The sequence below is a fragment of the Zea mays genome, chromosome 8 (genome assembly GCF_902167145.1).
Source record: "Zea mays cultivar B73 chromosome 8, Zm-B73-REFERENCE-NAM-5.0, whole genome shotgun sequence".
Taxonomy (NCBI): domain Eukaryota; kingdom Viridiplantae; phylum Streptophyta; class Magnoliopsida; order Poales; family Poaceae; genus Zea; species Zea mays.
The window spans coordinates 181,839,630-181,983,188 of record NC_050103.1 but is presented as its reverse complement, the minus strand read 5'-3'; the positions used below and the strand labels follow the sequence as shown (position 1 = coordinate 181,983,188).

General features: G+C 48.4%; 5 protein-coding genes, 1 non-coding gene and 1 pseudogene across 11 annotated transcripts; 5 read left to right on the top strand and 2 right to left on the bottom strand.

Annotated features, from left to right (window-relative positions):
- The first annotated feature begins 1,716 nt into the window (after positions 1-1,716).
- On the top strand, positions 1,717-2,249 carry LOC118473191 (uncharacterized; annotated as a pseudogene).
- Positions 2,250-2,346: 97 nt separating this feature from the next.
- LOC109941975 (RING-H2 finger protein ATL67) lies at positions 2,347-4,940 on the bottom strand. The gene is made up of 2 exons (XM_020543274.2): positions 4,049-4,940; positions 2,347-3,020 (listed from the first exon to the last, which is right to left on the bottom strand). Exons 1-2 carry the CDS (start codon positions 4,627-4,629, stop codon positions 2,984-2,986), a joined length of 618 nt encoding a protein of 205 aa, XP_020398863.1. The 5' UTR covers positions 4,630-4,940; the 3' UTR covers positions 2,347-2,983.
- Positions 4,941-62,393: 57,453 nt separating this feature from the next.
- On the top strand, positions 62,394-100,019 carry LOC100191576 (Seed maturation protein). Of its 6 annotated transcripts, none has more exons than XM_020541845.3 (6): positions 62,394-62,767; positions 63,178-63,358; positions 63,487-63,628; positions 63,726-63,795; positions 63,879-64,054; positions 99,182-100,019. In XM_020541845.3, the coding sequence occupies exons 1-5, from the start codon at positions 62,563-62,565 to the stop codon at positions 64,040-64,042; spliced, it is 762 nt and encodes a 253-aa protein (XP_020397434.1). In that variant the 5' UTR covers positions 62,394-62,562; the 3' UTR covers positions 64,043-64,054; positions 99,182-100,019. The 6 variants fall into 6 exon arrangements, 5 of the variants coding, with proteins under 5 accessions (XP_020397434.1, XP_020397435.1, XP_008654247.1 ...); XM_020541846.3 differs by having other exon boundaries at positions 99,102-100,019; XM_008656025.4 differs by lacking the exon at positions 99,182-100,019 and adding an exon at positions 88,559-88,969.
- On the top strand, positions 64,426-64,568 carry LOC111590058 (small nucleolar RNA snoR145). Its single transcript, XR_004852348.1, has one exon. It is a non-coding gene; the product is annotated as a small nucleolar RNA snoR145 (small nucleolar RNA).
- On the top strand, positions 85,461-85,847 carry LOC111589946 (protein NUCLEAR FUSION DEFECTIVE 6, mitochondrial). Its single transcript, XM_023300861.1, has 2 exons — positions 85,461-85,633; positions 85,716-85,847. The coding sequence occupies exons 1-2, from the start codon at positions 85,476-85,478 to the stop codon at positions 85,837-85,839; spliced, it is 282 nt and encodes a 93-aa protein (XP_023156629.1). The 5' UTR covers positions 85,461-85,475; the 3' UTR covers positions 85,840-85,847.
- Positions 100,020-101,955: 1,936 nt separating the features above from the next.
- Positions 101,956-106,856, top strand: LOC103636668 (proline-rich receptor-like protein kinase PERK9). The gene is made up of 8 exons (XM_008659022.4): positions 101,956-103,610; positions 103,695-104,102; positions 104,222-104,305; positions 104,388-104,458; positions 104,562-104,638; positions 104,751-104,898; positions 106,206-106,367; positions 106,467-106,856. The coding sequence occupies exons 1-8, from the start codon at positions 102,740-102,742 to the stop codon at positions 106,650-106,652; spliced, it is 2,007 nt and encodes a 668-aa protein (XP_008657244.1). The 5' UTR covers positions 101,956-102,739; the 3' UTR covers positions 106,653-106,856.
- Positions 106,857-123,807: 16,951 nt separating this feature from the next.
- Positions 123,808-124,774, bottom strand: LOC542411 (Profilin homolog 3). The gene is made up of 3 exons (NM_001111982.2): positions 124,555-124,774; positions 124,326-124,463; positions 123,808-124,171 (listed from the first exon to the last, which is right to left on the bottom strand). The coding sequence occupies exons 1-3, from the start codon at positions 124,675-124,677 to the stop codon at positions 124,037-124,039; spliced, it is 396 nt and encodes a 131-aa protein (NP_001105452.1). The 5' UTR covers positions 124,678-124,774; the 3' UTR covers positions 123,808-124,036.
- Positions 124,775-143,559: the final 18,785 nt, after the last annotated feature.

Here is a 143,559-nt window from a genome sequence, read left to right as displayed (position 1 = left end):
TCCCTCCCATTTCTCTCTTTTTCTCCTTTTGGTGACATCTTGTTGGGTTTCAACTCTAGCCTACCCTAACTTGCTTGGGACTAAAAGGTTATTTTAATGTTGATGATGTTATTTAGAAAGTTGTTCAGAGGATTATGTAAGGAAAATGTACCCCAACTCATTTGATCATGTGATTTTGGTGTTTCATGATCAACACAATGAGTGAACTAAGGTTTTTGCAAGTGTTTGTGTTTTATAGTTCATAATATATGAAGTGGATTGGACTGAGGCTCTGAGGATGCAACACCTCAAAATAAGACCTAAAAGGCTCATAGAAGACATATAAATACTCTGCACAAGTCTAAGCCACAAGAACAAAACAACCCAAGAAGAGAAGATAGAAGAATCAAGAAAAGGGTTGTCAGCTGGCAATCGGACCGGTCCAGTGGTGCATCGAACCGAGTGCGTAGAGAGCTCTACAAACGGCTCTCGGACAGCTGGCTATCCGGACCGATCCGGTGGTGCACCAGACCGAGGTCCAATGGCTAGTAGCCAATGACTATCTGACGTGGCGCCACCAAAATGTGCAGGTGGCAAACCGGACTGTTACTGTACCAGCAGAGAATCTATTATATGGCAACGACAAGCTGACATGAAGGGGCCGGATAGGCAGTCCACTACACCGCAGACAAAAAGTTGTTATGTCTCCTCCAACGACTAGTTTTGGATGGGGTCTATAAATACCCCCTAGCCGGCATTTGAAGATGTGGGAGCCCAAACAACATAACAACACATATGTGATACACATCTCCAAGACTTCAAACATCCAAGTGCTTAATAGAACCACTTGGTGATTAGCTTGGTGCTTTGTGAAGTGCTTAGGTTAGTTAGACCGTTTATGCGCGGTTATTCCTAATTAGTGTAATCGGTTTAGAAAAACCCATAAACCCCCTCGTCTCTTGTGTGAACTGTTGTAATATTATACCGAGTGGGTGAGACGTCATGCGAGACCATACCAACCGTGTTTGTGGTTTTGTCGTCACTGTGTACCAGAGGAAACGAGGCCCATAATGTTTTGGTCATAAGCTCGATAGTGAAGACGACGGGGAGCGTCCGAGAGGAGGCCGGAAGCGGAGCGCCACATGCGCGTGGAGAAGGCACGCAACTCTTTATGGAGTTACTCAACCGGATGCTTGGCCCTCGTGTGGGCTTCTCTTTGTGTAGGGGCACCAACGAGAATTAGTCAGGACCTTTGACAGTTCTGGAATCCTCAAAAAAATACCAGCGCGTCCACGAGAGTTTGCAATCTCTACCTTTGCTCTTTAGCACTAGTGCGACAATGCACACAAGTGCTAAAGTGATGAAGGAGAGACTTTAGGTTCAAGTTCCTGGTTCTCAAGTTACCAATCATCTTAAGATATGGAGAATCCTCTGGTCAAACATGCGCAATTATAAGAAGATTAGCTCAGCCCATTTTGATGAGCAAACTAAAACAATATTACTTGATGAGAAGAACTACTTGGAACGAGTGTAGGTGTGTATGCATGTTGTTCCTATTCTGAATTTGCTCGAGGTAGCAACAAACTTGTTAATGACCTAATTTGATAGCTTACCTATGTGAGATGCAACATATCCATGTTTTTGTATGCGTTGCTTAATTTGAATCTATACATTATTTTAGAAAAAAAAACATCTGAAACAAAAAAATTCAACAAGCCACTTGAGAACTATCATTACATGGTTGTCATATTTAGGCATCAACAAGCAATTGAACTGTTCGCAAAATGCACCAGTGACCCCCTAGGTTTCGACACATCTAAAAGTGTCGATACATATGGTGTGGGTTATTCTGGAGACTTGGCTGATCATGAGAGTAACAATGCAAGCCCAACTCATGATAGTGGATAATCATTGAACCGAAGTAGTCTAGTTCGAGATGGTGGAGACTCATCTACTTGAAGTGGTGCAAGAAGGAAGAGAGGGCACACGATGTTGGAAGATGAGGATACATTGATATGCGCTATCACTGAAGCTTTTAAGACTCTTTCAGATGCAATCAATCAGTCAGCAGTACAGCCACATCCGGTTGTCCCACCCAATCTATGGAATGTGATGAAACAAATTATTGTATTTGAAAGAGAACATATAGCACACTACTATGGCTACTTATGTGAGAATCTAGCCCTCGCTTATGCCTTCTTAGAGATGGGACTAGATGATTAAATGGTATGGGTCTAAGTACATCAAGACTCATCTTTCTGATTGATGCATCAAAAGGCAGATTAGCCTAAAACTTATATCTGAAACTTCTCATTTTATTTCTATGATGGATGGAGTCTCTTAAACTTCTCTTTGAACATTGATATGTATGCCAGATAACTTCTCACTTTTATTTGTATGCTTGATAATGTTGGATACACTCCCTAACCAAACACGCTGAAAGTGGATGACTCAGACCTACGATCTCCTAGACTGAAGTTCAACCATTATGAGATTCTACTCTAATAGTGGATGATTCAGAAGCGAATGTATTTGTGCTGTTTGGACTGATAGTTGTAGCACAAAAAACTAGTGGAATATCCCTTTCAAAAGAAACTGGGACCATCCAAAATCCAAATATGTTCCGTATCATACAGCCATGACACTGTACAGCGGCCGCACTAGAAAAGTGCTCTTGAGAGTGTCCATGTCCATGTCCATGTCCATGTGCGGTTGGCAGTGGAGTGCCGACCTGCTCTGACTGTACCTGATGGATGAAGACGCGTATTCCGGACGTAGCGAGCGCAAGGGGATGCAGTACACCGTACGCATGTACGCTCAGTGCCCTACATCCTCATACTGCTCGCCATTTCTCCAGCGTGATAAATGACCGCATCTTCTTCTACTCCATCGTCCACTCCTTGGCTGTTTCCTTGGACTTGGGCAGGTGAGAATGATGGAAAAAGTAAACCAAACGCCAAGAACCATTTAACAACAAACCCACGAGAGAAGCAAGCTAACCACATCAGGTCAGGTGGTTCTGTGCAAGGCGACCAGAAAAGCTGAATTCAGAAGAAATCCAGCTTTTAGCTGCCAAGTTTCCAATAAAATCTTTACTTATTATACTTTTACAACACAAGCTGGAACAACAGCGAAAGCAACATTCTGGCATAGGAGAAACACATGGCATGATCCTTTTCGAAAATCCTCAGAAGAAGGTTGTATATGCCCTCAAACCGTACCGCTATGTATTGACTAGGCAACAGATGTACAATATGCGACAGGGAAGGAATGCGTACAAAAAGAGATCGTTTTCTGACATTACTGCATGCGAACAAAAAACAAACGCAATTCTAGTAAAAAATCAAACGTCTACCACATAGCGACTTTTGTATCATATATGATAATGTGTTCGAAGCAACATGATAGCAGGCTGGATCAGGATTTTCGTCAGTGCATGAACCCACGAATTTTATTAGCATAGCATGAACATATATACAGATTGATGTTTGATGATGATATTTATTCAGAGGCTCACAGAGTAACCGATCGAGTAATTTTAGGACAGACATGTTCACATGCCAACTTGGCAACGAAGATAGCAGACAAATCAACATTCGTTTAGCTCATGAGCATTGATGTTCCAGCTCACCAACCATCCGACCAGTGATCCGGAGCTACAAATCTCATGTGCCCAGTTTTTTTTTTCTGTGGCTTAATTAGCTTGCGCACAGTTTTATGGGATCAGGTGGGTTGGGATTAAAAAAAATACTACACGTCGCTCGTTGACACTGGGACACCAATTCTCTACAATCCATCTAGCCATAGTTTCAGTAGCAATGTACTCGTAGAGTGTAAATCACCAGGAGATACTCGGGCAATCTGTATTTACACTTATCCCTTGCTCCAACTTTTGCTTCTTCTACGTTACAAAATCACAAAAAACTAGTCGAGGTAGCTGTGATTTTCATCCAAACAATTTTTTTTGTAAAATATATCCTAAAAGCAACCCCACAGTCAACTACTCAAGCAACCCATCATAACTTCACATCCAAACAAATTTTTGTAAATATACCAGTATGTCCATCACCTGCGGCGCCTCCGGTCGGCGGCGTACTGCGAGAGCGGGACGAGCTCGGAAAGCGGCGTCGCGAGCGGCGTGGAGTTGGGCGTCGGGATGGGGGAGGACCTGCAGACGGGGCACGACGCGCTCCGCCGCAGCCAGGCGTCGAGGCACGCGACGTGGAAGCCGTGCCTGCACTCGGGCATCACGCGCAGCGTCTCGCCGTCCCTGTACTCGCTGAGGCAGATGGAGCACATGGCGTCGGCGTCGGTGGCCCCGCTGGAGGAGAAAGGGACCTTGGGGTAGGACGCGATGGCGGCGGCATCGAGCCCGACGGGTGAGCAGGCCGCGACGGCGGCGGAGGAGTAAGCGGCGTCGGCGTCGGGGGACTCGGACCCTTCCGCGACGAAGAGCACGCGCGGGACGGTGATGGAGAGGTGGCCGGAGCTGGAGGCCGTGGTGGCTGCTTCTCCGGCCCAGTAGTCCCCGCCGCGGCCGAAGCAGAAGTAGAAAGCCAGCAGGAGGGAGGCGAGCAGGACGAGGAAGCCGAGCGCGATGGCGATGGAGTAACCGAGGCCGAGGCTGGAGAGCGAGGAGAGGAAGGACATCGCGGTGGCGAGTCCCTAGTGGCGAGGGAGCGGCGGAATGGCATTGGCGGACCGCCGCGCACGCACGGTCGGTGGTGGTGGATGCCGATGCCCTGGATCACTGGGTGGAAGTTGGAATCGAGGCCGCGTGGGGGTGGGGGTGGGGGAGTAAATGTTGGAGGTGGCGTGGTGAACCGGTGATATTTGCCTTGTCGCGGGGTTCAGAATTCAGATCTGGCGGGGTGGGTGCGCGGCTCGAGCGGCTGCATTTATTGCATTTAATGGCGGGGACGTGAATTGCTCTCTCTGTTCGTGCTCGCGCTGCTGGAGAATAGATGGGGAAGGAGAACGGCGGAGTGGTAGCAGTGTGGGCTGTTCCCAAAAACACTGTAGAAATACAGTTTGGACTAGAATTCTAGACCCTAAAATACATGTTCAGATCTTCAAACTTGGAACAAACTACCTCATAGGTCCAAACGGATCTAGACTGCTGACTTGGCACCAACGGTGCTGAGGCTGTCCGCACTCATATAACTCTAAATTTCTACTTTAAAAGAAATATTTTGTTCTTGTCAGCAAAATTCTTTACTCTATATCACAATCATCCGCAGTCATATTTACTCCATATCTCAACCCTACACAACTACCTATTATTTTACCATTTTTTATTGTACCGGTGATGGCAGTCCTCCAGGGCACTTGTTCGGGCTGCCAGCGTGGAGGAAAGAGAGAGGATAGAGCACGACGCCATATTTGGAGTTCGAGGCCTCCTCGGAATAGTTGCAGTTCGCGGTAGAGTGTGCCGCTGCAGCAAAACTTGGACTCTACCCAGGCGCAGTTCCGGGTAGAGTCCCTCACTGCGGACAGCCTGAATCAATTCCTAAAGTTCGCAGAGCATGTCACCAAAGGTCCTAAACTTATAAAATACATATATCCATGTGCATGGAGTAGGCACACACACGTCACATATTCAGGATCCCTATTTCTCTTCATTTTAATGTATATTCTTATATGATTTCTATAACTATTCTCTTGCTAGTTTCACATTCATATTTAAATATAGAATATGTATGTCTTTAAACTTATAGCGTTGTTTTATCCTGATCGATAAACTCACAAAGTACACAACTAGATCCATAAACTTATGAAGTTGTATCGTCTTGATCCCTAAACTCTCAACATGCACATTCTGGTCTCTATACTTTAATTGTTGGTGTCATCACATGTCTAAATAATTTAGACCTTTGATAACACCAAAAAAAGTTTAGAGATTTAGATGACACAACCATACAAATATAAAAGACCAAAATATGCATGTTGAAAGTTTAGAGAGATAATACAATTTTACAAGTTTAGAGACATGTATGTACATTTTGAGAGTTTAGGAATCAGTATGATACAATGTTACAGTTTTAAAGACCGACAATGTAATTTACTCTTAAATATATAGTAGATACTTGATATTATTCGTATATGTAGATAACAAGGTACGTATAAAATCATTTAAAATTTATATATATGACTAATTAGTAATATAAATAATATCAACTTTAATATAACAAAAATATATCTTATTTAAACTATTTAAATCTCATCTATGTGATTAACATTTTTATATACAAAGTTATCTTTAATATGGCTAACAAAATATTAATTTTATGTACTTTGATTATTCATATGTTAGTGATTTTTTTATAAATTTTAAAATAATGTTTGATAAATAGTATTTATAATTTTATCAAATTTTATTATATTTAGTATTTGAGATGTTTATATATATATATATATATATATATATATATATATATATATATATATATATATATATATATATATATATATATATATATATATAGGGAAGAGGTAATGGAAGCCCTGGGCTTCCCCTACTAATGGAAGCCCCAGCCAGGACGCGGTCAACCCAGCACCCGCACAGCCATGCAGTTAACAGCCAAGAATCCAGGACGATAAGCGCGTAAGGCAATATACGAATGCATATATATATGGATAAAGATGCGTAAACCATGCATAAAGGAATCTTTTGACGCCCGAATCACGTGGAATGAATATGACACTGTGGACAGCGTTTACGACTGCATAATGACATGTACTTGACAACATAAATCATGCAGTATGTGGTTCTGGTTCTGGCTCGGGCGGAGTCCAGCGTAAACCGTGAGCTAAAACAGCGTAAATGAGTTCGAAATTTAGCGTAAATCCTATTTCTGTTTTGTAACGGCAAACGGGGCCTAAAATTACGGCGTGAAAATCGCGTGCAACCGATCGTGCGCGGGTCCTTGCTCGGGCCGATTCCAGCGTAAAACGTGAGCTAAAATAGCGTAAATGAGTACAAAATTTAGCATAAATCCTATATATGTTTTGTAACAGCAAATGGAGCCTAAAATTACGGCGTGAAAATCGCGTGCAGCCGATCGTGCGCGGGTTCTGGCTCGGGCGGATTCCAGCGTAAAACGTGAGCTAAAACAGCGTAAATTAATATGAAATTTAGCGTAAATCATTTATCTGTTTCGTAACAACAAATAGGTCCCGAGATTACGGCACGAAAATTATGTGCGACCGATCGTGCGCGGGTTCTGGCTCGAATGGATTTTAGCGTAAACGTGAACAGAAACATTGTAAATTAGTACGAATGTTAGCGTAAATCATATATCTGTTTCGTAATGGCGAATGGAGCCGAAATTTACGGCGTGAAAATCGCGCGTCACCGGTCGTATGCGGGTTCTGGCTCGAACGGATTTATACGTAAAACGTGAACCAAAACTACGTAAATGAGTACGAATTTTAGCGTAAATCATTAATTTGTTTCATAATAACGAATATAGACCGAATATCTCTCTCTGCGCACGAGGTTGTCATAAAATGCATCAATAAATATCGTAAAATGGTGTAAAATACAACAAGAAGTGATCTGAGGTAATTGTAGCGTAAAATGCAAGCTAACCATCTGCGAGAGAACTGTTTTAGATTTTACAATAAGATATAAGAGATAATTATTCCTGTACTCAACTATGATAATGTCGTGTTTACATTTTAGTCGTTGGTACATACACGCAAAACTATGTTCCACCATAACACCATTGTTAGTAAAAAAAGTGAGTTCAAAAGGCTCTTCCAGCCTTCCTAATGTGGAGAAAACCATCGAGGTCCATATCTGCAAACGTAACATGAACTGTTAATATGACTTTTCTTGTTAATATGATCATCTTTTCTAGCTTGTTATGACTAACATAACCTACAGTCTAAACTGAATGCACACTTGAGTTAGAAGATCAGATTACCAAAAGAAAAATCTCTTGAGTTAGAAGATCAGATTATGACGAAAAGGTGCAAAAATACACACCCTGCTACACTAAAACTCGGCTCTCTTTTCAACTGAATCCTTAATCTGAAGCCATGCTACACTGAATCCCCTGCTTACCTAAGTTCACTTCAGTTCCAGACTATGCAAACAAAACAGATGCCTATGGCTATAAGCCCCTCTCCATCCAATTACTTGAAGAACGGTTTCATTTTAATGCAATATTGAGTTATAGAAATCAATGAAGGCCCTCTCAAATTCTAACATCTGAATAAAAAATAGTCAGGCTTACATTGCCTTACACACAAAGCGTCGAACACGATGCCTAGAACACAAAATCAGGAATGGTTAGTTGTTCACGTGGTGCATATCTGAATATCTGCATAAGTCTGTTGAAATATACACCTTTCTTCCAGACCAAATCCAAACAAAAACAGAAATTTAAATAAAAAATAGCTCAAAGAATATTTTTGATTTAGCTGCAATGTGAGTACCTCCCCGTGAACAAAAATCTGCATCGCCATGACAATTATTCTCAATCCTATTGTCAGGTGGAGTATGTATATAGTCTGTAAAGGTTTGTGTTTTCAAGAAACTATATATTCCAAAATGAAAACTAGAATCAGGTAATGAGGTCACATAAGATACCCACATGAAGATTTTTTATGCTTCCGACCTAGTTTCTGTTGTAATTGTTTCATGAATCCTAAACAAGACTGCTTGTAAATTAAAATAAAAGGACCAATTCAAATCAACATAAAAGCATGAAAAGGAATAACATAAACAATGTAGAATTAGTAGTCTCCGCTGCATATATTGGACAATAATTTGAACATTGTAATAAAAAAACCATTATAATTATAAGTGAAAGAATACAGTAAAATGTCTCCGCTGTCTGTATCATACAGAAAATGAATGAAATGAATAAAAGAAGTGGTGAGACAAATGGGTAACACATACTACTAGTTTTCAAAGTCTAAAAAAAACAAAGCATATATTGTACTCAATCCATATAAACGCACCTTGTATTATATTCATAAAAAATAATGATAACCATTGGTAGTGCGTGAAAAAACAAAAAAGTTATGCATATATTATCATAAAATGCATATATAATAGTAAAGGAATGTACTTCACTATGCATTACTATTTTTAAAAAAACATACTTGTGTTGCATCTGCTATATGCAAAATCGGTGCATAAAAGAATAGAAGCTGCGTGATGATTTGACAAAAAGATGCCGCAAAAATTGAATAAAACTGTGATTATACACATAAGCGATGGTGACAACCCTAGTCATAAAGACTGACTAATTTGTTATAAAATTATGCTTTGATTTTTTTTTATCATCGGTGCTCAAAAATAGCCTCAAAATCATGCTTCCTGTGCATCTAAAGCTGAGTTCACCTGTTACGATATAAAAAGAATGAAATCAATCTATATTATGATATATGCTACTATACCAAACAAATAAGATAATTAAAGATAAATTATTAACTGGATTCAAATATGTTTGATTGCATAAAAATGACAACAAAATATCATAGATACTATGACTATATACATAAAATATGCTGACAACCCGTATCATAAAGACTGAGCATTTTAACTATAAATTTGTGATCCGATGCATATAACTTTTATCTTGATGACCGTAAATATATCAACATTTGTAAAATTGCGTACATTCATGTTACAGTTATTAAAGATATTGTAATCAAAATACTAGAAATTAAATAGTATCCCCCTCGATGACAGGTTGCTGGAGGGATGAGACAAAACAAAGGTTCCGAATTGGATTGTGAAGTGCATAAAGAGTACCTCTTGCCTGTCAGAGAATACGTGGAGGTCATGCCCTTCCCCTGCAGCACGTTGACGTGGTTAATCACATCTACAACGGTAACATTATTAAGACAGAGTGCATCATCACCCACCGCTCAACCCACACCTTGAAGCGGCTGAGGCCTGGTGGTGGTTCTGGCTCTTGCCCGGCGGATCGGCCGGTGCGGTCGGGGCTGGTCCCGGTGTCGTGCCGCTATGCCAGCCTCCCTCCGTCCTAGGTGAGGCTGTTGCCCAGATACACGGTGAAGGAGAGGTTGATGGCGACGCACGGGACGGCGACACTGCGAGGAAGATGAGGATGGGAGATGAAGAAATGGCGGCGGTTATATGCATCGCTAGAGCAGTGAAAATGTTAGGGTACAAAACGTGTGGAACTTTGGTTCGGCCTAAATTAATGGGCTTTTAAATGGGCCATCTTATAAAAGTTCATATGGTTTAATTGAAAAAGATTTAGATGGTATGGCTAAACCAGAGGCACCAATCGACCAGGGCTTCCTCTAAATATTGAGAGCCCAGGGCTCTTAATACTATAACTATATATATATATATATATATATTTGTTTTGATATGCTTTAAACTACGTATATTGATGTCCATTTTATAAGTTAGGAACCTAGATGCTAATTTACCATTGGGCTGGCATTGCTGGTGACAGATCTAGTTCGCCCCTTTGAACTTACGGTGTACCATGTGCCATGTTTAAAAATATAAATGTGTATTTAAAGAGTTTGAGGATTTAGGTGACATCCTTTACTAAGGTTAGCGACGTGCGATAAATTTTACACAAAAATGAGGGGGTGCCAGGATCGGAAAGGACTTTGGTGAAACTCACTTGGCGCAAAACTGTTAATTTAAAGTATAATACATTGTTTAATTGTCAACGAGTGTAACCCTTCTCCTAGATAGATATTTAACTTAACAGACTCTACAAAAAACTTGTATATCAAACAATAGTAGTCTTAAGATTGTTTAGTATGTTGCCTAGAAATTTAGGTATTATTAGTTTTTTTGAGTTAACACATAAATATCTAATCTCTTCTATTAAAACATGACTCCTTTTCAGCGCACGCCCGCGCTTCGCGCTAGCGAGCGCACTTCCACCGCGTGACGCGCGGAGCCCTCCACAGCTGCACAGACACACACACAGCTAGGCTTGCCTGCACTTTCCGTTTGGCCCCACGATGCAGCGAGAACGCCACCGTCATCGCCGAGGACAACATCGCACGGCTCGACAGTAACCGGCATGGTCTTGAGCAGTGACCGTCCTCGCGAGGACAGTGTCGCATGGTTCGATAGTGCTCGGCATGGTCATAATTTTTGGTCTGCGAGAAAGCCAATCGCCTGGGCTATTATCTATCCACCGCACGACCTCCTCTCACACCGCTCGACTTTTTCTTCCAGCCCTCGCCATCCGTCCTCCTCTGCACCTGTACACTCACCTCAAAACCCCCTAGCGCCGTGCTAAAACCCTAGCCCTCGAATCCCCCCTTGCCCGCGCAGAGTAGACGAGCTCGAGCCCGTTCCCATCGATCATCGCATCCTCAGGGTCCGCCGCTAACCTCTGGGTACTGCTTGGCCTAAGCATCGCGGGCGTCTTCCTGGTGGCGCGGCGATTGATGCGGCACCATGCGCGCCCTGAGCACGGCACTTCCATCGCCCGCCTGGAGCTCCTCCCGCCGCCCCAGCCTCCGTCGTCGCAACGAGGCCAGGCCAGGTGAGGTGGCGCATGCCATTGCCATGTTCCCCAGATCTTGTTCCACAACGTCGAGGAGAAGCTCTGCTCACTGCTCGCTTTCTTCCAGGTACACCAAGCTCTCGCCTTCTTCAGGCACCGCGCCAAGGCGTCAAGCGCCACCCAGTCTCCCTCCCATCGGTCGTCGCCGCCTCATGCTGTTCGCGGTCGTGCTCGCTGCCCACAGCACGGAGGCATCGATCCAACCGGGAGTCCTTCACGGTGGACAAAGCCTTCCTCCTCTCCGGCAATGAGGGCATCGTCGCTGACGTGAGCGTGTGGCAGAGCGTGCTGCCCCCATCCTTCTTCATCTTCACCATGTGAGGAACTCTCTCGACCCCCTTCCCCCACCCTCCTTGTCTTCGGAGTTTGGATGGCTGGAGAACACGGTGTTTGGTCATGGCTTCTAGAAGGTGGTGTTTTGCATTTAAAAAGGGAAAAAATTGGAGCATAATCCAAAGCTTTGCTTACAGATGGGGAAGACGTGATGATAGAGGTAGGAGTAGGTCAGCAGTAGGATGGAGTGGCCAGGACAGCACTTACATTTCACGCAAGCCACATTAATCAACTATGCTTTCCCACAATTCTGTTCAACAGAAGCCACATTATGCACAGGTAGGATAATCAACTGACATGTGCTTAGGCTGCAGACCTTCAATATTGTAATTTCTCTGCTTTAAGCTATCTATATCTTTACTATCATAGCTTGCACATTGAACCGTATCATCATTTTTGTTTATATCATCGATATTAGACCACTGTGATTATCACATAGTTTCAATATAAATCAGCCAAAATGTCTTTGGTCCAGAAACAAAAGGATAAAAACGTTTATTTTCCCATCTCCCTTCTGAATATTAATTTTGTACAACCATAAATATGATAGAAGTCCAGCAAGGGAATCAATGCTAGGAACTTGCCATATTACAGATTGGCATGGGTGTTTTGCTGAACTGCTAATCTTGCCAAAATTTTCCAAAAATTATAGTATTACAAATCCCTGCACTAATAGTTCAGTTCATGGCTGTAACAACAAACTCAGGTTTATTTATATATGCTCCTTATCCCTTTAGTTCGTCTACAAAGTATTTTTTGGCATTGGGTTCGCCTAGGAATTTAGAATTTGAGTTAGATAATTTATTTATATATAAGAAACTTAGAAAGAGACACTTGTCGTTATGCATTGAGTCATTCATTTGTTCGTTTGTCCACATTTGTTTTGAATTTCTAAAAATATAGTCAAAATATTTAGCCATTCTTTGTCGAAGCAAGGAACAAAATGTGTTGTAGTTTGGTTGGTCTCTCTATCTCTCTCTCCTTGCATGAGTGCATAGGAGAAAATCAGGCTGCATTTTCACCAACTGGATCCCGGCCTTCATCAATTGCATTGCATCCATGTCTACATCGGTAGATTCTATTCTACCTAACGGTACCCCTTGTCATACACCACAAAGCACCAAAACCTTCGGCAAGGATAAGGTAACTCATGCTTTTGTACCAGCATCGGATTCTCTATTGTCACCAACTTAGGCCACCTTACAGACTATATACCCTTCCATGTAGCGTGCGAGATCGCCGACGACACCATCATCAACGCCACTCCAAGCTAGTTGTTTTTCTGTCTGTATAAAGAAGACACAAATCAAGTAAACACACAATTTTAAAAATGACTCTTTCAACTTGTAAAAACTCACAGGAAATACTATATCTTGGAAACATACATGTAGCTTGCAATCAGACACCTATCAGCAACAAAGCTCTTCAACATGCTACTTTTATAGTGCGTTTTTGTACTCACATTCCTTTATTTCTTGTTTGCAACCTCCACAAATCTAGAGTCTGAACACACGATGGATGATGTGCTTAAACTGGATGAACAGTTCGCTTAGCTTTTTGTGGATTGAAGTGGACTTGCGGTTGGGGTTTGTTGAAGTCTATGTACATAACTATGTGGATTGCATCGGCCAAGCTATGTTTACCAGTACCATGTATATACCTCCCGCTATGGTGTGTCCCTACGTGTGGCACGTAACTTAGACTTGGATCATGTCACCTTATTTTGGATCAGCTTCCTGCTGTGATGGGTCTGATCGTTATAATGTGTTGCACCTCTGTGTATGGTAACTTGCTAAAACAGAGAACAACTGTAACTTTAATGTAAATTATTACATGCCTCTCTATGTGCCTGGTCTGATCGTTGCTTTGTTGTTCTGTCTCTCTAGCATGCTAAATAGTTTATCAAATCTTTAGCACTTCTGTTTTTCCCCTTTGTAGATAGGGAGCACTTATGTTGTTGCTTGCACCGTCTGAATATTGTCACATGTGCGTTGCTCTTAATAAATCTTTGAATTTTAGGTGTGTACTTTGTTTATGTTATTTGCTTTTCTCTTCTAAGGGTTGTTGTCATGTTTACTAACAAAAAGGTAACATTGTTATGGCAGTGAGTTACTGAGAAGTGAGAAGTAGTAGAGTTACCCCTCTATAGCCTTGGGGCATGAATATCTGCATGATAAAAGGTAAATCAAATGTTAAGTGTCATCCCATTCCTGCTTCTCCTTATCCTTTTACTCGGTGTTTGACATTCTTCTTGACTTGTCCTGGTTATAATGATATCTAAAGATTTGTTGCTACCATTCTTCAATCATGTATTGTTATCTTTTGAAAAAGAAAGGACATGTCATTGTTTTTGTAAAGCTACAAAAGTGCTCTTTTCCAGGTTGAGAGACCATGCCTTCAAGTCCTTCAAGCGACAGTAGAAAATTATGTTTAGTAGCACAAGGAGCACTTGTGTAGCTGAAAGGATTTTCCATCAATAGAGCTTGAAGTCGTTCTGACTATATGTAATTATAGTTAAAACATTTTATCACACAACTAGATGCACTATAGGTTATAACTGCTTGGCTCTCAGGAATTGAGGTGGCTGAACTCCTTTGTACAAACATTATCTTAATGTGAAGGAGAGAAAAATTGAGGTAAGTGTTTTTCGATATAAACTCACACGTGATTTTGCAACGTCTGATATACATTTGCATGGTAGAGCGCCCGATAGGGCACCTTTTTTCTAGTAAATTATAAAAACCCATATTAAATAAATCATCGAGAGCACCCAGGGACTAGGGGCATTCGCGGTACAGGTGCCCGAGGCACCGAGGCTTGGGGCACTATGGTATAGGGATGGCAATGGTGACTTTTCCGTTGGATTTTAGCCTTCTGTCTTTATCCTCATGGCAAAAAAAAGTTTTCCATGGGATCCCCACGAATATTTGCGAAGAACATTTTTTTTCTCTATCCTTATTCTCCGTGGGGATAAATCTCCATCAGAGGTCTCCATCCCCGCTTAAATTATAATTAGAGTTTCCCATGGGATCCCCACGAATGTTTGGACAGTCGAAGCGTATGAGAAGCTAGACAATTATAGAGTTTGTACGTACAAGAGTTTTAGATCGTAACTCCAGGAGTTACACGTTCGATTATAAAAAAGTTTTATATCTTCTTATCTCCCATGTCTACTTAGATCCTCCGCCTTCTGATCTTTATTGTTGCTTTTGGTTTTAGAGTAAGAATCTTTATGCGACTGTTTATAGGTTCTGGAAGAGCGAGTCTCTGAAATGACTACTATGATCTAAGGGCATGTACAATGCTTAGACACCAAAACGGTTCTCCAAGTATAATAGACAACTAAGAGACTCTTTCATACAATGGAGTGTCTATAAATGCAGTCTGTTAATAAATGCATATGTAGAGTAGACTTAAAAACACTCTTGATCAAATGTGCACACACATTTTGTATCCATATATATATACATATATATATATTCTTTCAAAAACATAAAACTTACAATAAATATATCATAAAGAAACTAATTTTTCAACTAATGTTGTTCAGCTAGAAATTGATGACCATATTGCTGCCATATATGTTCGACTAAATCATTCTTGAGCTCAATATGCTTTGAGATATCCCGTATTTCGCTATTCCTTCGAAGTACATCCGCAAAGCATGGATTAGCCAGTGTGCTCACTTCGGGGGGTAGGGCGATGGAAGCTCCAGGATTTGTGTTCAAATCGATCGGGGTTTGAACCTCTTCTTTTTCATCTTCAACTATCATGTTGTGCAAGATAATGCATGCTTGCATTATGTTCACCACGTTCCTTCTTTTCCACAATTTTGCTGGACGACGAATGATATTAAACCGAGATTGTATCACGCCAAAGGAGCACTCCACAACCTTTCTTTCACTTTCTTGACGTTTTGCAAAACACTTGTCTTTATCATTTAGAGGACTTGGTATAGATTTCACAATCGTAGCCCAGTCTGGATATATTCCGTCGCCAAGATAGTATCATGTATTGTACCGCTTTCCATTTACAACATATTGGACTCGAGGAGCTTCACCTCTCAATTTTTGGATGAACAAAGGTGATTTGTTTAAGACATTGATATCATTGTTAGACCCTGCAGTTCCAAAAAAAGCATGCCATATCCTAAGATCTTTCGATGCTACCGCCTCAAGGATCATGGTGGGCACACCTTTATCACCACGTGTGAATTGGCCTCTCCATGCTACCGGGCATTTCTCCCATTGCCAATGCATACAATCTATGCTTCCAAGCATACCCGGAAATCCACAAGATTCTCAGTATTCAAGAATTTTTTTGCACTTCTTCGGCTGTTGGAGGTCGTAAGTATTCTTCACCAAACATCTCAATAGCTCCTTTAGCTAATTTTCCTAGACACTCCAAAGTTGTGCTTGCTGCGATCTTCAAATTCTCATCAAGTTCGTCAGCCGGAGTACCATAAGCTAGCATGCGAATGGAAGCAGTACATTTCTGTAGAGGTGACAAGCCCTCCCTTCCAACACAGTCATGTGCAGGATTGAAATAAGATGACCATTCACCAAGTTTTTTAACGATTCGCAGAAATAGCCTTTGTTTCATCCGATACCTCCGGCGAAACATCTCAGGGGTGTAGATTGGAGACTCAGAAATAGCAATCATATAGATCGAGATGTGCTATTTCACGGGGTCTTGGAATGTACCGTCTACGGAAAAACCGACAACGCTTCGGCTTGGCTTGCAAATTGGCTAGGAAATTGTCACCGATGTGATCAATGTAGTCTTCCAGGAACTCATCTTCAGCTAGCATATCATCCAGAGTGTATATGTCGTCATCTTCGGCATGCATATCAATTGGCTGAATATCTTCTTCCTGATCTTCTTCGTGTTCCTGTAGTTGCGGTGACATTGGAATATCCATGTTTGTGTGATGGTGTCATGTGATTCATACAATTGTGTGACATGTGATGTTCCTCTAACAAAATGAGAATTCTGACCCATCATATAATTTATGAACCCATCAGAGCTGAAAATAATTCACAAAAAGGAAGATGTAAGCCTACATACTGCATTTGTATAATTAAAACAATCTATACAAACAATCTGCACTATCAAATAATTCTGTTGAACACCCAAGCACACAGCCATACGTACTGGACAATGTATACAAGCAAATTCCTGTTCAGAAAATGAATTTCATAGTGAATATGTTTTCAGAACAATGTATACAAGCAAATTTCTTTTCAGAAAATAAATTTTGGAACATGAACAATGCGTACTGCACAAGCTTATTAAATCCATACAAGCAACTCCATACTGAACAAGGTTACCAGCAGCATGACTTACCTATGAAGCAAATCCGAATAAGTTGAAGAAGGTCCTGATGCCATAGATGAAGCAGAGCTAGCAGATGAGAATGGGCCGAATGAGGGGCGACTGCCAGGGGAAGAGCCATGGATGCTGGCACCGAAGTGGAATCCAGGGCCACCGCAGGGGGAAGAGTTGTGGATGCCGGAACCCAACTGAAATCCAGGGCCGCTGCTCAGGGAAGAGTGGAATCCAGTACCGCTGCTCGGGGAAGAGTGGAATCCAACACTTGTTGGAGATCCGTCGATGCCGGCCGAATGGAGCCCGACGCCGCCGTTGGACGAGCCATGAACACCAGTAGGGGACGGGAACTAGGTCGCAGCGGTGTTGGAAGGTGCCACAAAGGGCCAGTGGCTAGAGGCCAAGCGCTGAGCAGCGGTAGAGGTCTGACGGCCGGTGGATCTCTGCATGGTTGCCGCCGGTTCAAAGAAGGTGCAGAGGTAAGATTTGGGAGAGAAAATAGAGGGAATCAGGAGAGGAAGTGATTTAGGACCTGAATTTCGCGCCAAAAATAAAAATTAGTGGCGCGGCCGCACGGGATCTGCAAGAGACGGCCGAAACTCGTACAGTCGGAAGAGGCGTCGTCGGTTCTTGCTAGGGACGGGAGCCAGAGACGTCTCCCCACCAAGCACCGGCTGCAGAGATTTTTTCAAAAAAAACCCTGGAGACGGGTGTGGAGACGCCTGATTAAATGGCGTTGCACACGCCCTAAGTGCTTATTTGCTTGAATGAGGGACTGACAACACGTTTTTGGAAAGTGTCAGTGACACCTCCTATTGAATCGACTGTGCACTGCTTCGATCGATCGACTTCCTCCTCTTCATGCATCAAATCATCACTGTTGCTACAGAACGTCTACATCAATTGACATAACAAACAATATCTATCACCGTGTACATCTCTTTTTTATTAGTATACTGGTCATGTGCACATATGTTGCCATGAGCAGAGGGAGCGCCGGAGCGGTGCCTAGGCTACAAAAATATTTTTTTATTTATTTCTAAATATTAAGATATATGTGGTTTGGTGGTTAGCCTCAAATTTTTGGAGCAGAGAGGTGTGGGTTCGAGCACTTGTCCTGCACTATTTTTTTGCTGGCTCTGGGCGTGGAGAGGGTAAAGTCGTGGTATCACCAGGTGCTCACATTATGTACTTAGGCCCTATTTGGCATAGCTCCTCCTTGTTGAAAAAGCAGCTTATCTGATAAGCTGGTAAAAATCAGCTTCTGCTTATTGGCTGTTTTTAGTTCATTTTGAGAAGCAACTGAACTGATAAGCTGCTGCAGAAGCTGTCTGTTTGGCAGAATATCTGCTTAAATTTGTGAAGAAGCTGAAAATAAGTTGTGCCAAACAGGGCAAATAGAATAGTATGGATTTTTGTCCACCATGGTGATGCACAAGTACACCTCCCTCTTGTCACTAATTGTTTAGTACTCCTCCGTTATAAAACATAGTTCTTTCTAGCTCTCTTTTTTCGTTCACATTCGAACGTATCAAACATACCCATAGTCTCTTCTATCATATATAAATGCACTAGATATTAAAGTAACAACTGGAATTTATTAAGCCGGTACAAGACATAAATTTTCTAAGTAATTTATATCCAACAGTGCCTTAAGTTAATGCTCTATTTTGAAATATATGCCTCAACTCATAAAAAACAGCTCCAACAGTGTCTTATTTTACAAAATATTATCGAAATATTATAAGACAAATTATGAAGTGGCGCAAATATATTATACCCTGGATTAGTGTCATATTCTTATTTTCTACATTATCCTCAACATGTTCTTTCATAACAATGTAATTTATTTTGTTGGTTACATGTCAAGTTTCCTGCAAGGATCCATAACAGGACAATATAATTAAATTATTTACCTTCTTCTATTGGATGTGTGAGAACAAGAGGAGGAGGATAACAAAAGGAATATATAGAAGAAGATAATTTACACCATGATTCCTTTTATGATTGTACGTAGGGCTGAAAAATAAGCTCGAGGCTCGTGAGCCGGCTCGAGCTCGAAACGGCTCGGAGCGGCCTGCGAGCCTCGAGCGAGCCGAGCCAAGCCAAGCCATCCTTTTAGGCTCGTTGCTGTAGTGAGCCGAACCGAGCCGTCTCGTTCCAGCTCGCGAGTTGTGCCAAATTACTTAATATGTAGAATAATTATAGATATTGGATAATTTTATAGATAGTCAATTTGTTTCTTAGGGTTTCATGATAGATATATAACAATTCATAATTTAGATTACTCATAATGATGAATAATATCTATATATTTCATATTTATATTTATATGCTAATGATTTACTATATAATGCAATTGGCTCACGAGTCGAGCCGAGCTAAGCCTGTCTCCCTAGCTCTTGAAATGGCCGAGCCGAGCTGAGCTCGACTCGGCTTGTTTTCAGTCCTAATTGTACGTCGTCTCTTTACAAGATTATCTTCGTGACATCCGACAAGTTGCACGAAGGTTGGTACAGGTTGGATGCGTTAAGTTAGAGCGCTCTAAATATGGAAGGACGTGAGGCTCTTGTTAGGGCTAGAAATGGATGTCTGGAAATCCGAATTATCAGTATTCGTATTCGCTAAAACTACTAATATGGTTATCCATATCCGAATTCGATTTCAATATGGATGTCAAATGGATGTATCCGAATTCGATTTATAGTACTTTTATCTATCTGATTCTATATTCGTATTCAAAAAAACCATGAAACATCTGATACTATCTGTATCCATGAAAAAATATGTTTCATGAAACCATTTAATACTTAACTTTATCACTAATTACTACTTACAAATGATTTTAAGCTTAATAATATATTAGAAAAATGATATATATTATTTAAAATATTAAAAAAAATATTTATATGATAAATAACTACATATATCAACCTTATATTTCTAGTGATATTCAATAATAAAATTCCATAGATTTCATGAACATTCAATTATAACTCTCCACTTTAGCTTAGAGAACACATCTCAACGAAGTTCCGTAAACATTCAACTATAACTCTCCACTTTACAATATACAGATAAATTTCTTCATGTTTTCATTTAAGTTTTGGTACACACATTTGATATCAATTTTAGTTTAGTTGTATTTGTAAAAATGTCACTTATTAAATATCAGGTGTTGTTGCTTACCTTTTGTTACATAATTCGATAGTTTAAAAATATTATTTATATAGTTTTGTTGACTTGGATATGGATGATCATGAGAAATCTATTTTAATTTAAGTTTGTTTTGACTATATATTGACTACCTATAAATTTGTACTTAAATAAAAATCCACATATACATATGTTAAATTTTAGGGTATGACGTTTGAGTTGAATTGAGTAAATATCCGAATAAGAATTTGGATTCGACTATCCATTTGTATTCGTATCCGAAGATATTCAAATTCGTATCGAATCCGGACTAAAATAATGGTAAATTGTGACATTCGAATTTGTATACGTGCGTATTCGATCTGATCTGTTTCCACCTTTAGCTCTCGTGGGTTAAAGGAGAGAGTCTCCATGTATATGTGTTGGTCACTTGTTCTCAAATGTTGTTAATCAAGAACAAGGCAACACGGTTGTTAAACAATAGGGATCTTCGTCATTCGAAGCATTATCTTCCAATGATCTTCAAACGAAGGTTATGAATGACATATCTTCACCATTAGCAAAATGAGAGTTCATATAGATAATATATATGTCATTCATCCATATATTTGTTTCATGATAAACATATGATCGTTAATAAAATTTATATGACATTGATACCTTCGGCTTGTTCGAAAGTGTTGATGCGAGAGCGATTACAATCCAGCGTGAACAGTCCGATGGTACTGTTCACCTATTTATAGGCATGGGACGCAACCCAGGTAAAGATACATCTATGACCTTAACATTTGTTCATAACTAGGGCTGGACGAAATGCTCGTGGCTCGCTGGCTCGCTCGTTTCATGGTCAGCTCGGCTCGGCTCGGATCGGCTCGTTTGAATTTTGTCACGAGCTGAGCTGACATCCTAGCTCGATTCGTTAACGAGCCAGCTCGGTTCGTTAACGAGCCAGCTCGCGAGCTAAACGAGCTACCATATTCTAGTAAAACGAAACTATATACATATCATTTACAGAATAATTGATGAACATGTTATATATATGTGAGGTGTCTATAGCCTATGAATTAAACTAATGATTAATGAACTATGTATATGTATTAATTTGGTTTATGCAAATATAATTATGGGTTAAACTGATGAACATGTATGTGAATTGTGAATTAATGAGTGATGAATTGTGCTAATTTGGTGTTATATTGATGTGATTAGTGAAACTATGAGTATAATTACTATTTTCTATTGTTAAATTAGTTTGAAATTAACTAAAAATAATTATTATGTACATTTTATTTTTTTTCTGCTCTGGCTCGCGAGCTAAACGAGCCAGCTCGAGCTCGTAAACGAGCCGAGCCGAGCTGACTCTGTGGCTCGTTAGCTTAACGAGCCGAGCCGAGCTAGCTCGTTAGCTTAACGAGCCAGCTCGAACTCGGACGAGCCGAGCCGAGCTGGCTCGTTATCCACCCCTATTCATAACTATAACATAAATTATTAGGAAATAGCTAGTCTTTTTCTATTTGGCTCAGCATCATGCTTGATCTTCGACACCACTTTAAGCCGAAGCTGTTACTCTTCGGCTATAGCTTCAGCGCTCATTGTTGTCATTTTCGGGCTATGTCTTCGTTTTAAAGACCTTCGGCGGAGGAGAAGATTCCCATGATGAATCTTTGTTTGTGACGAAGCTCCTGTAATAATCAACATTATGATATAAACAAATGGTTAGTCGTGTTTTTGAGGACATTTGGAAGAGGAAGGCCCCCAACACATGAGCACTATTCACCAATTATAGTAACCCTATTTATAGTAACATGACAATATACACTTTTGTGTGAAATTACATTAATATCCACAATCTTTATACATATGATCTACAAGGACAATTAGAGTTGTCATCGTCTTTTCCGCTACAAGACGTGTAGTATACGTCTTTCTTGTCCTCATTCGTTCTTTGTGTTTGGTTTGGCTTTTGGCTTTGGCTTTTGCCCTCTAAAAACCAAAAGTCAAACCAAAGGGTTGAATAAGGAAAACAGTTTTTTTTCTAAAAGTCGACTTTCTTGTAGTGCAAAACTGAAAGCACATCTGGACCTGCTTTTAGCAGCTTTTAGATGTAACTGTGAAAATATATATCGAAGAATTTTTAGCGGCTTTTAGTGGTTTCCACCAAATAATTTTTAGCTTTTTAGCAGTTCATAGCCCATAACAACTTTTTCACAACTCACAGTCCAGAACAGCTTTTTTTACAACCACATCTCAACCAAACAGACCCTTTATCCATGTCGAGGTGCTTCGTTCTGGTCTCGCATGGACGAAGCTGCTTCTTCTCCCTTTGTGTTGCCGTATTATCTAGACGGTCTTTACTTAGTTGTCCTAAAATAGACTTAGAAGCGGTCAGAAGCAACTAGGGTTGAATATCAAACCAGTTCGGTTCGGCACGTTAAGCTAACGAGCCACAGAGTCAGCTCGGCTCGTTTACAAACTCGAGCTGGCACATTTAGCTCACGAGCTAGAGCAGAAAAAATAATATATATATAATATTTAATTTCTAGTTAATTTTAAATAAATTTAATAATAGAAAATAATAATTGTATTTCACATATCACATCAATGTAACATCAAATTAACACAGCTCATCACTTATCAATCCACAATTCACACACATGTTCATCAGTTTAACCCACAGTTATATTCGCACAGACCAATTTAACACGTAGAAACATTTCATTAGTCATTAGTTTAACACATAGGCTATAGACACCACACATACATATAACATGTTCATCAATTGTTACGTAAATTACATATATATATATTGTTTTGTTTTGCTGAAATATGATAGCTCGTTTAGCTCGTGAGTTGGCTCATTAACAATCCGAGCTGGCCCGTTAACGAACCGAGAGCTAGGATGTCAGCTCAGCTCATTCAAACAATCCGATCCAAGTCGAGATGACCACGAACCGAATGAGCTGACGAGCCATGAACATTTCATTCAGCCCTAGAAGCAACAAAGTTTATGGGTTTGAAGATCTTCGGCAAAGCCTCGTCCCCAACTTATTTCATAAAATACATGATTTAAAGCTTAACCACTGGAGCTTAATTTATTTTTAGTGCCTTAAACACTTTAAATAAAGTAGCATTTTAATTTTTAGGGCACTATTTTGAAGAGATTTGTTGAAGACGCTAGGATATATCGCATGTGACTTACATATAAGGGAAAAGGAACATATCTGGTTGTGCAACCATTAGAGCAGGATATCGAGCCTTGGCTCGCTTGTTATGAACCAAGCTAGAGAATCAGCTCAGCTTGTCTCGTTAAGCTCTCGAGCCACAACAAAAAACTATATATAAATATATATCATACTCAAATGCTAGTTTATTTCAAACCGAATTTAACAAATTGTCATTGATGGTTCTGCTCAAGGATCGAATCAAGTCCAATTCACTAAATGCGGTTTAATAAATTTAGTATAGCTATGCAAGACATCAAGGAGGGATTTAGGGGCCATTTCATGTGTTGATATCACGCTACAACGACGTCCTCATCATCGTCCTCGTCAAAATCAGTTTCTCAACTGCCATCTTGAGAGCACCTAGAGGGGGGGTGAATAGGTGATCCTGTGAAACTTAAACTTATAGCCACAAAAACTTGTTAAGTGTTAGCACAATAATCGCCAAGTGGCTAGAAACGAGTCTCAGCAAAACACAATACCACAAGAGATCAAACACAGAGATGACACAATGGTTTATCCCGTGGTTCGGCCAAGACCAACGCTTGCCCACTCCACGTTGTGGCGTCCCAACGGACGAGGGTTGCAATCAACCCCTCTCAAGCGGTCCAAAGACCAACTTGAATACCACGGTGTTTTGCTTTGCCTTTCAATATCCCGTTTGCGAGGAATCTCCACAACTTGGAGCCTCTCGCCCTTACACTTAAGATTCACAAAGAAATACGGAGTAAGGGAGAAACTAGCAACGCACACAAGACTCAAAATCAGAGCAACAGCACGCACACAAGTCGCAACAAGAGCTCGCAACACAACTCAATGAGTCCACAACTCAACAAGAGCTCTAGATGCTATCACAATGAACCAAATGCGTGGAATCGATGTCTTGGTGCTTAGGAATGTTGTAGGAATGCTTGATGTACTCCTCCATGCGCCTAGGGGTCCCTTTTATAGCCCCTAAGGCAGCTAGGAGCCGTTGAGAGCAGTTCTGGAAGGCCGATCTTGCCTTCTGTCATCGTGCGCACCGGACAGTCCGGTGCACACCGGACACTGTCCGGTGCCCGATCTCCTTCCTAAAATGGCGCAGCCGACCGTTGCAGATCTGGGAGCCGCTGGCGCACCGGACATGTCCGGTGCACACCGGACAGTCCGGTGCCTCCTTCCGACCGTTGGCTCGGCCACGTGTCCCGCGCAGATCGCGCGGCCGACCGTTGGCCCGGCCGACCGTTGGCTCACCGGACAGTCCGGTGCACACCGGACAGTCCGGTGAATTTTAGCCGTACGCCGTCGGCAAATTCCCGAGAGCGGCCACTTCGCTCGAGGCAACCTGGCGCACCGGACACTGTCCGGTGCACCACCGGACAGTCCGGTGCCCCAGACCGAAACCGCCTCTTGGCTGTACACAGCCAACTCCCCTCTTTTCTTCTTCTTCCTGTTTCTGATACTTAGACAAGTATATTAGTACACAAAACCAATGTACTAAGGCTTAGAAACATACCTTTACTCTTGATTTTGCACTTTGTCCATCCATAAGCATGAATTCACATTTAAGCACTTGTGTTGGCACTCAATCACCAAAATACTTAGAAATGGCCCAAAGGCACATTTCCCTTTCAATCTCCCCCTTTTTGGTGATTTATGCCAACACAACATAAAGCAACTAGAACAAGTGCAATATCACTTCAAATAAAACTCAAATTTCTTTTGATTCAATTTTGGCATATATATGGATCATCCTTTGCCACCACTTGGTTTGTTTTTGCAAATCAAACTCAAATCTCTATCTCTAAGTCAAACACACATGTTGAAGCATAAAGAGAGTCATTTCAAAAGAGATTGATCAAAGATTTCAAAAACTCCCCCTATTTCCCATAATCAACACTTCTCCCCACAAGAGGCCAACTTTTGACAAAAGAGACAATGCAAGAGTTTTGTCAAACCAAAAACTCTATCCTACTATTTTCAAAGTTTCTCAATTGGTATCAGAGCCGTTCTCTTCAAGAAGGGACTAATCGCCCGAAGAGATGGATCCTAAGGGGAAGGGAATCGTGATCAACGACAAGGAGAAGGAGTCCTTCGTCAACGAGCCAAGGGATGACAAGTCCAATGACTCGGGCTCGGGCCACAGACGCAAAGATGGGAAGAAGAAGAAGACAAGACGCATTAAGGAGATCGTCTACTACGACAGCGATGAGTCTACTTCCTCCCAAAAGGACGACGACCACAACGAATACGAGAGAAAGAAACCGGTCAATTCGAACTTTTCTTTTGATTACTCTCGTATTCCCCAAAGTACTAATGCTCATTTATTATCTATTCCACTTGGTAAACCTCCTCATTTTGATGGAGAGGACTACGGATTTTGGAGTCACAAAATGCGTAGTCACTTGTTCTCTCTCCATCCTAGCATATGGGAGATTGTAGAAAATGGAATGCACTTTGATAGTACGGATAGTCCCATGTTTATTAATGAACAAATTCATAAAAATGCACAAGCTACTACTGTGTTGCTAGCCTCTTTGTGCAGGGACGAGTACCATAAGGTGAGCGGCTTGGACAATGCCAAGCAGATCTGGGACACCCTCAAGATCTCTCATGAGGGGAATGATGTCACCTTGCTCACCAAGATGGAGTTGGTGGAGGGCGAGCTTGGACGATTCGCAATGATAAGGGGCGAGGAGCCAACTCAAACATACAACCGGCTCAAGACTCTTATCAACAAAATAAGGAGCTACGGGAGCACGCGATGGACGGACCACGACGTCGTCCGCCTAATGCTAAGGTCATTTACCGTTCTTGATCCTCATTTGGTGAACAATATTCGTGAAAATCCTAGGTACACCAAGATGTCGCCCGAAGAAGTTCTAGGGAAGTTTGTAAGCGGGAGAATGATGATCAAGGAGGCGAGATACGTGGACGACGCGTTGAACGGTCCTACTCATGAGCCTCAACCCATCGCTCTCAAGGCAACGAGGAGTAAGGAGGCACTACCAAGAGTAGCATTTTAATTTTTAGGGCACTATTTTGAAGAGATTTGTTGAAGACGCTAGGATATATCGCATGTGACTTACATATAAGGGAAAAGGAACATATCTGGTTGTGCAACCATTAGAGCAGGATATCGAGCCTTGGCTCGCTTGTTATGAACCAAGCTAGAGAATCAGCTCAGCTTGTCTCGTTAAGCTCTCGAGCCACAACAAAAAACTATATATAAATATGTATCATACTCAAATGCTAGTTTATTTCAAACCGAATTTAACAAATTGTCATTGATGGTTCTGCTCAAGGATCGAATCAAGTCCAATTCACTAAATGCGGTTTAATAAATTTAGTATAGCTATGCAAGACATCAAGGAGGGATTTAGGGGCCATTTCATGTGTTGATATCACGCTACAACGACGTCCTCATCATCGTCCTCGTCAAAATCAGTTTCTCAACTGCCATCTCATGGCAGTGACCATTTGAAGCTTCTTCGTTAGCTTCAACACCATTGTCACCGACATGTTGGGACTTCACAACATGCACCAACACGTAAGGAATTATGCTGGTAGTGTCGTAGCTGCACTCATTTTTGTTGTAGCCACTAGAAAGCTTCCTAATCAGAAACATCATGTCATCAACCTTAAGGAGACTCATCTCATCTTCGTCGATCTTATATGGGTTTGTCGACACAATCACCACCGCATCCTGAAATGTGATAGGTCGTCTGAGCTCGCGAGCTTTAAAAATCGAGCTTGGATGATAGTTCAGCTCGTGAAAAAAACCAAACAAGCCAAGGGGACCGGCAAACCACGAGTATTTCATCCAACTTTAGCAACAATGCAACCATGACATAAATATGGAGGTATGAATTTTTTAAATGATATTTTTTAAAACAGCTCTTCTACCTGAGAGCACCTAGAGGGGGGTGCATAGATGATCCTGTAAAAACTTGAAACTTAATGCCACAAAACTTGATTAGGAGTTAGCACAATAAAGCCAAGTGGCTAGAGAGGAGTTCTTGCAAAACACAATAACCACAAGACGATCAACACAAATAGGCACAGTGGTTAATCCCATGGTTCGGCCAAGTCCAACACTTGCCTACTCCACGTTGTGGCGTCCCAATGGACAAGGGTTGCACTCAACCCCTCTCAAGCGGTCCAAAGACCCACTTGAATACCATGGTGTTTTGCTTTGTTTCACTATATCTCGTTTGCGAGGAATCTCCACAACTTGGAGCCTCTCGCCCTTACAATTTGATGTTCACAAAGAAGCACGAAAGTAACGATGGGATGACCAACGCACACAAGACACAAAATCAGAGCAAAAATACGCACACAAGTCACAACTTGAGCTCACAACACAACCCGAAGAGTTCTCTACTCAAATGGAGCTCTAGTTGCTATCACAAGGAATCAAATGCGCGGAATTGGAGCCTTGGTGCTTAGGAATGCTTAGAGAATGCTTGGTGTTCTCCTCCATGCGCCTAGGGGTCCCTTTTATAGCCCCAAGGCAGCTAGGAGCCGTTGAGAGCAATCCAGGAAGGCAATTCTTGCCTTCTGTCGACTGGCGCACCGGACAGTCTGGTGCACCACCGGACACTGTCCGGTGCGGATTTATTTTCTGTTTTGGCGCAGCCGACCGTTGGCGATTTGGAGCCGTTGGCGCACCGGACACTGTTCGGTGCACACCGGACAGTCCGGTGCCCCCTTCAGACCGTTGGGCCGGCCACGCATCACGCGCGGATTGCGCGGCCGACCGTTGGCTCGGCCGACCGTTGTCACACCCGGGTTTCGGGGCACCAAGACCCGGGCATGAACATAATCACCAGGTGTGCTGGGACCAAGTCTCACACATATGATGAATCATGGCACAGGATCGAATGTCACATCTTTACTATATAATAGGAGTTCTATACAAAATAAATAATTACATTATAAGGAGACAACGGTCCAGCAACCCAAAGTTGACTGGGAGACGACGACCTAGACCACTCACGAACTTGCCACGACATCCTCCATGCGCCTCATCCTGCGGTACCTATTCTTGACCTGTGAGGGTGTGAGACAGCAAGAGTGAGCTCACATACGTTCATCGCTCAACAAGTTGTGGGGAATAATGTGCATGAACTCGCCAAAGGTGGGAGCTCACGTGAAGTGTAAGGCTTACCAAAGAGAATGGTTAGAGCTGAGCATTGCTTTTAAAGTTGGTCAAAATTTTATTAGCAATTACTAAGTATAAGTAAATACCAACCCAATTAAATAGTAGAACAGAAGTAACAACATCACCTGCGATGCAATGCATATGACAAATTGAATTTAGTTCCATAAATTAATCATGTGAGGGTCCGAGCTGCTCATGACCGTGAGCACGGCTAGTATACCAGTTTTACACTCTGTAGAGGTTGCACATCTTTACCCACAAGTCATGTTACCCATCTGCCAAGGGATCGCGACTTCCAATACACCTCTACCGAGGAGGCGAGGCAGGGTAACACTACGAGGCCTTTACAAAGTTCCACTAGCTTCAGAAAACCCGCTACAGTTTATAGAAAGCTCCAATGCAGGGATCCCTCGCATGACCGCCATCGCAGCAAAATCATCCCAAGGACCTCCCTACACTGACCACTCCCCTACTGCCCTTGCCCCTTTCGGGTAAGGTAGTCTTCCACTAGCTTTCCTAATTAATCAGCCAAGGGCGTCCATAAACCCTTGTGGTAGCACTGTTTTCCCGGGTGGTCGCTCCATGTTCCAATTAACATAATTATCTTATCATGAACAATAATAATAAACAGATAATAAAAGTGTGATCATGAATAATGTATCTTCATACCCAAAACCACATAAAGCACTAGCAAGTACTACCCAAAAAGTTCAGTGGTAAACAAGGTATAAAGATAATCAAACTAGGGTAACCTATTAGGTCCCATCAAAATTAACCTATGTGGATCATTATGATTAATCAGAACATGGCTGGGTAAAAAGAAGTGATCAAGGGCACAACTTGCCTGGGACTTGAGATTCCAGGTACCAGGATGATCTTCAGGTAACATGTGTCCTCACTGCTAAACGTAGCAATACAGACAAACATGGTGCAGGCAAAATGAACATCACATCAAACATAAGAACAACTTGCGTAATAATGATCTATGCGTTGCTACGAGATCGTAGGAACAAGAACTACTAAATTCGGAGCTACGATTAAAGTTATGATTTTCCGAAGATCTACGTGGTTAAATATAGAATAGACTAAGTGCAACATTTTAACCTATATTACATGGCAAAACAAAGTTACCAGATGATAATACTTATTATTGTGGGACTAATGCAACTAGAATGGATCAAAACGGGGTTACGATTATTGGGTTATGAATTTCTGAGTTACTTAGCACCTAGAATAGATTAATTCAAATGAACAATTTTAATTCAAGTTTCATGGTTAAACAAAGGTACTAGGTGATAAACAATATTAATACAAAAGTATTGCAACTGGAATGGCTCAAGTTGGAGTTAAAATGAATTAAATATGAATTTCACAAGTTTCTAGAATCAATTTTGTATTAAAAATCACATTCTGTAACTAATTATCCATTTTCATTATTCTCTGGACCGAGCACTAATTACAGAGAACTCCGGGGGCAAATCCAGAATTTTTCCCCAGACTCAAATTCACCCCGCGCAGATGGCGGGTTGATTCACCTATTCTCCGGGGGTTCTTTTGCAAGAAACGCGGCTGAAAGGGTATCCGTTGATACGGACCGTTGGATCTTCATTAGGCGGCCCCGATTTAAAGTATCCGCGATTGACCCGAATCCCACAGATCCCAGATCGACGGCTGGGGATTCACGCAGCGTGATTCGCGACTGGCCCTAGGATTAAATCTCAACGGCCCACACCACAACACCCTACTAACCTAATCTCCTCCACTCAATCCAAATCGGACGGTGAGCGCGCCATCTTCCACCTCTTCACGCGCGCCAGCCACACTTTCTCTCTCATCTCTCACGCACAACCCGGTTCTCGATGTGTTCACGGTGGCCGCCAAGGAAGAGGAGCAGGGGCACCCGCTCCCCAGACGACGGCAATCCCACGCCATCGGTTGCTAAGCGAGTCAGAGAGAGTAGGTTCTTACTAAAATCGACTGCCAGCGTAGACAGTCAATGGAGAATGGCGGCGCAGGGGTAGTTCTTCAACATCAGCGAGAAATTGCCCAAGTATTGACGCCAGACTTCTTGAATTGATGGTCGCCGTGTCTTCCATGCGCTCTGGCGAGGCTACCCGGCCACAATTGAAGACCTGGCGCTGGCGTGGATGGGAAATCATCCCACGACGGCAGTCCCTTTTCTCTCCCCTCCGCCTACGGTTCAATTGGTGACTGGGTACTCGACGAGATGGGTAAGGGAGCTGGAGCGGCCTGGTTATATAGGAGCGGGGCGAGTCCGAGCTCAAGAATCACGAGGATCCGCAACAACTCCCGCCAGCGCAGGTCATGGAGCGGTAGCTGCGCGCGGAATCCGTTAGAGGATAGGGACGAATCTGACTCCTGGGTCCCACATGGCAGCGGTTCTGGTCTGGTGCCTAGACGCGGCTGGGACGCTGGTGACCGGGGCCCACCGGTCAGTTAAAAGGTGACGGCACCCTCGCGCGCGCGTCACGAGCTCTGTTCCTGCCAGTGGGTCCCACACTTCCAGTGTTACACGCGCAACATGGGCTGGCAGAGGGATGAGAGGGAGTGGGCCGGCCAAGGGAGAAAACGGCCCATGCACAGGTTTTATTTATCTTTTTCTTTTCCATTTTTCACTTTCTATTCACCTATTTTGTTTTCTGTTTTAAATTTTAAATTTGTGAATCTCCAAATTCAAATTTTCATTCAAGCATGATCATACAAAACAAAAAATTAGCATGAACTACATTTATATTTATTTATTTGTTGTTTAACTATTTTAATTCCCTTAATTGAGTGTGCACAAAGAAAAGGAAATAATACCCAAAACACTTTTATATAAATACATGTATTTATTTATTGTTATATTATTTTCCTTATCCTCTATTTATGGGAGCAATAAATGGTTTCATAAACACTTTCTACTTTATATTTTTATTTAGAATTGGAGGTCAAGTTTATGTTTTCCATAAAATACATCACCACAAATTCATCATTTAGAGATCAACCCTTTTCTCTATCAATTTATTAGTTACTTAACTAATTTAATATTATTGAATCTGAGGAGGGAGGATCCTAATAGATTAAAGGTCTTCAAAAAAAATTTCTCACCACACTATTATATTATATATATATATATTATCTCTCTCTATTTTATTATTTCATGATATATTATTTTTTTTCTACCAAATTTTGGGCTTTACAACCGTTGGCTCACCGGACAGTCCGGTGCACCACCGGACAGTCCGGTGATTTATAGCCGTACGCCGCCGACGAAACCTGAGAGCAGCCAGTTCGCCAGAGCGAGCCTGGCGCACCGGACCCTGTCCGGTGCACCACCGGACAGTCCGGTGCTCCCAGACTGAACTGTCTTTGGCTGAACAAAGCCATCTCTTTTCCAAATTGATTTCTCCTGTTTCCAGTACTTAGACACAATACATTAGTCCTTAAAACAAAGTACTAAGTCTTAGAAACATACCTTTATGTTGATTTTCACTTTGTTCATCATTTGGCATAGATTAACACATGACCACTTGTGTTGGCACTCAATCACCAAAATACTTAGAAATGGCCCAAGGGCACATTTTCCTTTTAATCTCCCCATTTTTGGTGATTTATGCCAACACAACAAAAGCAATACAAAGATGTGCAACATCAATGCAAATAAGAACACAGATTTGTTTTGAATCAAATTTGGCATATTTGGATCATTCTTTGCCATCATTTGGTTTTGTTTTTGCAAATCAACCTCAATTTCCTATCTCTAAGTCAAACACACTTGTTGAGACATAAAGATAGTTGTTCCAAGAGAAATTGATCAAAGATTTCAAAAACTCCCCCTTTTTCCCATAATCAACCATTCTCCCCACAGGAGGCCAACTTTTGACAAGAGAGACAATAAGAGAGTTTTGTCAAACCAAAAGCTCTATTCTACTATTTTCAAAATTCTCAAGTGGTAGCTGATCCATTTATGGCTTTGGCCTTAATTTCTCCCCCTTTGGCATCAAGCACCAAAACGAGATCATTTGTGGCCCTGGAACCCCATTGCCTCACCAAAATCTTCAATTAAGAGTAAAAAGGCAATAAGAGCATGGAGATGAACTTGGAATAAGTTACCCTCTCATCGGAGTGCAGTGGAAGTCTTTCATGGTCCAAGTCCACCTTTCCCTTTCAATCCACCTTTGAGACTAAATCAAGCAAGCTCAAACATATGGTTAGTCTCAAAGGGTCAAGTTGTAGCACATCTCCCCCTAAATATGTGTATCACTTACAAATGGACTTGTGAGGTCCGGGGAGTGCTTGTACAACTTGAGCACCATAAATAAACAACACTATGTATAGAAGGAACATGATCAAAGCATGAAACACATGTATGCTATAAATCAATCCAAGTTCCGCGAATCTAAGACATTTAGCTCACTACGCAGCTTGCAAAAGGTCTTCTCATCTAAAGGCTTGGTAAAGATATCGGCTAGCTAGTTCTCGGTGCTAACATAAAACACTTCGATATCTCCCTTTTGCTGGTGGTCTCTCAAAAAGTGATGCTGGATGTCTATGTGCTTTGTGCGGCTGTGTTCAACAGAATTATCCGCCATGCAGATAGAACTCTCATTATCACATAGGAGTGGGACTTTGCTCAGATTGTAGCCAAAGTCCCGGAGGGTTTGCCTCATCCAAAGTAGTTGCGCGCAACATTGTCCTGCGGCAACATACTCGGCCTCAGCGGTGGATAGGGCAACAGAAGTTTGTTTCTTAGAACTCCAGGACACCAGGGACCTTCCTAAGAATTGGCACGTCCCTGATGTACTCTTCCTATCAATCTTACATCCAACATAATCGGAGTCTAAATATCCAATCAAGTCAAAGGTAGACCCCTTTGGATACCAGATTCCGAAGCAAGGCGTAGCGACTAAATATCTAAGAATTTGCTTCATGACCACTAAGTGACACTCCCTTGGATCGGATTGAAATCTAACACACATGCATACACTAAGCATAATATCTGGTCTACTAGCACATAAATAAAGCAAGGAACCTATCATGGACCGGTATGCTTTTTGATCAACGGACTTACCTCCTTTGTTGAGGTCGACGTGTCCGTCAGTTCCCATTGGAGTATTTGCGGGCTTGGCATCCTTCATCCCAAACCGCTTGAGCAAGTCTTGCGTATACTTCGTTTGGGAGATGAAAGTGCCGTCCTTGAGTTGCTTCACTTGGAATCCAAGGAAGTAGTTCAGCTCGCCCATCATCGACATTTCGAACTTTTGAGTCATCACCCTGCTAAACTCTTCACAAGACTTTTGGTTAGTAGAACCAAATATTATGTCATCGACATAAATTTGGCACACAGATAAATCACCATCACATGTCTTAGTGAATAAAGTTGGATCGACTTTCCCAACCTTTAAAGCATTAGCAATTAAAAAGTCTCTAAGGCATTCATACCACGCTCTTGGGGCTTGCTTAAGTCCATAGAGCGCCTTAGAGAGCTTACACACATGGTCGGGGTACCGTTCATCCTCAAAGCCAGGGGGTTGCTCCACGTACACCTCCTCCTTGATTGGCTCGTTGAGGAAAGCTCTCTTCACATCCATTTGGAACAACCTGAAAGAATGGTGAGCGGCATAGGCTAACAATATGCGAATTGACTCTAGCCTAGCCACAGGAGCAAAAGTGTCCTCAAAGTCCAAACCTGCGACTTGGGCATAACCTTTTGCCATAAGTCGAGCCTTGTTCCTCGTCACCACCCCGTGCTCGTCCTGTTTATTGCGGAACACCCACTTGGTTCCCACAACATTTTGCTTGGGACGGGGCACCAGTGTCCAAACTTCATTACGCTTGAAGTTGTTGAGCTCTTCCTGCATGACCAACACCCAGTCCAGATCTAGCAAGGCCTCTTGTACCCTGAAAGGCTCAATAGAAGAGTCAAAAGAGTAATGCTCATAGAAATTAGCTAGTCTAGAGCGAGTAGTTACTCCCTTGCTGATGTCACCCAAAATCTGGTCGACGAGATGGTTCCTTTGAATCATCGCTCGAACTTGAGTTGGAGGGGCCTGTGGTGCTTCTTCCTCTTCAACTTGGACATCTTGTGCTCCCCCTTGATCACACGCCTCCTCTTGAGGTACCTGTTCATCATCTTGGGTTGGGGGGTGCACGGTCGCACGTCTCCAATCGCCATGGTACGAATCGCGTCCGTTGGAACATCTTCCTCATCTACATCATCAAGCTCAACTGCTCTCTTGGAGAACCATTAGTCTCATCAAATACAACGTCGCTAGAGACTTCAACCAAACTCGATGATTTGTTAAAGACTCTATACGCCTTTTGTTGGGGACTTGTTCTCAAATGCTATGCCTTGACAAAGGTTGTATTCCGAGAAATGTGATTGCAAATGTCAGAAAAAATGCGTGAACAGTAACGGAATACTGTTCACTATTTATAGGCACAGGACGCAGCCTGTGAGGAATTACAAGTATGCCCCTTATAAGAACTTACAACGTTGACTCAGACCTTTATGGACTAAAAGGTCATTCTATCTTTAAGTCGGTTTGTAATGCCGAAGCTCTGCGAAAAGGCACCTTCGGCTATCTTGTGCGAACAGCTTCATCCGAGGATCACTTCTTTCTATAAGACCTTCGGCGACGAAGCATAGACCCAACAGTAGCCCCTTTCGCGGTGCTAGATCGTTTTTCGTAACGAGCTTGATCCGTGAAAAAAGTTTCTTAAGCTTCAGAGCGCCGAAGGTCTCAAAAAACACCTTCCCTGAGCTCGTTGTCGAGAAACGATTGGATTTCCCTGCGCGCAGCGGCCCCACCTTGCAGAGTTACTGTTCGGTCACTGCGGTCCACCGTACAGCGAGTGCGAGCGGGTGTCCGCCTGGTGTAAAACTCCTGGCACTTCACCTTCTTACCTGCGGCACTATATAAACAGACGAGTAGGTGTGAAGTTACCACAGCATTTACTGCTATTTGCACTGTTTTGCTGCCAAAATTTTTAACCATCGCCGAAGCTTGTTTGTCAGATTTGAACGAAGCTCCATCTTGAAGCCTGCTTCGGAGAAAAAAGTATCAAAGTTTCACAAGTTCATAATTAAATGGCCAGAGTTCGCTCTACAGCTAGGGTTGAGCGTGAGGGGGACGAAACTGAAGCTTCGGAGACTGTGCCCATCTCCGAAGCGATGCAGCGCTCCGGACTGGTGACTGCGGAAGAAATGCCTGCTGCCGAAGCAAACCCGACAGCTGCCGAAGGAGAAGGGAACATTGAAGAAACCGACTCCGAAGATGACTACCGTATTGCCATGCCCAGCAAACCCAGCCACCTAGACTTCGGAAAATCGACTGTTTCAAAGGTTGATCTCGCCAAGATGGTGAAAGCAGGTTTTTTCAGTGAAGATCAGAAGAAGCTACTTCGCTTCGGGGGAGAAGAGACCACCCCGAAGCCAGAGAAGGACGAGGTTGTCATCTTCAAAAGCTTTTTAAAGGCTGGGCTAAGATTCCCTGTTCACGAGATTGTTGCGGAGATATTGAAGAGGTTTGGCATCTACCTTCACCAGTTAACTCCTAACGCTATCGTTAGGCTTAGCGTTTATATTTGGGCCCTCCGAAGCCAAGCAGTGGAGCCTTTTGCTGACAGTTTCTGTCGAGTTCATGAATTGCATTATCAAACAAAGGCCAGAAAAGATGGGCTTCATGAAAACTTCGGTTGCTACAATTTTGCCTACCGGAAAACCGCAAAGTTTCCTGTAATCAGCTACCGAAGCAAATGGCCGGCAGGCTGGAAATCAGAATGGTTCTATGTCAAGGTTGATGAGGACAAGGAGAAGCTTGTGCAAAGTCCACTCGAGCTAACTTTCGGAGAAACCCGACCCCACTGCAACATGACACCAGAGGGTCAAACTCAACGGGCAATGGATGAATTCAGAATCATTGCAGAGCATATTGGTACCAGGGATCTAGTTCAAGAATTCTTAGCATTCAAAGTCTTCCCTACTCTGAAAAAATGGGAAATGCCAAAGTTAAAGGGGGAGAAGAAGGAAGGGGATCTTGTCCGGCTTCCTTACCACTTCAAATTCAAGAAATATTTTAAGAAGCCCTGCCAAGAGTGGTTGGATACAGTTGAGGTGATGTGTAATGAAATTCTTGGAAATTATTCGAAAAAAGAAGATCAACTGATGACAGCAGCCTTCGGCACCCGTCCGAAGCGAAGGCTGAACCGAGTGCTTGATACACTGGGTTTCGAATATCCTGATTATGCGCAGCTGAACAAGGGTGCTGAGGGCCAGAGAAGAAAAAGAGCGGCCGAAGCTTTAAACAAGGATGAAGAACAACCACCAAAAAAGAAGAAAATTGTCAAGAGAAAAATATCAACTCCAAAGCGAAAACTATCCGAAGAAGAGGGGACCCCCACACCACCTTCTACTAGCGACGTGGAGGAAATTCTAAAGGTAATGACTGAACCCATGCCCATGAAGCTAAGTCCATTAGGGCCTCGACTGACGAAGCTTTTTCAAAAGGTGGCGGAGCCGGAAAAAACGAAGATAGCCAAAGCGAAAAGGCAAAGAATTATTGCCGTAACAGAAGTTATTGACAAGACGCCACCGAGGGCGTCAATTCAGAAAACACCAGCTGTTGAGGGCACAGAAAATGTCGAAGTCGCACCTTCGGAGGTCGCGGCTACCGAAGCCGCTACAGCCGAAGATGTAAACTTAGAATCTACTATTGAAGACATCAACAAAATTTTAACAGACATGGCTGCAGAAGAAGCTGCCACCACTGCTGAAGAAACCATGGCCACAGTGCCTGGGAAAGGGAAAGAAATAGCCGAAGACACTTCGGACGACGAAGCCTACTCATTTCAAAATTTAGTCGGGCAAAAACTGTCGAAGGCCGAAAAAGAAGAGCTTAAGGAATACGCCAAATCTTGCGGATACAAGCCAGGAGCTCTTCTATTTGGAGGCATTGATGATGAAAAACTGGGCTGCATCCGGGACTCAGCTGGGGCTAAGGTCATCGGTACTCTATCAAAGAGTATCGGTTTTCCGAAACTAGAGACAGACATCAGCCACTACCGACGACAACATATCGTCGGCAGCTTATTTTATTCAAATTTCAAGGTAAACATCCTTCTCTCTAACTTCTATTGTTTTTTAATAATGGCAATATTCTTTAACGAAGGTTGTTTATTTGCAGAGCATGCTTCTAAGCAAAGCTTTGAGGATGCAGCAAGATCTAGAAGATAAGAAGCACGAAGCTATAATTGAAAATTTAGAGAGCAAGATAAAAGAACAATCAGCTATTATTGAAAAGAAAGACTTCGAACTTCAATCAACCGAAGGCTTGCTGGCAGAGACTGAAGCTAAAATATCAGAATTGAATTCGAAGCTTGTCGGTCAATCAAAACAGTTTGAACAAGAAAAGCTAGAGCTTAATTCTAAACTTGAAGCCGAAGTCCAAGCCAACTCAAATTTGAAGAAATCATTAACAAGCCTTCAGGATAAATGTTTGAATTTTAGCAACAATTGTATCCAACAACTAAAGAAGATCTTTTACTCAGTTGGAGCCAGCAGCGGGAAATTTACCCCTTCGGATGAAGATTTACCAAAAGCCTTCGATCATATCGAAGCTGAAATTGAAGAACTTGACGAAGTTATAGCTGGGCACGGTGACTTCTGTGCCTGGGTAGCTTCTCGGGGTACTGCTGCAGCATTCCTGAAGGCTGGCTGCGAGCATGGAAAGATTGTCAACAGGCCCAACTTCACCCTGTCTCCATCAATCCTGGACGACATACCTGACCTCGCCCGAAGTATCTCAAATAGATTTATAAAAATGATATGGACAAAAGGCGGGCGGGAGAAGGCTGGAGACGAAGCTCGAAGTCATCTTGAACCAGTAAGAAATCCTACTTTGTACTTACCTTCTCCTTCATACTTGATTTTTACTCTGGATACCTGGATTCATGTAGGATGACGAAGCTGAAGGTGATTAAAGAATATGCCGCCGAAGCGGAAGCCTGAAGAAGATTAGTAGTAGTAGGCTAGAAAATACTAAGGAAAATTTGTAACAACTTGTTGTAAATACAATTAAACCGTTCTCAAGGAACTTTGTTCATACCTTGTAATATATCCTTACCCTTTTATTAAGACGCTTTGATGTGGACGAAATCAATATTTTGAGCCGAAGGCGAAAAAAACACCTTCCCTTCTTTTCGTACACAACGAAGCATTAAAGACTGCTTCTTCTTTCTGCGGAAGCTTTGCTTTTTTGTACACTCCAAAACATAAAAGAATACTTCTCCTTTTTGCCGAAGCAACCACTTAGTAACACAGATCCCATGAATGAATGCTTATGAATGCAAATGCTATGATGTAATGAGTTGTGCGAATGAATGTCCAAAACATATAACCGAAGCCACACTCAACCATTATTTCCTTGGAATCAACCACACATCAGCTCTGCATTCCCTTAGGAACGACTTTGGAGCTTCCTCGTCTTTTACTTAGACGGTATAAACTCTGCATTCCCTTAGGAACGTCTTTGGAGTTTCTTCGCCTTTTACTTAGGCGGTATAAGCTCTGCATTCCCTTAGGAACGTCTTTGGAGCTTCTTCGTCTTTTACTTAGACGGTACCAGCGTTGACTTTTCGCTGAGAGCTCTGCATCCCCTTAGGGACGTCTTTGGAGCTTCTTCTCTTTTTTCTTTTTCAGTTTCTGCACTCGATGGTGCGTTCTCAGCTGTTACATTTACATTTTTTGGGGGATTTTGCTCTTATAAGACTAAAAAAGGAAATTACACATGATGGCCCCATTAAAAACCTTTCTCCCCCTTCGGAAAGGAAAAGGGTGCCATGAAAAAGAAAAGAAAAAACATAAAAAATTACATCATGTTATACATAGTATCGCCGAAGCTCATCCGCATTCCAAGACCTTGGAATTTCGTTGCCATCCATGTCCTTCAATCTGTACGATCCAGGCCTTGACGAAGATACTACTAAGAATGGTCCTTCCCATTTCAACTGTAGCTTACCCACTGTATCTGGGTTAGCCACTCTCCGAAGCACCAAGTGTCCCGGCTCAATATTTTTTAGCCGGACTTTTCTATCTCGCCATTTAACTGTTTCAGCCTGATATTTATTGATATTCTCCACGGCCTGAAGCCTGATCCCTTCTAAAGCATCCTTTTCCACAAGGCAAGCATCTTCGGGACCTGATTCTGCCGAAGCTACTACTCTTATTGATCCAGCTTTGGCTTCTTCCGGGGTTATTGCTTCGTCACCGAATAATAATTTGAATGGGGTAAAGCCTGTAGACCTTGATGTTGTTGTATTGTGGCTCCACACCACTTTGATTAACTGATCTGGCCACTTTCCCCTGGGTTGATTGAAGATTAACTTCATTATTCCTGTCATTATAATGCCGTTGGCCCTTTCAACGAGCCCATTTGACTCCGGATGCCTGACTGATGCAAAATGGATCTTCGTTCCAATTTGATCACAGAAATTTCTGAAAGCTTCGGAGTCAAACTGCGTTCCATTATCTACAGTGATTGCCTTCGGTACCCCGAAGCGACAGACAATATTCTGCCAGAAAAACTTTTGGACAGTGGCCGAAGTTATTGTGGCCAATGGCTTCGCCTCAATCCACTTGGAAAAATACTCCACAGCCACTATAACATATTTTAGATTCCCTTGAGCCGGTGGTAATGGACCCAACAAGTCAAGGCCCCACCTTTGCAATGGCCAGATGGGTTGTATCAGCTGTGTCAAAGACGAAGGTTGTTTTTGATCTCTTGCACATTTCTGACAACCTTCGCACTTTTGCACTAACTCCACCGCATCCGAAGTTGCCTTCGGCCAATAAAACCCTTGGCGGAAGACTTTCCCAAGTAACGGCCTAGATCCAATGTGGGATCCACACAGGCCTGCATGTATTTCTTTCATCAACTCTATACCTTCGGCTCTAGATAGACACTTGAGGAGCGGAGCGCAAACTCCATGCTTGTATAACTCCCCTTCTATCATGATATACGGACGAGCTCTTGCCTCTATCCTTTTATTATAAGCTTCGTCATCTGATAAGAGGTTACCCTGAAGGTAAGAGATGATGTCAGTTCTCCAATCTTCGCTGTAGACAGGAGATATGTTGAGGACCGCTCTTTCGAGGAGCTCCACTGAAGGTGCCTTTATTGTTTCGAAGAATACATCCGAAGGTAACGGCAGCCCCTGTGCTGCAGACTTGGCTAGCAAATCAGCATGCTCATTTTGTCCTCGAGGGATATTCTTGACAGAGAATCCTTCGAAGGAGGCTTCGATCCTTCGGACCATGTCTAGATATTTTTCAAGCTTCGGATCTTTAGCCTTGCAACTTTTGTCAACATGACCCGAAACCACCTGGGAATCAGTTTTAAGAATTGCCCTTCTGATTCCCATTGCCTTTAATTTCCGAAGGCCCAGAAGCAGGGCTTCGTACTCAGCAATATTGTTCGTGCAGCTGAAATCAAGTCTTGCTGCATAACAAGTTTTGACCTTGGATGGTGAAACCAACACAGCAGCTGCACCTGCTCCGAAGATTCCCCAAGAGCCATCACAAAACACTGTCCACACTTCGGCATCTTTATTTGCTTCTTCATCCTGAGCCCCTGGCGTCCAGTCGGCAATGAAATCTGCCAATGCTTGAGACTGGATCGAAGATCTATGCACATAATCAATGTAAAATTCGTTGAGCTCTGCAGCCCATTTCCCAATCCGTCCAGTAGCTTCTCTATTTCTCATTATATCCTTCAACGGCTGCGAAGAAGGAACAATGATATTGTATGCCTGAAAATAATGCCGAAGCTTCCTGGATGCCATTAAAACGGCATATAATACCTTCTCCAGCTCTGTATAATTTTTCTTTGAGACACTGGAACTTGCTTCTTGAGCTGGCCATAAAGCTTCTCCTGGACAAGTGCCGCACTTACTGCTGAGTGCGAAGCTGCCACATATAACAACAGAGGAGCCCCTGGCGTTGGCGGAGTTAATGTTGTGAGATCTATCAAGTATTGCTTCAACTCTTCGAAGGCTTTTTGCTGGATTGGTCCCCATTGAAAGACTTCGGCCGACTTCAGCACTTCGAAGAATGGAAAATTTCTCTCTGCTGATCTGGATATGAATCTATTGAGAGATGCCAATCTTCCTGTCAATCTTTGAGCCCCCTTCTTTGTAGTTGGTGGCTCCATCCGAAGTATAGCTTCAATTTTACTTGGATTGGCTTCAATTCCCTTTGTTGAAACCAAGCATCCAAGAAATTTCCCCTTCTTCACTCCGAAGACACATTTTTCTGGATTTAACTTTAAGCCGGCTTGCCTGAAACTGGCAAAGGTCTCCTGCAAATCAACAATATGATTTTCCTGCTTCGTGCTTTTTACAATAATGTCATCTACATAAGTCAACACATTTCTGCCAATCTGAGACTGGAGGACCTTCGCAGTCATTCTGCTAAAACTTCCCCCAGCATTTTTGAGCCCCTCAGGCATTCGAAGATAGCAATACGTGCCACTTGGGGTTATGAAGCTAGTCTTCGGCTCATCTTCCTTCTTCATCCAAATTTGATGATAGCCTGAGTAACAGTCCAGGAGACTCATAAGCTCTGAAGAAGCTGCTGCATCGACTAAAGAGTCTATTCTTGGCAGCGGGAATTCATCCTTCGGACAAGCCTTGTTGAGATCTGTGAAATCGATACACATTCTCCACTTGCCATTGGCCTTCTTCACCATAACAGTGTTAGCTAGCCACTCTGGATACTTTACTTCTCTGATAACTCCCGCACCGAGGAGTCTTTTTACTTCATTGCGAGCCCCTTCGGCCTTATCATCCGACATCTTCCGAAGCCTCTGCTTCCTGGGTCTGAAAGATGGGTCAACATTGAGCGAATGTTCAATAACATCCCTATTAACTCCGCAGAGATCATTGGCTGACCATGCAAAAACATCTTTGTTGTTGAACAAAAACCTTATTAAGGTTTTCTCCTGCTCTTCAGATAACTGAGAACCCAACAACACCTTCTGCTCTGCTATATCTTCACATAAGAGCATGGGCTTCGGCTGATCTGCTGAAGCTGCTTTCTCCCTTCTAAACTTGTACTGCTCACAAGCCTCAGCTTCATCTATGTTATGAATTGCTTTTGAGTCAGTCCAGTTTCCTTCGGCCCTTCTGGCAGCTTCCTGACTTCCATGAACAGCGATGGGTCCCTGATCCGAAGGTATCTTCATGCAAAGATAAGCAGGATGAAGAATTGCTTCGAAGGCATTGAGGGTACCACGACCAATAATTGCATTATAGGGGTATTCCATGTCAACAATATCGAACACAACCTGTTCGGTTCTGGTGTTGTTGACGAATCCGAAGGTTACTGACATGGTGATCTTGCCCAGTGCTACAATCTGTCTTCCTCCGAAGCCACAAAGAGGATGTGTAGCATCATGAATCTTATCTTCTGGCTCTTGCATTTGTCTGAAGGCTTTAGCAAATATGATGTCAGCTGCACTGCCTGTATCAACCAAGACATTGTGAACTAGAAATCCTTTGATAACACAAGAGATAACCATGGCATCATTGTGTGGGTAATCTTTGAGCTGAAGGTCCTCTTGAGAGAAGGTAATAGGAATGTGAGACCATCTTGATTTGATGAAGGGTCCTTGCACCCCAACATGTTGTACTCTTCTCTGTGCCTCCTTCTTCTGCTTCTTGTTAGCTGGCTCTGAGGACGAGCCACCTGTGATCGGGAGCACCAGCTTCGGGTCCGAAGCAACTCCAGCTTGATTGTTGAACGAAGCCATCAGCTCAGAAAAGTGGAAGTGAGTTCACCGGAGGTGGGCGCCAATGTTGGGGACTTGTTCTCAAATGCTATGAATTAAGAACAAGGCAACATAGAATGTTAAATGATACTGTCCTTCGTCCGCGAAGCATTATTCCTTTGAGGATAATGGATCTTAGACGAAGGTTGATAAGCGTCTTATTACGAAGTTGAACCTTCGTAATAAACTTTCAATAAACGTTGTAGAATAATGTAAAATAAAAGGTAAGAATGAATAAATGATTCACAGATGCATTATATAATATTCACTTAATATATTGAATCATAAAATACAATGATACCTATGCCTTGACAAAGGTTGTATTCCGAGAAATGCGATTGCAAATGTCAGAAAAAATGCGTGAACAGTAACGGAATACTGTTCACTATTTATAGGCACAGGACGCAGCCTGTGAGGAATTACAAGTATGCCCCTTATAAGAACTTACAACGTTGACTCAGACCTTTATGGACTAAAAGGTCATTCTATCTTTAAGTCGGTTTGTAATGCCGAAGCTCTGCGAAAAGGCACCTTCGGCTATCTTGTGCGAACAGCTTCATCCGAGGATCACTTCTTTCTATAAGACCTTCGGCGACGAAGCATAGACCCAACACCTTTGTATTTGAGTCATAACCTAACAAAAACCCTTCTACAGCTTTGGGAGCAAATTTTGAATTTCTACCTTTCTTCACCAGAATGTAGCATTTACTCCCAAAGACTCGAAAATACGAAACGTTGGGTTTGTTACCGGTTAGTAGCTCGTATGACGTCTTCTTGAGGAGGCGATGAAGGTAGACCCGGTTTATGGCGTGGCAAGCCGTGTTCACAGCTTCCGACCAAAACCGCTCGGGTGTCTTGAATTCTCCAAGCATTGTCCTCGCCATGTCTATGAGCGTCCTGTTCTTCCTCTCTACCACACCATTTTGCTGTGGTGTGTAGGGAGCGGAGAACTCGTGCTTGATTCCTTCCTCCTCAAGGTACTCCTCCACTTGAAGGTTCTTGAACTTGGACCCGTTGTCGCTCCTTATCTTCTTCACCTTGAGCTCAAACTCATTTTGAGCTCTCCTTAGGAAGCGCTTGAGGGTCTCTTGGGTTTCAGATTTATCCTGCAAAAAGAATACCCAAGTGAAGCGGGAAAAATCATCAACAATTACTAAACCATACTTACTTCCCCTAATGCTGAGGTAGGCGACGGGTCCGAAGAGGTCCATATGCAGCAGCTCTAGGGGTCTTGATGTAGTCATCACGTTCTTGATGTGATGAGCACTTCCCACTTGTTTACCTACTTGACAAGCTGCACAAGGTCTATCTTTTTCAAAATGCACATTTGTTAGTCCTAACACATGTTCTCCCTTTAGAAGTTTGTGAAGGTTCTTCATCCCCACATGTGCTAGACGGCGATGCCACAACCAGCCCATGCTAGTCTTAGCAATTAAGCATGCATCTAGACCGGACTCCTCTTTTGCAAAATCAACTAAATGGAGTTTGCCGTCTAGTACACCCTTAAAAGCTAATGAACTGTCACTCCTTCTAAAGACAGACACATCTACATTTGTGAATAAGCAATTATATCCCATATTACATAATTGACTAACCGACAAAAGATTATAACCTAGCGACTCTACTAAAAATACATTGGAGATAGAGTGCTCATTTGAGATGGCAATCTTGCCTAAGCCTTTAACCTTGCCTTGATTCCCGTCACCGAATACGATTGAGTCTTGGGAAACTTTATTCTTGACGTAGGAGGTGAACATCTTCTTCTCCCCCATCATGTGGTTTGTGCATCCGCTGTCGATAATCCAGCTTGATCCCCCGGATGTATAAACCTGCAAGGAAAATTAGGCTTGGGTCTTAGGTACCCAACTCTTGTTGGGTCCTACAAGGTTAGTGATAATAGTCTTAGGAACCCAAATGCAAGTTTTATCTCCCTTACATTTGGCCCCTAATTTCCTAGCAACCACTTTCTTATCCTTTCTACAAATAGCAAAGGAAGCATTGCAAGCATGGTAAATTGTAGAATGTTCATTACTTACTTTCCTAGGTACATGATGAACAACATTTTTCCTAGCAAAATTTATATCATGCACAATAGACGAACTTGAAGCAATCATGCTATGAGAATCAAAAACATCATAACTTCTATTAACATTCCTAGAATATCTCCTGTCATGGTACATGAAAGCATGGTTCTTTTGAGCACTATTAGCCATAGGGGCCTTCCCTTTCTCCTTGGCGGAGATGGGAGCCTTATGACTTGTTAAGTTCTTGGCTTCCCTCTGAAAGCCAAGTCCATCCTTAATCGAGGGGTGTCTACCAATCGTGTAGGCATCCCTTGCAAATTTTAGTTTATCAAATTCACTTTTGCTAGTCTTAAGTTGAGCATTAAGACTAGCCACTTCATCTTTTAATTTAGAAATGGAGACTAGGTGTTCACTACAAGCATCAACATTAAAATCTTTACACCTATTGCAAACCACAACATGTTCTACACAAGAGGTTGATTTATTAGCTATTTCTAGTTTAGCATTCAAGTCATCATTGATACTCTTTAAGCTAGAAATAGATTCATGGCATGTAGACAATTCACATGAAAGCATTTCATTTCTTTTAACTTCTAAAGCAAGAGAATCTTGTGCACTTACAAATTTATCATGCTCTTCATATAAAAGATCTTCTTGCTTTTCTAGAAGTCTATTTTTCTCATTCAAAGCATCAATTAATTCATTGATCTTATCAATTTTAGTTCTATCTAATCCTTTGAATCAACTAGCATAGTCTACTTCATCATCGCTAGATTCGTCATCACTTGAAGAGGCATATGTAGTAGCATTTCGAGTACTTACCTTCTTCTCCTTTGCCATGAGGCAGGTGTGATGCTCGTTGGGGAAGAGAGACGATTTGTTGAAGGCGGTGGCGGCGAGTCCTTCGTCGTCGGAGTCGGACGAAGAGCAATCCGAATCCCACTCCTTTCCAAGGTGTGCCTTGCCTTTAGCCTTCTTGTAAACCTTCTTGTTCTCTCTTTTCCCATTCTTTCCTTGTTCCTGGTCACTATCATTATCGGGACAGTTAGCAATAAAGTGACCAATCTTACCACACTTGAAGCAGGAGCGCTTTCCCTTCGTCTTGCTCTTTTTGGGATGCTCCTTGTGACCCTTTAGCGTCGTCTTGAAGCGCTTGATGATGAGGGCCATTTCTTCCTCATTGAGCCCCGCCGCCTCAACTTGTGCCACCTTGCTAGGTAGCGCCTCCTTGCTATTTGTTGCCTTGAGAGCAATGGCTTGAGGCTCATGAATTGGACCATTCAACGCCTCATCGACGTATCTTGCCTCCTTGATCATCATCCGCCCGCTTACGAACTTTCCAAGTATTTCTTTGGGCGACATCTTGGTGTACCTAGGATTTTCACGAATATTGTTTACAAGATGTGGATCAAGGACAGTGAAAGACCTTAGCATTAGGCGGATGACGTCGTGGTCCGTCCATCGCGTGCTTCCATAGCTCCTTATTTTGTTGACGAGGGTCTTGAGCCTGTTGTATGTTTGGGTTGGCTCCTCCCCCTGATCATTGCGAACCTTCCTAGTTCGCCTTCCACCAACTCCATCTTGGTGAGCATGGTGACGTCGTTCCCCTCATGTGAGATCTTGAGGGTGTCCCAAATCTGCTTGGCGTTGTCCAAGCCGCTCACCTTATGGTACTCATCCCTACACAATGAGGCTAACAACACAGTAGTAGCTTGTGCATTTTTATGAATTTGTTCATTGATGAACATGGGACTATCCGTACTATCAAAGTGCATTTCATTTTCTACTATCTCCCATATACTTGGATGGAGAGAGAACAAGTGGCTACGCATTTTGTGACTCCAAAATCCGTAGTCCTCTCCATCAAAGTGAGGGGGTTTACCGAGGGGAATGGAAAGAAAATGAGCATTGGAATTTTGCGGAATACGAGAATAATCAAAGGAAAAGTTTGAATTAACTGTCTTCCTTTTCTTGTAGTCGTTGTCGTCGTCGTCCTTTTGGGAAGAAGAAGACTCGTCGCTGTCGTCGTAGTAGACGATCTTCCTGATACGCCTCTTCTTCTCCTCGTCCTTCTTCTTTTGACTAGAGCCCGAGTCAGTGGGCTTGTCGTCTTTCGGCTCATTGATGAAGGACTCCTTCTCCTTGTCGTTGATCACTATTCCATTTCCCTTAGGATCCATCCCTTCGGGCGATTAGTCCCTTCTTTGAAGAGAACAACTCTGATACCAATTGAGAGCACCTAGAGGGGGGTGAATAGGTGATCCTGTAAAAACTTGAAACTTAATGCCACAAAACTTGATTAGGAGTTAGCACAATAAAGCCAAGTGGCTAGAGAGGAGTTCTTGCAAAACACAATAACCGCAAGATGATCAACACAAATAGGCACAGTGGTTTATCCCGTGGTTCGACCAAGTCCAACACTTGCCTACTCCACATTGTGGCGTACCAATGGACGAGGGTTGCACTCAACCCCTCTCAAGCGGCCCAAAGACCCACTTGAATACCACAGTGTTTTATAGCCGTACGCCGCCGACGAAACCCGAGAGCAGCCAGTTCGCCAGAGCCAGCCTGGCGCACCGGACACTGTCCGGTGCACCACCGGACAGTCCGGTGCTCCCAGACTGAACTGTCTTTGGCTGAACAAAGCCATCACTTTTCCAAATTGATTTCTCCTGTTTCCAGTACTTAGACACAATACATTAGTCCTTAAAACAAAGTACTAAGTCTTAGAAACATACCTTTATGTTGATTTTCACTTTGTTCATCATTTGGCATAGATTAACACATGACCACTTGTGTTGGCACTCAATCACCAAAATACTTAGAAATGGCCCAAGGGCACATTTCCCTTTCACTACCTTCTATGGAAATTTTTTAAACGATCATTCTCACATTCACTACAGCAGCTACAGTCATTTTCGGCGGCCAGAGACCGCCAAAAATAGGCCCTTTGCCGCCGAAAATAAGCTATTTTCGACGGATTTTGGCCTATTTTCGGCGGTAAAAATTAGCCGAAAATAAACGTTAATTTTCGGCAGCCAGAGCTTGGCCGCCGAAACTAATCTATTTTCGACGATTGGCTCACAATATGCAGAAAATAAGCTATTTTCGGCGTCTAGATGGTACACAAGCGGGGAAATGAGGCTTATATTATCTCGCATCGGGGTGCTCGTAGTAGGGGTTACAAGCATCACGAGGGAGCGAGGGCGAGGGCGAGAGCGAGAGAGAGAGAGAGAGAGCGTCTCCCCGTCTGTCCTCGTGTCAACCTCCCTCAACGTCCGTGTTGTCACAAGTGCGTCGTAACGTCAACCTCCCTTAGGAAGGCCCTGGACATCACCTTTTATAGATGCAAGGAGATGTCCAGCTGTACAATGGGGGTGTAGCTAAGTGCTAACGTGGCTGGCGGAGAAGCGCCTTGAGCCCTATACACGAGCCGTCGTGGCCATCGGGGAAGTGCCTTGAGCCCTGTAGAAGCACAACTGGCGGTGCGACATGGATCCTGCTGACGTTTGCTTGCTTCCGTAGGGGGTTTGAGAGCAACCGACGTCATGGGCGCACGCGGGGAACCATCATTACCTGTTTACCGGAGTAACTTTAGATGGGACACCGGTCTTGTTACTTCTAGCCTGAGGCGGCTAGCTAGGGGTAGGGTAATGATGTATCCCCTGTAGTGTAGTCGGTCCGAGGCCCAGGTCGGGCAAGGCGGAGACTTCTCCTAAGGCCGAGGCTGAGGTTGGGCGAGGTTGTGACTCCTCCCGAGGCCGGGGCTGAGGCCGAGGCCGGGGCTAGGTGTCGGGCGAGGCGGAGCTCACTGTTGCGCCCGAGGCTGAACTCGGGAGAGGTCACGACTTGTTGTTGCTAGTCTTGCCCTAGTGGTTGGCACAGTAGCCACAGCGGGGTGAATAGCGTTGTTTTCCCGTCAGATCGGTCAGTAAAGGGGTGAAGTGACTGCGGTCACTTCGACCTTGCCGACTGGGGCACGCATGTCAGGATAAGGTGTCAGGCGATCCCCGCATTAAATGCGCATGCGATACGGTCGACTGGTAAGGTGATTTGGCCAAGGTCGCTGCACGACACAGTCTGCCTGAGCTGGGCTTCGGGCGAGCCGAGGGTGCGTCTGCTGACTGAGGGGACCCTCGGGCGAGGCGTGAATCCGTCCGGGACTACTGTTCCCGCCCGAGGCTGGGCTCGGATGAGGTCGTGTCCCTCGGCAGACGTGGCCTTGACTTGAACCTCGTTTTATCAGCCGTGTATGGTTTGTTCTGAAGATGTTTTCCAGTCGAATTAAGGAGCATTGGGGGTACCCCTAATTATGGTACCCGACAGTAGCCCCCGAGCCTCCAAGGGAGTTGGGGCACTCGCTTGGAGGTTCTGCCGGATGTTTGCAAGGGGACCGGCCCTTCTCATTCATGCTTGGTTCCGATGGGTGCGCGCGAGCGCACCCGTCGGGTGTGCCCTACTAACGGAGCAATCGGCTTAAGTCGACAACGACTTAAGACGGTGCAACATGCTCGCGCTTACGTAACTCGGGGTGACCACTATGCCTTGCTAACGGAGCAATCGGCTTAAGTCGGCAACGACTTAATACGGTGCAACATGCTCGCGCTTACTTAACTCGGGGTGACCACTATGCCCTGCTAACGGAGCAATCGGCTTAAGTCGGCAACGACTTAAGACGGTGCAACATGCTCGCGCTTACTTAACTCGGGGTGACCACTATGCCCTATTAACAAAAGCAATTGATTTAAGTCAGCAACGACTTAAGGCGATTTCACATGCTTACGATTACTCATATAGGGGTGACCTCTATATCCCGTAAACAAGTTTCAAAATCATCACACAACATTTTACTCCAGCAAATTTATGTACTGCCGAATTCTAAAACAATAGGAGAGTAACAATATCATTCAAATGCCGAACTGGTGTCCTCTAACAAAATATCCGATCATGATAGTCGCGCGCTCAAAGCACGCAAATATTTCTCTATTTGCAATATCTTTCTCAGGAGCAACCGACGAAGAAGGGCGACTTGAGGAATCAGGAGCAGCGTTCACGTCAGCCCTTATATCATCAGGAACAACCACGCCGGGTCTCCTCATCAAGATCCGCCCCGCGCGAATGGCTTTATCCATGGCTCTGTCGCGCTGGGCCCTCAGAGTAATGGAAGTTTCTTCAGCAACTTTGGCAGCCAACTGAGCGGTCTCTAGCTCCTGGGCGATGGACTTCTTGGAAGCACAGAGTTCTTTGATAGCAGCATCCTTAGCCGATATCAACTGCCGGAGACGGATTACGTCATCCGTGGATTCCTACAGCTTACAGCGATGGTTGTCTAACTCTTCCATGGTGAAGCGATGACTCCTCTCCAGGATAGTCAACGAATTGCTAGAATCACGATATAGTCTGTCAAGATTGTCGCGAGAAGCAACAAGGGCACGTTTTTCTTCCTGCAAGCAAGAATCAGCTCCTTCAAACATCAAGCAAGCAATAAGAACACAGCAATACAAGGAATAGTACATAAGTCACCTTTTCAGAATCAAGCTGAGCGCGAAGAGTAGAGTTCAGCATGTTAGCGTCGTTCAGAGCAGCAGAGACCTGGCCTAGCTCAGTCTGGCTTTGAGAATACTTTTCCTCAAAATCAGAACACCGCCGGACCAGTTCGGCCTGACCTTGAGAATGTTTTTCTTCAAGAGCAGAAATCTGCCGAGCCATATCTAGCGAGAGACAATCAAGCAAAAAGGGTCAAAGTGTAAAGCAGTTCAATAAGGTAGACAAAGAGAAGCAAAAGAGCACTAACCAGCATTTGTCGCCTCCAAGTCAGAGACACGATGTTGAAGCAACACCGGATTCCAACGTGCCAGAGACGAAGCTCCTTCTGGAACAGAAGCAACTTGCAACCTCAGCTGACTAGCCATCCCGTCCACCAATGCCTGATATGGAGAACAGATGAGTGTAATGACAGCAGTTCGTACGGTGTAAAAGTCAGGCTAGGATATATCACAGTACCTGGAGGTTGGAGAAGAACGAAGGGACTCCCAAATTGTGAGAGATCAATTGATGACTTGGCATAGGGTCGCCACCCGAAGCAGCTCGCAATGAACCAGCAGGAACCAACTCAGTGCCATCAACAGAGCCCAAAACTTGGTCAGCGGGAACGCTAGCCTCTAAAGCGACTCCCTGGCCCAAAGCTTGGGCTACCACCATGCAACCAGAGTGTGGAGGAGATCCTGCGTGAACATCCATGGAAGTACAAGAGGGAGACCCCGCTCGGACACCCTCGGGGGCTGGGCCATAGTTCATGCTACCCACTTGAGCCGGATCATCTCCGGCAGTACCCTCGGGGGCTGGGCAGTGGTTTGCGCTTCCCACCCGAGCCGAGTCATCCCCGGCAACACCCTCGGGGGCTAGGTAAGTGTCAACACCATCCTTGAGGACCAAGTTCTCTACAGTAGCCGCCTCTAAGGCTGAAGGTCCCTCAGTTACTTCCATGGGAACAAGACGATCCAAGTCAGTTTCCTGACCCTCAAGACCGCGCTCCAAGGAACTCCACTACTTTCCCCACTGGCGACATACTGCCGACTGTTCTTCCGAGTCAAAGGGACCTCATATTCTTCCTCCCCGTCGTTTTCATCAGCAACACAAACAACACCCCCATTGGGATCAGCAGCAGATGGAGCACACCCAATGGGGTCAGCGTCAGTAAACTCAGGCACAGACACTTCCTCAGCAGCAGGAACCGAAGGACCAACGTCCCGATCCAAACTAGATACTCGCCGAAGACATCTCTTTTTCTTTTTCTGCTCATCAGCAGGAGAATCAAGTTGATTGGCTCGGCAAGGGCGTCTCGGGCGAACACTGATAGGTCTCTGAATATCCAAGGTTGTATCAGCTTTTGGGAGAGGCGCCACCACCAATGTCCCAGCAGGAACAGCATCAGAAGAGTCCTCAGCCAGCATATCAAGCATAGCACTTATCTCTGCATCACTAGGATCCAAAGGCACCTCAAAGTGGACCTGCCGTTCATCATCAAGAATTTCCCCGAGAGAGGCAACCAAAGCGCTAACTTCTTCGGCAGAGGGTCGCACTCTAAGGCCCAAACCGCCATCAGCGACAGGTGGATTCGACACAAAAAGAGTGAAGGCCTTGGAAGGGGGCAGGTTCCAGGCTGAGTATGCCACTGGGGCACCAACATTTGATACCTTACCTCTAAGAATCATCTCAAGTCGGTTCACCAAATCTACAGCGGGAATTCTTCTGTTGGTAACCCGAGTTGAGTCAGCTAAACCTCGGTACAGATAAGCCGGGTATGCCCTGTCCTTCAATGGCTGAATGTTCTTGAAGACAAAATCAGCAACCACAGCCTCTGCAGTCAGACCCCTCTCCTTCAGCAGTCTAGCTTCAGCTAGCAAAGCCCCTGCCTCAGCCACCTCCTGATCCGTGGGGGACTCGGTCCAACTCGGAGTGCGAACGTCCGGCTGTCTCCCCGACCGTGGGGGGAGAGAACTTCTGTGGTTCTCAACAATAAACCACTCCAAGCGCCATCCCTTGATACTGTCCTTGAGAGGGATTTCAAGATAGTCAGTCTTCCTCCCACGACGCATCTCCAAACTAGCACCCCCAACCAGCTGATGCTGCCCCCCGGCCATCCCAGGGCGACAGTGATACAAGTACTTCCACAGTCCAAAATGTGGCAGGACGCCAAGAAAAGCTTCGCATAAATGAACGTAAATGGAAATTTGCAGAATGGAATTGGGATTCAGATAGGTCAAATTAAGACGATAGAAATCAAGGAGGCCGCGAAAAAAGGGAGAAATGGGAAGAGCGAGACCGCGGAGAAGAAAAGGAACATAAATCACGGATTCATGGGTATCCTCTGTCGGGACAGTGACCCCATGGCAAATCCGCCAAGAACAGAGTTCCCTCGGGGGAAGGACCCCGATGGACACGAGGTGGAGAAGGTCAGGCTCGGAGACAACAGACATATGGTTACCTGCGAAAGGCAACTGGTTGTTGGGGTCGATGGGGGGAATCACCACAGCGGATGAACTCGAGGCCTTTCGCTTGGGCGCCATCTCAACTCCACTGGCGAACAGAGCGGGAGCCGAATGGCAGAAAGGATCTGGAGGCAGGAAAGCAAGAACTAGGGCACAGAAAGCAGAGGCGGCTGAAAGCGCAGTACATATGGGATATTCATGAGTCAGATACCGTTTCCAAAAAGCACCCAGTCAGTACCCGACAGTTACTTCTAAAACGCCGGTGTGCCATGTCATCACCCGGCGGTTACTTCTAAAACACCGGCGTGCCACGTCATTACTTGGCAGTTACCTCTAAAACGCCGACGTCGTCCTCAGTCGCTCGGTAGTTATCTCTAAAACTCCGACGTCGTCTTCAGTCGCCCGGTAGTTATCTCTAAAACTCCAACGTCGTCTTCAAGTCACTCGGCAGTTATCTCTAAAACGCCGACGTCGTCTTCAGTCGCTCGGCGGTTATCTCTAAAACGCTGACGTCGTCATAAGTCACTCAGCTGTTACCTCTAAAAGCGCTGACGTGGTCATCAGTCATTCCGACGCTGACATGGCTTCGTCATCACTCGGACGCTATTTCAAATGCGTAAATGTTGACAATAATAGCTCGGCCATCACCCCTAAAAGTGTCGATATGATGCCCGAGTTATTTAGTTACTATTCCAAAGGAATCAACTTCACAAATAAGGCGAGCGGAGGAATGATTCAAGAACTCTAAGTTATGCCACAAACATAACAGGTAGAGAACATCACAGGCAATAAATATCACGACAGAGATTAACTGACTACGAAGCAAAATAATCGACACAGAGGAGACGAAATCATTCTTCATTAAGGGAAGTTACAGTACTTACAAATCAACTCATTATGAGTTGATACTTCCCTACTGCTACTACTACTACTACGCTACACTATACTACTCTACACTACTAAATACTACTACATTATTTCATAATACTATACTAACATTTAAAGACCAGTAGCATCTAGCCACTGGCCTTGTTGCTGCCCTTGCTGCTGCCGCCGCCGTTGCTGCCCCTGCTGCTGCCGCCGTTGCCACCCTTGCTGCCGCTGTTGCCACCCCTGCCGCCGCCGTCACCATCATCGCCGCCGTCGCCTCCGTCGTCGTCGTCGTCGTCTTCGCCATCGCCGCCACCGCCCTCCTCGGACGAGTCCTCCTCGTCCGAGGAGTACTCCAACTCATCCGAGCCCTCGAACCCAGAGCGCTCGACGGCCCGGATATAAGTCCAGACCTCCGCGGCAAGCCCCTGGGAGTCGTCTGAATCGTCAGACGACGCTGGGGGAGAGACGGGAGCCGGAGACCCCTCGGACTCGGAGGAGAACTCCTCCTCCGAGTATTCCGAGTCGCTGAAATCCTCCGAGGGAGGAGTCGGCTCGCGCTTGCGTTTGTTGCTCTTGCCCATGGTGGAAATGAAAGGAGAGGAAGAAAGCAAGCAGCGGAGAACAACAAGAGATGTGAAAAAACCAGAGAGGCAAAGGCACTATTTATAGAAGAAGAAGGCAACCGCTCACCTCCTACCACGGTCACTGAACAGTCGCAAAATATTCAATATACACTTCAACCCGTCTGAAGATACGTCAGACAGCTGACGCCGTTTCACGCAACGCAACACCCATTGGGACTCCAGTCAACCGCGCGAGCGATATGATTACACCCGCCGTCACATCACATTACTACTCAGAAGCAGCCGGCTAAAACACTCAGCGTACCAAGCCGTCCCTTGCCCACACCCATTGGGGGGACGCCCAGGAATTATCAGTATATTTTTCAAAACTATCACATCCGTGTAGGGCATGCAATGAATACCTCAAGACAAAAATGAGATATCAGTAAGGATCAAAGGAAAGCCAAATATAGCCGGTGAAGTACAAAATCTGACCGACAGAAGCGACGTGAAGACTAGCCAGGGAACGTCCATCAAATGTCCAATCAGTCGCAGAGCAAATAAATTGCACCACCTAGCAAGATATGGGCGGATCACAAACTCGGCCGCAAAAGACAAAATACATGCTGACCTCTAAAGCATAATATCGATGACATAATGCTGACCTCTAAAGCATAATATCGATGACATAATGCTGACTTCTAAGGCATTCGAAAAAAGAAAAGATGACTCTCAGCAAAAGGACACGAAATGAAGACCTTCGAGAGGATTATTTTCAAAAATCCACTCAAAGCTCGGGGGCTACAGGTGCACCCCATGGATCACCATTTCAAGTCAAAACAATGCCAACTTCTAAGGCATAAGGCAAGTTAAAGACAAGGCTGACCTCCAACCAAAGTCCAAGTGGGAAATAAAAATGATTTCTGATGAAGACCTTCGAGTGGATTATTATCCAAAATCCACTCGAAGCTTGGGGGCTACACCCATTGGGTGCACCTCCGGCGCACCCAATGAAGTTCAAGGTCCTGCAATACGAAATGCCGATCTCCAAGGCGTGAGTATGAGACAAAGCTCCAGTTTTCGAGTGATTAAAGCAGAAGGAAACAGTAAGAAATCGTTTTTACCAAACTGCCTGGAAAGCATTTTCTTGTCATAAACGAAGACCGCAAGCTGGACCTAGGATCCTTGGGCCGATTATCTCAAAATCAACCCAAAGATCGGGGGCTTGTGGGGACAGATATCCCCCGGGTCCACTGGAAGGATAAAAGACCTCACGAAAGGCCGAAGGGCCCAATAAATCGTAAGGTCACTCCTTCGCGGGCCTGGGGAGGAGCGACCAGTAAAGCAGATCGACATAAGGCCAGATCGGTGCGAGCCCGAATGGTCCGACAACGTTGAGCAAGCAACCACAACTGAAGATCCGACTTTCCCGCGCTGGAGCCCCGTACAACGGAACCGGGCGAAGATAAGTCGGCAGAACTATAGGAAGATAGACTCGATCAGTTCACTATCTCTTAGGAGCAATTTGTTATCTCATCCGCATGTATTGCCTCACGGTCGAATATATAAGGCCTAGGGGGCACCCCTTCAAGACGATCGATCCCACTACTCAGCCATCCACCTCAACTCTCTACGTTCTAGCTTTAGAGAGCTACCTTGTAACCCATTACATAAAGCATACTCGCCAGGACGTAGGGTGTTACGCATCTCAAAGCGGCCCGAACCTGTAAACACTGTCCATTGTTCCTCGTGCATCTGGCACGAACCATTTAGCTACAGTCGGCGACACCATCCTACTCCCAAAACACCTTGAGGGGCAACCCCGGGTGTGCGGTCGGACCCAAAACACCGACAGGACCCAACATGAGTTGGGTACCTAAGACCCAAGCCTATATATATATAGCATCCGGGGGCTCAAGCTGGATTATCGACAGCGGATGCACAAACCACATGACGGGGGAGAAGAGGATGTTCTCTTCCTACGTCAAGAACAAAGATCCCCAAGATTCTATCATATTCGGTGATGGGAACCAAGGCAAAGTGAAAGGGTTAGGAAAAATTGCTATTTCATCCGAGCACTCTATTTCTAATGTGTTCTTAGTTGAGTCGCTTGGATATAACTTGTTGTCTGTGAGTCAACTTTGTAATATGGGATATAACTGTTTATTCACAAATGTAGATGTGTCTGTCTTTAGAAGAAGTGATGGTTCATTAGCTTTTAAGGGTGTACTAGACGACAAACTTTATTTAGTTGATTTTTCAAAAGAGGAGGCCGGTCTTGATGCATGCTTAATTGCTAAGACTAGCATGAGCTGGCTGTGGCATCGCGGTTTAGCACATGTGGGGATGAAGAACCTTCACAAGCTTCTAAAGGGAGAACATGTGATAGGTCTAACTAATGTAACCTTCGAAAAAGATAGACCTTGTGCAGCTTGTCAAGCAGGTAAACAAGTGGGAAGCTCTCATCATGCCAAAAGTGTGATGACAACATCAAGACCCCTGGAGTTACTTCATATGGACCTCTTCGGACCCGTCGCCTATCTAAGTATAGGAGGAAGTAAGTATGGTCTTGTTATAGTTGATGATTTTTCCCGCTTCACTTGGGTATTCTTTTTGTAGGATAAATCTAAAACCCAAGGGACCCTCAAGCGCTTCCTAAGGAGAGCCCAAAACGAGTTTGAGCTCAAAGTGAAGAAGATAAGGAGCGACAATGAGTCCGAGTTCAAGAACCTTCAAGTGGAGGAGTATCTTGAGGAGGAAGGGATCAAGCACGAGTTCTCCGCTCCCTACACACCACAGCAAAATGGTGTGGTAGAGAGGAAGAACAGGACGCTACTAGACATGGCAAGGACGATGCTTGGTGAATTCAAGACGCCCGAACGATTTTGGACGGAAGCCGTGAGCACGGCTTGCCACGCCATAAACCGGGTCTACCTTCATCGCCTCCTCAAGAAGACTTCATATGAGCTTCTAACCGGTAACAAACCCAATGTGTCTTACTTTCGTGTATTTGGGAGCAAATGTTACATTCTAGTGAAGAAAGGTAGAAATTCTAAGTTTGCTCCCAAAGCTGTAGAAGGTTTTTTGTTAGGTTATGACTCAAATACAAAGGCGTATAGGGTCTTCAACAAATCATCGGGTTTGGTTGAAGTCTCTAGCGACGTTGTATTTGATGAGACTAATGGCTCTCCAAGAGAGCAAGATGTTGATCTTGATGATGTAGATGAAGAAGACGTTCCAACAGTCGCAATGCGCACCATGGCAATTGGAGATGTGAGGCCACTGGAACAAAAGGAGAAAGATCAACCTTCTTCCTCAACAATGGTGCATCCCCCAACTCAAGACGATGAACAAGTTCATCAACAAGAGGCGTGTGATCAAGGGGGAACACAAGATGTTCATGCGATAGAGGAAGAAGCGCAACCGGCACCTCCAACCCAAGTTCGAGCGACGATTCAAAGGAATCATCCCGTCGACCAAATATTGGGTGACATAAGCAAGGGAGTAACTACTCGTTCTAGATTAGTTAATTTTTGTGAGCATTACTCCTTTGTCTCTTCTATTGAGCCTTTCAGGGTAGAAGAGGCGTTGCTAGATCCGGACTGGGTGTTAGCCATGCAGGAAGAGCTCAACAACTTCAAGCGAAATGAAGTTTGGACACTGGTGCCTCGTCCCAAACAAAACGTTGTGGGAACCAAGTGGGTGTTTCGCAACAAACAAGACGAGCACGGGGTGGTGACAAGGAACAAGGCACGACTTGTGGCAAAAGGTTATGCCCAAGTCGCAGGTTTGGACTTTGAGGAGACTTTTGCTCCTGTGGCTAGGCTAGAGTCAATTCGCATATTGTTAGCCTATGCTACTCACCATTCCTTCAGGTTGTTCCAAATGGATGTGAAAAGTGCCTTCCTCAACGGGCCAATCAAGGAGGAGGTGTACATAGAGCAACCCCCGGGCTTCAAGGATGAACGGTACCCCGACCACGTGTGTAAACTCTCTAAGGCGCTCTATGGACTTAAGCAAGCCCCAAGAGCATGGTATGAATGCCTTAGAGACTTTTTAATTGCTAATGCTTTTAAGGTTGGGAAAGTCGATCCAACTCTGTTTACTAAGACTTGTGATGGTGATCTTTTTGTATGCCAAATTTATGTCGATGACATAATATTTGGTTCTACTAATCAAAAGTCTTGTGAAGAGTTTAGCAGGGTGATGACTCAAAAGTTTGAGATGTCGATGATGGGCGAGTTAAACTACTTCCTTGGGTTCCAAGTAAAGCAACTCAAGGATGGGACCTTCATCTCCCAAACGAAGTACACACAAGACTTGATCAAGCGGTTTGGGATGAAGGACGCCAAGCCCGCAAAGACTCCAATGGGAACCGACGGACACACCGACCTCAACAAAGGAGGTAAGTCCGTTGATCAAAAGGCATACCGGTCTATGATAGGGTCCTTACTTTATTTATGTGCTAGTAGACCGGATATTATGCTTAGCGTATGCATGTGTGCTAGATTTCAATCCGATCCAAGGGAGTGTCACTTAGTGGCAGTAAAGCGAATTCTTAGATATTTAGTCGCTACGCCTTGCTTCGGGATCTGGTATCCAAAGGGGTCTACCTTTGACTTAATTGGATATTCAGACTCCGACTATGTTGGATGTAAGGTCGATAGGAAGAGTACATCGAGGACGTGCCAATTCTTAGGAAGGTCTCTGGTGTCATGGAGCTCAAAGAAACAAACTTCCGTTGCCTTATCCACCGCTGAGGCCGAGTATGTTGCCGCAGGACAGTGTTGCGCGCAACTACTTTGGATGAGGCAAACCCTCCGGGACTTTGGCTACAATCTGAGCAAAGTCCCACTCCTATGTGATAATGAGAGTGCTATCCGCATGGCGGATAATCCTGTTGAACACAGCCGCACAAAGCACATTGACATCCGGCATCACTTTTTGAGAGACCACCAGCAAAAGGGAGATATCAAAGTGTTTTATGTTAGCACCGAGAACCAGCTAGCCGATATCTTTACCAAGCCTCTAGATGAGAAGACCTTTTGGAGGCTGCGTAGTGAGCTAAATGTCTTAGATTCGCGGAACTTGGATTGATTTATAGCATACATGTGTTTTATGCTTTTGATCATATTCCTTATGCATTTTGGCCAAGGTCGCTGCACGACACAGTCTGCCCGAGCTGGGCTTCGGGCGAGCCGAGGGTGCGTCTGCTGACTGAGGGGACCCTCGGGCGAGGCGTGAATCCGTCCGGGACTACTGTTCCCGCCCGAGGCTAGGCTCGAATGAGGTCGCGTCCCTCGGCAGACGTGGCCTTGACTTGAACCGCGTTTTATCAGTCGTGTATGGTTTGTTCTAAAGATGTTTTCCAGCCGGATTAAGGAGCATTGGGGGTACCCCTAATTATGGTACCCGACAAGTACATCACAGTTCACCAAAATATCAATAGAGCCCACAGTTCAGAATTGTTCACAAATACATCACATAGTCCACTACAAGATAACACAAAACTCACAATTCACTAAAGACTCAAATCATCACATATCGGGGTCGTTTGAGTTGTGATCACTACCTCCAGAAGCGAACAAGTTGTTAACGAAGTCGTTTAACTAGTTTAGATTCTAAAGAAAAAAGAATATATTAATAACTACAGTGTTTACATGATCATTATTCAAACGAATTGTTTGTCAAACTAACCTCTCATGTAGTAGCTCCCTCCTCTGCATAAGCTCCTCCTGGTGCTGGTATGACCTGTGGTGGCATGTTGTGGCCCATAACCCCGGATCCCTACAAAATTAAGTTTAGTCAAGATTTAAAAGGTTAATACAAACCACAAGCCTAAACTAAATTGAAGCACCTGAGGTGGAGGTGGCGGAGCATGTAATCCCCACTGAGGCATCGGTGGCTGAAATTGAGGGAAACGAATGGTTGTTGTTGTGCCTGCTCTGAAAACCAAGACTGTTGCAAAAACAATATATTAGTTATAGGACAAATGCACGACCGTGTTGAGAATAAATAAGACACTCACGTTTATTGCTTGTTGCACCTATGCGTTGTAAGCAACCATGTATATCCATGCACGCTAACTTTGGTCTTCGGTACCCAATCATTAGGATGATGTCCATTCCTACTCCATCCATTATAAATCCATGCACGATCTTTAGTCATGTCTGAGACTGTTAAACTGAACCATATCGTGAAAAAAATTATTTAATTTCGTCGAGACTATTGGTCTTACATATATAGGCAATGATAGGTTCTAAACCTACAAACTAGCAGGACCCAAAGAAAATTTTGGCAATATAACCTCGCTGTCACTAAACTATATATTACTTATATATAAAACAAAGAATGGTATGCCAATAACCAAATTAGACTAAGTACCACATACCACTAATATGACCAGTGAACGACATACCAATATAATATACTTATAAAACTAATATAATAACATCACATATTAATATGAAAGTAATGTCACAATATAATATATCCCTAATTACTGAACCACATATACCCTTAATACATTAATGTAATCGAACTAAACAATAATACTAATCACATACACTAATCAAACAAATAACAATTACAAATATATACTAATTTCGGCGGCAATTAAATAACGACCGCCAAAAATATGAAATAGAATACTAAAAAATAACCTGTTTATGGAGAAGGGCTCGGGGCGTGGAGCGGTGGCTGGGGTGGCGTGCGGCGGGACGGGGCCGGGGTGGCACGGCGAGGACAGGGAAGGGGCGGTGCGTCGGCGACGTGGGCGAGAGAAAGCTAGCGGCGTCGGCTGAGAGAAAGAGAAGAAGCAGAGATGAAATCGACGCTGACGATTTAAATTCGTTTATTTTTTGCGACCGTGTTAATGACCGCCGAAAATAGCCTTATTTTCAGCGACCTGCGTCAGCCGTCGAAAATAAAAAATTATTTTTACCGAATTATGTCGGCCGCCGAAAATAACTCTTTATTTCGGCGGCATCAGACTGCCCATAAAAAATAACTATGGCCGCTTTATCGTGGTGTCTCGCATGAGATATGTTCCATACGTATGACTACTCCAAACGCTAATTTTTTTCCTTTGGAAACTGTATAGGAGTACATTTTTTTCCTTTGACCACCAATCTTCTTTTCCCATGACCGCCCCAACCTGCAATGCTGCAACCCACAAGCCGCTCAAAGGGCTCCTTCGTGCCACGTGTCGAACGGTCGTTGACGCTTTCCTCCCGATCTCCATCTTGCTCTTGGGTCCCAACGACGTGCCCAATGGCGTTGGGCCTCATGTGTGGTGTCACTGCCGCTGGGCCTGAATCTGTTGCCTGGCTCCTTGATCAGGCGGGACCCTCTCCTTTTCCATGGAGATACCTACACCTACTCTACTTGCGCGGACAAAACGAGCCACGGGCCACGCTCGCATCGCATCGCATCCAACGGCAACTGCCAAGGTCGCCGAAGTCGACGGTGAGGATCGAATCATGCGCCGTTTATAAAAAACGTCTTAGCCTGCTACACGCACACCGCGCAGGAACAACCACCAGGCACAGCCAACAAGCTTGCTAGTGTGTGGTTTCTCTCATCAGGTCAGGAGGAGCATGGCCGACCATAAGGAGGAGCAGTCTGTGATGGACAAGATCTCCGAGAAGTTCCACGGCGGGGACTCCTCGTCGTCGTCTGACTCGGACGACGAGAAGAAGAAGGGGTCTTCTTCGGCGTCGGCGACGGAGGCCATGAAAGCCAAGATCTACCGTCTCTTCGGCCGCGAGAGGCCCGTCCACTCTGTCCTCGGCGGCGGCAAGCGTAAGCCATCCTCCCTTCCCCCCGATTTGTATACCCGATTCTCTCCTTTTCTCCCTCTAGATCCGATCTAGCTATATTTGTGCTTGCTCGTGCTACCTTGTACTGCTGCAGAATACAATACTAGTTCGTTACTTTGTTAATAAGCTCCATCATGATTTGAAACTGAAAAAGTGTTTGGGCCTTGGTTTTGGCGTATGTAGCGTATTTGCTAAGTAACTTGAAGATTCTCTTTGACATCAGCTATAGCGGTCAGCGTTGGCAGCTTGTCCTTACCGTTAAACCCTAACGTGCTCTGTTCGATCTGGACTTAGCCACTGAGGAACGGATCTGGAATGTTTAGCTTAGCTGTCCACTTGTTCGTTAGGGATGTTTGGACTGACGCGGTTATTTCTTTGCAATTGCGCTTGCAGCCGCCGATCTTGTCCTATGGAGGAACAAGAAGATCTCAGGCGGGGTACTCGCTGGTGCCACGGCCATCTGGCTCCTGTTCGAGGTTATGGAGTACCATCTCCTCACCTTGGTGTGCCACTGTCTCATCGTCTCGCTGGCCATCCTGTTCCTGTGGTCCAACGCCTCCAGTTTCATCAACAAGTGAGATTTCGGGATTCCTGATGTTCAAATGAAACTGAACTCGTTCTCTATCGCAGTCTGCTCTAATTGCCATGGCACACGAGCAACATTTTATAAGATCTTCGATTTGTGGTGTTGCTGATTTTCAGGTCCCCACCAAACATTCCTGAGGTGAAAATCCCTGAGGATGTGTCTGTTAATGTTGCACTGACACTGAGATACGAGATCAACAGGGGCTTTGCTACCTTGAGGGAGATTGGACATGGACACGATCTAAAGAAATTCCTAATTGTATGTTGGTTCTCTTTGGGCATTTTGTGCCTAGTGTGTGTGTGGATATTCTTGGTATCGAGCTGATGTCCTGCAATTTTGCTTTTCTTTATTGCAGGTTATCGCAGGTCTCTGGCTCTTTTCAGTTCTTGGGAGCTGTTGCAACTTCCTGACACTGTTCTATATTGGTAATAACTGTGATTCATCTGTTGCTAACTTTTCTCTTGGTGTTGATTCAAGTTTTGAATGAAATTTTATGCCTCCATTGCAGTCTTTGTGGCACTGTACACTATACCTGTTCTGTATGAGAAATATGAGGACAAGGTTGATGCTTTTGGTGAGAAGGCTATGATCGAACTGAAGAAGTATTATGCCATCTTCGATGAGAAGTGCCTATCGAAGATTCCAAAGGGCCTCAAGGATAAGAAGCACTAGATTGGTAGTAAGGTACTTGATATGAATCAACACCCACGTTAAGTCACACCTTCCTTGAAGGATGGTGCTTGGTCCTGGTCTCTAGTTGATAGTATATAATCTGTATGGGCAACTCTGGTGTGACTGACACTTTGATCTGCTGAAAATTGTTGATCTTGTTTTTGGTTTCAACTTTCAGCATACTTGCCTGGAAGCTTGAAACATATCACGCGCTCTATCAATGTCATGTGAACTTTGCCATACACCTTTATTGTTGACTTGGCGCCTTTTGCAAGTACTAGGCTAGTGAAGTGTGCACATTTCTGTTCATACGCAGGGATAGTAATTGGTCTAGTTTGATAATGTGGTCCATTGTCTTCAGGTGTGTGTGCATCCCCTATGCATAGTGAAGGTCCCAGCAGAGGCTTGATTTTAAAGTATGAGAGCTCTCTAACACTACAACCTTCACATATGGATTGTGCCATGTCGTACAATGCTTGAATGTTGCTTGATATTTCACAGCATTTTATACCATGGCCACAAATGCATTGAACTAAATTGTTCACGTGAGTTGTATTTGGGGAAGGTCCTAGCAGGTGCTTGACCCGAAAGCATGAGTGGATTGTACCATGTCGTACAATGCTTCAATGGTGCTTACATTTCACTGCATTTCGTAAACTATGTATGATGTCTGGATGTCTTTAGACATCCATACTTTTAAGAAAGGATACAATCTGAATGTCAAGATTGTACAATCTAGTAGCAGCTTCTAGTTGAATTACATATGCTTGGTTTTAGGCCATTTGATTTGGGTTTCAATGATCAGTTATGTTACTTTGTGACTATCAGAATTATAAATTGAGTGACTGCAATTTAAGTTTCAATGGTTACAAGTACAATGCCTTTTCATTTCTGAAATGAAGATTGAGCCCCCCTTGTTGGCGTAGTACATACTTCCTCTGTCTCAAAATAAAGTGCAGGTTCTTGCTTTCTGAGTAGTCAAAAGTTAACTTTGCACTAGTTAGGTGCCTATGCATTGTTACGGTTTCTATATATCATTATTGCTAACTCATAGTTTATAAGACATATCATGGCTGCAAAACTTTTGTTGGTGTCGCCCTGTTGTCGAGTACTACCTTCTGATCTGTGTTGTCGAGTACTACCTTCTGATCTGTTAAAACGCTTGCCGCAACATAGCAACTATGGACCTTTGCAAGTAACTGCTCCCACAAAAGGTTTGTATTGTTTCTGTCTCATGTAACATATTTTTGTATAGTAAGTTTAGCCTATCCCACAAAAGGTTTCAGACACGAGCCAAGCTCCAGTAACATATATATTGATCACCCCCTTTGTGTCGTTTACTTGGACTAAGTTAAAAGATTAGATTGGGCTGCTCACCTCATTCTGGTGGCATGACTTGATTACTTATAGGTACGATTTACAGGATAAGCTCAGCATAATTTCAGGGATAAGCCCCTGTAACAGACTATGCGTTTACATACTAATCTAAACTGATATAGCTATAAACTAGGATGTTGTTACATATCTTGATACACGCTAACAGCCCCCCGCAATCTTAACCGGTAGCCACAAGGTTGAGAGTGGGTCTTAGTCGCTGCAACATTTGTTTAGTAGCTGGCTTGGTGAAGATATCTGCAACTTGATCTCCTGAAGCAATATGTAGAACATCCATATTTCCTACTGCAACCTTCTCTCGAACAAAATGGAAATCCACTTCTATATGCTTGGTACGAGCATGGAACACAGGATTAGAACTCAAGTATGTAGCACCCAAATTGTCACACCACAAAACAGGCGGTCTTGACTGCATAACATGCAATTCCTTCAACAATGATTGTATCCATGTTGCTTCAGCTGCATCATTTGCTAAAGCCTTGTACTCGGCTGCGAGCATTCCATGAGATAAGGTTTGGCCCAAAGAAAATGGCATAGCCTCCAGTTGAACGTCGATCATCAATGCATCTCGCCCAGTCTGCATCGGTGAAGATGCTTAGTAAACTAGATCTTGATGGTCGTAATGACAGTCCAGTATTCAAAGTTCCTTTTACAAACCGGAGTATGCGCTTGACAGCCTCCCAGTGTAGGATTGTGGGTTTGGAGAGGAACTGACATACTTTGTTAACTGAGAATGACAAGTCAGGTCGTGTGAGAGTAAGGTATTGAAGAGCCCCCACTGTACTCCGATAGACAAAAGCATCCTTGTCTGTAAGAGGTTTCCCAATTGCTCTGGATAATTTTTCAGTGGCACAAAGAGGAGTGGCAACTGACTTACAGTTTTCCATATGAACTCGACTAAGAATATCTCTAGCATATTTCTGTTGAGTGAGTGTCATGCCCCCAGAATTGTAAGTCACTTCAATACCAAGAAAGTAATTTAACTAACCTAGATCCTTCATAGGAAAAGAGACTGAGAGTTGCTGCAGTAATTGCCTTGTTGCTTCAGGAGAGGAGCTGGTAATGACGATATCATCAACGTACACAAGCATGAACATGGTGATGTCGTTGGCCAAGTAGATAAACAAAGAAGAATCAGCAACTGAAGAAGAAAAACCAAGCTGGTAAAGGCGCTCACTAAGTCGAGAGTACCACGCCCTGGGGGACTGTTTTAGACCGTAAATGGACTTGTGAAGCTTACAAACATTGTCAGGTCGAGAGGCATCTTGAAAACCTGGAGGCTGTTGCATGTATGCTGTGTCATCAAGAAAACCATGAAGGAAAGCATTGCTGATGTCAATTTGCCTGGTGTGCCATCCACGAGAGACTGCAAGGGAAAGAACGAGACGAACAGTAGCCGGTTTAACAACCGGACTAAAAGTCTCATGGCAATCGATGCCATACTGCTGTGTGAATCCCCGAGCAACGAGCCGAGCTTTTAATTTGTCAATGGAGCCATCAAGATGTTGTTTGACACGAAAAACCCACTTACAACTGATAATATTTTGACCATGGGGTTTAGGAACCAGAGTCCAAGTGTTATTCTGCCGAAGGGCTAGAAATTCATCCTGCATAGCCTGACACCATTTGTCATCTGCCAGGACTGTTTTATATGACGAGGGTGTAGTAAAGAAAGCCCGTTGACTTAGATTATAAAGGATAGTTCCATCAGCATGAATCCGAGGCTTGTCAATATTATGCTTGAATCGAGTTACCATTTGTGGAGCTGCAACATCAGTACCAGATGGAATGGATACAAAAGTTTACTCTTTTGCCACAACTTTAGGGGGTGCAGGCGCAGCAGATGGTGAAGCCAAGCAATTTGTTGGTGAAATGGAATGCTGCTCAGTGTGTGGTGGTGGAACATCGTCAGTTGCACTGGAGTGTTGATCGACAGCAGCAGGTGGGTCATCTGAACAGCGACTACCTGTAGAACCTAAAACTGTGGCAAAAGGAGGCTCGAGCGAGCCATTAGGTAGCAATAAATCAAGTCTGTAATGCTGCATATGGTCATTGGAAATAGCTGGTTCTTCAGAAGGAAACAAGGAAGTGGAGATAGAATCAGAGGGTGTGGAAGATGAGGCAAAAGGAAAACGGCTTCATCGATCACAACATCTCGAGAAATATAAATTCGGCCGGAAGATCGATCTAAACATTTATAGCCTTTGTGCATAGAGCTATAGCCCAGAAACACACACTGGATGGATCAGAAAGCTAGTTTTTGACTGTTGTAGGGGCGTAAGTTTGGCCAACAGGCACAACCAAATATACGCAAAAAATTGTAGTTAGGTGACTCATGAAACAAAGCTTCCATAGGGGAAGAATTCTGAAGCACACGGGTGGGCATGCGATTGATGAGATAACATGCAGTAAGGAAGGCTTCATCCCAAAACCGTATAGGAAGGGACGAGTTGGTGAGAAGAGTAAGATCAGTTTCGACTGTGTCTGTGCCTGTGTTCTGCTACGCCGTTTTGTTGGGAGGTATGTGGACAGGTAATTCTATGATGAATGCACTATCGTGTAATGTGTTGAGAGAGGCGACGGAATTCGCCTCCCCAATCGGACTGAAGAGTGCGGAGTTTGCAATTAAGCTGGCGTTCAGCATGCGCTTGAAATAGATGAAAGGCATGCTCAACATCAGATTTTCGTTTGAGAAGATAAATCCATGTGAAACGACTGAAATCATCAAGGAAACTAACATAATATTTAAAACCACCAACGGATGTAACAGCTGGCCCCCAAACATCGGAGTGGACTAGTTCAAGAGGGGAAGAGGTTACATGCATTGATTTTTGAAATGGCAATTGGTGAGCCTTGGCGCGTTGACAAGGATCACATACTCTAGATGACTGACGCGGTGTACACGCTAACTTATTGGACTTGACAATAAAGTCGACGACGCTAAAGGATGGATGACCAAGCTGACAGTGCCACAGATCAGAGGAAACTGAGTGGCTAGACAGAGCAGCATGGTGGGACACATGTGATGAAGACTTAGAGCATGGCACCGCGTACAGACCATTGAAGCTTTTACCGCGTAGAAGGGTTCTCCGTGATTTTTGATCCTTGATACAGAAAAAGGATGGGTGAAGTTCCACAAACGCATCATTATCATGAGCTAATTTTTGAATGGACAGAAGATTCTTACGAACACTAGGAACATGTAAAATAGTGTGAAGATAGAGTGGACGTGAGGAACCAGGTATCAACGAGTGACCAATATGAGCAATAGACAAACCTGATCCGTTAGCCACCTGAACTGTGTCTTTGCCAGTGTAACGTTCATGCAGACTGAGTTGATCAAGGTCGCTGGTTAGATGATCATTGGCACCACTGACCAGATACCAATTTGTGTCGACCGAGTAGGAAGGAGTCGCAGCGGCGTTCACTTGACGCTCACGAGTATCGTCAGGCTGATACGCATGATTGAAACGCTGCCTGCAGTGTAGCGCATCATGACCATATATGTTGCATACCTGACATGTTGGCTTAGGTCCGCTACCGCCACGTCCGGAGTTGTGGCTGTCGTCGCCGCCACCGCCACGACCAGAACCGCCTCGTCCACGGTTCTGGCCACCACGGCCACCACTACGAGTGTTGAAGGGATGGCGAGTAGCAACATTCGTCGAGGAATGGATCTCACCGGTGGAGGTGTAGCGTTGGAGACGAGCTTCGGCACTCAGAAGATGAGCGAAGAAGGTATTGAGATCCATCGATGTATCACGCAGGGCAACAATCGTGACGAAGGACTCAAAATCAGAGCCCAACCCGACCAACATGTAGCCGAGGACTTCTTCATCAGAAAGGGGGTGACCCAAAGAAGCCATGGTGTCAGCATACCCCTTCATCTTCTGGAAGTAGGCAGCGGCTGTGAGATCCGCCTTCTTGGCGTTGGAAAGCTGATAGTGAACCTGCATGATCTGGGCACGATTTTGGGAGGAGAACATAGCGTGCAACACAGACCAGGCAGCAGCAGCACTGGTGTGCTGGGTCATTTGGCCTAGCATTTCTTCAGACATGGATGCAAGGAGTGCTGAAAGAACAAGTTGATCAGAGGCGAACCAACGAAGGTAATCTAGGTTGGGAACCTGAAGAGCATCGACTCCAGTTCCGGTGGTGATGACCAGAGTCGGTGGTGGAAGCGAGCCATCAACATGGCCGAACAGCTGATGAGCACGAAGGATCGGCGTGACTTGAGCTTTCCACAGGAAAAAATTGGTGCGAGAGAGACGGACGGTGATGGCGGTGCTGAGGGAAGGAGCAGAGGTAACGCCTGAGAAGCTGCTGTGTGCAGTGGTGGTTGACATGGCGAGGGAGGATGGAAGGAAGAATGGATCTTGGCTCTGCGATACCAAGTTAAAAGATTAGATTGGGCTGCTCACCTCATTCTCATTCTGGTGGCATGACTTGATTACTTATAGGTACGATTTATAGGATAAGCTCAGCATAATTTCAGGGATAAGCCCTCGTAACAGTCTATGCGTTTACATGCTAATCTAAACTGATATAGCTACAAACTAGGATGTTGTTACATATCTTGATACACGCTAACAGACTAGTATATAGCCTGTGCTAACGTTACGATCTCGCGGAGAAGAGGAGAGGGGTTGACAGTGATGGCGCGATGGGAGGGGTCGCCGATGGCGGCGCAAGTGACAGGGAGGGAGAGGCCGGGGGCGGTGGTGTCGTAGGTGGAGAGGATGAGAGATGATCTAAATAATGTTTGTTCATAGGTGAAGGAGAGGATGAGATATGATCCAAATAATATTTTTTATTGGATTTGAGTAAGGGAGAGGCCAACGTTCAGATGTATTTATTTTGACGGTGTATTTTGTTTGGTGGATTTAGTGGAGCTTATGGGTATGAGAGTGATTTGGTTGGATGAGTTTTGCAAAGTTTGAACTAGTGAATTATATAGTGGTATAGATAAGAAGCAATAAAACTCTTGATTTTTTTCTCAACTATTAGCATACTTACTTTTCTATGGTGTACGAATTATAAATAAATTTTACTTGTATTTCTACAGAAAATTTCAAGATCCTATGGCACAAGTTCTTTTAATAGTTTTAGATTATTTAAGGTTGTGTTTAGTTGAAGAGTTAAATAGAATAGAGTTGTTCCATTCCAGTATTTGAGAATGTAGTCGTTTTATTCCGCGTTTGTCAAAAAGAACAGAGCCGTTACATTTTTTGTTTGGTTGAACAATAGAATAGAGCATGTATGAGTGTAGAGGGAAGGAGAGGGGGAGAGCGCTCGCATCTGGTCGTTTTTGTGGAGCGAGAGCGTTCTAACTATTTATGATAAATTTATATATAGGGATTCAGAAGTCGCTCCGCTCTTATTTTGTTGGAAACAAAACATCCATAAAATTAGAATGAAGTCACTCTATTTTCTCGCACTCTTCAACCAAACACACCCTAAGTAGCTCTGCAAGCGTAGTGTCTAAAAAAACTGCTCTCACATGGAGGTGGATGTTAGATAAAAGTGAACATAGCAGCTTCTAACTTCCCGTAGCAACTATTCCCTACTCACATTAGGGTTTCGCCTTTATAAATTCACTTGTAATCCGCAGGAGATTCAACATCTCATTGTAAATCTCTTGCGGTCTGTAACCACCCGAAAAATAGTGATATTGTTGCTGGCCGACGCCTGTGGTTTTTCTCCCTTCGCCTGGAGGGGTTTTCCACGTTAAATCTATGTCTTCTGTGTGTTTGATCTACTTTGTATCGTATTGATTCGTAACGAATTAAGCTCTAAGACTGTTCAGTAGTTGTTAGAGGCCTTCGTCCTCTGAAGGTCCTCAAAAACGTGATTTAACAATATCTTCCAAGTATGACATGTGAATAGGTACCTTCGGACTCGGGCTAAAAGCATGTACGATGTAGAAAGCATGATCGTGACGAAGGTTGGAGTTGCTCCGAAGCTACGTGCAGGGGAGCTTCGGCTAAATGGCGGTGTCGGGGACCATAATTAGGGGTACTCTCAAGGCTCCTAATTCTCAGCTGGTAACCCCCATCAGCATAAAGCTGCAAAGGCCTGATGGGTGCGATTAAGTCAGGGATCGGTCCATTCGAGGGGCTCGATCACGCCTCGCCCGAGCCTAGCCTCGGACAAGGGCAGCCGACCCCGGAGGATCTCCGTTTCGCCCGACCCCCCTCCAGCGGCGAACATACTTCCGGCTCGCCCGAGGCCCTGTCTTCGCCAAGAAGCAACCCTGACCAAATCGCCGCGCCGACCGACCAAATCGCAGGAGCATTTAATGCAAAGGTGGCCTGACACCTTTATCCTGACGCGCGCCCTTCAGTCGACAGAGCCGAAGTGACCGCTGTCACTTCGCCGCTCCACTGGCCGGCCTGACAGAAAGACAGCGCCGCCTGCGCCGCTCCGACTGCGGTGCCACTTGACAGAGTGAGGCTGACAGTCAGTCAGGCCCGGCCGCAGGCACCATAGGAAGCTCCGCTTCGCCCGACCCAGGGCTCGGACTTGGGCTCAGCCCCGGAAGACGGCGAACTCCGCTCCGCCCGACCCAGGGCTCGGACTTGGGCTCAGCCCCGGAAGACGACGAACTCCGCTCCGCCCGACCCAGGGCTCGGACTCGGGCAAAGCCCCGGAAGACGACAAACTCCGCTCCGCCCGACCCAGGGCTCGGACTCGGGCAAAGCCCCGGAAGACGGCGAACTCCGCTCCGCCCGACCCAGGGCTCGGACTTGGGCTCGACCCCGGAAGACGACGAACTCCGCTTCGCCCGACCCAGGGCTCAGACTCCGCCCTGGCCTCAGCCGACGGTCTCCGCCTCGCTCGACCCAGGGGCTCGGACTCGACCTCGGCCACGGAAGACAGACTCGACCTCGACTTCGGAGGAGCCTCCACATCGCCCAACCTAGGGCGCGGACCGGCCACATCGACGGGAGGCGTCATCATTACCCTACCCCAAGCTGACTCAGGCTACGGGAAACGAGACCGGCGTCCCATCTGGCTCGCTCCGCCAGATAGGCAATGATGGCTCCCCGCACGCTCCCTGACGACAGCGGCTCTCAGCCCCCTTACGGAAGCAAGAAGACGTCAGCGAGAACTCGCTCCGACAGCTGTCCCTCCGCCAGGCTCCAGCGCTCCTCCGACGGCCACGACACCACACGAACCGGGTGCCAAAACCTCTTCGGCTGCCACGATGGCATGTACTTAGGGCGCTAGCTCTCCTCCGCTAGACACGTAGCACTCTGCTACACCTCCCATTGTACACCTGGATCCTCTCCTTACGCCTATAAAAGGAAGGACCAGGGCCCGCTTATAGAGGGTTGGCCGCGCGGGGACGAGGACGAGACAGGCGCTCGCGTGAGGCCGCTCGCTCCCTCTCCCGCGTGGACGCTTGTAACCCCCTACTACAAGCGCACCCGACCTGGGCGCAGGACGAACACGAAGGCCGCGGGATTTCCACCTCTCTCACGCCCATCTTCGGCCACCTCACTTCCCCCCTTCGCGCTCAGCCTCGCGCCGACCCATCTGGGCTGGGGCACGCGGCGACATTCACTCGTCGGCCCAGGGACCCCCCGGTCTCGAAACGCCGACAGTTGGCGCGCCAGGTAGGGGCCTGCTGCGTGTTGACGAACAGCTTCCCGTCAAGCTCCAGATGGGCAGTCTCCAGCAACCTCTCCGGCCCGGGACGGTGCTCTGTTTCGGGAGCTTTGAGTTCATGTCCCTCGACGGCAGCTACGACATGATACTCCTTCCACCGCCGTGCGACAGCGACAATGGCGGCCGGCAGCCCGCCCGCCGGCGGCGGAATCGACGACGTCTTCCCCGCGTGGTGGAAGAACAACATTCGAGCTCACCCCGTCCTCCCCCCAGCCGACGGAGGAGGAGGCGGGGCAACCAAGGCCAAGCAGGAGGCAGCGCCTCGTCGGCTGTCGAGCGAGTCGACGGCGCTAGCGCCCCAACGGGGGGCGCGTCGGGCATCGACCTCGCGTTTGAGACGAGGACGAGCGCCGTCTCCCCGCAACGCGCCGATTCCGAGCAAACGGACGACGCCAGCACGCTCGCGAAAGGCTTGCTGGACGTCACCCTCGTACCTGAGACGACGGTGCAGTCAGTCCCCGACGTGACTTCATCACCGCCCGTCGACCAAGAGGTACCGACCGATTCCCATCTCACGCCTTTCGGATTCAGCCTCGACCCGCCAAGCGACTTCGCTTTGGCGGACGCTCTCGTAGAGGCGAGTCTGAACCCTCTGGGGTTTCGTATGCTGTCACCTTGGGACCGGCTGACGGACGTCTCGACCTACGGGCCCTCTGGGTCCGAGGAAGACGACGAGCCTGACTTCTGTTGGGATTTCTCTGGACTTGGCGACCCCAGTGCCATGCGGGACTTCATGACCGCATGCGACTACTGCCTTTCCGACTGTTCCGACGGTAGCCGCAGCCTCGGCGACGAGGACTACGGCCCAAGCCGCGAATGTTTCCACGTCGATCTAGGGGGTCCCTCCGAAGGCAACCATCTCGGCATGCCGGAGGACGGTGATCTCCCTAGGCCGGTGCCTCGCGTTGACATCCCACGGGAGCTAGCTGTGGTCCCCGTTCAGGAGGGGGGCCATGACCCACAGCTCGAGCAAATCCGCGGGGTGCAGGCCAGGCTCGACGAGGGAGCAGGAGCACTTGAGCCGATCCGCCGGAACGTCGGACAGGAATGGGCGGGCCAGCCTCCGGCCGGAGAAATGCGTCATCCACCCCAGGGCTTCCAGCACCGCATCGCCGACAATGTCAGGATGAGGCCGCCGCCCGCTTCCAGTGGAATCGGCCAGAACCTGGCTGTAGCGGCAATGCTCCTCCGCGCGATGCTGGAGCCATCAACCACCGAGGGACGGCGAATCTAGGGAGAGCTCAAGAATCTCCTAGAGGACGTCGCGGTCCGACGGGCCGAGAGCTCCGCCTCCCGAAGGCAGGGGTACCCCTCGGAACATCATGCCGCGACTTCCCGATTCATGCGAGAAGCCTCGGTCCACACCGGGCGCACGCGCAACACAGCGCCTGCGGCCCCGGGTCGCCTCGGCAACGAGCACCATCACCGCGACCGTCGGGCCCACCTCGACGAGAGGGTGCGCCGAGGCTACCACCCCAGGCGTGGGGAACGCTACGACAGCGGGGAGGATCGGAGTCCCTCGCCCGAACCACCCGATCCACAGGCTTTCAGCCGGGCCATACGACGGGCGCCGTTCCCGACCCGGTTCCGACCCCCGACTACCATCACAAAGTACTCGGGGGAGACGAGACCGGAGCTGTGGCTCGCGGACTACCGGCTGGCCTGCCAACTGGGTGGAACGGACGATGACAACCTCATCATCCGCAACCTCCCCCTGTTCCTCTCCGACACCGTTCGCGCCTGGTTGGAGCACCTGCCTCCGGGGCATATCTCCAACTGGGACGACCTAGTCCAAGCCTTCGCCGGCAATTTCCAGGGCACGTACGTGCGCCCTGGGAATTCCTGGGACCTCCGAAGCTGCCGACAGCAGCCGGGAGAGTCTCCGGGACTACATCCGGCGATTCTCGAAGCAGCGCACCGAGCTGCCCAACATCACCGACTCGGATGTCATCGGCGTGTTCCTCGCCGGCACCACCTGCCGCGACCTGGTGAGCAAGTTGGGTCGCAAGACCCCCACCAGGGCGAGCGAGCTGATGGACATCGCCACCAAGTTCGCCTCTGGCCAGGAGGCGGTCGAGGCTATCTTCCGGAAGGACAAGCAGCCCCAGGGCCGCCCACCGGAAGATGCCCCCGAGGCGTCAACTCAACGCGGTGCCAAGAAGAAGGGCAAAAAGAAGTTGCAAGCGAAACGCGACGCCGCCGACGCGGACCTTGTCGCCGCCGCCGAGTACAAGAACCCTCGGAAACCCCCCGGAGGTGCCAACCTCTTCGACAAGATGCTCAAGGAGTCGTGCCCCTATCACCAGGGGCCCGTCAAGCACACCCTTGAGGAGTGCGCCATGCTTCGGCGCCACTTCCACAGGGCCGGGCCACCCGCGGAGGGTGGCAAGGCTCGCGACGACGACAAGAAGGAAGATCACCAGGCAGGAGAGTTCCCCGAGGTCTGCGACTGCTTCATGATCTACGGTGGGCAAGCGGCGAACGCCTCGGCTCGGCACCGCAAGCAAGAGCGTCGGGAGGTCTGTTCGGTGAAGGTGGCGGCGCCAGTCTACCTAGACTGGTCCGACAAGCCCATCACCTTCGACCAAGCCGACCACCCCGACCACGTGTCGAGCCCGGGAAAATACCCGCTCGTTGTCGACCCCGTCGTCGGCGACGTCAGGCTCACCAAGGTCCTCATGGACGGAGGCAGCAGCCTCAACATCATCTACGCCGAGACCCTCGGGCTCCTGCGTGTCGATCTGTCCTCGGTCTGGGCAGGCACTGCGCCTTTCCATGGGATCATCCCCGGGAAGCGCGTCCAGCCCCTTGGACAACTCGACCTTCCCGTCTGCTTCGGAACACCCTCCAACTTCCGAAGGGAGACCCTGACGTTCGAGGTGGTCGGGTTCCGAGGAACCTACCACGCGGTACTGGGAAGGCCATGCTACGTGAAGTTCATGGCCATCCCCAACTACACCTACCTCAGGCTCAAGATGCCGGGCCCCAACGTGGTCATCATCGTCGGCCCCACGTACAAACACGCGTTCGAATGCAACGTGGAGTGCGTGGAGTACGCCGAGGCCCTCGCCGAGTCCGAGGCCCTCATCGCCGACCTGGAGAGCCTCTCTAAGGAGGTGCCAGACGTGAAGCGTCATGCCGGCAACTTCGAGCCAGCGGAGACGGTTAAGTCCGTCCCCCTCGACCCCAGCAGCGACGCCTACAAGCAAGTCCGGATCGGCTCCGAGCTGATCCCAAATAGGAAGTAGTGCTCGTCGACTTTCTCCGCGCGAACGCCGACGTCTTCGCGTGGAGTCCCTCGGACATGCCCGGCATACCGAGGGATGTCGCCGAGCACTCGCTGGATATCCGAGCCGGAGCCCGACCCGTTAAGCAGCCTCTGCGCCGATTCGACGAAGAAAAGCGCAGAGCCATAGGCGAGGAGATCCACAAGCTAATGGCGGCAAGGTTCATCAAAGAGGTATTCCATCCCAAATGGCTAGCCAACCTTGTGCTTGTGAGAAAGAAAGGAGGGAAATGGCGGATGTGTGTAGACTACACTGGTCTAAACAAAGCATGTCCGAAGGTTCCCTACCCTCTGTCTCGCATCGATCAAATCGTGGATTCCACTGCTGGGTGCGAAACCCTGTCTTTCCTCGATGCCTACTCCGGGTGTCACCAAATCAGGATGAAAGAGTCCGACCAGCTCGCGACTTCTTTCATCACACCCTTCGGCATGTACTGCCATGTCACCATGTCATTCGGCTCGAGGAATGCGGGTGCGACGTACCAGCGGTGCATGAACCATGTGTTCGGCGAACACATTGGCCGGACGGTCGAGGCCTACGTCGATGACATCGTAGTCAAGACGAGGGAAGCCTCCGACCTCCTTTCCGACCTTGAAGTGACATTCCGATGTCTCAAGGCGAAAGGCGTGAAGCTCAATCCTGAAAAGTGTGTCTTCGGGGTACCCCGAGGCATGCTCTTGGGGGTCATCGTCTCCGAGCGGGGCATCGAAGCCAACACGGAGAAGATCGCAGCCGTCACCAGCATGGGGCCATCAAGGACTTGAAAGGCGTACAGAGAGTCATGGGATGTCTTGCGGCCCTGAGCCTTTTCATCCCGCACCTCGGCGAAAGAGGCCTGCCTCTGTACCGCCTCGGGGCGAATAACGGTTCCCCCGGAAGCCTTCTCCTGAGACCTGCATCAACCCTCCGTCAAGATCGACGACACGCCCGAGCCCGAGTCACCCTCGGCCCAGCCCGAGGTACCCTCGGCTCGGTCCGAGGTACCCACGGTTCGGCCCGAGGTACCCTCGGCCCCCGAGGGTGAGGCACTGCGCGTCGAGGAGGGGCGAAGCGGGGTCACGCCTAATCGAAAATGGCAGACCCCGTACCTGCAATATCTCCACCGAGGAGAACTACCCCTCGACCGAGCCAAAGCTCGGCGGTTGGCGCGGCGCGCCAAGTCGTTCGTCTTGCTGGGAGATGGGAAGGAGCTCCACCACCGCAGCCCCTGAGGCTTCCTCCAGTGATGCATTTCCATCGCCAAAGGCCAGGAGCCCCTACGAGAGGTACACTCGGGGGCTTGCGACCATCGCGCAGCACCCCGAGCCCTTGTTGGAGACACCTGAGGGCTACATGCACCCCTAGGAAGGGCCGTTCGTCATCGCCAAAGTTCTGAAGCCCGGAACAAACGAACTGGCCGACAGTCAAGGCGAGGTCTGCACCAACACTTCGAACGTCTAACAGCTACGTCGCCTCTACCCTTAAGATGCTTTCAAGTTGTTCGCTTACCTCTCCCCCACGCAAGTTTTAGTCATCAAGGGAGGGTCAGCCTTGCCTCGGTAGAGCCCGATCCTCCCTCGGGGGCTAAAAAGGGGGGAACCCCTCTGCGCCAAAATTTTCAATCGAAAAGGCTTTTGCGTTCCCCCGGCTATGTCGGAAGCAGGACCCCGAGGAGAGAACGCAGGTGCATGTAAGTGGCAAGGCTGACTGAGCCGAGGGACTCCTACGCCTCTGGGTTACGGACACCTCACTCGTCACCCACCACGAAAAGTGACTCCTACTTGGGGAAGCCACCCTGCTACTGACAGGCGGGGCCGGACACGCAAAATGAAAGGGAAAGGAGCATGACTTTATGCAACGGTAATAAAGTGTTCAGGCCTCAGCGGCCGTAGAAAGACACACGTGCATCCAACAGAAACTGCTCCGACAGAGTTAGGCGTCGCCCGGGGAAGGAGCCGCGCCTTCGGCTTCGTCCCCGCCCTCGGCAAAGTCCATCCCGGCTTCGGACGACGGCGCAGGCGGGAGGATCTCTGCCTCGAAGGTGGTCACCAGCACTGCGCTCGGACCCGCGGCGGCCGCATCGAGCCTCTGGACTTCTGTCAGGGCGGCTTCATCTTCGTTAGGAAGGCAATACCCCTCGCTGACCCGCTCCAGGTCCACGACGTAGTGGGAAGCGAGCACGGCGAAGGCCCGCCTGACGCCGTGGTGTAGCGCCTCACGGAGTCTGTCGCGCACATGATCGCCCAAGGCCTGTAGGCGACTTTGAGGGGAGCTTCCTGAGGGGACGTCACCGAAGCCAAGGACCCGGCAGAAGTCCGAGACGGCCTCGGACATGGCCGCGTGGTCGGCCTCCCTCTGCTCGGCCGCCCCGGCAAGCGCCTCGACAAGCGCCTCGGCAAGCGCCTCGGCAAGCGCCTTGGCGGACTCATCAAGGGCGGACTCGAGCTCTACGAACAGCCGGAACGAAAGATCTCAAACACAAGCGGAGGAAACAAGCTGAAACGAAAACCGAAAATGGCCAGGGCGTACCTCCGGCTCGGGCACGCTGCTCCGAGGCTGCGACCTGGGCTACGGCTAGGTCGGCTGCAAGGGCTCCAGCCCGGCTTTCGGCCTCGGCAGCCCGACCCCGAGATTGGTCCCGCTCATTGACGATCTGGTCGAACTTCGACTGCTGTCGTCGCACTTCTGCGCGTGCCGCTGCCGCCTCTGCGTGTGCCGCTGTCGCCTCGGCTCTCAGATCGATGCAGAGCAACCGAAGGTCCGCCACCTCGGCGCCCTGCTGAGAGAGGCGCGCAGTAGCCCCGACGAGCGAGGTCCTCAGGGATCGCAGCGAGCCCCAGACGTCGACCTCGTGGCAGATGAACGACGACTTGGCGGCGCTCAGATCCGTCAGATCCCGAGGGAAGGAAGCGGGGCGTCACAAAAGACGCCTTGGTCACAAAAAAAGGTATGCCTGAAACCGTTACCTGGAGGATTTTGGGGACGTCCCTGCAGAAAACCTCCAGCGACGACCGGAGTGACCCCACCGTCGCTTCGGCACACTCGCGGAGCTCGTCCCAGGACTGCTCCTCCCGCTCATCGTCGAGGACGAAGAAGGGATCTGAGGCCTCACGGGTCCAGAACCGGAGCAACTGGCGCCGACCCTCGGAGCTCCGCCGCACAGCGACAAGGCTGCCGCTCGGCAGGACGGATCACGTCTCCACGCCCCCCTCCTCCGAGGCACCGAGCGCCGACGCCTCGGCCATCTCAGCGTCGGCAGCAACAGGTCGCTCCCCGACTGGGACGGCAGCGGCTTCAGTAGCAACAGGTGCCGGCACCGCCGACACGTCCGGTGAGGCCGGGGCCACGTCCGCGTCAGCCGCCTCCTCTAGCACGATGGCCGCCTCGGCAGAAGAGCCGGCCTCGGGAACTCGCTCCACGACGACTGGTGCCGCCTGAGCCCCCTTCTGTGGAGCGCCTTGCAAGAAGGTCAGCTGAACGGCAAGGCCCGGAGCGGCGCCGACTGAGGAAGCCGACGCCGTCTTAAGGGCCTTTCGGGGAGCCAGATCGGTCAGGCCATGGCTTCGCTTGCTGAGGAGGAAAGAAAAATCGCGGTCGGGACATACGAATGAAAAGCCAGGACGAAGACGTTCCAAGATACTTACCCGCTCCGGGCCATGATCAACCGTGCCTGGGGGGAGGTCTCTCGGATCTCGACCCTCGAAGGCGCCGCCGAGGTCCGCCTCGCCGGCAGCTTCGGCACCACCCTTGCTATGGGCGCCTTGGACGCCCGGGAGACGGACTGCCCAGGCACTGCCACGGTGACCTGAGGGCCGCTCTCCTGCGCTGTCGGCGTGGGCAACGGCTCTCGGGGAACAGACGCCTCGGCCTGGCTCCCCGGGGTCACCTGTACTCCCCCAGCCGAGGGTCAAGTACCCTCTCGGTCTGCCCCCGCTCTTCGGGCCGGGACCTCGGCGTCCCGACTCCGGGGACTGACGAGATCAGCCCACTCGGGGGCTGACTTGATGGCTCCTGGCCTAACCTCAAGCCAGGGCTGAAGCCAAGGTGGGCAGCCATGTCGTCTTCCTCGTCATCATCTTCATCATCGTCGTCGTCATCAGGCATTTCCGGCGACGGCTCCCTCGGGAGCCCCTCCCTCTCCTGTCGACGACGGAGCTTTTCCAAGGCGTCTCGAGCCCGCATCCGCTCGCGGGCCCGGGCCTTCTCCGCGTCCTTCTTTTTCTTCTTCTCCTCCGCGGCAACCCGCCGCGCTGCTCGGTCCACCGCATCCTGCGGGACCCGTGGCAGGGAAGGCTTGTGCCACCCTACCTCCTGGAGACGGATGGAAATCCCGACCGTAAGAACCAGGGGCAACCCGACGCAAGAAGAAGGAAGGAGCGGACACTCACCAGAGTCACGCACCCTTGGTCAGGGCGCATCAAGGGCTGGGAGAAGGCGCTGGTGTCCGGTTTTCCCAACGCGACGGCCACCCGCCCGTGGAGAACGTCGAAGGGAAGAGGATCCAAGGACATCCGTGAGCCCTCCAAGTCAGCCTCCGGCGTCATCTCCCAAAGCGGCAACCGTCGCTCCGCCAAGGGAAGCACCCTCCGGCGGTGGATGGCGGCAATCACTCCCGCGGCGGTGAGTCCCCCTTTCCGCAACGCCTCCAAGGCCTTGAGAAGGGGTTCGAGGTTCTTCTGTCTTTCGTGCGGGGTCCCGTGGCGCCAAGCGTCGACGGCGACGGTGACCACTCGCTGGGAAAACGGCGGGAGCAACTCGCCGTCATTCCGGAGGTAGAACCACCGGCGCTGCCACCCTTTATTCGAGGACGCAAGGATGGCGGGAATATACAGCGACGCCCGCGACTGCCTCAGCTGGAGGATGCAGCCGCCGGCCCGCACTGCCGCGCGGACCTTTCTCTCCCCCGTCGGCGAAGCAAAAAGCTCCGCGGAAAAGAGATGAGTCCACAAGTCCCAGTGGGGGGCGATCCCCAAGTACCCCTCGCACACCGCTACGAAGATGGCGCCCTGCGAGATGGAGTTGGGGCTGAGGTTGTGCAACTCCACCCCGTAGTGGTGCAGGATCGCCCGCATAAAGCGGCTCGCCGGCACACCAAATCCCCGCTCGTGGAAGGAGACGAAGCTCACGATGTACCCCGGCGGTGGGAACGGGGCGGCTCCGTTCACGGGGGGAATCCATTCCGGCCGCCTCTCATCAGAGAGAGGGCGAAGTAAACCCTCAGCAACAAGATCCTCCAGATCACCCGCCGTCACTGTGGAGAAAGGACATGGGTCACGCGGCGAGATGATGGTCACCCGGTCGGCCATCACCGAGCAGAAGGGGTGGCGGCGTAAAGGACAGGGTGGGTGGTTTCCTTTTCTCTGGCTAAGTCTCTCAGGTTGCGAAAACCTAAGAGGGAGGCAAGAAGCGGAGCAAAGAACCATCGCCAGACCCTCCCCCGAGTATATAAAGACCAAGGCGAGACCCGTTCAACGTTCCGCCCGGACCGGCCGCGGGATTCAAAAAACTCAAAGCGAAACAGCCGTTCCTCGAACGGCTCGTGCACGCGCAACGGCCGCCCCGCGAACCGCACGCCCCGTCACATTAACTCCGCGGCGGGAAAGGCGGCGCCTCTGGCAGGGGAAGCGAGCGACGCTTCGCCTTCGCCATAATGACCGCGTCAAAAAAGGTACGCCACGTCATTCGATTTCGGATCCTTTTCCTTTTTTCCTCTTTCTCTCTCTTACAACAGGGACCGGGAAAGGGGGATACCCCGAAAAGGATCCTTCCCCGTGAAGGAACCAGGCTCCGAGCCTCCCTACTGATCAGAGGTTCGAAGGCTGGCCCCTCGGAAGGGTTCAAACAGCCGCCTCAGAGCGCGTGGGCTCCACACCCACTACTGGTCAGAGGTTCGAAGGTCGGCCCCTCGGAAGGGTTCAACGACCGCCTCAGGCTACTCGGGCTCCGCGCCCACTACTGATCAGGAGTTCGAAGGCTGGCCCTCGAAGGGTTCACAGCCGCCTCAGACACAGAGCGAGGGATGACCATGGGTACGTTCGATACATATCCAAGGCTCGGGCTGCGCTCCCGAGGTACCCTAGGACATTTCCGAGACCAGTGGGAACGATCTTGTAACGGAATCCTATCAGAGGGAGGCATCGAGCCCTCGAACCCCGTCGACAGGGGACCGGGTCCGGTAGATCACCCGCAGGTACTTTTGGGCGCGCCTCTGGGCCTCTAGCCGACCCCTAGCAAATGGGGCACGGACGTCCGCTCGGATTACCCGCCGGCAGCTCACCGGGGACACCATGTTCGGCGCCCACCGAGGGCAACATGGCGCTTTCCCCCCTCCTCCTTGCGGAAAAGCGACGCAGGGGCGTATGTAAAAAAGTCGAGTCTGTCCCTGATCGTCCTCTCGCCCTGTGCAGAGGCTCGGGGGCTGCTCTCGCAAACCCGGCTCCGGCCAATCCGTTGACAGCGTCAACATACCAGCCCGAGAATTTGGAACCCGACCGTGCACCCGGGCTACGGCCAGCTCGCATGAGGGAACGACCAGACCAGCCGAAGCATTACGCAAGGCATTAAGACCTCGGAGGAGTCAAACCACTCCTCCGAGGCCTCGGGGGCTACACCCGGCGGGTGCGCTCGCGCCCACCCACCGGAACAAAACGCAACCGGGAAAGGCTGGTCCCCTTGCAAAAAAGTGCGGCAAAAGCCTCCAAGCGAGTGCTAACACTCCCTTCGAGGCTCGGGGGCTACTGTCGGGGACCATAATTAGGGGTACCCTCAAGGCTCCTAATTCTCACCTGGTAACCCCCATCAGCATAAAGCTGCAAAGGCCTGATGGGTGCGATTAAGTCAGGGATCGGTCCATTCGAGGGGCTCGATCACGCCTCGCCCGAGCCTAGCCTCGGACAAGGGCAGCCGACCCCGGAGGATCTCCGTTTCGCCCGAGGCCCCCCCTCCAGCGGCGAACATACTTCCGGCTCGCCCGAGGCCCTGTCTTCGCCAAGAAGCAACCCTGACCAAATCGCCGCGCCGACCGACCAAATCGCAGGAGCATTTAATGCAAAGGTGGCCTGACACCTTTATCCTGACGCGCGCCCTTCAGTCGACAGAGCCGAAGTGACCGCCGTCACTTCGCCGCTCCACTGGCCGGCCTGACAGAAAGACAGCGCCGCCTGCGCCGCTCCGACTGCGGTGCCACTTGACAGAGTGAGGCTGACAGGCAGTCAGGCCCGGCCGTAGGCACCATAGGAAGCTCCGCTTCGCCCGACCCAGGGCTCGGACTTGGGCTTAGCCCCGGAAGACGGCGAACTCCGCTCCGCCCGACCCAGGGCTCGGACTTGGGCTCAGCCCCGGAAGACGACGAACTCCGCTCCGCCCGACCCAGGGCTCGGACTCGGGCAAAGCCCCGGAAGACGACGAACTCCGCTCCGCCCGACCCAGGGCTTGGACTCGGGCAAAGCCCCGGAAGACGGCGAACTCCGCTCCGCCCGACCCAGGGCTCGGACTTGGGCAAAGCCTCGGAAGACGGCGAACTCCGCTCCGCCCGACCCAGGGCTCGGACTTGGGCTTAGCCCCGGAAGACGACGAACTCCGCTTCGCCCGACCCCAGGGCTCGGACTCCGCCCTGGCCTCAGCCGACGGTCTCCGCCTCGCTCGACCCAGGGGCTCGGACTCGACCTCGGCCACGGAAGACAGACTCGACCTCGACTTCGGAGGAGCCTCCACATCACCCAACCTAGGGCGCAGACCGGCCACATCGACGGGAGGCGCCATCATTACCCTACCCCAAGTTGACTCAGGCTACGGGAAACGAGACCGGCGTCCCATCTGGCTCGCTCCGCCAGATAGGCAATGATGGCTCCCCGCACGCTCCCTGATGACAGCGGCTCTCAGCCCCCTTACGGAAGCAAGAAGACGTCAGCGAGAACTCGACAGCTCCGACAGCTGTCCCTCCGCCAGGCTCCATCGCTCCTCCGACGGCCACGACACCACACGAACCGGGTGCCAAAACCTCTCCGGCTGCCACGATGGCATGTACTTAGGGCGCTAGCTCTCCTCCGCTAGACACGTAGCACTCTGCTACACCTCACATTGTACACCTGGATCCTCTCCTTACGCCTATAAAAGGAAGGACCAGGGCCCTCTTACAGAGGGTTGGCCGCGCGGGGACGAGGACGAGACAGGCGCTCGCGTGAGGCCGCTCGCTCCCTCTCCCGCGTGGACGCTTGTAACCCCCTACTGCAAGCGCACCCGACCTGGGCGCGGGACGAACACGAAGGCCGCGAGATTTCCACCTCTCTTACGCCCATCTCCGGCCACCTCACTTCCTCCCTTCGCGCTCGGCCTCGCGCCGACCCATCTGGGCTGGGGCACGCGACGACATTCACTCATTGGCCCAGGGACCCCCCGGTCTCGAAACGCCGACAGGCGGAAAAAGAAACCAACTTAAAGAGAAAAAAGGCTATCTAGTCCTCATAGAATTGTCTATAAGTTAATAATAAATGTAAAGAGCATGAATGTAATTTCTCACAGGCTGTGTCCTGTGCCTATAAATAGATGAACAATACCTCCGTACTGTTCACACTGACTTGTACTCGTTTTTGCGTCACGCTTGTACTTTTTGCCTTCTATCAAGCCGAAGGTACATTTGTAATTCATTATTGTTTCTGTCTTTCTAGGATAATACAATGAATTAATAATATTATGTGATTGTTTATCTTGTCTCTTATATTTCGTATACTTCTTCTTTTATTAACATATATCGCGTTGATGAAGGTATGTCCTTCATGACATTTGTCTGAAAATCATTATATACTAAGGGAAATAATGCTTCAAAGGACGAAAGACATTAACATTTAACATCTTATGTTGTCTTGTTCTTAACTCATAGCATTTGAGAACAAGTCCAACAGTAGTCATCTCTATATTTCTCTCTATATCTCACTCACATGTCACATAGCAACCTCTCTTTCCTTATATTTTTATCGTCTATATGGGTTCTCTATAAATTCTTATTCTACACGGTACTACAACCAAAATTTTTTATTTCTCATACCACGACATGAAAGAAAAAAAAAGATATATATGGCACTCAGTGATGTACAACAGTGTCTATGGCGGCGGGTGGCGTGCGGCGAGCCCTCGTGGCGCTGCGCTCCGGTTCCCCGTCTACTATCTCTGCAACGCTCTCCCGCCAGGCGGCAGCTCGCTCCTCGGAGCTGGCGGGTGCGCCCCTGCCGCGTGCCTCTCGCCGGCGCCTCGGGATCTCGAGGTAGCCTGCCTGCCGCCTGGAGCTTTTGAATCTCTAGCGGAGCATTTCTATTCTTCTCCTTGGCTCAGATCCGGTGGTGCAGGGTGCCGGTTGTGGCGCTCGGCGGCGTGCAGGGTTCGCTGATGCCGATGCACAGCGCCACCGCGTCGGCGCTGCTCACCTCCATACTCGGGCTTAAGCCTGACTCTTGGGGTGTAGGCTTCTAGCATCCTGAAGACGGTAAGTTCTGCATTGGATCCAGATTTGCTCGAGCAGTTTATGGCGGATTCGGTCGGGCCGGTCCTCGTCTCGCCGCCCAGTGGTGTTTGTCCTGCTCAGTTTTCTTGCGTCAGTTCGGCGATGTCAGTGGGATTGAATTCAGGTACAGATTGCAGTGAGAGGGAACGCGCAGAGCAAGACTTTAAGGCAGATCTTGTAAAGCAGATAGCGCAGAAAAGGATCTCCGCTTCAGAGAAGAGGAAATGGAGGATGGATGGGTCGCCGGCTCTTCTGCAGGACTTCAATCCGCCGGAGGGCTTGAATGCGTGCTGTGACTTGTCTTATCGGAGTGGGGAGAGCGGCGGATTGATGCCATGTGACAGATTGTGCAGCCCTATCTTTAGGTCGTGCGACGGGACGGGGAAGACTGACGCCTTGGCGACAGACGATGAAGGTTGGTCTGTTGTAAAGCCTAAATTCTGGTGGCGAAAAAGCTTAGATTTCCATGGGGATGGCCCTTTCAAGCAGCAAAGTGAGAGGAACGGCACCGATTTTTTCAAGAAACAGCTCCGAGGCAAATGCTTCAACTGCCTGGCGACTGATCACTTTGCCTATCTTTGCTCGGCTCCTGTTCGTTGCTGGCAATGTCTACAAGCTGGCCATAGGGCTAGGTCTTGTCCTGGCAATATCTTCCATGGGAGATCCCCTTCAATTCGAGATCTGCCTGGGTCACTCAAGCATTCACTTCAGAGAGACAACATTATCTCCTCGAGCTACCAGCAGCAGGAACCTCACCTCGGCTCTCTTCAAAAGGGGCAGGAGCGGCATCCTGGGCAGGCACCCCCCACTTCATCATTCCAGTCAAGGAAAACTTACCTCCAAGCTGTCCAGGGAGGCCAGGTCATGGAAGCTCGCTATCCCGGTGATCCTCGGGCACGGCCTGCAAGAGCTGTCTGTGCTATTTCGGCGACTGGATTGATCCGTCGTCGTAGAGATGAGTTAATCAGTAAGGCGGTGGTTTGCTCTTTTGATGGAAACAGTCATGAGGTGGACGCGCTGTCAGCTGGGGATATGTTGAGGGAAACTTTTGATCTTCACCACGGTCAGTATCAACTTGTCAAACACTTTCCAGAACAGTTCTTTATCATCTTCTCTGTTTCAAGAACCAAGCAGTGGGCGCTGGATAGGAGGTCGGTCTCCTATCGTGGTCGGGTTTTTCACTTCGGGGATTGGTCAGAGGAGTGCTATGCCAGGAAGACCAGCTTTGAGTTCAGAGTGAAGGTCAGAGTGGAGGGGATTCCAGTTCACTGCTGGGGAGAAGATGTGGCTGCTAGGGCTTTGGGCAGGAGCTGTGCTATTCACTATGTCCAGGAGCGCTCGAGGCGCAGGGAGCGCACGAGGTCCTTTGATCTTTGGGCTTGGTGCTCGGACCCTTGTGATATTCCCAAGGAGGTCTGTTTAACCGTCACATAGCCTGATAGAGAGCTCCCTCCTCCTAGTGCCCCTCTGCCTCTGGTTGGGGCTCAGTATGACTTACCAACTGATCTGAAGGCAGGCCATGTGTACACCATCCGCAACCACATTGAGGTGGTTGAAGACCTCTCATTCGTCCATGGGAGGGATGTTAGAGGGAGCCCCACTTGCCGCAGGCCTCGCAGAGAATTTGTGTGGAGTTACGGAGTGCCAGACTCTGTTGGAGAAAAAAGAGAGAGATCAGAGGATCGCAGAGGCAGAGATTTTAGTCGTCGGGACTGGGACCATGATGATGATGAGGACTTTCAGCAGAATAGACGTCATGGCACCCGTAGGCACCGCAGTCTATCTGGCTGGACGCGTTCTTCGCGGTGCCGCGGCGGTCCAGAGGATTGCTTCAGCTCAAGCGGAAGACGCAGGCCGTCCACCCCATTCAGACGTCGTGGGCTGGCGACGGGGCCGGCTGGGCGCTGGATTCCAAAGGTAAAAACCAAGTCGGTCTCTTTCGCTGACCCATTAATCTCTGCTGTTTGGCCCTCAGCTGCTATGGATGAGCTGGAAGGTGGAAAAGATGTTATTTTGGCTGATGATTGGAATCCTGGCGACCAGACAGCACAACAGCCTCAGCTTGCTGCTCCTACCAAGGTTCACGTTGCCGAGCATGTAAGTTTCTCAGATGTTGTGTTAAGCCCTAAATCTATAGAGATTGCATATCCTAATCCTGTTACAACTATGAGTACTTTGCAACTTATAGACACAACTAGGGTGGCAGCAGCCCCAAATTCAATAAATCAGCTGTTGGATGTAGAACCTCAAGCACTTCCACATTCAAACCTTAATTGTCCATCTGTCATGCCGTACAGCAACATAAATTCAGAATTATTCAATTCCTCTCTGTCAGGTGGCAGCCCAGAACCCACAAGAAATATTTTAGATGAATTTGTTGCATCTATTTCTGAAGCACCTGAACCATCATTAATCCGATCGCCACCCATTTCTAGCACAACTGTAAATTTTATGGTTGAGGGGTGTCCAATTCAGTCTGCTGCAGATGTGTGTGTGAGCCCAACTCCTGTCGGCAAGAGATATAGTGCTAGGCTGGCTGCAAAGAAAAAATTAAAATTTGGAAGAAATAGAAATGCCATAGTCAAAGCTCAAGAAATTCTAGTTGCTAAGTTAAATAACTCTACTTCAAATCAGTTTCAAAGCTCTAAGGCATTAATTTCTAATGACCAAGTGGATTTGGTTGAGCAGATTGCAAGGCATTTCACGAGGCCTCTCAATAAGGAACAAATGGAGGCAATTATGGAGCTGGCAATGCAGGGAAAAGAAAAGGAAGGGAACAAGAAGAAGGGCAGCAAGGTGACACCTCTCAAGGCTCCTCTCATAGAGGCTGTTCCGAGGACCTGAGTTGTTTTTAGGAGATGTGTGGGTAGGTCTGGTGCAGAATGTTAGCACACATGTGTACTAGTCTTTGGGTCGCCCAACTGCTTTTGATGACTGCTTTGGGTAGTAGGTTGTGGGCGAGGCAATGGTGTTCTTTCTTGTGGCTTGCTCTGTCGGTAGTTCAGTCTGTTGTAATTCTGGTGGTGAGTCGCATGATGTCTCCGGATGGAAGCGTGCTGTTGACGCTGGTTGGCTGGTCGAGTCCTGTTTTTTCAGCTGTGTTCCTCATGTTTGGCACTTTCTGGATTAGTAGAGGAACTTCTTTTGATTAATTGTTAGAATAGGAACCCATACCCTAATCAGGGGTTGGGAGTGATATTAAATAGAGAGAGTAACTGGGCCAAAGCCCATTACACAGGGGTATAACGGTCATTACAAGGGGAATAACACAAACCCTAGACGGGTAGTCTAACACCCCCCCGCAGTCACAACTCTATCCTGTACAGATGTTGAGACTGGATCGGAAGTCTAAAAAGACACTCGACGGTAACCCCTTGGTGAAGATGTCGGCGAACTGAAGCGTGGTGGGGACGCTGAGAACGCAGACGTCACCGGCAGCGACACGCTCGCGGACGAAGTGCAGGTCGATCTCCACATGCTTCGTGCGCTGATGCTGCACGGGGTTGGTGGAGAGGTAGACCGCGCTGACGTTGTCGCAGTAGACGAGGGTGGCGCGCTGGAGGGGACTGTGGAGCTCGTGGAGGAGCTGGCGCAGCCAGGAGGCCTCGGCCACGCCGTTGGCCACGGCACGGTACTCGGCCTCAGCGCTGGAGCGAGAGACGACGGGCTGCCTCTTGGCGGCCCAAGAGACGAGGTTGGCGCCCAGGAAGACGGCAGCCGGAGGTGGACCGGCGCGTGTCGGGACAGCCAGCCCAGTCAGCGTCGGTGTAGACCACGAGCTCCGACGTCGGGGATGGGTGGAGTAGGAGGCCGTAGTCGAGGGAGCCGCGGAGGTAGCGTAGAATCCGCTTGAGCGCAGTGAGATGGGGCTCCCGCGGAGTGTGCATATGCAGGCACACCTGCTGGACGGCGTAAGCGATGTCGGGCCTGGAGAACGTGAGGTACTGGAGTGCGCCGGTGAGGCTCCGGTAGGACGTCGCGTCGGCGACCGGAGGCCCGTCGTCCTCAGAGAGCTTCGCCTGAGTGTCGACAGGCGTGGAGCAGGGCTTGCAGTCAGACATGCCAGCCCGCTCCAGGATGTCGATGGCGTACTGGCGCTGGTGGAGGAAGAGACCCTGGGGCCGACGTTCGGCGGTGATGCCGAGGAAGTGGTGGAGGGGCCCCAGGTCCTTCATCGCGAACTCCCGCTGAAGGGCGACGATCGTGTGGTGAAGGAGGTCGGCGGTGGATGCCGTGAGCACAATGTCGTCGACGTAGAGCAGGAGGTAGACGGTGTCGTCGCCGCGCCGGTAGATGAACAGGGACGTGTCCGACTTGGCCTCGACGAAGCCGACGGAGGCCAGGTAGGAGGCGAAGCGACTGTACCAAGCCCGTGGCGCCTGCTTGAGGCCGTACAGGGACCGGTTCAGCCGGCAAACCAGGTCCGGATGGTCAGTGTCGACGAAGCCGGTGGGCTGGCTGCAGTAGACAGTCTCCGTCAGAGTGCCGTGGAGGAAGGCATTCTTGACATCGAGCTGATGGATCGCCCAGTCCCGGGAGAGGGCGAGGGAGAGGACGGCGCGAACAGTGGCGAACTTGACGACAGGGCTGAAGGTCTCGTCGTAGTCCACTCCGGGGCGCTGGGTGAAGCCCCGAAGGACCCAACGGGCCTTGTAGCGGTCGAGGGAGCCGTCCGAGGTCAGCTTGTGGCGAAATAGCCACTTGCCGGTGACCACGTTGGTGCCTGGTGGACGCGGCACCAGGTCCCAGGTGTGGTTGGCCAAGATGGCCGCGTACTCCTCCTCCATAGCGTGACGCCAATGTGGGTCGGCGAGGGCAGTGCGAACGGAGGAGGGTACCGGGGAAGCGTCGGGTGGAGTGCTGGTCGTAGCGGCTGCCAGGATGAGCCGGTCAACGGGGCGGAGAACGCCAGCGGCGCGCCGAGTCACCATCGGGTGGACGTGCCCGGGGTCGCGGTGGATGGCGACCGGGTGGTATACGGACGACTCGGAGTGAGCCGCCGGAACGTCAGGAGCGGCTGGTGGGGCCGGCTCACGGCGGTGATAGACGACGGCGGGGTCGGCGAATCGGGCCGCGCTCGTCGACGGGCCCGAGTCGGGGGGCGCCGAGGTAGTGGCGTGGCCGCGGCGATGGTAGACGAGGGTGGGGTTGGCGAATCGAGCTGGAGTCGACGGGGCCGCGCGTGGCGCAGGCGGGGTCGACGGGGCCGCGCGTGGCGCAGGCGGGGTCGACGGGGCCGTGCGTGGCGCAGGCGGGGTCGACGGGGCCGCGCGTGGCGCAGGCAGGACCGACGGGGCCGCGCGTGGCGCAGGCGTGGTCGACGGGGCCGCGCGTGGCGCAGGCGGGGTCGACGGGGCCGCGCGAGTCGCGGAAGAGGTCGTGGGGGCCGCACGAGGAGCAGGTAACGGCGCAAGACGGGGAGCCGAAGGTGGGGGAGGAATGGGATCGGACTCGAGGAGGGAGTCAAGATCGGTGGGTGGGGTGGAGCCAGCAAGGGGAAACACATCTTCGTCAAAGATGACATGACGAGAGATGATGATGCGATGGGAGGTGAGGTCCAGACATCGGTATCCCTTGTGGTCAGGGGAGTAGCCAAGGAATAGACAGCGGGTGGAGCGAGGAGAAAGCTTATGTGGAGCGGTAGCGGAAGTGTTGGGGTAGCAGGCACAGCCGAACACGCGAAGGTGGTCATAGGAAGGGGCTGTGCCGTATAGGGCGAAGTGGGGGGTAGGGTGGCGAACCGCCTTCGAGGGAAGACGGTTGAGGAGGTGGGTGGCAGTGTGCAGGGCCTCTGCCCAGTAGCTGGCAGGGAGAGACGCCTGGAAGAGGAGGCAGCGGAGCATATTAGTGGTGGTGCGGATCATGCGTTCGGCTCGGCCGTTCTGAGCAGAAGTGTAGGGGCACGTGAGACGCAACTGGACGCCATGGGTGAGGAAGAAGGAGCGAGAGGCGTGGTTATCAAACTCGCGGCCATTGTCACACTGCAGAGCACGGACCGGGCGACGAAATTGAGTGGATACCCAGGTGAAGAAGTGTGTGAGGGTGGTGAAGGTGTCCGACTTCAACCGAAGCGGGAAGGTCCAGAGAAAATGGGAAAAATCATCCAAAATCACCAAATAATATTTATAGCCAGAAAGACTGAGTACAGGGGAGGTCCAAAGATCACAATGAACCAGGTCAAAAGCCTGCTCAGCCCGAGAAGAAGAGGTAGTAAATGGGAGACGAGTATGTCGGCCTAACTGACAAGCATGACAGAGACCCTCAAAATGTCCCCTACTACATGAAAGATCTAGACTGCTGGTAATCTTGGTCATGACGTCGGGTCCAGGATGGCCGAGACGTCGATGCCATGTGGTGGAGGAGGTGGTGGAGACCAGGGCAGGAGGTGGAGACACGCCAGCGGTGGAGGGCTGGAGCGTGTAGAGAGGCCCCGAGCTGTCACAGCGGGCGAGAAGGGTCCTGGTGGCCAGATCCTTCACAGAAAAACCAGAGGGGTCAAACTCAATGGAACAGGAGTTGTCAGTGGTGAATCGACGAACAGAAAGAAGGTTGTGAGTGATGTGGGGAGCTACGAGAACATCGTTGAGGTAAAATGGCCCAGGGAGAACCGAGACACCTACTGAGGTGACTGGCAGAGTGGAACCGTTTCCAACGACGATCGAGGATGGGTGAGAGGGGAGGGGGGGATGAGAGCGAGAGAGCGTGCCTGCCGTGGGAGTGGTGTGATACGAGGCGCCGGAGTCGATCACCCAGTCGGAGGGGGGCGGGGTCATCGCCATGGTGCTGAATGCAGCAGCGAGGGAGGCGCTGTCCCAACCACCGGCCGGCGGGGACCAAGGCGGCGAGGTGTGGGTCCCCGGGGGCAGGAGCGCGGGCAGAGCCTGGGGCACGACGGGAACACCATAAGGAGGTGCGCCGTAGTGAGGTGTAGTCAGGAGGGCAGGCGTCGGAGGACGGGGGGTACTCGGTGCCTGACCCGGCCACATGGCGATGGTCCCGGTCCAGGGGTTGTAGAATGACGGCCACTCGTGGCCGCCACCCCGGCCGGAGGAACCGCCACGAGAGGAGCCGCCGCTCCCACGGCCGCCCTTGCGGGAGCGACGACCCCCGTCGGTCGTGGAAGTCGGACGAGGGGCCGCCGGGACGGCAGGTGAAGGGCGGGTGGGAGCCCCAGTCGATGGAGGACGGGTGGCCTGGCCCCCTGAAGGCGGCTGACCACTGGTAGGAGCGCTGTAGAGGGCCGAGGCAGGAGTGGGTGCCTCATTCGCCATGGTGAGCTCCTCGAGGAGAAGCTCGTTCCGCACGGCGTGGAAGGTGGGGAAGGGCACGCTCCTCTTGATGAGAGCCTTCAGGTGGCCGTAGCGGGGGCTGAGGCCACGCAGGAGGTTCAGCACCAGGGTACGATCGGCAACTGGCTCGCCGAGATCGCGGAGAGAGTCAGCCAGGCCCTTCATCTGGCGGCAGTATTCGCCCACGGAGAGGTCCCCCTGAGAGAACAGGTGGAACTGGGCGTCGAGGTGGAGTGCCCACGCATCCCGATTCCCGAGGAACTGGTCCTCGAGAGCGAGCCACGCCTGGCGAGCAGTGTCCGCCTGATCGCGGATGATGTCCTGCAGCTCAACGGTGATGGTGCCGTGGAGCCACGAGAGGACAACGCTGTCCATGAGGCACCAGGAGCGAGGCGGTGGAGCGTCGTGGTCGACGAGGACGTGATCGTCGAGAACGAACCGCCGCAGCGTGAGGAGGACCTGGCCTCGCCAGCGGGGGTAGTGGGAAGACGCCGGATCCAACACCACGGACACGAGGGCCCGGATGTTGTGAAGACCAGCGGCCTGAGCGTGGAGAGCAGCGATGAGGTCGGCGTCGAGGTCGGAGGCGTGGGGGTCCGCTGGGGGCTCCGCATCGGCGAGAGTCGGACGGCCGAGGAGGCGCTGCGTGGTGGCCATCTGGGTGGTCAGAGCGGCGCCCAGGGCACGCTCACGCTCCAGGGCGAGGGAGGCAGCGTGCGCGCGCTCCCGCGAGGCCGTCACAGCGGCCTGGATCGTGGCGAGGGTGCCGACGAGCGGGGAGTCGGTGGAGGGCGCGACTCGGTGACTCCAGGTTGGTGGAGCGAAGGCGGGAAAGCCCGGTGGGGAGCTGCGACGCATGGGCAGCGGGGAGGCGGCGGGGATCGGCCCAAGGCCGGCGATGTAGGGGGTGCCCCCGTGGGTGAGCTCGCTGCTGGGTGCAGCAGGGACGATGGGGGGGTGGGTGCCAGGGACGGTGATGTCCCCGACGTGGAATCCGGCCGAGGGGGCAGTAGGTGCGTCCATCGGACGTGTACGCAGCAGGGGAACGGGCGTTGAGCGCGGGTGTCGCGGCACCTGGCGAGGTCGGCGGCGCAGTGCAGTGCGCGCGGTCGGTGGGCCGGCGTCCGGGCGCGGCGCGGACCAGGGTGCGAGGCGGCCTGGCGCAGAGGGGCGGCGGGGACGGCGCCTAGGCGGCGGTCGGTGGGCCGGCGTCCGGGCGCGGCGCGGACCAGGGCGCGAGGCGGCCTGGCGCAGAGGGGCGGCGGGGACGGCGCCTGGGCGGCGTGGCTCCCTGGCGCGAGTGTGGCCGGGGTCGCGACCACGCGCGGCGCCGAGCACGGCAGCTGCTCCTAGCGGCGCGACGAACGGCGAGCGTGGGGACGGGCGGCGCGGTGGGAGGCCGGCGCCTGGGAGAGAGTAGAGTGGGAGAGGGGAGGCCGGCGGCTGGGGGCCGGCGGCGGGGGAAGGCCGGCGGCTGGGTACCGACGGCGGCTGCAGGGGGAAGAGACCCCCTGGCGGCTGCGCAGGGGAGAGGAGGCCCCTGGCGGCTGGCAGGAAACAGAGAGCTAACCTAGACTGAAGATACCATGTTAGAATAGGAACCCATACCCTAATCAGGGGTTGGGAGTGATATTAAATAGAGAGAGTAACTGGGCCAAAGCCCATTACACAGAGGGGGCTAAATGACCCAGCTAAAAGGGCAAGTGTGAAACATACGATTCTCTCTTCTGGGGCAACTATTGTATGTCTCCAAGAGACAAAGATAATGAGTTGGAATAATAATTTACTAAAGGAAACATTGGGATGCAAGTTAGCAGCTCAGACAGTTCATTTACCATCTCTTGGAGCCTCAGGTGGGATTCTAATTGCATGCGATGCAGACTTTTTTGACATAACTGTTATTCCCTATCCATCAGTATATTCGTTATTCGTCAGTATCAGCTCTCGTCTGAGCGACGTGGGGTGGGACCTCACTGGAGTTTATGGCCCTCAACCTGAAAGTGAGAAAATGAATTTTCTGGCAGAGTTGCGTCATATTCGTAGTCTGATGAAGCCAGAATGGCTGGTTTTAGGTGATTTTAACATGATAAGGAGAGCAAGGGAGAAAAACAAAGGATTAATTAATAGAAGAGTGATGAGACAGTTCAACCACACAATCGATTACCTTCAGCTTTTAGAACTTGATCTCAATGGTAAATTATACACATGGTCAAATGAACAGGATGACCCTACGATGTCTAGGATTGACAGATTCTTGGCGACTACGGAGTGGCATGATATCTTCCCCCAGGCTGATCTGCAGGCCATTGGGTCCATGACCTCAGATCATTGCCCCTTAGTTATGCAAGGTTTATCTACCTTTAGTTTCTATAGGGGGTTTAGATTTGAAGCTTTTTGGACAAAAATTGATGGGTTCAATGAGGTGGTTCAGCAAGCTTGGACATCTAGTGTTCGTTCTTCCGATGCCATTCTTAGGCTGCATGTGAAGATGATCCGCACAGCTAAAGCTCTATTGATCTGGAGACGAAAGACAGTAGGCAATTTTAAAGTTCAATTAGCAATCATTCAGACCGTCCTTACCCTTCTTGAGAGAGCACAGGAATCCAGGCAACTCTCCGGGGACGAGCTAGAGTTCAGGAGAAGTCTAAAAATGAAAATCCTTGGGCTAGTGACAGTCCAAAAGGCAAGAGCTAGACAACATTCCAGACTTGTATGGATGCGTCTGGGAGATGCAAACACAAATTTTTTTCACCTGATGGCAAATAATAGAAGAAGGAAAAATTTCATCAGATCGCTGGTTCGTGACGACAGGTTACTCACCAGTCAGGAAGATAAACTGCATGAGGCCCACCATCATTTCACTGAAGCTATTGGTAGAAGGGGTGAGAGACAGAGGGCCGTTCGGTGGGGTAACCTAGGCTATAGTCCATTTGACTTATCAGATCTGGATTTCTTGTTCAATGAGGATGAGATTAAAAATGTGGTTATGGGGATGCACTCTGAAAAGGCGCCGGGTCCAGATTGTTTTATCGGGATCTTCTATAAGAGTTGTTTTGAGCTGATTAAAGATGATCTATCAAGTGCGATTCATGATTTCTATCACCATAGATGCAAAAACCTAAACCTCGTTAACGAGGCAAATATCGCGCTTTTACAAAAGAGGGAGGGTGCTGACAGGATTGACATGTTTAGGCCGATCAGTCTCATCAATAGCTTCATGAAAATATTGACCAAGATTTTAGCAAACAGACTTGCACCAAGAATGAATGAGATTGTCTCCACTGCCCAAAATGCGTTCATTCAGAAACGTTCAATTCATGATAATTTTCTCTACGTCCAAAAAGTTATTCAGAAACTTAATAGGAACAATCAGCCAGCCCTTTTTGTCAAACCTGACATATCAAAAGCTTTTGATTCCATCAACTGGGCATATCTGTTAGAGGTTCTGAGAGCTCTAGGTTTTTCCCAGAAATGGAGGAATTGGATCGCAACAATATTAGGGTCTTCCTCTTCAAAAATCATCATCAACGGTCAACAAACAAATGCAATTAGGCACATGCGTGGCGTTCGTCAGGGTGACCCGCTATCCCCGTTCCTGTTTATTCTAGCAATGGACCCTCTGAAGAGGATGATTGAGATGGCGGCAGATGCTGGGCTCTTGGGGCGGGTTCTGCCAAATAAGGCTAAACTGCGCTGTTCTCTTTATGCAGATGACGCAGGTGTGTTCGTTAGAGCAGATAAAGAGGATTTGAAGGTTTTGAAAAGGATTCTGGAAGTTTTTGAAGGATGTTCAGGGCTGAAGATCAATTTCAATAAAACCGAAATTTTCCCGATTCGTTACCCCCAAACTCTTTGGCCAGATCTGATGGAGGTGTTCCCTGGTAAATACTCTAAATTTCCAGGGAAGTATCTTGGTCTACCTCTACATTTCAGGAACGTTAGGAGAATTGATGTTCAACCACTAATTGATAAAATTAATAAAAGGCTAGCAGGATGGAAAGACAGGCTACTCTCAAAGGCAGGTAGGGAAACCTTGGTTAAAGCGGTGTTGTCTGCTCAGCCTATCTATCATCTGACGGTCTTTCCGGCGCAGAAATGGTTACTTAAAAGAATTGACAAGTTAAGAAGAAGCTTTCTTTGGAAAGGGAATAGTCCAGAATTTTGCAATGGAGGTCATTGCTTGATTAACTGGCCCACAACTTGCCTACCAAAGAATAAGGGGGGTCTGGGAGTTCTAGACGTGGAGCGTTTTGCAAGAGCGCTAAGGCTAAGATGGTTGTGGCTAAGGTGGAAGTTTAAAGAAAAAGCATGGGCTGGCATGCATTTACCATGTGACAAGGCGGATGTAGATCTCTTTAACACATCAACAATTGTGACTATTGGTAACGGGAGGATGGCAGATTTCTGGGGATCTAGTTGGATTGAAGGACAGACACCAAAGAATATTGCACCTAAGCTATACAAGAAAGCAAGAAGAAAGAACATCTCGGTTTTCAAGGCTCTTCGAAACAATTACTGGATGCAGTTCTGCGCGCCTTTCACTCGGGAGGAGGAAGTTAGAGAATTCGTCTTACTTTGGTTATCAATCAACAACACACATGGCCTCAATGATCTTGAAGACACCATTTCTTGGAGATGGTCTGCAGATGGGGAATACAGTTCAAGTAGCGCATACAAAATTCAATTCACAACGAACTTCTGTAAAATTCACATCAACCCCATTTGGAAAGCAAAAACTGAACCAAAATGTCGTTTCTTTGCTTGGACATTGTTGCACAACAAAATTTTAACTTCAGACAATCTGCAAAAACGGGGATGGCCTTGCAATCAAAATTGTTCTTTTTGTAATGTAGCTCCGGAGACAGCGGCACACCTATGTAAAGATTGTCCCTTCGCCGAGGAAGTGTGGAGCATGATCTTGACTTGGGCTGATTTGCGATTCCTGGACGGTATTTCTAAGACTGGATCTCTGCACACGTGGTGGTTTAGACTGAGGATGCTCTGTAGCAAGCAATCAAGAAAAAGCTTCGATGGCCTTCTAATTTATTTCTGGTGGAGCTTATGGTTGGAAAGAAACAACAGAATCTTTAAGGGTCAGCAGAGAACGACAGAGCAAGTGGCGCAGGTGGTGAAAGAGCTCGTTGGTGGAGTTTTAACTTGTCTGTAGCGGTTGGGGGCCTGGTCAGGGGAGTTTGGGTCTTTATCTCTAAATGTCAGTGTTCTAACTAGGTCAAGTTTGTTAAGTTGTTTGGGTTGTGTCAGTTTGTAAAGTTTATTATCTCTTCTAATATATTGGATTGGCAAATCTTTTGCCTTTCCCTTTCAAAAAAAAAAGACTCTTGGGGTTGGCTCTCCGAGGGTAAGTGATTTAATCCGTTTCGTCGCCGTGATTCCGTGAATGATGCATGACATCGAGACTTACTACATTACATACACTGAATCGATTCTCTTCAGTTTGATGTAATATTGAATATATAGTTCTGCTACGTAAGTAGTTCACCTGCGTTAGGCCCCCATTTGGGATGGCTAGAAACCAATTTTCGAAGGTATGCCTGAATTACAAGTATTGTGTTAAGGTAGGCTACTGGCTGATGCTATATGTGTGCCATTGTCTAAACTTGGATCAAAATGGCCTCGATTTTCTGCCTCTTTAGCAGTGGCACCTTTGGTGGATTTTGGTATTCTTCTCTTTGTTGCTCTGTATGTTTGTCATTTCCTAACAAATATTATCGCCACAATGAAGGATGCACCTGTCTGACTGACTGCAAGTTACTGGTAATGGTGTGGTGTCTGACTGACTGCAAGTTACTGCCAAATACATATTTCTTGATGTTCTTTCAATCGTCAAGCATTTGTTGAGAAGACCTTACATTTTTTTTTTGCAATTGCTGTTTATGAGTTGTCACATGCCTCAGCTGATCGTTTTCTCTGTTTTATTTAAGATTGTTGATGAGATCTGGAAAGGCAGCTAGCTATATATATCTATGAATCGCGCTCAAGGGGCATTTGTTTGTTTCCACAGGATTTGCTACACCTCTATAACAAGACACAAGAGCCTGATTTTTCGCCTTTGTACTAGAGGATTCCAATAACATTTTTACATGCCTTGCGGGAGTACGCCCTTGGACTTTTGCTGATGGAATCTGCGACCGAAAACTTATGGTCTTATTTCCATGATATGCATCGATTTTTCTCGGATTATCTCTTTTTTTTCCCCCTTGTATGGAGCCATGGGAAGTATCAGGATGTGTTATCTGGAGCATCAAAGCACTGATGGAGTGAACTGAGAATGGTATTTATGGGCGTGTTTGCGACGGTGGCCTAGCAGCCCGGCTGCGCTCCTGGGCTGCAACTGGGCGTGTTTGCGTGTCTGACCCGTTTAAGAGCACAGTCGTGTGTGTGCAAAAGTGACAACAACGCCTGGATCCCTGGAAACGGTGCTGGGGTTCGTTTTTTCGGGGCTCGGCTGCCCGCGGTGCAAGGTAGGAAAATTTGATGTGATGGCAGGTGACTGAGGGGTGGCAAACAACATCTAGTCTTAGCCAGGCTTATTTTGTACATGGACGCAAACATGGTGAGTTGCAGCGGCAAAAGCAGGTCAGGCTTGATCATGTTGGGCGGGCCGAGCGGTACAGAATCACAAACACGCCCTACCTGTCCGTGCACAAAATGCGGTTCAAGCGCTGCGATCTAAATTATAGTTAAGTCTTTTTTTGGTTGTTGTTGTTGTTGTTCATCTTTGTGCTCTTAACAAGCAGGGGTCAACTGAAATGCTTGATCGCAGATTACCAGATATTTATAACATATGTAACGATATATAAGCATGCAAACTCTACTTGGGATGGTTTGATTTGCCTGGCTAAGCATGATCTCGAACTGTACATTTACACCGCTAAAGTTTACTTGGAGTGAACGAGGGTGTAAACAAAAATGTGTAACCAACGGCTTATGATTTATTAGTTTAGAACAAGAGACAACAACAGTCTTAGGCCCTGTTTGTTTCAGATTATAATCTCTCCAGATTATATAATCCAGCGCAAATAATCCAATAGGTAAACAAACAGCTAGATTATGGGTTCAGATTATATAATCTAAAGCCCAGATTATGATAATCTCATAATCTCCTCAAGTGTAGCTTATTTGAGATTATTTTGGCAAAAGACTCACTACCCATGGTTATGTAAATAGAAATTACAATATATGCCATCCTTCTTTTCCCACCTCAAATAAACAAGCAAGGGTATTGTTGTCTTTGTGAATAATCTATATTTATATAATCTAAACTACCAAACAACTACATGTAGATTATAATATATCTAGATTATAATCTAAATTATATATAATTTAGATTATAATCCAGATTATATAATCTATAAGCTGAAACAAACATGCCCTTAGAGTAAGGCCCCGTTTCAATCTCACGGGATAAACTTTAGCTTCCTACTAAACTTTAGCTATATGAATTGAAGTGCTAAAGTTTAGCTTCAATCACCACCATTAGCTCTCCTGTTTAGATTACAAATAGCTAAAAGTAGCTTAAAAAAAGTTGCTAAAGTTTATCTCGCGAGATTGGAACAGGGCATAAGATTGGTGAGAACGGGGAGCGGGAAAAGAATCCCATGGAATGGAATGGACGGGCAGAGGCTATCTTGTCGTGTTTGCCTTGCCTCCAGCTCCAAGCCCGGCCATGCAGGCGGTGGTCAGCTCAGCTGGCGGAACCACAAATGGATCGGTCGACGAGCGGTCTTCTCGGCAGCTTGTGTTTTCTGGTGCGGTCGAGGCAAAACATTGCAGGAGTAGTAGGAGTAATTAAAGTCAAGCCAATAGCCTACAACATGGTCGGGGCTGATCCATTACGTCCATAAAATAAATAAATAAAAGGAATCTGAAGGTACCTTACGAAAAACAAAACACTGGTCCTTTTTTCTAAAAAACGTAGCCCACCATAATCCAGCCAGCTCTACCCCTCATTCCGCGATACTTTTTTTTACAAATAACCTCTAACAACTATTTCAAATTAACCTGTTGCACGCCTATAGATAACCAAACGGCGGTCTGGCACGGGCCAGACACCATGCCCTGTTAGAAAAAGTGCGGGAGACAATGAGTGAAGATATCTAACTAGTAGAACATCATGCTTAGATATTTTTAATTTGGATATAAATTGTATATATGCATATACGTTTTTTGTAAAATAAAAAATATAATCGTGTCGAGCCGAGTCACACTACAAACCGAGGCTACAGCCCAAGCACGACACACACGTTCTTGGTTCTTGCAAGCAATAGATCGTTTCTGAGATCACATTGGCGTAATTGACTCAATGATGTTTGGGGTTGCTGAATTGGGTGGAGCAACAATGATTTGTCACACTACAGTAAAATGAAAGGTTATTTGTAGGTTTTAAACATTAGTAATTACTACGAAGTAGCATAATTTATATGGAGCACATACAATTTTTATTGATGTCTGACTTTAGTAACCACTCCATATTTTGATCTATCTTTTTATAAGTTTGAGTTTATGTGACTTATTATGTCATTCTATATCTCTGTTCGTTTAGTTAGTCATTGTGAACTTTCTTCTAATCGCTCACTTCATTGGTCGTGTTTTACCAAGACATATTAGATAGAGTAAATAATAACATCAGTTAGCCAAATAAAAAAATATTATATGAAGAGTAGAGACAATCAATAAAAAGTATTGAATTTTTTTTTAAATAGTCTATATAGGTATTGTTGTAAGCGATCGCAACGCACGAGTAACCGACTAATTTTATTTAACTTTTCTGTCTAGCCAAAGTCCGCGCGCCGCCGTCAACTCAACACGGCGGGTTCGTTCGTGCGGCGCCCCCAGAGTCTCCCATGGTTCCACCACCCCGCACCGCGGGGCGGGACGCCGAGTCGCGAGACCAGCTGTGGCCTGTGGGTGCGGTGCGGACCGCCGAGACAGACACTAGCGACAGCTCCCGATGCCCCTCCACCCTCCTCTTCGTAACAATGAGTAAAAAGTAAACTTGTTTTTCCTTCGAAAAAAAGGAGATATAGATAGAGAGAGAGAGAGAGAGAGAGAGAGAAAATTATACCACTCCTCTCTGCTGTCCAAGGCAGGGGCCAGGGGCGGGCGGACAGCGGAGGCAAGAGGCGCGAGCTCGGCCCAAGGCGCTGAGGGAGACAGCCAGCCGCTGCATTGCGCTACTACATTGGCCAGGAGGGCTCGCCGCCGGGGGGAGGCTCGGATCTCGCCGTCTCTGGCCACCCGTACCTGCTGCCGCGTGCTTCACTTGGTGCCGCTTTCCGCGCCTACTGGCGGGCGGCCTCGACTCCAGCGCGGCGTGATCTGGCGCGCGCCACCGACGCCGCTCGCGTGGGGAGGCCTGGATCTTGGCGCGCCGCGAGACCCCGGGGAGGACGGCGACGGCGCGCTCATCAGTCGCCCGCAGTCCGCTGAGCTGCTGCCGACTGCGCCCGGCGGCCGGGAGATCTGGCCGACGGCGCGGCGCTGCAGATCCCGTCCTGCCTGCGCGCGTGGGCACGGCTCACTGCTGCTGTGGAGGCTGTTACGCGCGGTGGTGGTACCGATGGGCTACGGGTACGTGGAACCCTTCCTGCCCCCACAGCAGCAGCAGCAGCAGGGGGGCTACGGGCAACTGCAGGCGCAGCTGGCTCCGCGGCCGCCGGCTTGCCCGTACTCGTCGTCCGCCTCCGCTCCGCCGGTCTCCGCGTCCTACCATTCTTCGCCCCCGCCAACGTCGCCTCCGCCGCTAAGCAGCCCACCTCCGGCGTCCCCTTTACCGGAGCCATCGCCGCCGTCGTCTCCGCCGCCGGCATTGTTGCCTCCTCCGCCGGACGCTCCCCCTCCGTCGCTTCCCCCGTCACCGCTGCCACATCCAACCCCGTCACCGCCTCAAGCCCCGCCGCCCCCGCTGCCGACGGACCAGCCGCGCGTTCAGCCCCGCGTATACCCATCACCGCCACCGCCGTCGCTTCCTCCTCCTCCTCCGCCGCCTCCCACCGTCTCGCCGCCATCGCCGGGTCCATCCAACTCTCCATCGCCGTCGCCGTCGCCTGCTCCAGCTACACAAGCTCCAGCTCCGGCTCCTGCGCGTGTTGCTGCCTATTCGCCTCCCCCGCCAAAAATCGCCCCTCCCCCGCCACCGCACTATCGCGGCAAGTCGCATTACACGCCGCACTCGCCCGTGAAGTCGCATTCGAACTCGACCCATGCAGCTAGCGGCAGCGGCAACAACATCGAGATATCGAGGGAAGCGGCCACCACCATCGTAGCACTGGCCGGTCTCGCTATGCTCAGCTTTATTGGCGCCACCATTTGGTTCGTCAAGAAAAAGCGCCGGCGCATTGAGCCCCCGGCGACACTGCCTACACAGCAACCAGCTCCTCCGCCACCGCCCAACTACATTCCATCTTCGGCTGGATCCTCACTAGCTTCAGGTAACAGCGTGAACACTGGTCTTGTTTTTCAGGCATTTCCCCGTTTTAGACATCAAGCTGGTCCTAATTGTTTGTGCTGGACAGATGGGTTCTACTTGAGATCGCCAGGGTATCCTTTCATGAGGTACAGCACTGGGAGCCGTGGTTTTCCATACTCCCCAGCCGACTCTGGGATTGGGTATTCCCATATGCTCTTCACACCAGAGAATTTGGCAGCTATCACAGATGACTTTGCAGAAGAGAACCTTTTGGGGGAAGGTGGATTTGGGTGCGTGTTCAAGGGCATTTTGCAAGATGGTCGCCCAGTTGCCGTCAAGAAGCTCAAGATTGGGAATGGGCAAGGCGAGCGTGAGTTCAAGGCTGAGGTCGATACTATCAGCAGAGTACATCATAGACATTTGGTTTCTCTAGTAGGCTATTGCACTGCGGAGGGCCAGCGAATGCTTGTTTACGATTTTGTTCCCAACAACACACTTTATTACCACCTCCATGGTGTGGACATTTTTCTTTCAGTTATAATATTTTCTAACATTTATTGAATGCCAGCTTCATCGAGCACTTTAATTATTCATCGCTTATATGATCATTAACTTGATCTCTCAAAACTGCAGTAAGTGAAGCATCACTGGATTGGCAGACAAGGGTTAAGATTGCAGCTGGAGCAGCTCGAGGGATTGGTTACCTCCATGAAGATTGTAATATTTTTACTAAATTATTTCTTCAGTGACCCCCTAATGTTGGATAGTTCTCTTAGTATTTCTTATTTTTGTTCATTAGGTCATCCACGTATTATTCATAGAGATATTAAATCATCCAATATTTTGTTGGATAACAACTTCGAAGCTCAGGTATGATGTGATTTGCTATACAAGTCTAGAGGTCAATATTTTGGTATGCTATTCTGACCATAATTATTGTCTAAATTTGTTGTGTTCTATGGAAACTATCCAGGTTTCTGATTTTGGACTTGCAAGGTTAGCTGCCGATTCCAATACACATGTTACCACACGTGTCATGGGGACATTTGGGTAAGTAATGAAGCAAATCCACACTATCTTGCAATTTTCAGAGTTTATTGGTTATTCTATGCCCAGTATCTAGTTTAGTTTACAGAACTAATATGATATATATCCTCTCCAGGTATTTGGCTCCAGAGTATGCATTGTCAGGCAAGTTAACAGCAAAGTCTGATGTATATTCTTTTGGGGTTGTTCTTTTGGAGCTTATTACAGGAAGAAAACCTGTTGATGCTTCTCAGCCTTTGGGAGATGAAAGTCTGGTTGAATGGGTGAGTTCATTTTATATAATAGTTGGACCTACTGCATGTCATTAATGCTAGGTTCTAAAGTATGCGTAAGTTTTATGATTTTTAGCCAGTAACCATAGTCGAGGCTCGAGAGATTGAGATCCACTAATAAATACTACATTCGTTCTCGAATATTTGTCTCCCGCTAGTTCATTTTTGAACTAAAATGCGACAAATATAAAACAAACGGAGGGAGTAACATGATCATTTTGTGATACACCAACGGATGTGCCTAGACTTCTTCAAACTTCGGCTGTTGATTTCCTGTTCCACAGGCTGTCGATAATATCCATTAAGTTGATTTGGAAGTGAAATGCCTCAAAATTTGAGTTCTATCTTGTAGTAGCTAATTCTCCGCTTATGCTTTCACTAATTTATTCTTTTACCTTAAAAGCTGAACGGCCCTTGTATTTCTTCCATGACATGGCCATTGCTTCTGGTTGTTACCCACAATATGTTTATCCTTCCGCTGGTCCCATTTGCATTGCATGTCAACCAAGAGTGATCCTGGAGGGAACCTAGTTGCTAAAAGTTATAGGAACTACCTTTTATAAAGTGGGAACCAGATTATTCTTCCAGAGTGGCAAACAAAAGTGGCTAGAGTGCTAGGGACTTGTTTATTGCTGTCTTCATACCGTGGTTCAGCATGGAAGAAGCTCAGATGGGAACATAGCAATGACTCAAGCAGCTTGATGCAGGACCAAAGCAAAACACCAGTTATAACTGTTGCAATCATGAAAGGAGCTGGCACATCACACAAATGACACCTAAGGCCCTGTTCGGTTAGGTCGGATTGTGGCCAGGAACTATCCCAACTAATCAATACTAGTACAAATAAACTTATCATTCCAACCGGAGTGGTTGCAATGGAACCGTTCTGGAGTAAACGAACAGGCCCTAAATTGATCTGGACACATTCTTAAAGAGCACAAGTGTAGATATGCAAACCACAAGGGGAAACACAAGAATTTTCCCCGATGTGGCATGTCCAAGGATCACCGCTACTCTACTAGCTCAACAAGGCCTCAAGCTTAACTCTGACGTGAGCACTAGTGATGCTAATCCGTAGTTGTTTGATATAGTTAGAAAGTTTCTGTCTTTTACAATGAAGAATATGAATGCCATATCCAATCAATGAGATAGGTTGTAACAGATACCGTGGGTGCTATATTTGGCTCATTTGTGTGTGTTTCTATTTTTCGTTGTGTGAGCTTAGCATTTGGACATGGACAGGCTTACTGCTGTTATGATCTTAACTCAGAACCTTATACATGCTGGAAAATTTTCAGGCTCGTCCTCTTCTGATGAAGGCAATCGAGCTTCGGGAGTTTGGGGACCTTCCTGACCCCAGGATGGGAAACAGGTTCGATGAAAACGAGATGTTCCATATGATAGGAGCTGCGGCTGCATGCATTCGGCATTCTGCAGCAATGAGGCCACGGATGGGGCAGGTAACATACTCCGCAACACCTTTTTTTTTGTCTCTCTCCCTATTCCTGAACGACTGGCAACGAAGGATCAGAATGTGACCTTTTGCCTCATCCTCCCAGGTGGTTAGAGCACTAGATAGTTTAGCCGACTCTAATCTGAACAACGGCCTCCAACCCGGACGCAGCGAGGTGTTCTTAGAGCCACAGACGGAGGAGATTCGACTGTTCCAGCTGAGGGAGTTCGGCAGCCGGGACTGTAGCGACGAGCTGAGCCAAGCGAGCTGGAGAAGCCGAAGAGATTTGTGAACAGATTCGGTACAAGATCATTAACATTCTTTTTTTTTGCTCATTCTTTACATGTAATTATCTCTTTTACATGATTCTTTTTTTGGTTTTACTCCTCCCTGAGGCCATTCTTGTTCCCCGGTGGAATAAATTTTGCGTGAGATAAGTAAATTGAACCCTCTTTTTGCAGTGAAGAGAGTTCGGTTCCTGGCATTCACTGACAAATATTACTGCTAGTGCTAGTGTCTGTGTGTAAGGATTAGGGCAGTTCACTTGTATGCTTAACTGACCAGGCGCTGCGTTGGGCGGGCACAAGTACAATGATTAGCGGTGCTAATTTTTATTCGTGGCTCAATTATACCCAACCTCCGGCACATCCATGGCGCGTCGATCAGGATCACCTTGGCTCGGTCGCAATAATTTGGAGCGGCAGCCACATGATGGAGAACTGGTGGCAGATGGCAATGTCTTACCAAGAAATACGCGTACGACCGCTGCACCGCAAGTCTGTCGGTGTCGCTTCTGCTTGTTTTATTTTATTTTGTTTGGTTCTTTCTTTTTTCTTTGCAAAAAATTGGTTTAGTTCGGTTGTCAAGGGCCACATTGGCTTTAGCAGGCAGAGCCCACGCTAGAGGAACCCCAATAAAATTACGTGTTTCACTAGAAGTCATCAGAAAATTTTAACCCCTTTTTAAAATATTTCTAAAAACAATGTTTTTTATGTGTCTCTCCCTTTGATCCCTTTCTTACTCCCTTCTCAAACCCTGAACACGTACTGTAGTCGGGTGCCGGACTTTGGTGGCTGTCATGGGCCACATTGGCTTTAGCGCGAATCTGAGGAAGCGCAATCAAATTTGAGGGCCGAACGCTGAAGCACGTGTTGTCATGTGTTAAATGAAAGCGTCCCATGGCTACACTGTGCCCTTGCCTCTTTCGGGTAAAGTAGTCATCCACTAGCTTTTCTAATTAGTCAGCCAAAGGCACCCCATATCACCCTTGTGGTAGCACTGTTTTTTCGGGTGATTTTCCATGTTCCAGTTAACATAACGATCTTATCATGAACAGTAAATAACAAACTGATAATAAAAGTATGATCATGAATGCATATCTTCATACCCAAAACCACATAAAGCAATAGCAGGTACTACCCAAAAATTCAGTGGTAAACTAGGTATAAAGATAGTCAAACTAGGGTAACCTATTGGATCCCATCAAAACTAACCTATGCAGATCATAAAGATTAAAAGGAACATTATTGGGTAAATAGAAGTGATCAAAGACACAACTTGCCTTCAACAAGCTCCTACTCAGCAGTCTCCACCTACTGAACACCTGGGTCCTCAGTGGCTTGCTCGTCTACTCGCAACAATACCAACAAGCACAGGATAACAGAAATTAATATTACACCAAACATCAGCACAAGCTGCATAATAATATTCTACGCGTTGCTACGAGATCGTGGGTTCGAGAACTACTAAATTTGAAGTTACGGTTATCAAGTTATAATTTTCTGAAGTTATTTGGTGATTGATATAGATTAAACCAACTGAACAATTTTACTATGTTTCATGACTAAAACGAGTTATCAAGTGATAAACAATATTAATACAAAATTATTGCAATGGAATGGATTAAAAAGGAATTAAAATGATTTTTATGAATTAAATAAGAATCTGTAATTATTTTTATACTAAAAAGTATTTTCTGATTTAATTAATTACTATTGTATTTTATCTGGACTGTGGGTACTATTTAGGGATCCTCCAGGGGTTATCCTGCAAAATTCCGGACCGTTTCAACAATGGTTTTAACTCTACCCCGGACTGCGGGTTGATATTGCAAAAACGTAGGGTTTCTTTAGTAAAAGAATCGGCTGAAAGGGTATCCTGTAATCCTGGCCGTCCAGACCAGATCGGATGGTCAAGATTAGATCAACTCGCACTGAGTCGATATGCAACGTTAGCTGCTGGATCACCAGCGGATGCCTCAGATTTAAAATACCTTGGTTGTTTCTTACGCGTCCAATCTAAATTGAAGGGCTCCTATCAGACCGAGACGAAGCAGTACGCACGCCAGATCTGGACTGTTTTCCCCGAGATCAACGACCGGCCTAAAATGCGACCCTGAGTCTATCTACTAGGTCCATTGCCGACCCGATGGTCCGCGTGTGCCATCCCCAAGCGTGGCTAGAGCACGGCGGCGCCCGCACATCGTGGCGGTGCCATGGCTAGCGATACCGAGATCCCGATTCTCTAACCTAGCTTGTTGCGGACGACTCTACACAATACGGAGGGGATGGAGAAGCTACGGAAAGGGTTCTCACTAGGATTCCTCGGCGCAGAGTCCTTTGTCCCCGATGAGCAATAATCCCGTGGTAGTGATGCCCTACCGACGTTGAACTTCGCCTGTCGTACCAGCCCACTGCTCGCCAACGCAGTGCACCAGCAGTGCGGGGGTCACGCCTGGTGACGCGCGTCACGGACAAGTCTTCCCTCCCTCGTCGTCTCTGACGAACGAAGACCGGCAGCGAAACTACCTCCCTCTCTCTCGTGGCCCTCTCTTTCTCGGTGTCGAGGTTTCTCTGGTGACGAAGCTAGGTGGTTGAGCAGTAGGCGGGGCACGATTGGGGATTTATAGCCGATAACTTGTTTCGAGGCGCCATGATTGACGCTCTTGCCAGCAAGTATGTTGATTCTTATCTAACGTCCACATCTGCAAAAGAGTTATGAGATGTATTAGATGAGAAGTTCGGTGTTTCTAATGCTGGTAGCGAGATGTACATCATGGAGCAACTGTTTGACTACAAGATGGTTGAGAATCCTCCTGTAGTTGAACATGCTCATGAAATACATGCACTGGCTAAGTAACTCCAACAGTTCCCATGTGTCTTGTTTGACAAGTTTGTGGCTGGCGGTATTATCGCTAAGCTGCCACCATCTTGGACGGATTTTGCTACCACTCTAAAACATAAGAGACAAGAGTTTAGCGTGGCTAAGCTTATTGGTTCTATTGATGTTGAGGAGAGGGCGAGAGCAAAAGACACTCGTGGAAAAGAAGTTGAGACTTTTAGTGCCAATATGGTACAAAAGAATAACTCGAATGCGTCACATAATGATAAAAAGAAGAACAAGCAACAGAATGCCACGAAGCCCAAGCAGGCAGTCTCATTTAAAAGGAAGAACAAAGGAGCTGGTTGCTTTGTTTGCGGGAGTACTGATCAATGGGCAAACACTTGTACAGACCACAAATTTAAGCAAGAGAAAAAACCAGCTCAAGAGAAACAACAAACATGGTTGTTAGCGAGACCGCAGAAGGAACATCGGGGTATGGTAATCTTTTACCTACTGTTCTTTCAGTGTGTCAATCCCCTGAGTGGTGAGCTGACACTGGTTCTAACATTCATGTGTGTGCTGATATTTCTTTGTTTTCTTCTTATCAGTGCGAAGGGGCTGGAGCCTTGCTGATGGGGAACGAATCACATGTGCATGTTCTTGGTGTTAGTACGATCATTCTGAAGTTTATTTCGGAAAAGACAATGTTGTTAAAGAACGTGCAACATGTCCCCTCCATCAAAAAGAATCTTGTTAGTGGCTTGTTGCTATGTCGAGATGGCTATAAACTTGTGTTCGAGTCCAATAAATGTATATTGTCAAAGTATGGGACATTTGTTGAAAACGGTTATGACATTGGAGGCTTGTTCCGCTTATGTTTGCATGATGTGTGTAATAAGTCTGTGAACAATGTGATTTCGAACGAGTCGTATATTTGACATTCACGACATTGTCACATCAATTTTGGTTGTGTCGCGGTTAGCAAATTTAAATTTAATCCCAAAATTTGATTTAGTCAAAGATTTTAAGTGCTAGGTGTGCATGCAATCTAAGCAACCGACAAGCCTCATAAGGTTGCGGAGGCGAGGAACTTGGCACCACTAGATTTAGGTGGCATTTGATTCACGAAAATGTAAGGTAACTGTTAATGGTAATGATTCAATTTTGAATACTTGGTAACATGTTTGAATAAGCCAGTATCCATTTCTAGTGTGGTATGAATTACGGTTAAACTTAAACAAACATAATTTAATGTTATGTGTTATCCATTACGTTACCAATATGTGAACCAAACGACAGCTTAATACATTCCGATTTATGTGAGATGAATGGAATATTGACTAAAGGAGGCAAATAATATTTTATTACTTTTATCGATGATTCTACTAGATTTTGTTATGTATATCTCTTAAAGTCAAAAGACGAAGCTTTGCATTATTTTAAGACCTACAAAGCTGAAGTGGAAAATCAACTCGAGAGGAAAATTAAACGGTTAAGGTGTGATCGTGGTTGAGAATATTTTTCAGGTGATTTTTATGATTTTTGTGTGGAACATGGCATTATTCATGAGTGGACACCGCCATACTCACCACAATCCAATGGGGTTGCTAAGAGAAAGAACTGTACTCTAACTAATTTGGTTAACGCCATATTAGAGACTTCAGGACTATCTAAGGAATGGTGGGATGAGGCGATCTTGACAGTGTGTCATGTCCTGAATAAAGTTCCCACGAAGAACAAAGAAATCACACCATTCGAGGAATAGGAAAAGAGGAAATTAAATATCTACTATTTGCGCACCTAGGGTTGTTTGGCCAAAGTGAATGTGCCAATTAACAAGAAGCGCAAATTAGGACCAAAAACTGTTGATTGTGTTTTCCTTGGGTATGCTTTTCACAACATTGGATATAGGTTCTTAATTATAAACTCTGGAGTACCAGACATGTTGGTTGGTACTATTATGGAGTCTAGAGATGCTACGTTTTTTAGGATGAATTTCCCATGAAAGCTACACATGATACGTCTAGTGATGAACCAACAATACCCCATGAGCATTTTATTCCGGTAGAACACACTGAGGTATCCCATATACATAATCCTGTGCAAGATAACAATGTATCAACTCGAAAGAGTAAGAGATCAAGGACTGCAAAGTCCTTCGGTGATGATTACATTGTATATCTTGTGGATGACACACCAAGAACCATTGAAGAGGCATATTCCTCTCCTGATGCTAAATTTTGGAAGGAAGCAATAAGGAGTGATATATATATATATATATTCTATTATGTCTAATGAAACTTGGGAGGTCATTGAGTGTCCTTATGGGTGTAAGCCCATTGGGAGTAAATGGGTGTTCAAGAAAAAGCTTTGGCCTGATGGTACTATTGAAAGGTACAAGGCGAGGCTTGTAATTAAAGGCTATTCACAAAAGGAAGGAGAGGATTTCTTTGATACTTATTCACATGTGGCTCAATTAACCACAATTCGTGTGCTACTTCTCTGGCTGCCTCTCATGGTCTTCTCACCCATCAAATGGATGTTAAGATAACATTCCTAAATGGAGAGTTAGATGAAGAAATCTACATGGAGCATCTAGCTGGTTTTGTAGCAAACGATCAAGAAGGCATGGTGTGTATGTTATTGAAATCTTTATATAGCCTAAAACAAGCACCTAAGCAATGGCATGAAAAGTTTGTTAGAACTTTGCCATATGCTGGATTTGTTGTGAACGAAGCAGACAAATGTGTATATTATCGATATGGTGGGGGCGAGGGAGTAATTTTATGCCTGTATGTTGATGACATTCTAATCTTGGGGACGAATCTTGATGTGATTAAAGAGACAAAAGACTTTCTGTCCAATAATTTTGAAATGAAAGATTTGGGAGAAGCTGATGTTATTCTTAACATTAAGCTACTGAGAGAAGGCAATGGTGGGTCCCACTCGTGCAATCCCATTATGTGAAAAAGGTTTTGAGTCGCTTTGGTTATAGAGAATGTGAACCTGCTCCAACACATTATGATCCTAGTAAGCTTTTGAAGAAAAATCGAAGGATATCTAGGGATCAATTGAGATACTCCCAAATAATTGGTTCACTTATGTACTTATCTAACGCTATGAGGCCTGACATCTTGTTTGTTGTGAGAAAACTTAGCTGGTTTGTTTCAAATCTGGGAGATGATCACTGACGTGCTCTTGAGAGAGTTCTGCGCTATCTAAAAGGTACCATGAGTTTAGGCATCCATTATACCGGGTACCCAACAATACTGGAGGGTTATTGTGATGCAAATTGGATATCTGATGCTGATGAGATATATGCCACAAGTGGATATGTGTTTTCACTTGGAGGTGGCGCTATTTCATGGAAGTCTTGCAAGCAGACAATCTTAACGAGGTCGACTGTGGAAGCAGAACTGACAGCATCACATACCTGAAAGGGAAATAGGCTTACACCTTTTCCTAATTGATTTTGGTGGTTGAATTGCCCAACACAAATAATTGGACTAACTAGTTTGCTCTAGATTATAAGTCTTACAGGAGCCAAAGGTTCACAACAAACCAATAAAAAGACCAAGAAAGGGTTCAAACAAAGAGAGCAAAAGACAACCCAAAGGCTGCCCTGGTCTGGCGCACCGGACTGTCCGGTGCACCACCGGACAGTGTTCGGTGCACCAGGGAACCCAACTCCAAACTTGCCACCTTCGGGAATTCTGGAAGCCACTCCGCTATAATTCACCGGACTGTCCGGTGCGCCAGCGGAGTAACGACTACACTGCGCCAACGGTCGTCTGCAACGAACAATAAATGCGCTACAGTGCGCGCCTGCGCGCGCAGAAGTTAGGACAGGCGCCAGAAGGCGCACCGGACAGTGAACAGTGACTATCCTGTGCACCACCGGACTGTCCGGTGGCCCAGCTGTCAGAAGCTCCAACGGTCAGAACCCAATGGCCGGGTGATGTGGCTGGCGCACCAGACTGTCCGGTGCGCCATGCGACAGAAGCCCTCACCAACGGTCACTTTGGTGGTTGGGGCTATAAATACCCCCAACCACCCACCATTCATTGCATCCAAGTTTTCAGCCTTCAAACCTCATACAAGAGCTATAGCATTCAATACAAGACACAAACAAGAGATCAAATCCTCTCCCAAGTCCAAAGATCATTCCAATCAAATAGTGACTAGTGAGAGAGACAATTGTGTTCTTTTGAGCTCTTGCGCTTGGATTGCTTTTCTTCTTCCTTCTTTCTTGTGTTCAACTCACTTGTAATCAAAACAAGAGACACCAAGTTGTGGTGGTCCTTGTAGTGGACTTAGTGTCCCATTTGATTGAAGAGAAAGGCTCACTTGGTCTAGGTGACCGTTTGAGAGAGGGAAAGGGTTGAAAGAGACCCGGTCTTTGTGACCACCTCAACGGGGAGTAGGTTTGCAAGAACCGAACCTCGGTAAAACAAATCACCGTGTCATCCGCTCTTATTCGCTTGTGATTTGTTTTCGCCCTCTTTTTCGGACTCGTTTATATTTCTAACGCTAACCCGGGCTTGTAGTGTGTGCTCAAGTTTATAAATTTCAGATTTTCCTATTCACCATCCCTCTAGACGACTTTCAATTGGTATCAGAGCCTGGTACTTCATTAGAGCCTAACTGCTCGAAGTGATGTCGGGAGATCACGCCAAGAAGGAGATGGTGACCGGCGAGAAGCCCGCCACAAGCCATGAGAAGGCTCCATCCGGGGAGTCCGGCAACAAGGTGAAGGGATCCCCTTCACACGACAAGTCGCGTCGGAGCGGCGAGAAGAAAAAGAAGATGAAGAAAGTGGTATACTACGAGACCGACTCTTCATTGCCATCCACCTCCGGCTCCGACACGCCGTCCGTAACTTCTAAGCGCTATGAGCGGAAGAAGTTTAGTAAGATTCCCCTACGCTATCCTCACATTTTCAAACGTACTCCTTTACTTTCCGTCCCATTAGGCAAACCACCCATGTTTGATGGTGAAGATTATAATATGTGGAGTGACAAAATGAGGCACCATCTAACCTCACTCCACACTAGTATTTGGGATGTTGTTGAGATTGGAGTACAGGTACCATCGCTGAGGGATGAAGACTATGACTCAGACGAAGTTGCCCAAATCTGGCACTTCAACTCCCAAGCCACCACTATACTCCTCGCCTCTCTAAGTCGAGAGGAGTATAACAAGGTGCAAGGGTTGAAGAGCGCCAAGGAGATTTGGGATGTACTCAAAACCGCGCACGAAGGAGACAAGGTGACCAAGATCACCAAGAGGGAAACGATCGAGGGGGAGCTCGGTCGCTTCATGCTTCATCAAGGGGAGGAGCCACAAGCAATGTATAACCTGCTCAAGACATTGGTGAACCAAGTGCACAACCTAGGGAGCACCAAATGGGATGACCATGAAATGGTCAAGGTTATTCTTAGATCACTCGTATTTCTTAACCCTACTCAAGTTCAATTAATTCATGGTGATCCAAGATATAAACTAATGTCTCCTGAGGAAGTAATAGGAAAATTTGTGAGCTTTGAATTGATGATCAAAGGCTCCAAAAAGATCATCGAGCAAGGCGCCTCCTCCTCCATACCCGAGGCACAACCCGTTGCATTCAAGGCAACGAAGGAGAGGAAAGAAGACTCTACACCGAGTAGGGTCCCCATCGACGCCTCCAAGCTCGACAATGAGGAGATGACACTCATCATCAAGAGCTTCCGCCAAATCCTCAAGCAAAGAAGGGGGAAGGACTACAAGCCCCGCTCCAAGAAAGTTTGCTACAAGTGTGGTAAGCCCAGTCATTTTATTGCAAAATGTCCATTATCAAGTGATAGTGACAAGGGCAACGACAAGAAGGGAAAGAGAAGAGAAAAGAAGAGGTACTACAAGAAGAAGGGCGGCGATGCCCACATTTCCCGGGAGTGGGACTCCGACGAGAGCTCCACTGACTCCTCCTCCGACGAGGACGCCGCAAACATCGTCGTCACCAAGGCCCTTCTCTTTCCCAACGTCGGCCACAAGTGCCTCATGGCAAAAGACGGCAAGAAGAAGAAGGTAAAATCAAGATCCTCCACTAAGTATGCAACCTCTAGTGATGAGGAAAATTCTAGTGATGATGAGGATAACTTGCTTAATCTTTTTGCCAATCTTAACATGCAACAAAAAGAGAAATTAAATGAATTGATTAGTGCTATTCATGAGAAGGATGAACTCTTGGATAGCCAAGAGGACTTCCTTATTAAGGAAAACAAAAAGCATGTTAAGGTTAAGAATGCTTATGCTCTAGAAGTAGAAAAATGTGAAAAATTGACTAGTGAGCTAAGCACTTGCAATGACACTATTTCTAGCCTTAGAAATGAAAATGCCAAATTAATTGTTAAGGTTGAGAAATCAAATGTTTGTGATGATTCAATTGTTAATCTTAGAAATGATAATGCTAGTTTGATTGCTAAGATTGACAAATTGAATGCATCTCTTTCTAGCCTTAAGATTGAAAATGAAAAATTAATTGCTAAGGCTAAGGAATTAAATGTTTGCAATGTTTCTATTTCCAATCTTAGAGATGAGAATGCTATTTTACATGCTAAGATTGTTGAATTAAATACTTTCAAACCCTCTACATCTACTGTTGAGCATGTCACTATTTGTACTAGATGTAGAGATGTTAACATTTATGCTATTCATGATCACATTGCTATGATTAAACAACAAAATGATCATATAGCAAAATTAGATGCCAACATCAATGAGCATGACTTAGAAAATGAAAATTTTAAATTTGCTAGAAGCATGCTCTATAGTGGGAGACGCCCTGGCATTAAGGATGGCATTGGATTCCAACAGGGAGACAATGTCAAGCTTAATGCCCCTCCTAAAAGATTATCTAACTTTGTTAAGGGCAAGGCTCCCATGCCTTAGGATAACGAGGGTTACATTTTATACCCTGTCGGTTATCCTGAGCACAAAATTAGGAGAATTCATTCTAGAAAGTCTCACTCTGGCTCTCATTATGCTTTTATTTATAAGAGTGAGGCATCTAGTTCTAGGCAATCAACCCACGCTAAATTGCCTAGGAAGAAAACTCCTATTGCATCAAATGAACCTAGTATTTCATTTAAGACATTTGATGCATCTTATGTTTTAACTAACAAATCAGGCAAAATAGTTGCCAAATATGTTGGGGGCAAACACAAGGGGTCAAAGACTTGTGTTTGGGTACCCAAGGTGCTTGTTTCTAATGTGAAAGGACCCAAGACCGTTTGGGTACCTAAGAACAAGGCCTAAATTTGTTTTATAGGTTTATGCATCCGGGGGCTCAAGTTGGATCATCGATAGCGGGTGCACAAACCACATGACAGGGGAGAAAAGGATGTTCTCCTTCTACGAGAAAAATCATGATCCCCAAAGAGCTATCACATTCGGGGATGGAAATCAAGGTTTGGTCAAAGGATTGGGTAAAATTGCTATATCTCCTGACCATTCTATTTCCAATGTTTTTCTTGTAGATTCTTTAGACTACAATTTGCTTTCCGTTTCTCAATTGTGTAAAATGGGCTACAACTGTGTTTTTACAGATTTAGGTGTTACTGTCTTTAGAAGAAGTGATGATTCAGTAGCATTTAAGGGAGTGTTATAGGGTCAGCTATACTTGGTTGATTTTAATAGAGCTGAACTCGACACTTGCTTAATTGCTAAGACTAACATGGGTTGGCTCTGGCACCGCCGACTAGCCCATGTTGGGATGAAGAATCTTCATAAGCTTCTAAAGGGAGAGCACATTTTGGGACTAAACAATGTTCATTTTGAGAAAGACAGGGTATGTAGCGCATGTCAAGCAGGGAAGCAAGTTGGTGTCCATCATCCACACAAGAACATCATGACAACTGACAGGCCACTGGAGCTCCTCCACATGGATTTATTCGGCCCGATAGCTTACATAAGCATAGGCGAGAGTAAGTACTATCTAGTTATTGTGGATGATTATTCTTGCTTCACTTGGATGTTCTTTTTACAGGAAAAATCTCAAACCCAAGAGACTTTAAAGGGATTCTTGAGACGAGCTCAAAATGAGTTCGGATTGAGGATCAAGAAAATAAGAAGCGACAATGGGACGGAGTTCAAGAACTCTCAAATATAAGGCTTCCTTGAGGATGAGGGCATCAAGCATGAGTTCTCTTCTCCCTACATGCCACAACAATATGGTGTAGTGGAGAGGAAGAATAGAACTCTACTTGACATGGCAAGGACCATGCTTGATGAGTACAAGACTTCGGATCGGTTTTGGGCAGAAGCAATCAACACCGCTTGCTACGCCATCAACCGTCTCTACCTTCACCGAATCCTCAAGAAGACATCGTATGAACTCCTCACTGGTAAAAAGCCTAATGTTTCATATTTTAGAGTCTTTGGTAGCAAATGTTTTATTCTTGTTAAAAGAGGTAGAAAATCTAAATTTGCTCCTAAGGCTGTAGAAGGCTTTTTACTAGGATATGATTCGAACACAAGGGCATGTAGATTCTTTAACAAGTCCACTGGACTAGTTGAAGTTTCTTGTGACATTGTGTTTGATGAGACTAACGACTCTCAAGTAGAGCAAGTTGATCTTGATGAGCTAGATGATGAAGAGGCTCCGTGCGTCGCGCTAAGGAACATGTCCATTGGGGATGTGTTCCTAAGGAATCCGAAGAGCCTCCACAAGCACAAGATCAACCATCTTCCTCAATGCAAGCATCTCCACCAACTCAAGATGAGGATCAAGCTCAAAATGATGATGATGAAGATCAAGAGGAGCCACCTCAAGAGGAGGACAATGATCAAGGGGGAGATGCTAACGATCAAGACAAGGAAGATGATGAGGGTCCAAGACCGCCTCACCCAAGAGTCCACCAAGAAATCCAACGAGATCACCCCGTGAACTCCATCCTCGGTGATATTCATAAGGGGGTAACTACTCGATCTCCTGTTGCTCATTTTTGCGAACATTACTCCTTTGTGTCTTCTATTGAGCCATACATGGTAGAAGATGCATTAAAGGATTCGGATTGGGTGTTGGCGATGCAAGAGGAGCTCAACAACTTCACGAGGAATGAGGTATGGCATTTAGTTCCACGTCCTAACCAAAATGTTGTAGGAACCAAGTGGGTCTTCCGCAACAAGCAAGATGAGCATGGTGTGGTGACAAGGAATAAAGCCCGACTTGTGGCCAATGGATATTCACAAGTCGAAGGTTTGGATTTCGTATGCACCCGTAGCTAGGCTTGAGTCAATTCGTATATTACTTGCCTATGCTACTTACCATGGCTTCAAGCTTTATCAAATGGACGTGAAGAGTGCCTTCCTCAATGGACCAATCAAGGAAGAGGTCTATGTTGAGCAACCTCCCGGCTTTGAAGATAGTGAGTACCCTAACCATGTCTATAAACTCTCTAAGGCGTTTTATGGGCTCAAGCAAGCCCCAATAGCATGGTATGAATGCCTAAGAGATTTTCTTATAGCTAATGGCTTCAAAGTCGAAAAAGCCAATCCTACTCTATTCACTAAAACTATTGCAAAAGATTTGTTTGTATGCCAAATTTATGTTGATGATATCATATTTGGGTATACTAACAAATCTACATGTGAAGAGTTTAGTAGGATCATGATTCAAAAATTCGAGATGTCTATGATGGGGGAGTTGAAGTATTTTCTAGGATTTCAAGTCAAGCAACTCCAAGAGGGCACCTTCATTAGCCAAACGAAGTACATTTAAGACATACTCACCAAGTTTGGGATGAAGGATGCCAAGCCCATCAAGACACCCATGGGAACCAACGGGCATCTCGACCTCGTCATGGGAGGTAAATCCGTAGATCAAAAGGTATACCGGTCGATGATAGGATCTTTACTCTATTTATGTGCATCTCGACCGGATATTATGCTTTCCATTTGCATGTGTGCAAGATTCCAAGTCGATCCTAAGGAAGTTCACCTTAGGGCCGTGAAACAAATCTTGAGATATTTAGTTTATACTCCTAAGTTTGGCCTTTGGTACCCCAAGGGATCCACTTTTGATTTAATTGGTTATTCCGATGCTGATTGGGCAGGGTGTAAGATTGATAGAAAGAGTACATCAGAGACTTGCCAGTTCTTGGGAAGATCTCTTGTGTCTTGGGCTTCAAAGAAGCAAAATTATGTAGCTCTTTCTACCGCCGAAGCCGAGTATATTGTCGCAGGCCATTGTTGCGCGCAATTGCTTTGGATGATGCAAACCCTTAGGGACTATGGTTACAAATTAACCAAAGTTCCTCGTCTATGTGATAATGAGAGTGCAATCCACATGACGGATAATCCCGTTGAGCATAGCCGCACTAAACACATAGCCATTCAGTATCACTTTTTAAGGGATCACCAACAACAGGGGGATATCGAGATTGCCTATATTAACACCAAAGAACAATTAGCCGATATCTTTATCAAGCCACTAAATGAGAAAACATTTACCAAACTTAGGCATGAGCTAAATATTCTTGATTCTAGGAATTTTGATTGATATTTTGCACACATAGTTCATTTATATACCTTTGATCATATCTCTTTCATGTGCTATGACTAATGTCGTTTTCAAGTGCATTTCATGCTAAGTCATAGATTGAAAGGGAATCGGAGTCTTCGGCGAAGACAAAGGCTTCCACTCCACTCCATCGAATTATTCATCCTTCGTCGTTGCTCCGCAACGCTCTCCAAATTGGTATAATCTTCACTCATATATTATGTACCAAAGGGGGAGAAAGTTTGAGAAAAGGCTTGTATTTCACTCACAAGTATCCGTTTTTGGCGATTCATGCCAAAGGGGGAGAAAGTATGAGCCCAAAGCAAAAGGACCGCACCACCACCAATTTCAAAAATGTAGTCTTTCAAATTTGGGTTAAGAAAAGATTTTTCAATTGGTATCTTATTTTTGATATAATTTCAAATCGGTATACCCTCTTCAAAATTAATATCTAAAACCCTCTGAACACTAAGAGGAGAATTTCATTAAGGGGGAGTTTTGTTTAGTCAAAGGAAAAGCATTTGAAACAGGGGGAGAAAATTTCATATCTTGAAAATGTTTCTCAAAATCTTATTCATATACCTTTGACTATGTGCAAAAAGACTTTGAAAAGAATTTCCAAAACTTTGCAAAACAAAACAAGTGGTGCAAGCGTGGTCCAAAATTTTAAATAAGAAGAAAGCCATCCATGCATATCTAGAAGAAATAATTATTGGTTTAATTCCAAGCAACCTTTGCACTTACCTTATGCAAACTAGTTCAATTCTGCACTTTTATACTTGCTTTGGTTTGTGTTGGCATCAATCACCAAAAAGGGGGAGATTGAAAGGGAAATAGGCTTACACCTTTTCCTAATTGATTTTGGTGGTTGAATTGCCCAACACAAATAATTGGACTAACTAGTTTGCTCTAGATTATAAGTCTTACAGGAGCCAAAGGTTCACAACAAACCAATAAAAAGACCAAGAAAGGGTTCAAACAAAGAGAGCAAAAGACAACCCAAAGGCTACCCTGGTCTGGCGCACCGGACTGTCCGATGCACCAGGGAACCCAACTCTAAACTTGCCACCTTCAGGAATTCTGGAAGCCACTCCACTATAATTCACCGGACTGTCCAATGTAGCACCGGACTGTCCGTTGCCCTAGCGGAGTAACAGCTACACTGCGCCAACGGTCGTCTGCAACGAACAATAAATGCGCTACAGTGCGCGCCTGCGCGCGCAGAAGTCAGGATAGGCGCCAAAAGGTGCACCGGACAGTGAACAGTGACTGTCTGGTGCACCACCGGACTGTCCGGTGGCCCAGCTGTCAGAAGCTCCAATGGTCAAAACCCAACGGCCGGGTGACGTGGCTGGCGCACCGGACAGTGTCCGGTGGCGCACCGGACTGTCCGGTGCGCCATGCGACAGAAGCCCTCACCAACGGTCACTTTGGTGGTTGGGGCTATAAATACCCCCAACCACCCAACATTCATTGCATCCAAGTTTTCAGCCTTCAAACCTCATACAAGAGCTATAGCATTCAATACAAGACACAAACAAGAGATCAAATCCTCTCCCAAGTCCAAAGATCATTCCAATCAAATAGTGACTAGTGAGAGAGACAATTGTGTTCTTTTGAGCTCTTGCGCTTGGATTGCTTTTCTTCTTCCTTCTTTCTTGTGTTCAACTCACTTGTAATCAAAACAAGAGACACCAAGTTGTGGTGGTCCTTGTAGTGGACTTAGTGTCCCATTTGATTGAAGAGAAAGGTTCACTCGGTCTAGGTGACCGTTTCAGAGAGGGAAAGGGTTGAAAGAGACCCGGTCTTTGTGACCACCTCAACGGGGAGTAGGTTTGCAAGAACCGAACCTCGGTAAAACAAATCACCGTGTCATCCGCTCTTATTCGCTTGTGATTTGTTTTTGCCCTCTCTTTCGGACTCGTTTATATTTCTAACGCTAACCCCGGCTTGTAGTGTGTGCTCAAGTTTATAAATTTCAGATTTGCCTATTCATCCCCCTCTAGGCGACTTTCAATACCGCTTTAGTTGAGGCTGAGTGGCTTCATGAACTCCTTATGGATTTACCGGTGGTTGAAAAACCTGTGCCGGCTATTTCTCTGAACTGTGATAATCAAGATAAACAGTTCTAAGGATAATATGAAGTCGACAAGGCACATAAAGAGGTGTTTAAAATCTGTCAGAAAATTGAGAAACTCCAGAGTAATAGCGTTGGACTATGTCCATACGTCTAAAAATCTAGCAGATCAATTTACTAAGGGGCTATCACGTAGTATGATAGATAGTGCATCGAGTGAGATGGGCCTGAGACTCACCTAAAGTTTATCATAGTTGTAACCTGTTGTATGTGATCGGAGATCCCATGAATTAGAATGGTGGAACAAGCTAGTGGTAGACTGAGAGGAAAGACCCTTAATAAGGTTCATTTCAGATGCACATCTTTTCTTACTGTAAGGTAGGTTGGTGTTTACACCTTAATATGTTCCAAGTGGCTTTGTGAAGCAAAGATGTTGTCCTACAAAACATCTTTAGAAAACATGCCTATATGGGTTAACTGCTAGTCACAATTTATGAGATCTGGGTGGTCTCTAGATACCCATGAAAGTCTATGGAGTTGGACTTATATGCTTCAACTAGAGGGAATACGCTCGACAATCTAGTACTTGTAAAGAGTTTTGCTGAAACTTATTCCACACAAAACTGCTAATTCAAGACCTAGTCCATTATGTAGTTGTGGTCAAGTGTAATCTAGATTCTAGGTGGATGTTCAACTTAATAGTCTCCATCGAAACACCAGTATATGAAATGTTTGAGATGATGAGAGCATTTTGGTGTGACTTAGCATCTGGTGGTGGGTCTGGCTCAAATTAATATTCAATAATAGCCAATGCTAAAGGCCCAATTTAATGCTACGGTGTATTATTACTTTAGTAACATACCGGAAGTACAAGAGACAATTCAATCAACTTAAATAGGTGGATCTTTGGTGCATCTATTGATAAGCTGATAAAAGGATGAAGGACTGCCACACGCACGCGCCGCTGGCCAGGCCGGGCCGTGGCCATGGTAGATCGGACCTTGGTCCGAGTATTCCTTCCACCGTTACTATCTGTTGGCCTCCCTCTGCGCGTGTATATATACGGAGGAGATGAGGCTTCTGGTTACGAGAGAACACACATACAAACATTCTCATACGCGTAGGCTTCCGAAATCGTCGTCCGCAGAGCGACACTTGCATGGGTGTGCGAGCGATCATGTTTTTCGGGAGCGTACTCGCGACTGCTCGCTTCGTCCGCTCGACCAGCACTGATCAAGTTCCTCGTCGCCGGCGCCGATCGAGGGACTGCACTGCGTACATCTGACTGCCTCGACTGCGTATGACTACATCGAACATACACACGAGATGTCTCGTGTGAATGGAGCCACAGATGCCTTGAACATCGGTCCCTCCGCAGGGTACACTTTGTTATTTTTGTATTTATACATATTTTACTGTTGTTTACTGTTTATGTGAGTAGTGATACATATGCACATGCATATCGTCACATATATCACTATGATTTTCTGAATTAAATTAAAACTAAAAATGCTTATTTTTTCAACAGTTGTAAGCCTTTTTTTTCTTTTTTTTAGATATATGCAACACCTTTTTAGATAAAGGAATCGAAAGATATTGACCCCTGAATACAAACTCCGTGCTCAGCGCATGCAAACACACACTTGCACATTAGTCGTCGCCCTAGAAGAGATCGCATGGAATACATATACATATTATCGTACTACAAAAAGAATAGACAAAGCAGTTCAATCACATTATATATTGTTCCAGGTTTACAAATCGTAAGACAACCAAACTTGCTTTGGGGTCGAATCACAAAATTATTTGCCAAAACGATACAATAAAATTATATAAACAAGGGGGGAAAAAATGCCGAACGAAGGATGGGTGGTGTTCAACGGAGCGGCCACGCACAATCCCAGGGCATGGAGACTACTAATTAATTAATGTTGGCGTTGGTGTCGTTGTTTGGATGCATTCACAGGCCTTGCTCTACGAGGTAGTCACCGAGCCTCTCAACCACCATGTTGCACTGTCCAGGGGTCATGGGCTCGTCGTAGATGCCGATCACCAGCGCCTGTCCGGTCTTCTTCACAGTTATGCCTCCAGATCCCTGGGGAAACGAACCAGAGAAAGATGATCGACGTGCATATATATATATATATATATATATATATATATATATATATATATATATATATATATATATATATATATATATATATATATCGAGAGGGGGAGCATAGACGACGACGGATCATCAGTACCTTCTTCCCGCGGATGACAGCGCCGGGCTCGCCTTGGATGACCATGTACTTGGTGGGGCCAAGGAAGAGGCCGATCGGGGCCAGAAACCCAGGCTCGTCGAAGTCCTTAATGATGTTGGTCATCTCCTCTGGCTTGAACTGGATGCATATGCGCAGAAGGAAACCGCGTGATTCATCTGATCGGCATGCAAGAGCTAGAACGAACAAGGATCATGCAAATTGGTATCACCTGTGGGAATGCGGTGCTCTGGGCCCAAACGGCGCCGTCGTGGCCGACTATGGCGGCAGAGCTCAGGTGGTGGCCCTCGATCTCGCACATGAGGTGCTCATCGACGTACGTCTGCCACGACATCCTGTGCAGTGGTTGCTGCTGCTCAACTACGACCTGCAATGCAATGCAAGAGGAGGATAACGAGCAGTGGCGCAATTAAGCTCGATCGATCGATCTCTCTAGTGCCAGGAACGCTCACATATAAATAGGTGTGCCAGGGGACGACTGCATGCGCTATAAATAGAGAACCACCCATTCCATCTGTCTATATTCAACCTCGCCCCTCCTTTGGAGCGCCATGCGCGCGGCTCGCGAACCATAGAGAGGATGGACATGCAAGATAGGCTGGACGATGTGCTCGACGAAACGACCGATTTTTTTTTGTTTTTCGGCCCTATTTTCGAAAAATATTTGCGTTTAGATCCCTAGAATACTTAAACGCAATTTTAGACCCAAAACTCGGCACCATGAGCTATGACGCCGAGCTAACACGGCTCGGCGCAACATGCCTTGGCGCCGAGCTTTGCTGACGCGGCGGCCATCGTGGCACCTAGCTCGGCGCCACAGATCTTGGCGCCGAGCTAGGACTAAACCGGCGCGCCGCTTTCTCCTTCCTCCCACTCCCGTCGTTTGTTTCCTGCGCCCGCGCCGCCGCCCGCAGCCGCCCGCCATGCCGCCCGCAGCGCCGTCCGGCCCCCGCGCCCCCAAGCTTCACGTCGCCGGTCGCCGCGCCCCAAGCTCGAGCACTTCGTCGCGCCCCATCTCCCCACGGTAAGGATTCTACTTAATTTGTATTAATTAGTTAGCTAATTAGACAACTAGATGTTCATCTATCGTTGCTTGGTATTAATTTGTATTAATTAGTTAGCTAAATAGATTTTTCTGTCTGAAAAATAAATTTGTAGCACAAGATTACTTGGTTTAATGTATAGTCTGTTAGCTATTCATTTGTTATTATAAATAGTTAGCTAGGTATTTATTTGTTCGTGTATATAGTTAGTGATTATATAGTTAGTAAGTCGGTAGCATATTGTTAGTGTAATGGATGGAGGAAAGTGAGTGATTATATAGGGTTTAACATATACTTGTTGGTAGCAGTTTTCTGTGTTGGCAACCATCGTGTTGTTATTTCTTTGTAGGTTTTAGAAACATCACTTTATAGGGGAGGTGCTGCCGATTTTTTATTGACAATAGTATTTTTTGTATATAGGTGTCCTTCCGACTTGACCTTCTCCACCGTTAGCTGGACTCGTACGCGATCTCATGTATACATTGTTTTCGTACATTATTCATAGATTATGTAATTTCGGTTAATGTGGTCATTTAATATTTACTATATAGTAAGCAGTTATTATTTATTTACTACTTAGTAAGTATTGAGGCACTAGTATTTAGCCATTATTGAGTTAGTAATCCATGTTTGCAATAGATGGACACCCTAGTGACACTATACCATGGAGGAAGCGTGGAGACAAATGTTTATGGGAATGCTAGTTTTTATGGTATGAAGAACGTGACCATGATGTTCGATGAAAGACTGAAAGGGAAATGTGCCTTTGGGCCATTTCTAAGTATTTTGGTGATTGAGTGTCAACACAAGTGCTTAAATGTAAATCTATGCCCATGGATGAACAAAGTGCAAATCACAAGTAAAGGTATGTTTCTAAGCCTTAGTACATTGGTTTTGTGTACTAATATACTTGTCTAAGTAATAGAAACAGAGAGAAGAAGAAAGAAGAAGAGTTGGCTGTGTACAGCCAAAAGACTGCTTCGGTCTGGGGCACCGGACTCTCCGGTGGTGCACCGGACAGTGTCCGGTGCGCCAGGCTGCCTCGACCTGAAGACGCTGCTCTCGGGAATTTGCCGACGGCGTACGGCTAAAATTCACCGGACTGTCCGGTGTGCACCGGACTTTCCGGTGAGCCAACGGTCGGCCCGAGCCAACGGTCGGCCGCGAAATCTGCGCGCGACACGTGGTCTGGCCAACGGTCGGAAAGTGGCACCGGACTGTCCGGTGTGCACCGGACTGTCCGGTGCGCCAGATCTGCAACGGTTGGCAACGGTCGGCTGCGATGTTTAAGGAAGGAAATCGGGCACCGGACAGTGTCCGGTGTGCACCGGACTGTCCGGTGCGCCCGACGACAGAAGGCAAGGATGGCCTTCCAGATTTGTTCTCAACGGCTCCTAGCTGCCTTGGGGCTATAAAAGGGACCCCTAGGCGCATGGAGGAGGACACCAAGCATTCCTACAACATTCTTAAGCACCAAGACATCGATCTCGCGCATTCGTTTCATTGTGATAGCATATAGAGCTCTTGTGGAGTTGTGAACTCTTTGAGTTGTGTTGCGAGCTCTTGTTGCGGCCTGTGTGCGTGTTGCTCTGATCTCTTGAAGTCTTGTGTGCGTTGCTCATTCCCTCCCTTACTCCGTATTTCTTTGTGAATCTTAAGTGTAAGGGTGAGAGACTCCAAGTTGTGGAGCTTCCTCGCAAACGGGATATTGAAAGGCAAAGCAAAACACTGTGGTATTCAAGTTGGTCTTTGGACCGCTTGAGAGGGGTTGATTGCAACCCTCGTCCGTTGGGACGCCACAACGTGGAGTAGGCAAGCGTTGGTCTTGGCCGAACCACGGGATAAACCACTGTGTTCTCTCTGTGTTTGATCTCTTGTGGTACTGTGTTTTGTTGAGACTCCTCTCTCGCCACTTGGCAATAATTGTGCTAACACTTAACAAGTTTTTGTGGCTATAAGTTTAAGTTTTACAGGATCACCTATTCACCCCCCCCTTCTAGGTGCTCTCAATTGGTATCAGAGGCGTTCTCTTCAAGAAAGGGACTAACCGCCCGAAGAGATGGATCCTAAGGGGAAGGGAATCGTGATCAACGACAAGGAGAAGGAGTCCTTCGTCAACGAGCCAAAGGATGACAAGTCCAACGACTCGGGCTCGGGCCATAGACGAAAAGATGGGAAGAAGAAGAAGACAAGGCGCATCAAGGAGATCGTCTACTACGACAGCGACGAATCTTCCTCTTCCCAAAAGGATGACGACAACGACTACAGGAAGACGGTCAATTCGAACTTTTCATTTGATTATTCTCGTATTCCACATAGTTCGAATTCGCATTTGCTTTCCATTCCTCTTGGCAAACCTCCACACTTTGATGGAGAGGACTACGGATTTTGGAGTCACAAAATGCGTAGTCATTTATTCTCTCTCCATCCAAGCATATGGGAGATTGTAGAGAATGGAATGAAATTTGATAGCTCGGATAGCCCTATGTTTATTAATGAACAGATTCATAAAAATGCACAAGCTACTACTGTGTTGCTAGCCTCTTTGTGCAGGGACGAGTACAATAAGGTGAGCGGCTTGGACAATGCCAAGCAGATATGGGACACCCTCAAGATTTCTCACGAGGGGAACGACATCACCATGCTCACTAAAATGGAGTTGGTGGAGGGCGAGCTTGGAAGATTTGCGATGATAAGGGGCGAGGAGCCAACCCAAACATACAACCGGCTCAAGACCCTTATCAACAAAATAAGGAGCTATAGAAGCACGCGATGGACGGACCATGACGTCGTCCGACTATTACTAAGGTCCTTTACCATTCTTGATCCTCATTTGGTGAATAATATTCGTGAGAATCCCAGGTACACCAAAATGTCGCCCGAAGAAGTTCTTGGGAAGTTCGTAAGCGGGCGAATGATGATCAAGGAGGCAAGATACGTGGACGACGCGTTGAACGGTCCTATTCATGAGCCTCAACCCATTGCTCTCAAGGCAACAAGGAGCAAGGAGGCGCTACCAAGCAAGGTGGCGCAAGTTGAGGCGGCCGGGCTAAATAACGAGGAGATGGCCCTCATCATTAAGCGCTTCAAGACGGTACTAAAGGATCACAAGGGGCAGCCAAGCAAGACCAAGACAAAGGGGAAGCGTTCATGCTTCAAGTGCGGTAAGATTGGTCATTTTATCGCTAACTGCCCCGATAATGATAGTGACCAGGAACAGGGAAATAAGAGGGAAAAGAAGAAGAATTACAAGAAGGCAAAGGGCGAGGCGCATCTAGGCAAGGAGTGGGACTCGGACTGCTCCTCTTCCGACTCCGACAATGAAGGACTCGCCGCCACCACCTTCAACAAATCAACCCTCTTCCCAAACGAGCGTCACACATGTCTTATGGCAAGGGAGAAGAAGGTATGTACTCGGAACTCTACCTATGCTTCTTCAAGTGAGGACGAATCTAGTGATGAGGATGAAGTAGATTATTCATGTTTGTTCAAGGGCTTAGATAGATCTAAGATAGACAAAATTAATGAATTAATTGATGCCTTGAATGAAAAGAATATACTTTTAGAAAAGCAAGAGGATTTGTTGTATGAAGAACATGATAAGTTTGTAGAGGCTCAAAAATCCCTTGCATTAGAAATTAAGAGGAATGAAATGCTTGCTTGTGAAGTGTCAACATGCCATGATTCTATTTCTAACTTAAAGAGCATAAGCGATGATTTAAATGCTAAATTAGTAGAAGCTAATAAATCCAACTCTTGTGTTGAATATGTTGAAATTTGCACTAGGTGTAAGGATATTGATATTAATGCTTGTAGCGAATACTCAGTTTCTATTTCTAAATTAAAGGAAGAGGTAGCTAGTCTTAATGCCCAACTTAAGACTAGCAAAAGTGATTTTGAGAAACTAAAATTTGCTAGGGATGCCTACACGGTTGGTAGACACCCCTCAATTAAGGATGGGCTTGGCTTCAAGAGGGAAGCCAAGAACTTAACAAGCCATAAGACTCCCATCTCCGCCAAGGAGAAAGGGAAGGCCCCTATGGCAAGTAGCACTAAAAGGAATCATGCTTTTATATATCATGATAGGAGACAAACTAGAAATGCTTATAGGAGTTATAATGCATATGGTGATTTTAACTCTCATGCCATGTTTGCTTCTAGTTCTTCCTTTATGCATGGTAGAAATATGTCTAGGAAAAATGCTATGCCTAGAAAGAATATTATTCATGCTCCTAGGAGAGTAGTGAATGAACCTTCTATAATTTATTGTGCCTTAAATGCTTCCTTTGCTATTTGTAGAAAGGATAAGAAAATTGTTGCTAGGAAGTTAGGGGCAAAATGCAAGGGAGACAAAACTTGCATTTGGGTCCCTAAGGATATTTGCACTAACCTTGTAGGACCCAACATGAGTTGGGTACCTAAGACCCAAGCCTAAATTTGCCTTGCAGGTTTATGCATCCGGGGGTTCAAGCTGGATTATCGACAGCGGATGCACAAACCATATGACGGGGGAGAAGAAGATGTTCACCTCCTACGTCAAAAATAAGGATTCCCAAGATTCAATTGTATTCGGTGATGGGAATCAAGGCAAGGTAAAAGGGTTAGGTAAAATTGCAATTTCAAATGAGCACTCAATTTCTAATGTGTTTTTAGTTGAGTCTCTAGGATATAACTTACTATCTGTTAGTCAATTATGCAATATGGGATATAATTGTCTTTTTACAAATGTAGATGTGTCTGTCTTTAGAAGAAGTGATGGTTCACTAGCTTTTAAGGGTATATTAGACGGCAAACTTTACTTAGTTGATTTTGCAAAAGAAGAGGCCGGTCTAGATGCATGCTTAATAGCTAAGACTAGCATGGGCTGGCTGTGGCATCGCCGCTTAGCACATGTGGGGATGAAGAACCTTCACAAGCTTCTAAAGGGAGAACACGTGATAGGTTTGACTAACGTGCAATTCGAAAAGGATAGACCTTGTGCAGCTTGTCAAGCAGGTAAACAAGTGGGAGGAGCACATCATAGCAAGAATGTGATGACCACCTCAAGACCCCTGGAGCTGCTACATATGGACCTCTTCGGACCCGTCGCCTATCTGAGCATAGGAGGGAGTAAGTATGGTCTAGTTATTGTTGATGACTTTTCCCGCTTCACTTGGGTGTTCTTTTTGTAGGATAAGTCTAAAACCCAAGGGACCCTCAAGCGCTTCCTCAGGAGAGCTCAAAATGAGTTTGAGCTCAAGGTGAAGAAGATAAGGAGCTCAACAACTTCAAACGAAATGAAGTTTGGACACTGGTGCCTCGTCCTAAGCAAAATGTTGTGGGAACCAAGTGGGTGTTTCGCAACAAACAGGACGAGCACGGGGTGGTGACGAGAAACAAGGCTCGACTTGTGGCAAAAGGTTATGCCCAAGTCGCAGGTTTGGATTTCGAGGAGACTTTTGCTCCTGTGGCGAGGCTAGAATCAATTCGTATCTTGCTAGCATATGCCGCTCATCATTCTTTCAGGTTGTTCCAAATGGATGTGAAGAGCGCTTTCCTCAACGGACCAATCAAGGAGGAGGTGTACGTGGAGCAACCCCCTGGCTTCGAGGATGATCGGTACCCCGACCATGTGTGTAAGCTCTCTAAGGCGCTCTATGGACTTAAGCAAGCCCCAAGAGCATGGTATGAATGCCTTAGAGACTTTCTACTTGTTAATGCTTTCAAAGTTGGGAAAGTCGATCCAACTCTTTTTACAAAGACATGTGATGGTGATTTGTTTGTGTGCCAAATTTATGTCGATGACATAATATTTGGTTCTACTAACCAAAAGTCTTGTGAAGAGTTTAGCAGGGTGATGACGCAGAAATTCGAGATGTCGATGATGGGCGAGTTGAACTACTTCCTTGGGTTCCAAGTGAAGCAACTCAAGGAAGGCACCTTCATCTCCCAAACGAAGTACACGCAAGATCTGCTAAAGCGGTTTGGGATGAAGGACGCCAAGCCCGCAAAGACTCCGATGGGAACCGACGGACACACCGACCTCAACAAAGGAGGTAAGTCCGTTGATCAAAAAGCATACCGGTCAATGATAGGGTCATTACTTTACTTATGTGCTAGTAGACCGGATATTATGCTTAGCGTCTGCATGTGTGCTAGATTTCAATCCGATCCTCAGATTCCGACTATGCTGGATGTAAGGTCGATAGGAAGAGCACATCGGGGACGTGCCAATTCTTAGGAAGGTCCCTGGTGTCATGGAACTCTAAGAAACAAACCTCCGTTGCCCTATCCACCGCTGAGGCTGAGTATGTTGCCGCAGGACAGTGTTGCGCGCAACTACTTTGGATGAGGCAAACCCTCAGGAACTTTGGCTACAATCTGAGCAAAGTCCCACTCCTATGTGATAATGAGAGTGCTATCCGCATGGCGGAAAATCCTGTTGAGCACAGCCGCACAAAGCACATAGACATCCGGCATCACTTTTTGAGAGACCACCAGCAAAAGGGGGATATCGAAGTGTTTCATGTTAGCACCGAGAACCAGCTAGCCGATATCTTTACCAAGCCTCTAGATGAGAAGACCTTTTGCAGGCTGCGTAGTGAGCTAAATATCTTAGATTCGCGGAACTTGGATTGAATTGTAGCATACATGTGTTTATGCCTTTGATCATGTTCATTCTGCATTTTGTTGTTTATTGAGGTGCTCAAGTTGTACAAACACTCCCTGGATCTCACAAGTCCGTTGCAAAGTGATGCACATGTCTAGGGGGAGATGTGTTACAACTTGACCCTTTGAGACTAACCATATGCTTGAGTTTGTTTGATTTAGTCTCTGTCGGGGACCATAATTAGGGGTACCCTCAAGACGCCTAATTCTCAGCTGGTAACCCCCATCAGCATACAGCTGCAAAGGCCTGATGGGCACGATTAAGTCAGGGATCAGTCCACACGAGTGACTCGATCACGCTTCGCCCGAGCCTAGCCTCGGCCAAAGGCAGCCGACCTCGAGAGACTTCCGTCTCGCCCGAGGCCCCCTTTTTATGGCGGACACATCACCGGCTCGCCCGAGGCCTTGGCTTTGCTCAGAAGCAACCTTGACTAAATCGCCACACCGACTGACCAAATTGCAGGGGCATTAAACGCAAAGGTGGCCTAACACCTCTATCCTGACACGCGCCCCCGGCAGGGCCGAAGTGACCGCCGTCACTCCACCGCTCCACTGGCCAGTCTGACAGAAGGACAGCGCCGCCTGCGCCACTCCGACTGCAGTGCCACTCGACAGAGTGAGTCTGACAGGCAGTCAGGCCTTGCCACGGCGAACTACGCTCCGCCCGACCCCAGGGCTCGGACTCGGGCTAAGACCCGGAAGACGGCGAACTCCGCTCCGCCCGACCCCAGGGCTCGGACTCGGGCTAAGACCCGGAAGACGGCGAACTACGCTCCGCCCGACCCCAGGGCTCGGACTCGGGCTAAGACCCGGAAGACGGCGAACTCCGCTCCGCCCGACCCCAGGGCTCGGACTCGGGCTAAGACCCGGAAGACGACGAAACTCCGCCTCGCCCGACCCCAGGGCTCGGACTCCGCCCTGGCCTCGGCCGAACGACTTCCGCCTCGCCCGACCCCTTGGCTCGGGCTCGGCCGCGGCAACAAAAGGCAGACTCAACCTCGGCTTCGGAGGAACCCCCACGTCGCCCTGCCTAGGGCACAGACCGCCACGTCAACAGGAGGCGCCATCATCATCCTACCCCGAATCGACTCGGGTCACGGAGAACAAGACCAGCGTCTCATCCGGCCAGCTCCGCCAGAGGGGCAATGATGGCGCTCCACAAGCTCTATGACGACGGCGGCCCCCAGCTCTCTTACGGAAGCAGGACAACGTCAGCAGGGACTCGACCGCTCCAACAGCTGTCCCTCCATCAGGCTCCGCCGCACCTCCGACAGCCACGACATCACGCCAGCAGGGTGCCCAGATCTCTCCGGCTGCCACATTGGCATGTACCTAGGGCGCTAGCTCTCCCTCCGCTAGACACGTAGCACTCTGCTACACCCCCCATTGTACACCTGGATCCTCTCCTTACGACTATAAAAGGAAGGACCAGGGCCTTCTCAGAGAAGGTTGGCCGCGCGGGACCGAGGACGGGACAGGCGCTCTCTTGGGGCCGCTCGCTTCCCTCACCCGCGTGGACGCTTGTAACCCCCCTACTGCAAGCGCACCTGACCTGGGCGCGGGACGAACACGAAGGCCGCGGGACTTACACCTCTCTCACGCTCGACTCCGGCCACCTCGCCTCTCCCCCCTTCGCGCTCGCCCACGCGCTCGACCCATCTGGGCTGGGGCACGCAGCACACTCACTCGTCGGCTTAGGGACCCCCCTGTCTCGAAACGCCGACAGTTGGCGCGCCAGGTAGGGGCCTGCTGCGTGTTGACGAACAGCTCCCCGTCAAGCTCCAGATGGGCAGTCTCCAGCAACCTCTCCGGCCCGGGACGGTGCTTCGTTTCGGGACTCTTGTGTTCATGTCCTTCGACGGCAGCTACGACATGATACTTCTTCCACCGCCGCGCGACTACGACAATGGCGGCCGACAACCCGCCCGCCGGCGGCGGAATCGACGACGTCTTCCCCGCGTGGTGGAAGAGCAACATTCGGGCTCGCTCCGTTCCCTCCCCCGCCAACGGAGGAGGAGGCGGGGCCGTCAAGGCCAGACGGGAGGCCGCGCTTCGTCGGCCGTCGAGCGAATCGACGCCCCCGACGCCCCGACGGAAGGCACGCCGGACGTCGACCTCGCGTTCAAGACGGAGGCAAGCGCCGTCCCCCCGCGGCGCGCTGACCCCGAGCAAGAAGACGACGCCGGCGCGCTCGCGGAAAGCCTGCAGGACGTCGCCCTCGAACCAGAGATGACGGCGCAACCAGTCCCCGATGTGACTACGTCGCTCCTCGTCGACCAAAAGGTAACGACTAACTCCCATCTTGCGTCATTTCGACTCGGCCTCAACCCGCCAAACGACCTCGTTTTGGCGGGCGCTCTCATTGAGGCGAGTGCAACCCCACTGAGGTTCCGTATGCGGTCGCCTTGGGACCGGCTGACGGACGTCTCGACCTACAGGCCCTCTGGGCCGAGGAAGATGACGATCCCGGCATCGGTTGGGATTTCTCCGGACTTGGCAACCCCAGTGCCGTGCGGGACTTCATGACCGCATGTGACTACTGCCTATCCGACTGTTCCGATGGAAGCCGCAGCCTTGGCGACGAGAGCTGTGGCCCAAGCCGCGAATGTTTCCACATCGAGCTAGGGGATCCCACCGAAGGCAACCATCTTGGCATGCCGGAGGATGGTGATCTCCCTAGGCCGGTGCCTCGCGCCAACATCCCACGGGAGCTAGCTGTGGTCCCCGCTCCGGCGGGGGGTTACGACCCACAACTCGAGCAAGTCCGCGAGGCGCAGGCCAGGCTCAACGAGGGAACAGGAGCGCTTGAGCCGATCCATCGGGACATCGGACAGGCATGGGTGGGCCAACCCCTGGCCGGAGAAATACGTCATCTGCCCCAAGGTCTCCAGCACCGCGTCGCCGACGATGTCAGGATCAGACCGCCGCCCGCATCCAGCGGGGTTGGTCAGAACCTGGCAACCGCAGCAATGCTCATCCGCGCGATGCCGGAGCCGTCAACCACCGAGGGTCGGCGAATCCAGGGAGAACTCAAGAATCTCCTGGAAGGCGCTGCGGCCCGGCGGGCCGAGAGCACTGCATCCCGAAGGCAAGGATATCCCTCGGAACCTCATGCCGCGACTTCCCGATTCATGCGGGAAGCCTCGGTCTACACCGGGCGCACGCGCAACACCGCGCCTGCGGCCCCGGGCCACCTCGGCAACGAGCACCATCGACGCGACCGTCGGGCTCACCTCGACGAAAGGGTGCGCCGAGGCTACCACCCCAGGCGTGGGGGGCGCTACGACAGCGGGGAGGATCGGAGTCCCTCGCCCGAGCCACCCGGTCCGCAGGCCTTCAGTCGGGCCATCCGACGGGCGCCATTCCCGACCCGGTTCCGACCCCCGACTACTATCACGAAGTACTCGGGGGAAACGAGACCGGAACTGTGGCTCGCGGACTACCGCCTTGCCTGCCAACTAGGTGGAACAGACGACGACAACCTCATCATCCGTAACCTCCCCCTGTTCCTCTCCGACACTGCTCGCGCCTGGTTGGAGCACCTGCCTCTGGGGCAGATTTCCAACTGGGACGACTTGGTCCAAGCCTTCGCTGGCAATTTCCAGGGCACATACGTGCGCCCCGGGAATTCCTGGGACCTTCGAAGCTGCCGGCAACAGCCGGGGGAGTCGCTCCGGGACTACATCCGGCGATTCTCGAAGCAGCGCACCGAGCTGCCCAACATCACCGACTCGGATGTCATCGGCGCGTTCCTCGCCGGCACCACTTGCCGCGACCTGGTGAGCAAGCTGGGTCGCAAAACCCCCACTAGGGCGAGCGAGCTGATGGACATCGCCACCAAGTTCGCCTCTGGCCAGGAGGCGGTCGAGGCTATCTTCCGAAAGGACAAGCAGCCCCAGGGCCGCCCGTCGGAAGAAGCTCCCGAGGCGTCTGCTCCGCGCGGCGCCAAGAAGAAAGGCAAGAAGAAGTCGCAATCGAAACGCGACGCCGCCGACGCGGACCTTGTCGCCGCTGCCGAGTATAAGAACCCTCGGAAGCCCCCCGGAGGTGCAAACCTTTTCGACAAGATGCTCAAGGAGCCGTGCCCCTACCATCAGGGGCCCGTCAAGCACACCCTCGAGGAGTGCGTTATGCTTCGGCGTCATTTCCACAGGGCCGGGCCACCCGCCGAGGGTGGCAGGGCCCACAACGACGACAAGAACGAAGATCGCCCAGCAGGAGAGTTCCCCGAGGTCCGCGACTGCTTCATGATCTATGGAGGGCATGCGGCGAATACCTCGGCTCGGCACCGCAAGCAAGAGCGCCGGGAGGTCTGCTCGGTGAAGGTGGCGGCGCCAGTCTACCTAGACTGGTCCGACAAGCCCATCACTTTCGACCGGGCCGACCACCCCGACCATGTGCCGAGCCCGGGGAAATACCCGCTCGTCGTCGACCCCGTTGTCGGCGATGTCAGGCTCACCAAGGTCCTGATGGACGGGGGCAGCTGCCTCAACATCATCTACGCCGAGACCCTCAAGCTCCTGCGCGTTGATCCGTCCTCCGTCCGGGCAGGCGCTGCGCCCTTCCACGGGATCATCCCTGGGAAGCGCGTCCAGCCCCTCGGGCGACTCGACCTCCCAGACTGCTTCGGGACACCCTCCAACTTCCGAAGGGAGACCCTGACGTTCGAAGTGGTCGGGTTCCGAGGAACCTACCACGCCGTGCTAGGGAGGCCATGCTACGCGAAGTTCATGGCCGTGCCCAACTACACCTACCTGAAGCTCAAGATGCCGGGCCCCAACGGGGTCATCACCGTCGGCCCCACGTACAAACACGCGTTCGAATGCGACGTGGAGTGCGTGGAGTACGCCGAGGCCCTCGCCGAGTCCGAGGCCCTCATCGCCGACCTAGAGAACCTCTCCAAGGAGGTGCCAGACGTGAAGCGCCATGCCGGCAACTTCGAGCCAGCGGAGACGGTCAAGGCCGTCCCCCTCGACCCCAGTGGCGACACCACCAAGCAGATCCGGATCGGTTCCGGGCTCGACCCCAAATAGGAAGCAGTGCTCGTCGACTTTCTCCGCGCAAACGCCGACGTCTTTGCGTGGAGTCCCTCGGACATGCCCGACATACCGAGGGATGTCGCCGAGCACTCGCTGGATATTCGGGCCGGAGCCCGACCCGTCAGGCAGCCTCTGCGCCGATTCGACGAGGAGAAGCGCAGAGTGATTGGCGAAGAGATCCACAAGCTAATGGCAGCAGGGTTCATCAAAGAGGTATTCCATCCCGAATGGCTTGCCAACCCTGTGCTTGTGAGGAAGAAAGGGGGGAAATGGCGGATGTGTGTAGACTACACTGGTCTCAACAAAGCATGTCCGAAGGTTCCCTACCCTCTGCCTCGCATCGACCAAATCGTGGATTCCACTGCTGGGTGCGAAACCCTGTCCTTCCTCGATGCCTACTCAGGGTATCACCAGATCCGGATGAGAGAGTCCGACCAGCTCGCGACTTCTTTCATCACGCCGTTCGGCATGTACTGCTATGTCACCATGCCGTTCGGTTTGAGGAATGCGGGCGCGACGTACCAGCGGTGCATGAACCATGTGTTCGGCGAACACATCGGTCGCACAGTCGAGGCCTACGTCGATGACATCGTAGTCAAGACGCGGAAGGCTTCCGACCTCCTCTCCGACCTTGAAGTGACATTCCGGTGTCTCAAGGCGAAAGGAGTCAAGCTTAATCCTGAGAAGTGTGTCTTCGGGTTGCCCCGAGGCATGCTCCTAGGGTTCATCGTCTCCGAGCGAGGCATCGAAGCCAACCCGGAGAAGATTGCGGCCGTCACCAGCATGGGACCCATCAAGGACTTAAAAGGGGTACAGAGGGTCATGGGATGCCTCGCGGCCCTGAGCCGCTTCATCTCACGCCTCGGCGAAAGAGGTCTGCCTCTGTACCGCCTCTTAAGGAAGGCCGAATGTTTCGCTTGGACCCCTGAGGCCGAGGAAGCCCTCGGCAACCTGAAGGCGCTCCTTACAAAGGCGCCTGTCTTGGTGCCGCCGGCGGACGGAGAAGCCCTCTTGGTCTACGTCGCCGCGACCACTCAGGTGGTTAGCGCCGTGATTGTGGTCGAAAGGCAAGAGGAAGGGCATACATTGCCCGTTCAGAGGCCGGTCTACTTCATCAGCGAAGTGCTGTCCGAGACTAAGATCCGCTACCCACAAGTTCAAAAGCTGCTGTATGCTGTGATCCTGACAAGGCGGAAGCTGCGACACTACTTCGAGTCCCATCCGGTAACTGTGGTGTCATCCTTCCCCCTGGGGGAGATCATCCAGTGCCGAGAGGCCTCGGGCAGGATCGCGAAGTGGGCGGTGGAAATCATGGGCGAAACGATCTCGTTCGCCCCTCGGAAGGCCATCAAGTCCCAAGTGTTGGCGGATTTCGTGGCCGAATGGGTCGACACCCAACTGCCAACGACCCCGATCCAACCGGAGCTCTGGACCATGTTTTTCGACAGGTCGCTGATGAAGACGGGGGCCGGCGCGGGCCTGCTCTTCATCTCGCCCCTCGGAAAGCACTTGCGCTACGTACTGCGCCTCCACTTCCCGGCGTCCAACAATGTGGCCGAGTACGAAGCTCTGGTCAACGGATTGCGGATCGCCATCGAGCTAGGGGTCAGACGCCTCGACGCTCGCGGTGATTCGCAGCTCGTCATCGACCAAGTCATGAAGAACTCCCACTGCCGCGACCCGAAGATGGAGGCCTACTGCGACGAGGTTCGGCGCCTGGAAGACAAGTTCTTCGGGCTCGAGCTCAACCACATCGCTCGACGCTACAACGAAACCGCAGACGAGCTGGCTAAGATAGCCTCGGGGCGAACGACAGTCCCCCCGGACGTCTTCTCCCGGGATCTGCATCAACCCTCCGTCAAGCTCGACGACACGCCCGAGCCCGAGGTACCCTCGGCTCAGCCCGAGGTACCCTCGGCTCAGCCCGAGGTACCCTCGGCACAGCCCGAGGTACCCTCGGCCCCCGAGGGCAGAGCACTGAACGTCGAGGAAGGGCAGAGCGGGGCCACACCAGATCAAGATTGGCAGGCCCCGTACCTGCGATATCTCCGTCGAGGAGAGCTACCCCTCGACCGAGTCGAGGCTCGGCGGGTAGCGTGACGCGCCAAGTCATTCGTCTTGCTGGGCGACGAAGAGGAGCTCTACCATCGCAGCCCCTCGGGCATCCTCTAGCGGTGCATCTCCATCGCCGAAGGTCGGGAACTGCTGCAGGAAGTACACTCGGGGGCTTGCGGCCACCACGCAGCGCCCCGAGCCCTTGTCGGAAATGCTTTCCGGCAAGGCTTCTACTGGCCAACGGCGGTGGCTGACGCCACTAGAATTGTCCGCACCTGCGAAGGGTGCCAATTCTATGCGAAGCGGACACACCTGCCCGCTCAGGCCCTGCAGACAATACCCATCACCTGGCCCTTCGCTGTATGGGGTCTGGACCTCGTCGGTCCCTTGCAGAAGGCGCCCGGGGGCTACACGCACCTGCTGGTCGCCATCGACAAATTCTCCAAGTGGATCGAGGTCCGACCTCTGAACAGCATCAGGTCCGAGCAGGCGGTGGCATTCTTCACCAACATCATCCATCGCTTCGGGGTCCCGAACTCCATCATCACCGACAACGGCACCCAGTTCACCGGCAAAAAATTCTTGGATTTTTGCGAGGATCATCATATCCGGGTGGACTGGGCCGCCGTGGCTCATCCCATGTCGAATGGGCAAGTAGAGCGTGCCAATGGCATGATTCTACAGGGGCTCAAGCCTCGGATCTACAACGACCTCAACAAGTTCGGCAAGCGATGGATGAAGGAACTCCCCTCGGTGGTCTGGAGCCTAAGGACGACGCCGAGTCGTGCCACGGGCTTCACGCCGTTTTTCCTGGTCTACGGGGCTGAAGTTATCTTACCCACTGACCTGGAATACGGCTCCCCGAGGGCGAGGGCCTACACCGAACAAAGTAACCAAGCTAGTCGAGAGGAATCGCTGGACCAGCTGGAGGAAGCTCGGGACAGGGCCTTACTACACTCGGTGCGGTACCAACAGTCCCTGCGACGCTACCACGCCCGAGGGGTCCGGTCCCGAGAACTCCAGGTGGGCAACCTGGTGCTTCGGCTGCGGCAAGACGCCCGAGGGAGGCACAAGCTCACGCCCCCCTGGGAAGGGCCATTCGTCATCGCCAAAGTTCTGAAGCCCGGAACATACAAGCTGGCCAACAATCAAGGCGAGATCTACGACAACGCTTGGAACATCAAATAGCTACGTCGCTTCTACCCTTAAGATGTTTTCAAGTTGTTCATATACCTCGCACCTACGCAAAGTTTAGTCGTCAAGGAAGGGTCGGCCTAGCCTCGGCAAAGCCCGACCCTCCCTCGGGGGCTAAAAGGGGGGAGACCCCCTCTGCATCGAATTTTTTCCTCGAAAAAGGATCTCTTTTTAGCAGGATTTCTTTCGTGCTTCTTGACTACTTCGGAAGGCGGATCCTGGAAACGACGAGGTACACGTAAGCAGCCAAGGCTGACCGAGCCGAGGGACTCCTACGCCTCCGGGATACGGATACCTCACTCATCACCTTCTGCGATAAGTAACTTGCGCTCGGATAAAGCGACTCCGTGGACCGAACGAGTCATCACGCTCGGAAGCTCTCCTGCCGAAGCAGTCCTTCAAGCTTTCTCGACTAAGTCGGGGACAGGGCCTCATGGACGAGTGAAAGTACGCGTAAGCCGCAAGGCCGATCGAGCCGAGGGATTCCCACGCCTCCGGGATACGGATACCTCACTCGTCCCTTCCGCGAAAAGCAGCTCTCGCTCACACAAACATCCCTGTTACCGACAGAGTCCAGATGCTCGAAACAAGAGGAAAAGAGACGCAGCTTCGCAAGCGCGGCGAGGGTGTGTTCTTCTGGCCTCGGCGGCCACAGAAAGCACACGCTACAAGATGATCTGATCCTGCAGGCTCGGATCTTCACGCTGAAGGGAGCCGTAGCACCCTCGGCATCGACGACGTCTTCAGCAAAGCCCGACCCAGCCTCGGGCGGCGCCGCGGTCCAGGGACTCCTCCGGGAATCCGGCCCGAGCAGGCGGCTCAACCGGTTACCCCTGGGGCCTCGGTCAACCGGCTTCCAAGGGCGCCAGTCCAACCCGAGGCATCGACTGATCGACTTTGGCGTCGGCTCCGCTGACGGACAACACGGCTAGGCTCCGGCCAACCAGGTTCCCATTCTCGAGCCAACTCCGCCTCTGTTCATACTGATATCGCTACCCCTGGCCTCGGTCCACCGAAGGGCGGCCGAGGGGTCTCTTCAACTAAGCTAGAGGAGCCCCAGACAACAAGGTCGAACGGGCCGAGGGATTCCTACGCCTCCGGGATACGGATACCTCACCCGTCACCTTGACACGGGGCAACTCATGCTTGGTAAAGCGGTTCAGATAATCAACAGGCGAGACTTAATGCTCGAAAATGAGAAAAAAAAACACGGCTCCGTGCCGAAATTACATACACGTTCAGGCCTCGACAGCCGCAATGAACAAAAAACACTGGCATCCAAAGTGCCATTACGAACGGAACTCCGGTTCCCCCCTCCGCAGGTACGAACGACCCCACTCCATGGGGAAGGCCTGCGGAGCCACAGAAGACCGATGGCCGGCTCGCCGCCGCCCATCCTGACTACGGCGACAGTGGGTCGGCGCTGCTGTAATCTTGCCCTCGCCCCCGCCGACGCTCGAGGGGCGAGGACAAGCACGCCGGCGCGGTGGCCCGAGGCGCGGGTGGTGGCAGTGATCCCGTCGGTGACGAGGACTTCTCGAGCCGCCTCCGCATCGGCGCCGATGGCAGGGGACACCAGCCCCCCGGCAGATCCCCACTCAAATCCTCCCAGACGAGTGGGGCACCGGCCACTGCGCGAGGGCGCCGTCCCAGTGCAAAAGCAGGACCACCCCAGAACACGAACGCCGCCCTAACGGCGCACGGAATCCTGGGTGGTCCTCCCGTGCACACGATGCGGCGGTCACCCTCCGGCAGGAGGGGCCGCCGGAAGCCCGGCCGACGACTCCGACACGCTGGAGGTGACGACGCCCGCCGTCGTTCAGCCCCACGTTGTCTGAGTCCGCGCCGTCCGCAGGGCCAGCGAGCGCCTCCACCCCCAAACGCCGTGGGAAAGGGCGACCCGTGGACCCGCGCGGAAGGTAGAGCACTGGCTCAGCGTGGCTCCCGCCCCAGCGGGGATGATGAACATCCTTGAAGCTGAGGGTGGGACCAAGATCGCAGCCCGGCTTGCTCTTCCCCACCCAGAAACCGGCGGTCACCATCCTGGGTGATCGTCGGCATGGGGGTACGGCCGGGCCGGCTGATGAAAATCCTTGAAGCCGAACGATGGCTGAGAGGTACCAACTCCCATGGAGTTGCGTTCCTCCAACGAGGAGGCGGAAAGGCGGCGGATACCCCCCATCCGGGGGCTTGGAAGATGGGAAGACACGACGCTTAAGGGAGGAAGAAGACATGGTTGCCTTACGAAAGGGGTCTCCCTCCTTTTAAAGGCAACTCTCCCTATGTGCGCCCCCAGGCGCCGCGGGCTGAGTCTTCTCCAACACGCTCCAAGGCCCTCCCCTGCGACTCGGGGGTTGGGTCCCGCATGTCATGCAAGCCGGCTCAGGGCAGAAGAAGCCAAACCGCCGCGCGTGGTGCGCACGACCGACCGGCGGTTACAGGCGACCCCCCATTTCCGCCCAGACCAACGGGCAGAAGGGGCGGGCAGCCATGCAGGCGGCATGCAACCACGCCAGATGGACGCGCTTCTCCGACTTCTGACACGCCAGCTTGGGAACCCAGGCCCACGCGTCGAGCAACCGGCGCGCCAGTTGCTGCATGCAAGCAACCGCACCGCCACTTGTGCCACCATCGCGCCTCTTCGGTTGCAAAGCCTATGCCACGACTCGAGGCGACTCAACAGCGCCAGCCTGGCGCGTCGAAGCGACCGAAAGTGGGCCGGCAGGAATAGCGGTGTCAGGCGGGCGGGCGCAGCGGTCACGTCGTCAGCCAGGCTCACGTCCCATCCTGAGACAGCAAGAGAGCCTCCACTCACGGCGTGGAAACGGTGCACCCGTGACCCGTTCCTCGAACGGATCGCACGCGCGCAACGGCCGCCCCGCCAACCACTCGCCCCGTCGCATTAACTCCGCGGCGGGACACGCGGCGCCTCTGGCAGTCGGAGCGCGCGACGCTTCACCTTCGCCGTAATAAACGCGTCAGAAAAGGTACGCCACGTCGTCCGATTTCGTATCCTTTTCCGTTTTCCTCTTTCTCTATCTCTTGCAACAGGGACCGGGAAAGGGGGATACCTTGAAAGGGATCCTTCTCCGCGAAGGAACCGGGCTCCGAGCCCCCCATTACTGATCAGGGGTTCGAAGACTGGCCCCCCGAAGGGTTCAACAGTCGCCTCAGATCGCGTGGGCCCGACACCCACTACTGGTCAGGGGTTCGAAGGCCAGCCCCCCGAAGGGCTCC

What these genes read in the sequence shown, in the direction of transcription:
- LOC109941975 (XM_020543274.2), bottom strand. Translation starts at nt 4,629, where the DNA reads ATGTCCTTCCTCTCCTCGCTCTCCAGCCTCGGCCTCGGTTACTCCATC. An exon ending in GCCGACCGGAGGCGCCGCAG is followed by an intron (nt 3,021 to 4,048) that starts GTGATGGACATA and finishes TTCTGAATTCAG; the next exon opens with CTTTTCTGGTCGCCTTGCAC.
- LOC111589946 (XM_023300861.1), top strand. Translation starts at nt 85,476, where the DNA reads ATGGCGGCGGGTGGCGTGCGGCGAGCCCTCGTGGCGCTGCGCTCCGGT. An exon ending in CGGCGCCTCGGGATCTCGAG is followed by an intron (nt 85,634 to 85,715) that starts GTAGCCTGCCTG and finishes CCGGTGGTGCAG; the next exon opens with GGTGCCGGTTGTGGCGCTCG.
- LOC542411 (NM_001111982.2), bottom strand. Translation starts at nt 124,677, where the DNA reads ATGTCGTGGCAGACGTACGTCGATGAGCACCTCATGTGCGAGATCGAG. An exon ending in AGAGCACCGCATTCCCACAG is followed by an intron (nt 124,464 to 124,554) that starts GTGATACCAATT and finishes ATATGCATCCAG; the next exon opens with TTCAAGCCAGAGGAGATGAC. An exon ending in CTGTCATCCGCGGGAAGAAG is followed by an intron (nt 124,172 to 124,325) that starts GTACTGATGATC and finishes TCGTTTCCCCAG; the next exon opens with GGATCTGGAGGCATAACTGT.
- LOC100191576 (XM_020541845.3), top strand. Translation starts at nt 62,563, where the DNA reads ATGGCCGACCATAAGGAGGAGCAGTCTGTGATGGACAAGATCTCCGAG. An exon ending in TGTCCTCGGCGGCGGCAAGC is followed by an intron (nt 62,768 to 63,177) that starts GTAAGCCATCCT and finishes TTGCGCTTGCAG; the next exon opens with CCGCCGATCTTGTCCTATGG. An exon ending in ATCTAAAGAAATTCCTAATT is followed by an intron (nt 63,629 to 63,725) that starts GTATGTTGGTTC and finishes TCTTTATTGCAG; the next exon opens with GTTATCGCAGGTCTCTGGCT.
- LOC103636668 (XM_008659022.4), top strand. Translation starts at nt 102,740, where the DNA reads ATGGGCTACGGGTACGTGGAACCCTTCCTGCCCCCACAGCAGCAGCAG. An exon ending in TGGATCCTCACTAGCTTCAG is followed by an intron (nt 103,611 to 103,694) that starts GTAACAGCGTGA and finishes TGTGCTGGACAG; the next exon opens with ATGGGTTCTACTTGAGATCG. An exon ending in CGTGTCATGGGGACATTTGG is followed by an intron (nt 104,639 to 104,750) that starts GTAAGTAATGAA and finishes TATCCTCTCCAG; the next exon opens with GTATTTGGCTCCAGAGTATG.